General features: G+C 37.5%; 8 protein-coding genes, 1 long non-coding RNA gene and 1 other non-coding gene across 18 annotated transcripts; 2 read left to right on the top strand and 8 right to left on the bottom strand.

The window, feature by feature from the left end:
• Window positions 1-5,643: 5,643 nt before the first annotated feature.
• Window positions 5,644-19,701, bottom strand: si:ch211-63b16.4 (kinesin heavy chain). Of its 3 annotated transcripts, none has more exons than XM_026286031.1 (22): window positions 19,346-19,701; window positions 18,583-18,689; window positions 18,367-18,458; window positions 18,129-18,212; window positions 17,884-18,034; window positions 17,604-17,677; window positions 15,237-15,375; window positions 15,028-15,108; window positions 14,580-14,611; window positions 14,403-14,426; window positions 11,574-11,675; window positions 10,994-11,073; window positions 10,725-10,881; window positions 9,929-9,985; window positions 8,835-9,012; window positions 8,360-8,760; window positions 7,766-7,957; window positions 7,581-7,676; window positions 7,299-7,346; window positions 6,682-6,871; window positions 6,445-6,577; window positions 5,644-6,357 (listed from the first exon to the last, which is right to left on the bottom strand). In XM_026286031.1, exons 2-22 carry the CDS (start codon window positions 18,677-18,679, stop codon window positions 6,225-6,227), a joined length of 2,541 nt encoding a protein of 846 aa, XP_026141816.1. In that variant the 5' UTR covers window positions 18,680-18,689; window positions 19,346-19,701; the 3' UTR covers window positions 5,644-6,224. The 3 variants fall into 3 exon arrangements, with proteins under 3 accessions (XP_026141816.1, XP_026141815.1, XP_026141814.1); XM_026286030.1 differs by having other exon boundaries at window positions 5,645-6,357; window positions 9,929-9,988; window positions 18,583-18,686; window positions 19,346-19,700; XM_026286029.1 differs by having other exon boundaries at window positions 5,645-6,357; window positions 9,929-9,988; window positions 19,346-19,700.
• A 3,153-nt stretch (window positions 19,702-22,854) lies between these two features.
• xpo1b (exportin 1 (CRM1 homolog, yeast) b) lies at window positions 22,855-37,590 on the bottom strand. The gene is made up of 25 exons (XM_026286032.1): window positions 37,363-37,590; window positions 35,589-35,720; window positions 35,131-35,232; window positions 32,758-32,830; window positions 31,591-31,652; window positions 31,457-31,501; window positions 31,117-31,298; window positions 30,952-31,000; window positions 30,578-30,697; window positions 30,089-30,217; window positions 29,836-29,994; window positions 29,542-29,739; window positions 29,310-29,448; window positions 29,047-29,228; window positions 28,808-28,964; window positions 28,408-28,571; window positions 28,152-28,286; window positions 27,885-28,068; window positions 27,336-27,442; window positions 26,418-26,612; window positions 26,058-26,226; window positions 25,828-25,962; window positions 25,391-25,550; window positions 24,736-24,832; window positions 22,855-24,398 (listed from the first exon to the last, which is right to left on the bottom strand). The coding sequence occupies exons 2-25, from the start codon at window positions 35,712-35,714 to the stop codon at window positions 24,252-24,254; spliced, it is 3,216 nt and encodes a 1,071-aa protein (XP_026141817.1). The 5' UTR covers window positions 35,715-35,720; window positions 37,363-37,590; the 3' UTR covers window positions 22,855-24,251.
• LOC113117397 (uncharacterized) lies at window positions 35,728-39,594 on the top strand. Of its 2 annotated transcripts, none has more exons than XR_003294155.1 (2): window positions 35,728-36,920; window positions 38,183-39,594. It is a non-coding gene; the product is annotated as an uncharacterized LOC113117397 (long non-coding RNA). The 2 variants fall into 2 exon arrangements; XR_003294154.1 differs by lacking the exon at window positions 35,728-36,920 and adding an exon at window positions 37,927-38,058.
• Window positions 39,595-42,652: 3,058 nt separating this feature from the next.
• On the bottom strand, window positions 42,653-52,378 carry sanbr (SANT and BTB domain regulator of CSR). Of its 3 annotated transcripts, XM_026286035.1 has the most exons (22): window positions 51,860-52,364; window positions 51,579-51,674; window positions 51,352-51,503; window positions 50,440-50,629; window positions 50,253-50,346; window positions 49,928-50,175; window positions 49,637-49,695; window positions 49,128-49,288; window positions 48,931-49,017; window positions 48,684-48,794; window positions 48,394-48,517; window positions 46,878-47,030; window positions 46,648-46,781; window positions 46,399-46,504; window positions 45,537-45,569; window positions 45,340-45,439; window positions 45,098-45,186; window positions 44,904-44,932; window positions 44,194-44,267; window positions 43,732-43,820; window positions 43,523-43,611; window positions 42,653-42,975 (listed from the first exon to the last, which is right to left on the bottom strand). In XM_026286035.1, exons 3-22 carry the CDS (start codon window positions 51,499-51,501, stop codon window positions 42,939-42,941), a joined length of 2,157 nt encoding a protein of 718 aa, XP_026141820.1. In that variant the 5' UTR covers window positions 51,502-51,503; window positions 51,579-51,674; window positions 51,860-52,364; the 3' UTR covers window positions 42,653-42,938. The 3 variants fall into 3 exon arrangements, with proteins under 3 accessions (XP_026141820.1, XP_026141818.1, XP_026141819.1); XM_026286033.1 differs by lacking the exon at window positions 51,579-51,674 and having other exon boundaries at window positions 52,286-52,378; XM_026286034.1 differs by lacking the exon at window positions 51,579-51,674.
• Window positions 52,379-53,158: 780 nt separating this feature from the next.
• On the bottom strand, window positions 53,159-57,214 carry LOC113117399 (peroxisomal membrane protein PEX13-like). Of its 2 annotated transcripts, XM_026286037.1 has the most exons (5): window positions 57,044-57,213; window positions 55,356-56,077; window positions 54,515-54,637; window positions 54,045-54,304; window positions 53,159-53,954 (listed from the first exon to the last, which is right to left on the bottom strand). In XM_026286037.1, the coding sequence occupies exons 1-5, from the start codon at window positions 57,112-57,114 to the stop codon at window positions 53,946-53,948; spliced, it is 1,185 nt and encodes a 394-aa protein (XP_026141822.1). In that variant the 5' UTR covers window positions 57,115-57,213; the 3' UTR covers window positions 53,159-53,945. The 2 variants fall into 2 exon arrangements, with proteins under 2 accessions (XP_026141822.1, XP_026141821.1); XM_026286036.1 differs by having other exon boundaries at window positions 53,159-54,304; window positions 57,044-57,214.
• Window positions 57,215-57,585: 371 nt separating this feature from the next.
• trnal-caa (transfer RNA leucine (anticodon CAA)) lies at window positions 57,586-57,695 on the bottom strand. The gene is made up of 2 exons: window positions 57,658-57,695; window positions 57,586-57,631 (listed from the first exon to the last, which is right to left on the bottom strand). It is a non-coding gene; the product is annotated as a tRNA-Leu (tRNA).
• Window positions 57,696-59,260: 1,565 nt separating this feature from the next.
• On the top strand, window positions 59,261-90,586 carry pdzd8 (PDZ domain containing 8). The gene is given in 6 exon segments (XM_026286038.1): window positions 59,261-60,303; window positions 69,940-70,065; window positions 71,581-71,683; window positions 85,562-85,724; window positions 85,864-86,480; window positions 86,482-90,586. Coding segments are annotated over 6 exon segments (3,540 nt in total). The 5' UTR covers window positions 59,261-59,416; the 3' UTR covers window positions 88,126-90,586.
• Window positions 90,587-91,083: 497 nt separating this feature from the next.
• LOC113117402 (synaptic vesicular amine transporter-like) lies at window positions 91,084-113,112 on the bottom strand. 3 transcript variants are annotated; one of them, XM_026286042.1, is made up of 17 exons: window positions 113,025-113,112; window positions 112,075-112,166; window positions 110,550-110,724; window positions 109,266-109,602; window positions 108,678-108,736; window positions 108,423-108,506; window positions 107,794-107,886; window positions 106,934-107,023; window positions 106,685-106,728; window positions 103,954-104,014; window positions 103,414-103,509; window positions 102,252-102,330; window positions 101,309-101,360; window positions 100,786-100,849; window positions 95,232-95,351; window positions 94,988-95,121; window positions 91,084-93,355 (listed from the first exon to the last, which is right to left on the bottom strand). In XM_026286042.1, exons 3-17 carry the CDS (start codon window positions 110,680-110,682, stop codon window positions 93,251-93,253), a joined length of 1,551 nt encoding a protein of 516 aa, XP_026141827.1. In that variant the 5' UTR covers window positions 110,683-110,724; window positions 112,075-112,166; window positions 113,025-113,112; the 3' UTR covers window positions 91,084-93,250. The 3 variants fall into 3 exon arrangements, with proteins under 3 accessions (XP_026141827.1, XP_026141824.1, XP_026141828.1); XM_026286039.1 differs by lacking the exons at window positions 112,075-112,166; window positions 113,025-113,112 and adding an exon at window positions 111,071-111,189; XM_026286043.1 differs by lacking the exons at window positions 108,678-108,736; window positions 112,075-112,166; window positions 113,025-113,112 and adding an exon at window positions 111,071-111,189 and having other exon boundaries at window positions 108,423-108,463.
• Window positions 113,083-116,364, bottom strand: LOC113117403 (potassium channel subfamily K member 18-like). Its single transcript, XM_026286044.1, has 3 exons — window positions 115,999-116,364; window positions 115,663-115,794; window positions 113,083-113,861 (listed from the first exon to the last, which is right to left on the bottom strand). Exons 1-3 carry the CDS (start codon window positions 116,219-116,221, stop codon window positions 113,116-113,118), a joined length of 1,101 nt encoding a protein of 366 aa, XP_026141829.1. The 5' UTR covers window positions 116,222-116,364; the 3' UTR covers window positions 113,083-113,115.
• An 11,527-nt stretch (window positions 116,365-127,891) lies between these two features.
• LOC113117404 (phosphatidylcholine:ceramide cholinephosphotransferase 1-like) lies at window positions 127,892-129,453 on the bottom strand. Its single transcript, XM_026286045.1, has 3 exons — window positions 128,871-129,453; window positions 128,452-128,618; window positions 127,892-128,087 (listed from the first exon to the last, which is right to left on the bottom strand). Exons 1-3 carry the CDS (start codon window positions 129,049-129,051, stop codon window positions 127,908-127,910), a joined length of 528 nt encoding a protein of 175 aa, XP_026141830.1. The 5' UTR covers window positions 129,052-129,453; the 3' UTR covers window positions 127,892-127,907.
• Window positions 129,454-130,099: the final 646 nt, after the last annotated feature.

The following is a 130,099-nucleotide window of genomic DNA, read 5'->3' on the forward strand; positions in this document are numbered from 1 at the left end:
CTTATTTAAAAATACATAAATAGGCTACATATTATTTAAATAGCTAGCCTACAGGTTATACTCAATTATATAGCTCCAGGTAAGAACTGTGTGATTCGGTCTCCACCTTTTGCACCACCGCACTGATGGTCTCCGGCTCATTTAATGGTTTCTTCTCATTGTGTTGAAATGTGTCGGTCCTTGACATTTTTCTTGGAGAGAAGTGGCTTCTTTGCTGCCTTTCTTGACACCAGGCCGTTGTCCAAAAGCCTTGGCCTCCCCGTGTACACAGATGCTCTCAAACGGACCTGCTGCGGTTCCTGAGCAAGCTGTGCTCTGGTGGTGACAGGATTCTGTAGCTGACTTCTCAGGAGGAGAAGGTCCTGGCACTTGCTGGACCCTCTGGGACATGCTGAAGACTTCTTCAATGCTGTTGAACCTCTTTCCTTGAAGTTCTTGATGATCTGGTAAATGGTTCTTTCAGGTTTAATATTCTTTGCAGCAATTTCCTTGCATGTGAGGTCATTTTGATGCAAATCGATAACGGCTATACATGTTTCTTTGGCGTAACCATTGCTAACAAGAACACAATGATTGGAAGCGTTTCTTCCCTTCTTTAATAGCATTATCAGTCTGCTCTTACAATCTAATTAGTATGCTAGTGATTTCACCTGACTAGTACTCATTCACACTTTCACATGTGCTGCTGATATGATTAGTCAATTAATGTTTGTTGGTAATTTTGTGTCTTTTTTTTTTTTTTTTTTTTTGTGAAAAGTAAATTTTTTGGCCAATGAAGCTTTTAGCAATTATTTAAAATGCATCTGATCACTCTACACAATAATCTAGAAACAATGTGAATGAACACCACAACCACTTAAACTGAAAATTTAGCAAAACACAAAATTTGTCACTGTCAAAACTTTTGGCCATGCACTGTATACCAAATATGTTAAGAGCCACTGTTCACGACAAATAAGCATCAGAGAGAAATAATGTTTCACTTCCCATTAATGTGCAACTGTCTTTTATTCTAAGTGGTATGTTTATGTTTACAAAACCGTTGCTTATAGATAGTTCATGTTAATAAATATTCAAGTATAACAGAGTCGGATCCAGACCAAAACAGCAGACAAAACTTACTGTGTAAATGTTCTTCAAATGGACATGGCAAGGGGAATACAACTGAATGAAGAATGAAAGACAGGCTTTTTGAAAAGAGGAGCTGCTGTTTCACTTTCAGTATGACTGTTTTTTTAGCCACTTCCAGTGGTGTTAACTTGTTGTTTTACAACCCTTTTCCTTTTCCAATTCATTTTTAATTAAATACTGGTGCCGTTTCCTCTAAAACACAATATATAGCTTATCATCTATAAAACCAAATTTTGATGGCAAGTTATGTTGCTGATGTTTATTCATATGTTTGAAGTTCAAAAATATGGAAACTTGCATTAGCAGTTTTTATTTATTTTAATGAACTAATATGTCAACATCTATTAACATACATACATACATATTAACATAAGATACTCTTTTCTGTTCCCTTTACTGTTACAGGGTTGCCAACTCTCACGCATCTGGCGTGACACTCACACTTTCAGCATCAATCTCACGCTGAAGTCCAAGCTTGAGTGTCACGCCAGATGCGTGAGAGTTGAAAACCCTGTTGTTATAGAGGTCTAAGATGCATGGTGTTTGTGGTGGCAGATGGGTTGGCAGATTGAAGTGTCAGGTGTATGTTAGTGAACACAGGTTTCTACAGTGAACTGATTAACCCTGAACACATAGATTTTTACAGCACAAACAAAAAACATGCATTCACTAGGCAGATAGTTTTAGATGCAAGCCACAGTGTAAAACTTTAGTGTAAGTTAAGGTTTAAAAAAAAGAAATATCCACACTGTGAGAAATCAAGACATAATTATAATCCATAATGTCACATTATAAAAATGCAAAGCCTCAATTATGAAAAAATATGCAATTATGAAATATAAAATTGCAAGTATCAGAAATTAAAGGGATATTTCACCCAAAAATAAAAATGTTTTCAAAATTTTATATAAACAGTCATTTAAATAGTCAAATGTCGTTCCAAACCTAAATGAGTTTCTTTCTTATGTTGAACACAAAAAAGATATTTTGATGAATGCTGGTAATCAAATAGTCCCCAATGACTTTCATAGTTTCTCACATTACTATGGAAGTCAGTGGAGACCAACAAGTGTTTGATTCGTTTGATTCGTGTGATTATGAAAAACAATATTGTAAGTAATTGTATAGGCTATGTATTCCTTATTTACTATTTAATTGACAACAAATCCAGTATTAAAAGGTAATTTTTTTTTTAATTGAGATTTATACATCATCTCAAATCTGAATAAATAAGCTTTCCATTGATGTACTGTATGGTTTGTGAGGATAGGACAAAATTGGTCTGAGATTCAACTATTTGAAAGTCTGGAATCTGAGCGAGCAAAAAAAAAAAAAAAAATCTAAATATTGAGAAAATCACCTTTAAAGTTATCTAACTGAAGTACTTAGCAATGTATATTATTAATAAAAAAATTAGTTTTCATATATTTACGTTAGGAAATTTACAAATTATCTTCATGGAACATATCTTTACTCTAATATCCTAATGATTTTTGGCATACAAGAAAATTTTTGACCTATTCGATGTAAATTGTGTTACTGCTACAAATATACCCATGTGACTTATGACTGGTTTTGTGGTCCAGGGTCATAATTTCCACTGAGGAGGAAATGAGATTCTGTAGTGTTCTCAATACTGCTATCAGGTTTAATATATGTAACTGTTATTTAACTGAACCCTTTCACATTCCTGGACTCATGCTGTATTTGACATTGTTATTAAGCTCTAAATATAAATTTAGGTTTAGAATGGGACAGTTTACTTTAAATTACATTTGAAAGTGTAAATAAGAGTTTAAAAAAATATATGGGACATATGGTGCACTGCATGGGCTTCTAAATCGTGACTCTTTGGAGCTTATCCACAGGGATAAACTGTGATTGGCACATCTAAATGTGTGAATGTGTGGTGAGAAATCCTAACCTACTGTAGTGTGTCAGTCCCTCTCACCTATGAGTGCAGCTAACAAAATCAAGAGGCGAAAGGAAGCAGAGAAATACTTTTTTTGTGGCTAAATTGAAATAAATGACTATAAAAAATTATATTTTCAAACATTCAACTAGAAAACTGATGGTTTATATTCAAAGTAACATGTTCTCGTTACTAAATTGTATCTAAAACCTCATATTTCACATGGTGGTTTATCCCTGACCTTTGACCTCTTGAAATAGTGAACAGGTGGAGATCATCCAGGCTTCAGTGGGCTGTCTGAAGAATGGTGTTTCTCATCTGAAGTTAAAGGTCAGTGAGTGAACCTGGAGAGCTGAGCTGAACTTACTCAAGGATTTGTTCATCAGATATTTTACAACTCTCAGAAAACAGATATAAATTAAGTTGAACAATTAAACTGAACAAGCTGAACAAGTACTTTAAAACTATATGTAGATTTGGATACATTATAAATATGTGCATTACAAAACCCCTCAAATATGTCACCAGTCTAAATTTATTCAGAAACATTCATCCGCCTTTTCTAGTAACTGTTCTATAAGAAGAACGGAGTCAGTTTCCACTGAAAATACCATTATGAGTCAGCATACGGTTACTTTCAGATGCTTTGTGGTTATGCAGCAGTCCAGAGCATCGATCTTCTAATATGTAGTGTTGTTTTTGGCAGCCTTGTGTGAAACTGTCATTTTAGTTTTTATTAGTTTTAGTCACATTCATTCTCTTTTTAGTCTAGTTAAGTTTCAGTCAACTAAACGTCTGAGCATTTTAGTCTTATTTTTAGTCAGCATTATCCATGACTATTTTCGTCTAGTTTATTCAACGAAAACTGATGACATTTAGTCATTTTAGTCAATGAAAATTGTATTTTAGTCTCCTTTTAGTAATGCAATTCTATTTAACCCAACCTATATAGTATATGTACCTATTAGTATAGACAAAACCAAAATTTTCTTTTAGCCAAACCCATTTCAAACAAGGTTATCTTATTATATTATGGTTACCTTATAGACTCAAGAATACATCCATTACAGACACGTAAGAAGCTCTGGTTTGAATTTACAAAATTTATTTTACCATAATTTTTGTTGACGAAAGCAACACTACTGATATGTGCTGCATGATTGCATGAATATTTCTGAGCAGCAAAAGCAATAGATCTATAAAGCAATATATTGTGAGAGGGACATGTGTAACCACTGTGTTGCGCAAAGCGCTTCTCTGCTGTCTTCACGTGCTTTCATAAACTCTTTCCAACTTCCAAGTAATGATTACGAGCTTGTTGCATTCCTTTCTGTTATAAATAACAGTGAACAGTGGTTTGTGAATGTTGTTGCTTAGCCTAAATAATTTGAATGGAAGCATCCCCTCCTGTGACCCATTTGTTTGTATATGTATTCAGAGCCAGTGAGCAATGGACTTTCATAATAATAAAAAACTGTGTTAACGCATGATAAAATAATTGTCTGCGTTAATCAATTATTGTCTTAACATGATAATAATGCATTAAATTGCCCAGCCCTAAAATAAACATATAAATATGTCAATTAAGTTACATTTTTATTTTAAAAAAAATTATTTTATTAACATAGCTAAATATTTTAATGATTAATGCTTGGCCCTGGACATTATCTGAGGTTCCTTAGTTGAGAACCACTTCTCTAAATTATTATTCTTAAAGGGTTAGTTTAACCCAAAAATGAAAATTCTGTCATGAATTACTTAGCCACATGTCATTTTAAACCTGTAAGACCTTCGTTCATCTACATAACACAAATCAAGATATTTTAGATGAAGTTCGAGAGCTTTCTGGCCCTGTATAGACAACGCGTAACTACCACATTCAAGGCCCAGAAAGGTAGTAAAGACATTGATAATATAGTTCATGTGACATCAGTGGTTCAACCATAATTTTAGGAAGCTATGAAATTACTTTTTGAGTGTAAAGAGAGAAAAAAAAACTACATTGAACAATTCTATCTTTCTGGGCTTTGAACATGTCAGTTGTGTTACTGTTATGCAGGGTCAGAGAGCTCTTGGATTTCATCAAAGATGTCTTAATTTGTGATCCAAAGATGAATGAAGGTCTCACATGTTTGGAATGACATCAGGGTGAGTAATAAATGACAGAATTTTAATTTTTGGGTGAACTAACCCTTGAAATCCATGAAACACTAAACCATTTTTTTAGACATTTATGCATTGCACATTACTGAAAACAATGCAGTTGGAGTGAACAGCACAAATATCTAACATTTAATTAGATTTTCTTCCAAACAGGCTTGGCAGAACTTGAAAATACTAAAAGAATGTAGCAAGAAGTTTCGCGCAAAACCAGACCCAGCCTCCACTTATTTGCTCTTTTATGACAAGTGCACAAATAAGCTCCAGCGAAAAAAATAAATAAATCTAATCAACCAAATTGAATCCCCATGGAAACCACCACAAACAAGTCACCCAACGCCAATCCCCACCTCTTCCTCAACAGCCATTTAGCTTCATTTAAAAAGAGCGAAAGAAAAGAGATTAAAAAAACTTGCGGATGAGCTAAACAACCTGAATCACAGAGGCTCAGCACTGCCTCCTAGAAATCTGGATGACACACTGCAGGAGGTAGAGGAGGCCAAAAATGTATATGATGATGAATTTTCAAGATCTCAGAGCACTGATGCAACACGCTGGACTTTGTTAGGGGTGCTTTTTCTTTATTTTTCCCTTATTTAAGTTAAATATATTATCATGCCACTTAGAGGAATAGTTCACCCTAAAATGCATTTATTTCATCATTTCCTAACTGTTATGTTGTTTCTAACCTGTGATGACTACATTTCTTCTATTGAACATGGACATACAGCACCGTGCTGGTCATTCTAATGAATGCAACTGCAATTGGAGCCTTTAATCTAAAAAAAAAAAAAAACACTTTATCTACAAAAATTTCCTTAAAAGTACTAATATGTACCTCTAAGATATTCAAATGTACCTTTCAAGGGTAAATAAGGTATAAAGATGTATCTTTTAGCTTTTGTTCCTTTAGGATGTGGCAGCTTTTTGCGATTTTAGGTGAACTATGCCTTAACAATGATTCATACATGACAACATTTACTCTCCACATCCCTCATTCACTCATACACAAGTACAGTCTTTAGTCTATATCCTCAGGCCTCAGTCCACACTTCCTGAGTGTACGTCTGACATATGGAATAGCGTCCTGCAGAAACCACTCTCTCCTGTACAAAACCAGCATCACGTCCAGTAACAGACTGTGCTCCCTCCTCCTGCAGAAACAACACAGAATCAACTGCATAAGCTCTGACAGTCAAATAGAACTCCTGTACATATGTTTTTGATCAACTGATGCTCACAACTGCTTGTAGAGGGTTTGAGGTTTATAGAGAGGCTGTTCACAGTTGCCGTTGTTTGTGGTTTCAGACTTCTCTGTAAACTCCACCTCAGGATGCTGAAACTCTTCACACTGACTAAAGCAGCATTCACTTCCTGGTGGCATGCCAAAAACAACAGCATTTACATGAAAAGGTTACCTACAGCCTTAACACAGAATAATGAATAAGGCTGTTTTTTTTATTATATGGATCTCTTGCCTTGTGTGACACCTGCAGGACACTGCTGAGACACTTGGTGTGAGACGACAATCATCTCGGTGTTCGTTGTGACTGTGTGTGTGTGTGAAGAGTTTGTGTCTGGACTGCTGGATTCTGTAAAGGGTGCAGAGTTGATCTCCCTCAAAAATGACTTGAGTTTCTGTCTCAAACCAGCATTTTCCAAGCACACCTGCAGAAGCAGCATGCATGCACATGGAGAACAGTCATCTTTTATTTGTGTTATTATTGCCTTTTTAACTAAAATAAATTTGATGAATTATTACATACACTACCATTCAAAAGTTTGGGGTCAGAAAACCTTTCAAACCTTGAATGCTTCTTTACCCATTCATTAAAAAAATATTCATTGGCGCAGTACCCTTTCAAAGGTTACTAATCTCTACACTTTACCTACTAATATGTACTCTATATTGAGGTCAGTTAGTCTGACTTTCTGTCAGTTGATTTGGTTCAAAATAAGTCAGACTAACTCAAATAAGCCTGGCTTAACTGTTTTATGAAACAGGCCCCTGGTGAGTATAAGAGATTTCTTTCAAAAACATAAACAAATCCTACCAACTCCAAACTTTCGAATGCTAGTATATGTCTTAGGTTACCTTTTCATAGGAACTTTTTATGTCCTCCAAGTGTGACATCAGTTCAGCCTGTAAAACAAAATTAAACTGCAGTTCACATAATCTGCCAGTAAAGGGCAACACACATCTAATTTCATTCTCCAGTTAAGGTGTGGTGTTTTTTCAACATTGAATTACTTTATGCTATGCCTTAATATCCAGAGACAACTAGAAGCAATTTGTAGGTTGAAAAAGTCTAAAACATAATAACAAAAATAATTGAATAATACTTTAAAATAATAAGGACAGAATAAAACATGATACCTTTTCAGTCTCGAGCTGGCTGAGGGTAAGAGACACACTCTCTCGAAATCTTTTGAGCTCTTCTCTGCTGGTCTGTAGTTCTGCCAACAAGCTCTCCTACCATAAAACACAGCACAATAATAACGTTCATATATTCAAACAGATACTCTAAAACTCCACATTGGTAGGCTGTGTGTGATTTGTACCCGCTGGTTGTTATGGGTTGACACAAGCTGGCTGTTTCTCTCTCTGGTGCTGTTGAGTTGTGTGAGCAGATTCTGGATGTCCTGGGTCAGTCTTTCTCTCTCAGAGTGCAGCGTTTGTGTCAGCATTTTCTCTCTCTCACGACATTTGCTCAGTTCTGATCTCAGCTCCTCTGCTTCTGTTTGCAAACACACCTGAAGGACAGGCAGAGACATTTCTGCACTCATCTTTATTGTTGGCACACAATGGCAAATGGAAATGGCATGTCATAATAGGTCAAATGCACGTTTTTGACCATATTTCCAAATTATTAATGTAAATTAATATATTAATGTATGTTTACCTGTATATTTGGTTCCACTTTAGATAACAGAATAACTTCAAAACTATTTGCTCAATTTATGTGATTTTTATTATTTTTTTTATTATAGACTATAGTTTCTAAATGTGTTTAATAGGGATACAATAAATTGATTAACAGCGACATTTAAATATACAGTGACATATAAATATAATAACTCCAGATATGTTTTCCTCTATCTATAGGAACAAAGTGACTGTAGATACTGTGATATAATCCAGCGCATTACTGGTACCTCTGCAGTCTTTAATATTCCCATATCTGCAGATGTGCTGCTTGCAGAATCTTGATTTCCTCTTGACTTTTCCCAGCTCAGTCCCTCTTGTTTCTCCTGTGTTGCTCTTGTTTTCAACTCATTTTCCAGTTCTGCTACTTTCTGACTGAGAGAATCCTTGTCTCTCCTAGCCTGAACAATAATCTTGTCATATTCCTCTCGGAGCTTTTGTTCCCGGGAACAGTTAGGACATTCCACAGCTGCCGAGGGAGCTGAAAAAGCTTCAAGAGAGGATGTAGAGAGCCGCTCTACGGAACGGCGCTGTGAGGATGAAAACTCTGATCCTCTTCCAGTTCTTTCTCTCCCTCCAGCATCATGGAAAACTGCCCCAGAAAGGGAACGGGGCAGGGAGCGGGTCCTACCTGCAAAGCAGTTAAAAATTCTTCTGTAGTGTTTAAAGTGATTACGGGTTTTATTTAAAAATGCAGCTTGTTACCATCAGCTCCAGGTCGAGATCCGTGGCTGTAATGCCCAGGTGGTTCGGTTTGGCCTGGTTTTTCCAGCTGGGGGAGAAAAGTTCTGAGCTCCAGCCCATCTCCACAGTGGCCTGAGCTGAGTTTAGGTTCAGAGGGACTGACTGAACTCAAAAGATTGGGAAGCAAGCATGTCTGCGACTGAAAATACAACAAATGGAACACCAAATATGAAGATCACAGATCATAATGTCTCATAAGAAAAATGCTGTCAATGATAAAAAGTTAGTTACTTAAAATGACAAAAGCAAGACATTTTTAAATTAAAATTAAATTAAATGTATGCATTTAGCAGACGCTTTTATCCAAAGCGACTTACAGTGAATTCAATCTATCAATTTTTAGACAGTGTTATGTGTTCCCATTTTTAAAACAAAGCCTTAAAGGTCTAGTGCACCATCTTTCTACCAAACCTATTACTTTGCATGCAAGTATATCATCAGACATTTAACTAAAAATGTCTATAGTTAGAAAGACATTGTTTACAAATTTCAATAAATGATCATAATTTTTGTTGTTTATGCACAAAACAGCTTTACCAACTAAATTTTAAATAAAATATTCTCACACATTTGATCTTTTCTCATATTTGCAACTGTTTTACTTGCAATATGTGACTCTGATATATAACTTTAAAGGGTTTGACATGCATTATATGCTGTTTATAAAGGAATTTTTCAGCTATCTGACCGCAGGCATGTTCTATGGGCATTTTATGGTATTCGTATCACAGTTAAAATTAACACAAAAACTGAATGTCCCAATAAAACATTGTATATTGTATATTTAGATTAAAACTGTCCTCCTCTGGCTCATCAGAGTGTCTTGATGATGTTCTCTCTCACTATACTGTAACTTTAGAAACAGGCCACTAGAGGCAAAACTATTCAAATGAAGAGTCAAACTGATGAGCACAATAAAAGTTGCCCCTTTCATCTTTACGACTCACTCAGCTGCAAAAGGGCACTTGACACAAACACATTCAGGGTTTAAAGTGAAGCTATAAATTATGTCTATGTGAATATGTGCTGTAAATGTGTGTGAGTTTGAGTCTTACCTTTCTGTCAGATCCGACCGGTGGTAAAATCTGCTGTCTGGTCAGATGATTAATGTCCTTCTTCCAAATCAGATATGCACATGAATAGAATATTTTTGTAAGATTACATAATTTATGAATGAGCTGATTTTATAAAACATATTAGATAAAAGTGTTGTGTGTAAGATTGCGTTGTGTGTAAGACTTCACCAGTTTTGTGCACCTGGGTATGATCTGTAAGTGTAATCATTGGAAAATAGAAATACTTCACCTAAAAATTTTAATTTGTTGAAAATTTCCTCACCCTCACGCCATCCAAGGTGTAGATGAGTTTCATTCTTTGGAACAGATTTGGGGAAATTTTGCATTATGTCACTTGTTCACCAATTGATCCACTGCAGTGAATGGGTGCCGTCAGAATGAGAGTCCAAACAGCTGATAAAAACATTATATTAATCCACATGACTCCAACAACAAAGATTATCAGTTGTTTGAACTCTCACTCTGACGGCACCCATTCAAAAAATAAATTTCCTCGAAATCTGCACAGACGAAGAAACTAACTCATTTACATCTTGAATGGCCTGAGTGTGAGTAAAATTTCAGCAAACTAAAGTGAAAAAAAAAAAAATTAAAACTGTTTGCAAACATTTTATACAAAGAAAATTATTATAGGACAATTATTTATTGTGGTGTTTTTCTATTAAGGTGAGTTACGTATATGTAAGAATGAGATGCATCTGGGACGGCTGCATGCACATTTGTTGAAATGTGATGAATATTCTGAAAGTATGTGTTTTGGGAAAAGTGTGTATACCTGTTCAGGTGTGTAATGTAACTGAGAGGTGTATATGGGTCGTGATGGAACAGCCATGGCTCTGGAGGCAAACTGTAGAGAGCTGAGAGTTTCAGATATTAAAGATGATTGAGATGAGACCGTGACCACTAAACACGTCCGGCAGTTCCCTCCCAAACTAAACCAGATAACAAAATAAACATCAAACTCAGAAACAGTCAACAAACTTACACAAATGTTGAAGAAAGTGGAGAAATAATGTTCATGATGCCGATGTTGATGATACTCACCAGTCCCTAAGTGCTCGGGTTAGTTTGGATTCTCTGTATGGGACATGCTGGGACGCCGCTGAGCTGAGGGCAAAAATCACCTAAAAAAGAAAAGAAAGGATTGAGATTTTCTGTACTTTGCATTTTAATACTTTTTAGAGTATTATATACATAATACCAGGACAGGTATCAAAACATTTTTATTTGTAATTTATGTCCAAAATGACTCTAATATTATGGAATTTTTTCTTCAAACACAGTGAGAAAACTCAGAACTGGGAAGAAGGGGCCTCCATATTATCTAAATGTAAATAATCAATATTCTAAAAAGAATCTTTTTCTCTGTATTAATGTGACATGACATCTTCCCTTCCCTAAATGGAAAGCTATGTAATCCTACAGATAATTTCCTGTGTAATTTACTGAATATGCAGCCAACACATTGATATGATTAAGATAGGGCTCTTTGACTGATAAATAATCACTGGAGATACTCAAAACAAACTCTGCTCTTCAAAAATGCCTTTAGTCTGACCGGGACAACAGTGATAATAGATAAAGCATGCTCTTTTTTTGCGGACATGTTTGAGGTATTACTAACATTTCCGAATATGGTGAGGGAGCGTTTCAGCATCTTGGTCTCTTGTGGGTTTTCATTTGTGGCATTGAAAGTTCTCTTGTCAGGAACCACAAAACTACGACACTGGGGGTAGAGAAAGAAAGTGAACATTAAAACTGAAACTCCCCCAAAGCTTTGTATTCAAGTATATAACAACACTGCCCTTATGAAAAAAAAGTTTATGCTTTTAGTTTACATTTTATGTACTTCTCAGAAATGGGCTTTATGTACTCCTCAGAAATATACTTAAAATGACATTTAAGTATACTTGACTTATAATTACAAAAAAATATAAATATACTGTATTTGAGCTATACTCCTAGAACCCGTGTTTCCATTATTACAAGGTAGAGGGCGCTAGTACACATCTTCTGTAATGAATTTCCAAAAAAAACTCAAGTTAGAAGAAAAAACAACACATACTAGCACATGTAACACGATCATCTGACATGAAACAGCACCAAAACAGTAACGTTATGGAATAAAATGTCGACCGATGAAGAGGTAATAATTACAGTCAAGCTTTCAGGTGTTGATCGACTCCATCTAGGTTTTTATTATCATTCTTAATCCAATTCATATTCTTTTTTCAGCTTTTTGTTCAAAATGTTATTTCTTTATTTTTTATGAAACTTACCCACATTAAAGTGTTTAAAAAGATTACGCATGAAACTAGAATAAAATGTTTTTGTTTACAAGCAGATACCCTGTTCTATCTTCAGATGTTTTGTATGTTCAGAATTCAGATATTCATATAACAAAATGTATAAATAGGGTATAAATCTATGCTTGTAGTATAAATCTACTGGACTAGTAGTTTAGTGAGACTATACTTCAAAGTGTACCAAGTATTTAATTAGTAAACTATCAGTAAACCTATAAGTTCACTTTTAATATAATTGCAGTATAAACTACAAACATAGAGGTAAACTAGTTGTGTGCTAAAAGTTTGCTACTGTTATACTTAAAAGTATTCTTAAACGTATACTTTTATATACTAGAAAGTGGGCCAATTTAGTCCCAAGGAGTATTGAAACAGTACACTTAAAAGTATACTGCTAAAACACTGATATTTGTATACTTTGTACATAAAGTATACTTAAAAATACTTGAACTTTACTTAAGTATATTTAGTAAAATATAATTGAAGTATACTACTTTTTCGTAAGGGTGGAATGTCTTGACCATTTGTTGCAGGTAATCAACAGCACAGATATTCAGTTATGACACATGATTTATTTTAAGTCAGTACTAAACAAACTTACATTTTAGATAGATACAGTAACTTTGTCAGTTTATTTGTGCTTTGTTTATTATGCATCTATGAGCAACACGTGGTATAACACTACAACTGAATCAACCATTTTGAATGAATCATTTGAATGAATGAAATATAAAGATTTTATCCTAAAGGCAAATCACCTGTTTCCTTCCTGGGTGAAAAAATAGTTGAGTCGATAATTCAAAGACTTTATCGTTAAAGGGGGGGTGAAATGCTCGTTTTCACTCAATATCCTGTTAATCTTGAGTACCTATAGAGTAGTACTGCACCCTTCATAAATCCAAAAAGTCTTTAGTTTTATTATATTCATAAGAGAAAGATAGTCTGTACCGATTTTTGCCGGAAAAACACGACCGGCTGGAGGCGTGACGTGTGGGCGGAGCTAAAGAATCACGAGCACCAGAAGGCTTTTGCGTTGAGAGCATGTGGAAGCTGTGACATTACCGTGAGGGAAAACCCATCATCCAAAACAAACCATGGCTTAAAGACAGATTCAGCCGTTTATTTATGATCCAGAATCAGATCCAGAGGCTGAAACTGAACGAAAGCAGCAGCAGCAACGACTCGCTCCGAGCGGGGCTCGAACCCGGGTCTCTGATGGGAGGCGGACGCACTAACAAGGAGGCAGAGATATTTGAAGCAGTTTTACTCACCGCATGCGGTTCCAACACACGATCGTGACCCTTTTTCCTTGGGATTGAATCATCCTTAAGAAATAAACGATACGCAAATCCGTCGTCAAACTGGGCCTTGTGAACAAGCATCTTCGAAATGCAGGGAACAAACAAAAACACTTACACAACTCCGTTGATGCTCTGTAAGAAAAACTCCATCCACTGGTCCCTTAATGCTGTTTTTTTTGGTAATCTGTGCAGGATTGTCTTGCCCTGGCAACCAAAAACACACTTCTTTTGTGACTTTTCGCGACGCTCTCGCCCTGATCAGTGAAATGTCTGTGCTGCTCAGCCTTGCTATATGGGAGCGCGCGCTCTTCCGGCAGAAGTGCCTCAGGACCCATATAAGGAAATTCCGCTCCATCTAACGTCACACAGAGCCATACTCGAAAAAAACTTTCCGAAACTTGTGACAAACTGGAAGGAGTATTTTGGGAAGAAAAATACTCCTTCAAATGTACAAATTAATTTTTGAAACTTTGTCCATGTTTAGCATGGGAATCCAACTCTTTAACAGTGTAAAAAACTCAGTATGCATGAAATAGCATTTCACCCCCCCTTTAAGGCAGTCATTTGAATCAGCGTGTGGCAATATGATGAATCATTCATAAAGACTCATTAAAAAAGACGATCACTCCTCACCACACAGACTGGCGCATTGATGCTTTTTCTTTAAGTAGCATTAAAACAAATTTAAAAATTTGGAAACATGTCCCATGGTTAATATAGTGGTTAGTATTTTAGAATAACCATAACATTTTACTATTATAATAGGTCAGTCAATGGTGTTCAATCAATTTATAACTAAAATATCATGATCTGACACAGAAACATTTCAGAGTAACATGAACTTACTTTTCCTGAGCTTGCCAGATCCACCTAACAAAAAGCAAAAATCATGTGAGTTTCATAAATCTTTCTTAATTCACAAATATGGTGCTCACTGCATCTATGCCAAGAATGTGTACTTCACACAGAGAAAACCTAATATTTTAGTTATGCCAAAAGGAGTCTCCGATGCTATCCTCTTACCAGAGTGAGTTTGCTGGCTGTCAAAACTCCCTCTGCAACCATTAAGTACAAACACACACAAAGGGAGGTAGTTAATCAGATTTGTATTAATAGAACATAATTACACTGCGACATTGTGAGTTTGCAACACACCACTGCGGGGGGTACAGGGGAGGCTCTGGTATGTTCATATCTCCCTACAATAACAATCAGACCGCAGGCAGAGGTTCCTAGAGCTGACTAATGCGTAGGGGGTTGACTGAGGCAAGCTATTGACCGACAAATGGACTGAGTTACTCATTAAAAACAAGTAAAAATTTTACTGAATGTAAGTGTAACTCTCCTAAAACATCTGTAGTATGAAGAATACATTTTATGAATCTAATAAGACAACAAAAAACATGGCAATATTCACAATTCAGGAAAACTTTAGAAAGACTTATAAGTTTAGGAAACACAAAACGCCTACCAGGGCACTGGAGCAATGTGTTAATGACCACAATGTTGAATACCATGTGGGATCGGCTTGGAAAATCTCCCTTTGAAATCCCTGAAGAATGTTAGAAAGGTATGAGAAATGAATCTGATTTAATAGAGCAAGCTGAGATCACTCTGATCATCATACTTCAGATGAAATAGTGTTTGCTCATCACATCAGGTTGAGTTACTGGCTCTTACCTGTGTGCCTGAGGGCAGAGCCCCGGCGATGCACCTGCAGCAGATCCTGGACAGAGTTCACTTCCACCTCCGTCAACCCATCGAGACGCACCACCTCCTCACAGTCACGCAGCCAGACCACCTCACTCCCTTTTGGATCCTGAACAGATCAGGAAGAGAGACAAAAGAACATCTGAACATTTTCCTTAATGTTGGACTTCATACAGTGGGGAAATTTTTATTTGATCCCCTGATGATATTGTAAGTTTGCCCACTTACAAAAAAATGAAGGGTCTGTAATTTTTACGGTAGATTTATTTTAATGTATAGACACAGAATACCAACCACAAACTCCAGAAAAAGAACACATTATATAAAGGTTAGAAATGTATTTGCATTCAGTGAGTGAAATAAGTATTTGATCCCCAAGCAAAACACGACTTAGTACTTGGTGCAGAAACCCTTGTTGGCAAGCTGTTTTTTGTAGTTGGTCACAAGTTTTGCACACTTCTCAGGAGGGATTTTGATCCACTCCTCTTTACAGATCCTCTCTAAATCCTAAGGTTTCTTGGCTGTCATTTGGAAACTCGAAGTTTCAGCTCCCTCCACAGATTTGCTATAGGACTGAGGTCTGGAGACTGGCTAGGCCACTCCATGACCTTAATGTGCTTCTTCTTGAGCCACTACTTTGTTGCCTTGGTGGTATATTTTGGGCTCACTGTCATGGTGGAAGACCCATCCATGACCCATCTTCAGTGTTCCGGCTGAGGGAAGGAGGTTCTCATCCAAGATTTCACAGTACATTTGCCCCTCAATGTGGTGTCCTGTACCCTTAGCAGAAAAACAGCCACAAAGCATAATGTTTCCACCTCCGTGCTTGACTGTAGGGATGGTGTTATTGGTGTCATAATCAGCATTTCTCTAATTAATGCAAAAGAGCTCAATTTTGATCTCATCTGACCACAACAATTTGTCCCAAGCCTTTTCTGAATCATTTATAGGTTCATTGGCAAACTTTAAATGGGTCTATACATGTGCTTTATTGAGCAGGGGAACCTTGCGGGTGCTGCAAGATTTCAGTCCATTGTCGTATATTGTGTTACCAATGTTTTGCTTGATGACTGTGGTCCCAACTGCCTCCAGTGTGATTCAGGGCTGATCCCTCATCATTCTCATGATCATCCTTACCCCATGAGGAAAGAACTTGCACAGAGCTACAGACCCAGGCTGATGGTTATTTTGTGTTTCTTCCATTTCCGAATAATCATACCAACAGTGGCTCCTTCTCTCCAAGCTTCTTGCTGATAGTCTTGTAACCCATTCCAGCCGTGCAGATTTATAATCTACAATCTCTGACATCCTTTGACAGCTCTTTGGTCTTGCGCATGACGCTGGGAGAGATTGGAATGGGAGATACAGATTGTGTGGATGAGCTGACATTAGGAGTAACTTCTTAAAGTGGCAGGACTAATCTGTTTTCCACATGGGCACATAACCAATCTGTGGGAGACAGAATTCTTGCTGGATGGTAGGGGATGAAATGCTTATATCAATCACTGAAATGCAAATCAATTTCTAACCTTTATTTAATGTGTTTTTTTCTGGATTTTTTTTTTTGGTTGGTATTCTGTCTCTATCCGTTAAAATAAACCTAGCATACAAATTACAGACCTTTATATCTTTATAAGTGGGCAAGCTTACAAAATCAGCAGGTTTATCAAATATTTTCCCCACTGTATATTCCAAGCTTTTTTTCAATGCAGCAATTCACTGGTACCCTAAAAGTTAATACTTAATACTTTTCAATTATTATAAAAAAAAACTATTTTAAATAAACATATTTTATTTAAAAATATCAAAGAATCTTTAATCTTTATTATCTTTTTTTAACACAGTTTCTACAAAAATATTAACAAGCTTTGCTCATAAGCAGACTTCAGCTGCATATTAGAATGATTTCAGAAGGATCATGCGACATTGAAGTCTGAAGTAATGGCTGCTTTGCCATCACAGAAATAAATGTTTAAATATATTCAAATGGAAAACACTTATTATTTTAAATAGCAAAATTATTTCACAATATTACTGTTTTTATTTTTTACTAAGACTTCTTCCAAAAACATTAAAATGTGTAAATAAGAATAATGCTTTATAACGGCAATGAAGCTTAAAATAGTTTTCCTATAACCCAAAGAGTATTGCGTGGTGCCAGAAATACCACAGCCATGTGAATATTACCATGAACTGATAAATTTAAACAACCTAAAAAAAAACAACAACTAATAAATAAATAAAATGTTTCTCTAAAAAAATCATCTGCCAAATGTATTAATGTATAATAAATTGATTTCACTGATGCAGTGATTTAATTACACTTCAAATACTTACCAATAGGTCATAAATCTTTTCATTGAAAATGTGGTAGAACGAGACTCTGATTTTGCAGTGAGATGCCTTGGGGGCTGGATTATTTAAATTAAGGATTGTTCTAGGATGCTTATGTACAGGTCCTATTATGTGCAGTCTGGTAAGCATAATGCAATGAATGAGGAGTGGAATGTAACTGCTCTATACAGTATGTGTTATACAGTAAGTCACTCTTATCTACAATAGAACATTAAATCTTAAGGTATGACTTTCTAAAACCAACAGTGTGAAGGTTTGATACAGGCGAAGATGTCCTCAGCAGCGCGGTTGATGATGCCTCTGTGTTTGGCTGACACGCTGCATCCCTGCATGGTATGAGTTTTACCGCTGCCCGGAGATCCATAGACAATAACACAGCCATTATAACCCTGCATTAGATACTCGACCAGAGACTGGCACACAAAGACAAAGATAGATTAGTATTTTAATTTACAAATAAGGACTAGTATTAAATATGACAACTGTTGCTAAGAACATTCTTTGAACCTTTGTTGTAGACTCATAAACATCTCTCTGTGATGCCTCCTCATTTAAGACTCCATCGAGGTCTATAATATGAGGCTTGTGACTCTGGAGAAGGACAAAAAATATTTTGAAAACACCTTCAACTTGACTTTATTGCATACTTTGGTTTCACTTGAATCATTTCTTTCTGTTTTTTTGCAAAAGAGCATGATGAATCTAATAAAGTGATATCTTTGATCTCATTCGAATCAACACTCACCCTTCCAGTGTCAACAACTACTCTGTTGAGATGTGTCACTTTGATAGAGGCTCTGGGTACATCTAAAGAGACAGACTGTTCTGGTCTGTTCGCTGAGGAATTGAAAAGTTTGGGTAAATAGCTTCAGGATGTTTGCAGGAATCAAGATAAGAACAATGGAGCAAGGTAATACAATGCAATAAAATAATCATGCAAACTTCAGTAAAAGTAAAAGACCTGTGTGTGAGTGCGTGTTTTCACGGGCACACAGACGGACGACCACTCTGAAACTCCTCTCTGTATTTAGGCATTTTGCTGCAGACATCCTCTTCATAATTTGGCTTCTTGCCCAGTGAATAAGTGTTGAAGACAAAGACAGAGATAAAGATGCATGATTAATCATAAACAAGACTTACATTTTTTTTTATTAAAGCATTATGTAGCTTGCTTTTTAGCCAAATATGATTAGATTAATAAATAATACCTGATTTTCAGAAAGGCAGAGACAGCTCATCAAAAAGTGGAACAGCAGTTTTATAGAAAATACAGTAAAAAATCCAAAAAACATTTTAAAATAAAATGTAAATTTTTTTTTGCGCGTATAAAGTCATTTTAAAGGCAGTAAAACTTTGATTGTCTGAAATTACCATAAAAGACTGAGACAACGATTTTGGTAAATAAGCACTAATCCATTTAATAAAATAGGCCTATTTATTCATATATATGTATCGGCTGTAATAGTAGCCAATACATAAGACGATGCACTGTCATAGCCTATATACAAATACAACACACCATCACGCTACGCATACTGTAGGCAACCGGTATCTAACATTATTTAGTGAAATTTACAAACAAACAAAAATAAATATTATTAAGATATTAAAATGACATAAATATAAATTTAGTTCCCTTTTAAAGTTGATTCTATAGTTGATGCTCTTCAAATCGTCCAATGAAAAACACAATGTGAGATAAGATCATTTGTGCAGAGACGTACCTCTGTTCAACTGCTTCCGCCGTTTCTTTATGAAATCAAGCAACAGTCTCTCCAGAGCACATTACTCCTAGAATAACAGCCTTGGAATCCAGTCCCAGATAACCAGCCTGTCTCTGTAGAGCTGCAAATATCACACTTGGAGTGTTGCTGACATGTTTTTGTTTTTCTATTTTGAAAGCTCCTGTTGTTCATCACTCCTCACCTCAGGTCGCGCGGATGAGCGCGTTGTCTCGCGCACTGTTTAACTGGCGTTCATACAATCCACGCGCGCGCAGTGAGGCGAGTGAACGCTTCACCCGAACTGTGACTGTGTGCTGAAAATGTCAGCATTTTTTAATCAATGATTCAACCACCAGAAAAAAAAACACCTGTAAATAATCTTCAGATTTGGACTTTTTATTACATTCAAACTTAAGCAATACACTATATATTACTAAAACACATCTTAAACCATTGTAAGATGTTTTTCTTGATGGTTTAAAATGCTCTCACAAACAATTTTCCGAGCCAGATCATCTGAAAACTGTCTAATAAGAACCATTATTAAACAAGCAAAATAACGAGCCAACATTTAGAAAATAATTTTAAGGTAGTTTAAGATGTTAGGAATGACGTGTCCTGTAACTTTTAAATAAGCTAACCAGCATGGTCATATTTGTATATTGATACCGGATTGCATTTCCAGCCATGCCACACTCTTTTACACACAGACGTTGCCCGAGCACCAGTCTGGAATGCTTGTGTGCGACAACTTATGGCTGTTCCTCTTGACCCCCTGTACCCCTTCTCCAGCAGTGTCCTTTACTCCTTTACAAGGGGCTTGGAGGAGGAATGTGCATCATAAAATAGGATGTTTAAGTTTCTGATGCCTAAATGAAACATAGGAGTCACACATATCCAAGGGGGGATGGGGGCAAGGGATGGACTTTTTGATATAACCCTTAAATTCATCTATTATGTCAATACACTGTCAGGAATATTGCACAATTTGAGCCTACATAATTGAATAATTAATATGCACTATAAGCACAATGACATAAAATAACGACTTCTCATTGTATAGCATTGTAGCTTATCTCATACTGTACCAGGGATTGTGAGTGAAACAAAGAGGGAGAGAGAGGAATGATGGGACACAGCTTAGTGCTGCCATTGCCAGCTGTGTCAGTGTCAAAGGGCACAGATTCCTGATGCTCTGTATCTCGGTGTCTTTCAGTCCAGTTTAACTGTGTCACTTGACCTGACATTTATCCTTTCTCTAGAACTAGCTACAATTGGTACAATTTCATCTGTTACAATTTCATAAAGGTACTGTATATGCAGGGGTGCTGTAACAGGGTGGGGGAGAGGTTAGGACAAACGCAAAAGACCTGCAACGCTGATCACAGGGGGGCCCGGAAACCATAGCGGTGCCCCTCTGTATAATTATTATTATTGTTGGATATAAATATAATCCAATTTACTTCAACTTTAGAAAATCATTAAAATTCATATTCTTTATTAAGTGATTCTTAATATATTTTATAATGAGACAAAAAAAGCATTAAAATAAACTATAAGTAATAATTTTGCTATATTAAAATAGACAAAATAAGCTAAATTCATGCAAGCTAATATAAACTCCCAAGATCAAAAATGTTAAATCAGGTATAATAAGCCAGTTTAATAAATAAATAAAAAGTCTTAATCCTTTTTCATTACTCATTAAACCACACAAGACTGGAAAACATTAAATTCATTGGTTTAACAAGAATGGGAACCCTAAAGTACATTCGACTCATAAAACTTTGAATTTTTTTTTTAAATGCAATTATTGTGTTGTCGATTTGGGCACTGGAATCAAAAAGGTTGAAACCATGCACGCGAGCCTGCAGATCACACCAATAGATGGCAGTATAGGCTTTACGACACTGAACACGAGACAGTATAGGTTGTGACCATTGACTGTATAAAATAGGTTTTGACACACGTTTCGAAGGAAAGATTATTTATTTCTTACTGTTTGTAGGATTCTATAACATGAATGTAAATGTTATTATGTAAAACATGCCCTTTTTCTGGACTATTAAATAAAATCTCACTCGAATAATATATTGCTGCAGATGTTATAAATATTTTACTTTTTTTAGTACTTTTAACAGACGTCAAACTTTTTAAGGTTTACAAAAAAGTAGGCTACTCCACACATTTTAAATTCTAAAAATGCATACTTTCAGAATTAAACTGATAATTAGGTTTGTTTAACACTAAACCACCTGTTTAAATGAGCAGGGGTGGACTTGACTGACCCTTGAACAGCGTTTCTGGAAGAGGTTCTACTGGAACGTGATGGACATTCACTCCCATGTGATGGACATTCCAGTTGTAAAGTGGGTCATGGGGAGAGAGAGCTCATCTTTCCATGGGAGTGAATTTTACTTGTCACAGAAGCTCACAGAAAATGTATTACTATCAATTACAACACAGGGCCAGTTTCAAACCCCAAGAATTGTCAGTCCTTGAACTTCGGTGGAATCCGGAGGGCTTCAGATTGTCACTTGGGTGTTTTCTGAAAAGTTCTAGAGTCAAACACTTTCCCTGGGAATTCCAAAGACTTTGTTGAATCATATCTCCAGACCTGTGTTGGATGTGGCACTGGCAAAAACAAACAGCAGCGATGCATTTAAACAACTGTCACGGCATGTCAAATGATGCCTGCGTCTGCATATGGATCCCTCTTGAGACACAAAAAGAGATGCGTTTCTTGGGATGTGCATATTAGAGTAGAACTCTTCAAGGAAAATGCATCAGAAGAGAAACTCAACACTTGCTCTTCCGTGCCAGTCACATCGCTCTCGAGATCCATTCAACAGGATACTGTTAAGAGCTGGACGGCGGGTTTCGTTTTAACCAAGGCCTTGGAGGAGCATTAGTGTGGAAATGGATCTCAGCTGCTAAGATCGAGCAGGTGGAGGGTAGAATTCGTAAAGATCAGCTGGTTTGAGTCCAGCTGCTCGTTTCTGAGCTGGTGTAGTATACAACATCCTCTTTACCAACCTAACGTGGTGCTGGACTTAAAGCAGTAGCCCCCTTAAACGTTAAAATGCTGTCATCATTTACTCAGCCAGCCTTGTCATTACAAACAGGCATGACTTTCTTTCTTGTGTGAAATATTAACAAAAAATATTGAAAAAAATACTGTTACAATCTATATTGAAATGAAAATGTAAAAAATAAGTTAATTTAAAACATTATTATGTAACAGTATATTAAAAATAATGCTAGTAGATATTATGAATAGTGCCATAGTCCGAACAAGATCCCAATCGACTTTAAGTGTACAGACAAATATATATATAATGTGTGTGTGTGTGTGTACGTTCTGCAGAAGAAAGTACACATTAGGGGTTATACAATTACAGTTTTCATTTTTGGGTGAACTATACCTGTACTACTAAGCTTCCATTAATTTGAATTTATGAATTTACACAAATGAAAGAAAGAAACCCCAAGAATCAGACAAAACTGTAAAATTCTTTAAACTTTAATCAGTTCAAAAAGTTTCACAACAAATGCAACACATAGTAAAGGGGAAAATTCACCATTGATAATCAGTATTTGGATTGGTACATTCTTCTTCCTAATGAGAATGTTGGCATTCATGTTGTTTTCTCCCAAATAAACCACTGCATTTTATTTGGACAGGACCTAAAAGGTAAAAATGAAAATTGCAAAAATAAAAAATTAAATGTAAACTGAGATTTATTTTGCTCTAAATAGTGTCCTGCAGCACTACAGCATGGTAAACAATGTAAATTAGTACAATTTGAAAAACTCCAAAGCAGTCTCTGAGTGAGTTAACATGAGCAGTTATAAAGGTGTAGCCTACAAGAACCCATAAATATTTCAACCAACTTTTTTTAAACTTCAATTTAATGAAAGCTCACAAAAGGAGCAACTGTCCTCATTGAGGAAAACAAAAAACCTTATGTCGGCTTAGCGACAACACACACACGCTCACACACCCACAACAAAACAGGACGAAACATCTGCGTGTTCCCATGGTAGTAAAGATGCTGTACAGTGATGCTGATATGAACATGTAGAGGGGCTGCTCAACACTCCGGTGTAGAAAAAAGAAAGAAAACGGAGCGTCGTTTCGAAACGCCACTCACAACCACAGCAGCATCGATCAGACCGTTCAACTCAGCGACCCGCTTCACATTCTGCTGAGAGCTACATTATACTTTAGTCCCGAACCACTTCTGGCTGCTCACTCAACACACATGAATCTCAGGGCAATAAGCGCACTGCACCTCTGCTATCTTACCAATCACAGTAATCTGTTGACATTCTCATTGGCTAGACCAGGTGTGTCGCTCATTGGCCCACACACTGACACTAGGTACCATCCACCCGCTGCCAGAACACATACAGCCAGCTCTTTGCAAACACAACAAACTGCACTCTGGTCTTTATATATAATATACATGAACAAAACATGATGTGTGTAAGGAGAGGAGGAAAGAGAAGGGAATAGGGGCAGTGAAAAAAAAAAAAGCAAGCACAAGCGAGTTAACTGTACAGATGTGTCACTTCATGCACGTTCAGATTACAATGACCAAACAGAAGCAGTTAACAATGGAAAGGTAATACGTAAAAGTGTCTGTATGAAACGCGTTCTATGCAAATAGGGCCACTGGGTGACAGTATCTTTTACATATTGGCATTGTTTTGGTCAAGAGACCGCCAAGTGCGGAAATCGCCTCCTTGCAGGAAGAGCCTAAAGTACTTGCACACTCACACACACACTTATGAGAAAACACACAGATGGCCCACAGAAGAGCAGTCACAACACTGCTTTAGTTGTGTGTTTAGTTTGTTTAGGAGTCAGCGCAGTGTGTGTGCTGTGCGTTTGTCTGTGAACTCAGTCGCACATCTCCTCGGGTATTTCGTGAGGGTTGAGGATGCCAGGCACGGACATCTGCAGCTTGTGTTTCTCCTCCTGTGCCTGACGCAGCGATGTCTCCCTCTCCTCCAGAAACAAATCCGAGGTGTCCTCACCCGCAAATTCCTACAGGTACACAGAGAAACCTTTAAGCATTCATGCATTCTGCTTGCACTGACCACTCTGCCAGAACGCTGTGATCTCTGCTATAATCACTCTTTCTCTCCATCTCACACACACCTTCTGTCCCATGCACTCCAGATGACCCATAGAGTTACACCATGCTTCACGGACAGCACACTTTCTCTCTCACACAATCTCCATTTGCTCTACCACACACTCACAACTGCATAAACACTATTCCTACTGATATCAAAATATCTGCACATGGCAAAGATAAGATTTATTAACCTTTATTATACTATCAACTATAGCTATGGCTCTTAGTGTCCTTGCAGCTCACCTTGATCTGTACAAGGAAATCCCTCAAGTGTTCCTTGAATGCTGGGATGTCTTGGTTTAAACTGAACAGGCCAGTCACAAATACCTTGACCTGGGCACTACAAAGACAAAGAGAACAAATAAGCAGTCAGACAGGAAATACTAATAAACCCAGACAAAAACAGTCCAAAAAGCCTGCTGCTGAGAAACAAAAACCTTTTTAATTAATCTGAGAGCAAGATGTCTACTGAGAGACAACAAGTTTATACCTAAGAGATATGTTGTGCAATACTCAAGCAAATGCAATAATCATCACAACAGCAACTGGTTTATTTACAGGCACTTGAGAGACAGAACACAGACCTGTGTGTTTTTAAAATAAAAAAATTGGTTACACTTTATTTTAAGGTGTCCTTGTTATGGTGTAAATGATGAGGAATATTAATTAACTACATGTACTAACTATATGGTAAGGGTTAGGATTTGGGTTTGGTTTAGGGTTACTGGCATGTAATTATACATCATTTATTGTTACTCTTATAGTAAGTACATGTAACGTGTAACATGGACACCTTTAAATAAAGTTTTACCAAAAATGAATGCATCTCCAAAGCTAAAAGACTGGACAGAGGCAGTTTCTGGAGTGCACAAGCTTAGGTGCACTGTGGTATACTCACTCTTGTAAGTGTGGAAAAGCTGATTTGAGCAAGTTGGCCACATACTCCTGAATAAACACTTGGTTGCTGACTGGGTTTGAGGGATTTAGAGCTGTACTGATTTTTCCTTCCTCGACAAGGTTAAACATGTACGCCAGAATAGAAGCATGCATGGTCAAACCTGCAAAACAAATATGCAGAGGTTGAACAAACAGGAAAAGATTTAATCTTGTTCAGTAAAGTCACTATAAATATGGATTTTAAATGTTATAAAAATAATATAAAATATATTTTGAATTACAATTTTTTTTTTAAATTAAAATCAATTTGAAATAAATGTTAATAATTAAATGAATTCATCAAACCAAAACCTTAATACTCATGATTACTACATGGTTACACAGTATTTAGATAAAAGTGTCTTTTAAAAAGCAAGAGCGAGAGTAGCCAGAACTGACCTGCTGTATGTGATGTATCTGTGACGACAGAGAAGATGTGTTGCAGGATGTCACAGAAGTATGTCTGATAGAAGCTCTGAGCTGCTGCTTCCTCCTGGGCCACGTTCTGCAGCAGTGTGTAGAGAATCTGAAGGCCTGCATGATATTTTTCATGGTACAGTTGTTGTATGCATGTTATGATAAATGATTAGGGTAAATATTGCTTTGATAAGTGATATTTGTGTTCTCACCAGTGTCTGCCACATTTCTCATAGTGTGTTTAAAAGCCCATATAATAGAGTCAAGCACAAGCTTAAACTGGGCTGGTGGGATGGCCAGGAATGCTGGGAAGCAGTGAGAGTTCACCGCCTGCAGCAGGTAGAAAAAATGAGTCCGGTGTTCTGGGTACTCTTCAAAATCCTGAAGAAACAAAACAAAAAAAAAAAAAAACCTTTAAAAACAAAGAATATAATGCACTTCCAGATAAAAAAAGACATTTCAAAAGACTCTTCAACAGAATAAACAAACATAAACTGGTTTTTAATAATAAATGACAATGGAATATTAAATATTTATCACAGAATGTTGAGAGATGAATATGGGCAGCTTACTTTGTTGATCATGTTTAACGTGCACTCAAAGACTGCATCAAATATCTGTGGGATCTCTCCAGTAATGTGTCCACCCAGTTTGTTAACGATTGTAGCCATGGTACTAAGCACTTCAGGTTCTCTTGCCGCTGGGACATTGCGCTGGTAATCAATGAGCACAGCATCCAACAGCGGAGGAACAAAATTCTCCCCCACCTGGAGAACAGACAAAAAACACACATGCGCAGACAGGCTTAAGGGATGAGCGGATAAATGTGTGTTGTGTAAGGACAGCACTAATCTGAACAGGTCCAGACTGACAGACCTGAAGCAGGTATAATAGAAATATCTGCACAGAGACACACATACTGGATCTAACCAACACAAAGACACGAGACCCGAAAGCCTAGAGATGCACTTGCTTCCCAGATGAGATGTGATGAGCTGCTTGTGGGTAGTTGTTGCATAATGTCTCAAAATTAAGATTTAGTTTTTAAAATTAGACTTTTGTTTGAGAAATGTAATAGAGCATGATTTGGATCCTTTTGCCATTTCAAAAAAAAATGTTATTGCCGTCACTAGTTAACTTTAAATGTGCTGTGACAAAGATTCAAAAGTAAAAATATGCTTGAATGCACAGGCTTTATATTTTAGTAATTTTAAAATACATTTCAAAATAATATATAAAAATTACAAAATGCTGTTAAAATATAAAATTTACTTCACACTCCTGGTTACATGGCTACTTTGACATTTTATTTAAAAGGTAAATTAAAATGAAAAATATGAGATTTTTAAAATTTATGAGAACGCAATACTGCAAGACAAGTCTACTTCTCAAAAATATTTTGTCAACTACACATTTAACAGCTTGATTTTATTCTTTTTTTCTTTCAGCACAGACCCTTTGCTTTAATAAGTCTGTGACTTGTGTCTCACCATCTGTGGGTCGTTGGAGCGGCTGACCCAGCCTGATATCAGTTTTAGAGTCTCCCTCTTCACCGTGCGCATGCTCCTGATCAGAGGCTGCTTTGTCACCATCTCACCTATATAAAACAGACAACCACAAACCAAATAGACAGATGTAAACAAAGCACTTGTGGTTCTTGCGTACAGTTGATTACATAATGTTTACACAAAAAAAAAAAGTTCAGAGAAATCTGATTAGTAAGAATATTCTTTGGGCAACTTTTTAGTTAAACTTCACTGATTCTGTTCTAGCTGTAGTGCTATATATAGCTACCCAGACAGCCCTGTAATGGACTGCTGTCCACACATGCACATGACACTAAGCTCTGCGGCAGCCTTTTGTCTTCCAGCTGAGTGAGTTTGTGCAATCAAACTGACTTCAGTTTAATGTGGATCTGTCACTCTGAGATAACCAACAGAGATGCAAATACACACATGCACACGGTAATTCTGAAATTAAACTCACTATTTGTCTAAAACACATGCCCATCTGTGATTATAACCTCTAAAAAAACACACCATTAGTTTGGATGGCAGCAGAGATGTTTTCACTGAGGCACTTGTATACATTTAGCATGTCCAGGTAGATCCGGCCCAACTGAATAACAAAAGGGTGTCCCACAGCTTTACATGCTCTGACATTGGTCTTCAGGATGCTGCCCAACTGCTTCACTGTCTCCGGGTCCTTCAGGATGTCCACATTCTACAGCAGGACAACAGCATCCATTTAGGTCAGTCGTAAAAATGAGCAAAATGTAAAAAAAAAAAAAAAATAATAAATCACACCTTGGTGGCCTGCTGAATGATGCTGTCCCACACCTGGTTAGGCAACAACATGTACTTCTCTATCAGGTGTTCCTGTACAGCCTGGTCGGTCTGCGCTCCAATCATATAGCCGACAGCTTCGTAAAATGTATGCACCTGAGAACAGCAAATGGTCACACTGCAACATCTCCTCAAAAGTTGTATATTTCCAAACGCCCAATGTGTCACAACGACACACAGAGCAGGCTAACTGAGATGAATAGGGTTTATTTGGAACCTGCTGGGGCTGGAGGTCACAGATGATGGTGTTGATGTTGTTGAGGATCTCATCAATGAAGGGCATCACCTCTCCCACCTGCACCTGCACAAAATGTCTCCTGCACTTCTGAGCAATCTTAATAAATGTGTCACACGCCATGTCCTGCACTCCATCATGGGTTTCTAAGAAGAAAGAATAGTGAAATATTTCTAGGAGAACATGATTCCCTCATAATCAAGCTAAATTTAGAAGCTCAAATATATGTAATAAAGCTGTTCCATAAATGACTAAAATGTGGCACTGCTTTGTAGGTGTAATCAAATCTGCTTCTATTTAAAGATCAATCCAAAGATATCACAGCTGTATACAGATGCAAATCCCTGATTCTATTTTAAGACTCAAAGACTTTGTGACTTACCATGCATGAACTCAAATAATTTGTTGACAACAGTCTTCAGGAATTTCCAGTGCGCACGTAGGAACCGTGGATATTGGCCCACTATGTACATGATGTTGGAGGCAATGATGGCCTTGTTATCCTTGCCTCTCTTCTGCTCACAAAGACCCAGTAAGTCCTGTAGATCACATGGGCACATTATTATAATTTTAATTTTACATTATGAGACTTTGGATCTTTGCATTGTAGGATTTCTGCACCTTAATGACGGTGACGAGGAACCGTTTCTCATCTTCTTCATGCATGGCTCCACTGATGGAACCAATGGCCCAGCACAACGTGTTCAGATTCTTCCAGGACCACTCAGTACCATTCACCTGATTATGAAGCTTTTCTGTCATAATCCGCTCTGTATCAGCATAGTCCAGATGGGTAAGATAGACTGCAGAGAGAGAAATATGATGATAAACAGTTAAGTTGCCAAAACCTCTGGATTTCAAATATAAAGGAGTAGATCTCTCACCAAGCGTCTCCCTCATGTTCTTGTAGAGGTTAATGGAGTCTGTATCCTTCATGAACTCTCGAACCACCTCGCCCTGATCGTTCTCCACAACCAGAACTTCCTCTGGCTTGGCCATGCGACTCACCATCAACAAACGCACCTGCAGGACAATAACGCAAATGATTATGCTATGATCACTCTCTCCTTCACCTCAGGTGAAATTTCTTCTTGAATATTGGGTTGGTGAGCCAACCTTAGAAAGAACAGGCAGGTAGAGTTGTCTGCGGGGTGGTACATCGAAATGTTGGCTCCCTGAGAGGAGAGGAGAGGTGGATGTTGAGAAAGGACTCTCTCTGTAAAGCTCAGCTGCCAGGTGGTTCCAGTACTCCAAACAGATCTTAAATATCTCCGTCTCTTCCACCTCTGACACCAGCAACATGTAATGTAGAGCCTAAACCGAGAAACAAACAAGGCTTTAACACAATGGCATCAGTGACTGAAGCGGATTCTTCATAACTATGTGAAGTTCAGTCCAGAGTGTATTTACCTCCATAAGCGTCTCTCTGAGGTTCAGTCTTTTTTCTATCAGCTGTCCGTGCTCTTTGAGGAAGGTGCAGAGGAACAGGCTGAGGTTCTGAATGAAGTTTTGCTCATCATCTTTACCATTTGCATACGCCAATCGAATGTTGGTGTTCAAAGGAAGCATCTTCAACACACAAATAAGAGAGAGAGCATCAATCCGGCCCAAAAGCAACTGGTATATGGGAACATACTTTGAGTTGCCCTATAGAGTAGGTTACCTGTTTGAGCTGCATCATGGTCAGAGTGAAGAGACTGACAAACTGCTCCTCATACTGGCTGACACTCACTCCTGCTATCTCAGTCAAGCACTTCAGCGTCACGTTGCGAAACATCGGCACATTTAAAAACTACAGTTCAATCCAACAGAGAAGAAAGGCCAACAATTAGTCATTGCTTTGTAATTGTAAAATATAATATTTGCAGTTATTATTGCATCACCATGTAAATATACTATTTCACTGTAAAATAAATAAATACATGTTACAAATCCATTTACTACACTATTATCTTGAATGCTTGACTCTGATTGGTTAATTGATGCATGTTACGGTCTAATATTTTAGTTTTTTTTAATAGAAGTATATTTCAGTGTTGGTTAGTACGGGGTAAAAATGAAATTATCTATCATACAACAGCAAAAGAATTCTACTATGTTCCTAGTTTTTCCACAAAGTCTGTAAGAGTAAGAAAATCTGCAGGTATGTTACCTTGTACACCAGAGTACTGATGAGTTTGGTTTCAAAGATATAGCCCAAGGGAATCCAGTTGAGAAACCTCAGCAGAGTCTCTAATGTAGCATGCACAAGTGGGGCATTCTGGGAATTTTCCTGAGAATTGTATGGGAAGAAGAAAAAACCTTTAAGCCACTAAAACTTGGTCGTTAACATATGGTTTGTTTCGTATACAAATCAGCATTAGAAGTTAATCCTTCAATCACAAACTAGAACAGCTGGAATTTGTATTAAGCAAGTATGTGTGTGTATATGATTAAGAGAGAAAGTCTGCATTTCCCTTAGCAAATAGGAACATTTGTTATTTCATTGTTATTGTCTGTGAGAAACAACATGAAAACAACACATACCATCACAAACTGGCACAACTGGAATATCTGGGAGAATTCATTGCACATGCTGTGGAAACCAGATCAAAAAACAATACAGATTAATTAACAAGAACAAGTAATGTGAATATGGCCTCATTTTCAACCATAAATTAGGACAGTTATTCTCTTTTAATGCCGGCGTACCTGTCCTTCAGGTGTTTGGCTTTCACTTGTGTCATCTGGCCACTGGAGAAGTCAAACACCTCCTCACTGAGGAGCTTAAGAATGATCATATTGTTCTGGCAAAGGCTCTCACTGGTGCGGCTAGCTCCAACAATATCACTGATAAATGTGGGCCAGTGTTTCGGCCACTCCTGCTTCAGGATCTAAACAAAAACATCAAGTAACGCATTACACAAACCGGAAGAAAGGTAGCAGACATTTTCATTTCAGTCATCAAATATACACACACATAATTGTTATGTTATAACCTGTGGATATGAATCTCTAATGTCCTGAGACGAAGCAGTCAAACAAACCTCACCTGTACCAATATCATGTTGAGTTTTCCAATGTACACTTTTTCTTTCTAAAAAAAGGCAGAGCATAGCATTAAACAGACAGCGGGGAAGAAACCACAGCAAGTTGAAAAAACAAAATAAGTGGAAGTTCACTGACCTCAACATTGGCTGCATCTGATGATGTCTTGATAATGAGGCCCACAACATACTTTTTAATGCCTGAAATAAAGCAGAGCAGTGAAGAGCGTCAATGCGTACAGTAAGGCAGCATAAAACCCCATTAACTCCCCATCCGAATGAAAGAAGCTCATCTCAGAGGACTTATCTGTACATCTGCAGATCTGCATCAGCATATTAAAGATTTGCTACCTTTCTCACATTTGAAGAAACAAGAACACTATTTGAAATTAAAATTTAAAGTAAATGATGCAATGTTATGTCTGTTGACTGAATATCTAATACTGCTTAAAGTAATCCATATGAATCGAGCGGTTTAATTCAGATTTTCTGAAGACAATCAATTGCTTGTTAAGGTTGAACAGATTTAATTTAGGCTTTTACTCACATGTAAACACTGATCAGCGAACATAACCAGAAGCTCAACCTAACCTGAATAACACACAAGAACAAACCTCTTCCGGAAGCTTATGTTCACTGATCAATGTTTTCATTTGAGTAAAAGCCTAAATTAAATTGGTTCATCATAAAATAAAAAAAAATCGATTCTCTTCAAAAATTTTGACATAACTGTTCGACTCATATGGATTCATTTTCCAATCTCTTTATGAAGTTTTTGAAGTGTGGTAGCGGTATCGTAAGTCTAACTGACCAAACTCTTTGTGTAAAATTCTATTTTTTCATTTGGCTGGGTCCAGACTGACAGAGACATGTTTTGGATATTGTTGAGACATCAATATTGGTTAAGCTGTATGGCTTAGAAAGTATCTAAGTGATGATTCATTAGCAATTTAAAAATGTGACATCATGTATTTCATTTCATGTGATCTTAACAAAATTGCAGATTCTGTTTTTTTTTTGGAAACAGATGAACACTAAGCTGAGCAGACAACCCTCCATGCATTTTTAAAAGGGGAATTCAGCCAAACTTGGCAATCACACACTTGATTCTAATGAATGTGTTGGCCTGCTAGAAACCTCTTGTAGAGTCAAGTCCATCGCAGAGTGAACTGTTTACTTCTACATTTCAATGATCCCTTCACCGCTTGTTCAAATCCAGCCTTTGAGCTGCTTATGACTTAAGAATTGATTTAGACTGAGCTATGAATTACTTGTGGTGAGGGGAATTCTTGTGAGTCAGTCTTACCTTCACACTGGTTTCTGGGCAGAATCTTCCATCTTGTTTTAATAACTGTTTCCAGAATCTGCAGTGCATAGTACTGTAATGCCAAGAGAACAAATCAAGAGTAAATGATCTAAACATTAACCAGCCAATCTGCCAGAGCTGTACCATTACACAAGGAAAACAAAAAAATTACTCCTTACTTTGGCTGCCTAATATATTGTCACACACTCTTTGGTTTATTCCAAATTAATTCAGATTGAAAAAAAAAACCATCATGCAGATTTGACTTCAGTAAGAATTTGATTATACTCAAAAAAAGAGAACCAAAAAATAATAATAATTTCCATAATCCCCCATCAAAAATATATGTATGGGATTCTGTAGAGGTTTTGCTGTTTCTGGCCATGTCACACCAGAATGTGAAAGACAGGAAAAAAAACGTTAATGGCAAATAGCTAAATGGTTTGATTCTGTGCCCAAGCTACAAAGCAATCAGCTTGGGGAAGCAACATAACAACTGTGTCCCAAAACGAAGAGAACCGAAGGAATCTTTTAAGAGTCAATAGCCACTCACAAGGCTTTGAGCATCAGTGATATGTTTCCCATTGGTCAAATAAAGAAAACCCTTTATGCGACACTACTGTTTTCACCGGTAACTGGTGTGGGTCTCAGGAACAGCAAGACGAGCCACAGGATTGGGTCTATAGACTGCCTTAAGATGTTTTACATACTGCTCTTAAAAGGGTATTCATGGTGCATTAGTGTTCTTGATATGGTCACTAATGTTATTTGGATTAACATCATTTCAACTGTAGGGATTAATGAGAAAAGAGAAAAAATGTTAATGTGTTAAAGCAAAACAGGGAATACAGGTCACATACAAAGAGAGGATATTAAAGGTGAGGCCTGGAGAAGTAGGTTACTTGCATACAGACACACTTAACCCTGTAAATAAAATAAAAAAAATCACCAGGATCCTTTCACCTTTAATTTTTTATAGATAAATAATAATAAAAAAATAATAAACAAAGGCAAGACAGAAAACAATGCAACATCACAAAAAGCATCAAGCATCAAATGGCTCACTTGTGATGTTACAATATTTCTTTGTGTACGATCAAGACAAGAAAATATAGTAGAGGAGAAATGCTGGGGGGGGGGGGGGGGGCAGCACACAGAGAAACTGATGATCCCTACAGTGGAAATAACTGTTACTATCCATAACCGAGGTTAAAAAAGGGGGTAAACTGCCTGCCTATCTCCCTGCTGTCTCTGAGCTCCACATGAGACATGTGCAGTGTGAATGGAGGCACAGCAGAATTGAGAGTAAGGGAATGAAAAGGTAGACCTTGTGGAGGCCTGCCGCCAAAGCCTAGCTGTGTCAAGATGCACAGGAAGACACACCCCTTTTCGTCCTATTACAAGCAATCAACATAATGGAACATTGTGATTAATATCAAATATGAACAACTTCAATTAATTGTCTTTTGTTTGCTTTTGCACCTACAAAAAAGGCTGTAAATAAATGTTCAACAGCACTTTAATGCGCTCTTTCTGTATTTTGCTTGATGAATTTAGACAAATTCAAAGAATTTACCTGCTCTGTATATTTTCCTGTCTGTTCTTCTAGAGCCCTCACTTTTGGGCCATTATCATTTTGAAATTACAGATACTGTTGATAAACCAACTCAAACATTAGTAATGACCAGAGTGTTAAGAGCAATCTTAAAAGGCAAGGAGACGGCAAACTGGGTCAGATGTACTTTGAGGAAGTCTATTAACACACTGAGGAAGACAATTCATCCCAAATACTACACTGTTCACAAACTACTAAATGATTTACATTCAGTCGTGAACAAATACACTATGTTGATATGAACTCTGGCAGTGTGTAGTTCACCAATTAAGAAATTCTGTTTCAGGGTACTAGAAATTCTACATGTTGAATTAAAAAACAGAAAAAAAAGAAAAAAAAAGAGAAAAATCCATGGATAGGAACTTGGATCAAATGGATCAGGTGTTTTATGACCCTAAACAGTCAGTCATTAATACACCTCTGGCTGCTGTGCAGGTCTAGGTAGTGAGATATTTCATTGTCAACAGAGGATCCTTACACACCAATTTTAACTTAGACTTTGCTTGACCAGGACAAGGCTGTGCAGAGAGGTGTAGGAAAATGTGATCTCACATGTGTACAGAAATTCATTCTGTAGCATAATTTCTGTTTTTGGAATGATGCTTAGCAACCACAATATACTTAAGAAATGGGTATTGCAGATTTGGAAGGAAAGAAAACAAAATTTTGTTCCTGTATAATATGTAATAAGAGATCAGATCTTCCTCAAAGTACAGAAACCATGACCCTCCACCTGAGTAAGTTGGGACTCAGCTTACTTTGGTATTCATATTCTGAGAGAACTCGAGAATAGTGTCAACACGTGTCCAAGCATCTGGGTGCTCCTTCAAATGAGTCAGCACCTCCTGGGCCATTCTTTGCTAAAAAAGAGAGACAATTGTCATAACTTACACTATAATAACAACAACAAAAAAAGCGGCTAAATATTAAGTATGTAAATGCATACACTAGTGTATAAATACACAAATACATATGTACTGTATATGCGTGTTCTACTGCTTAATATTTTTGTAGAAACAGTGGTATTTCTTTTCAGGATTATTTTTTGAAGTTCAATTTAACAGCATTTATATGAAGTTGAAATCTTTTTCATTGCAAATTGCAAATGTCTTTGTCACTTTTGATCAATGTAATCGGTCCTTTCTGATTTACAGATTTATTTTTTATTATTTTTATGGTAATGTACTTCACCTGTTTTTGGAAAAATCGTACTTACCTGTGGCCCAACCCCATGGTACAGACAGTTGACCACATTATCCAGCAGGTTGATATCCAGTTTCTGGTTAAAGTCCAGCAGCTGTCTGGCTGCATGGTCGGCTAACATTGTCATAATTGCTGGCATAGAGCTCTGTGGGGGACAGGGAGGAGATATCCGGCAGGGGCAAAGTCAAGCGAAATGCACATTTGATTGAACAAATCCAAACAGCTGATATCCCCCCCCCATTACCACCCTCCCTCCACCCAGGTCCATCCAAAAAGCCTTATATGACATGGACTGCCACCAAACCAATGCCTGCTAAAGGGTTTAATCCTCAATAACAATGGGATAGGTGGGTGGCTCGATAAAGGTAACATGTTTGCAGAATGAATATCCTATATGTGCGAGAAACAAGGGCCACTCACATGAGCTTGTGATCACATGAGCCATTATTCTCTGAATGAGACCACGTGCTAGGCAGCCCTTTCGCTGACGTCATTCTGTTTACATATAACACAAGAGACGTAACGAGCTCTCCGACTAACAAACAGTCCTTATCTACTCGTATCGAGCTTTTATAACACCAAGGGACTTCTATAATGTTTTTACATACAGTTTGAAGGACACTTAAAGGCCACTGCTCAAGCTAATTCAATTTGCACCCTGGAGCCAAACTATTGCGTAACGAGGTAAGCATTACGGCCAAGAACCCAGAAAAAAAAAAGTTTGGCATTGGAGGAAATTTCAAGAATTTACTTGGACATGACACAGTCGAGCTTTGTGAGACCACGAGTCTCTCAGGCCTAAATAAAGCTTTGGTGCCATAACTAGTCCTCGGTACTGCGCAACCTGTTGATTTACCCGCCTTTTCCACACCTTGTTTCTTTCAATAAGAAATGTCCACAATAGGATCTGTACACAAGGGCTACTTATCAGCTGATTTCATGCACACGTCTTCAAAACACAACTGGATTGGACGCCTAGGAACGCAACAACTTACACTACTGATGCGATCCGCTGTAGGTTGTTAAGCCACGTTTTATGCGTAAAAATGCATTGCTTTTTACATAGCATGCATGCATAATTGTTGCCACCCTATCTTACTAATGGGGTTAAATGGACAACAAGGCAAATGCTTTAGTGCGCAACTGACGTTTAAAACGGTCCAGCGAGCACCTCGTCCATGACAAACACCGATGTTTCTGACGGTCTACACCCGTCTCGGATGACTTTTAAGGGGGTGACATTGCAAGAATCTCCCTCCCTGACTCCGGAGCAACCCCTCCCACCAACAGCGTGCTCTGCACCCTTCACCTGAAAGCTCTGCAGGCTTTACTAGCAGTAAACCAGGTAAGAAATAGAGTGCGTGTATTTTTATATGCCGTTAATTCTTCAAATGAATGCTACAGCACTACAAATGTCTTAAATGCATTTTGCAGTTGCATTTTGTTCGCTGAAACAAAATACTGGGACTGCGCTGGCGGTTAGCAATTAGTAGCTAACGGTATTTGTTTTTGTTTTGCAGTTACGTGAGATATAACAATAGTTATTCAGACAAAAACCCAGATAACGTTACATTATTTAGTACAGTGCTGAACACTAACGTAACCATCATCAGGCAACATCCCTCATAAACCCTCAGCAGCAAAGCCATTTCACTTTCTCTTGACCTTAACCTCCATACGTACAATTTCTAGGCATTTCTACACAATCTCACAGCATCATCATTCTCTACAGAGCACAAACCAACCCAAGCACTGAAGCTGCAAGTTTTCATCCCATATTTACCTACCTAAAGTCCAAGCCTTTGAGAGAAAGAAGGTGGGCTTGTCTGCCAGAGTTGCTAAAATTATGTTTATTTGATCCAGTATCGTTGGTGCCTGGTTTGTACAAGCTTTCTGGCTTTAGGATGAGCCGTTGACTGGCCAGCCACACTATTCCTCTGTGAAGACTAACGTACACGAGCTAGTTGCTTGATATAAGGACCACTAGGATGTGAATTCCGCACCAACAATCACGGCGAGTTCTGTATTTTCTCACTCCGATTCATTTTACGAAACAAAGTTAACCTTAATTAAGAAATGTGCTCTTTACTGAAGTATATTTTGCACTAGGGCGGTATTAGAGACTGAGCCTGTGCCTCTTCTTCTCACAAGCAACAAACTCGTAACCGGTTGAAACCGGTTCAGACTGGGAGATTCCATCTCGGTTTAGTTTTCAGCCGATGGCGCCGCGAAAAGTTTGGATTAACGTCACGCCCATGGAGGCGTGCCATTGGACGCATCGTTGCTAAGCACGTCCTTACTGGCGATCCATTGGACGACGCACACGTCAATCAATCTCAATTCTTTTGAGCGCCCACGCGACCGATCCGCCCGTTTAGACTAGAGAAAAAGAAGGCAAAATGCGTGCTGAGTGGATTTGTAATTTGCTATAATATTATGGTCGTGCTTTATTTGTTGGTTTTACAGGGAAATGCTAATTCTGAGTTACGTATATTGCGCTACTCTTTCGAAAAACAGCCGCGTTTATATATTTCGTGAGCTTTATATTAACCGTTTTTTCATCGTCAACAACAGTGATCGCTTAGTAACATGCTTAATTGTAAACAGGTTCGGAAAAATGAAGTTCACTGTGGACCGAAGGAGATCGAGGGCATCGAGTCCGTGAGACGGATGTTGGAGCTTGTACTTGTTCTGATTGTAAGCTGGTAATTTTCCACGAGCCACGAAGGGGAGTGGTTGTTCAGAGTCAGGGTATGATACGCATGGCATGGGTCAGAGCCTGATACAATTGGCTTGTGATAGTCTTCATAAACTTAACTACCGCGAAGTTAACTCCAGTGTGACAGTGATGTATTATAAACCCGTCGAATAACTCGAAAACATTAATAAACTGTCCGTGTGGCACTCCATAGAGACGTCAAAAGCTTGCATGCCCCCTCCCCCATTGCAAATCACGTGACGCAACGCCACTTAAACGTCAGTTGATGGAAAAATACTGGATTTTGTGAGTGCAAACTGCTAGTGTCTGTACTGAACAAAGAATGAGAAAAAGAATACATTGTCCTGCAGTCAAGAAGTCATTAATGCTCATGCATTTTTTTTTTAAAATAAAACTTGCATATCACAAGGTCATGGTGTGCATTTTATACATGTTGAGTATCTGATACAGTATTTCCCTTTAGATCAGCATGTGGCCCATCATGCACACCTTTTTAAAATGTTTAACTAAATAAGCAGTGTTATAGCAGTTTAGGACTAGTAATTTGGTAAATGATATGCTCAGACTTAACCAACAAACTGATCTCACTTCCAGTGACTGTGAACCTTTAATCCAAATGCAGCAGGTTTATTCTCGAACCGACATAGCACTGTGTTTTTCGGCATTTAGTGGGTCCAGTCATAATTTGATAATCAGCTGTTGTTGTATGAATCAGATCCATATTTACTAATTTTTATCCTTTTATTATGTGTAGGTCCCACGCTGCTGTAATCTTTGGAGATAAGTGAGATGTGGTGTAAATGAATTGTAGTTGTCATGTTTACCTGCCTGAGAGTAAAGTCAGTGCCACAACACAGGCCATCCTGCTTTCCAGGAATCACAGGTGAAATTCTTTGAACCCCAAGAAGGTTGATGTTCCAGGTTTTTTTTTTTTTTTTTAATAAATGAACAAAGAGTGGGTGCATCTTAAACTCTTTTAGATAATCCTTCAGAAATTGTCACCTGACTAGTATGAGCTGAATAATGTTGTCCATTTGTATGTCATTTCTTTTGTTTTGTTAAAATGTTTTTGCACAGATCATAATTTCAGAGACATATTTGTGCGAATTGAAATCCCCAAATTAAGCATGGTAACTGCTTTAAAACAGCAATCAGCAAATGTTCTCTTATTTTAGAACTGATGTTCCTCAGGCTATGACTTCACTCTGTGTAACAGAAAACTTGCCATGCTTCCTTTCTTTGTTGTCTCAGCTGTTTTGAATTATTTTGAGAAATACAATAAACCATTGAAATTTCTCCGGACGTCTGTTTTTGCTTATTGCAGGTTCCAGAACATGCATATGTATGAAAGGACAGAATGCGTTTTTTTTTTTCCGTTTTTTTTCACTGATGTAAAAAACCTTGCATGTTTCCTATATTAAAGCATGTCATTATTCAACATGTACAGAGTGTCTGAAAATCAACAGGGTCACGGGGATGACTGAAAGAGGTCATCTTACTGAAGTGAGCAGTAGGAGGGGTGGAGGAGAGAAGCCATGCACGTGCATTGTGGCACACACATGTGAAATGAGGTGGTCTGCTCTGTTCAGGATTCGGCTGGCTTAAGCCCGTTCTGTCTGGTCCTGCCTTTATCACCTCCTCCTCTCAGTCACTCAAACAAGTTTGACAGTCGTCTTGTTTAGGGTGTGTTACGTACTTTCTCATAACCTGGGATTTCTGCCATATTACATTTTATGTTTTTATTTATATAGTGAATGATTTTGTAAGTAAAGTAGTCACATAAAGACCAGGCTATATTTAAGTCCTTTATTATTATCTCTAAAATGTAGTTTTTATTTTCCATTTGAAAAAGTGCAAAGTACAAAAAAACAGACCAAAGCGCAAATGTATCAGTCCATGTTCTTCACTGCTCATGAAGCTAAAAAAGCAGCAACACGATTCCAAATTGTTAACAAATTTTGCCTCATGAGCACTGAAGAAAGCAAATATTTAAGTGTGCAGACAAATTCAGCGACTTGTTCGACTAAAACTCTCCCTTTTGTCCCATGTATGCACCTGAGAACCTTTTTTTTTTTTTTTTTGAGCGCAAACAATTACTGTTTTCATAAAATCAACAAGCATACCAGCATGAAGCAGCACTGATGTAATTCGTTGCATATTCACATTAAAATATAAAACTTATTTACTTGACTATTATATTTAATTATCTGATTGGTTATTTAAACTGCATCGTATAATAAAGAATTACAAGCTATTTGTTGTAGCTTGGGCTGTTCGCATGATTGTCTTCCTAATGGCGGTCACTATAAATAGCTCTGTCCTTTTTGATAGAGGTGAACTTCATGACAACAGCACAGACAATGAGGGAGGAAAGTTTGGCTTCAAGAGGATAATGATTAGATACAGACAGCTCCCTCTAGCGACGATAGTACAAACCAAAACACAAGTGATAAATTATATTGCCTTGATCTAGAAATGACATTTGGATTCTCCCTATTCGTGTGACTGATAGCTAACCGGTGTAGCAATGTTTATAATTTCAGCAAATAGTTTATAGTGACAAAGTGATATATTTAGCTTTAAAAAATTAATATTTTATGGTATTTTTTAGCAACAGGAAGATTATATAACACCTTGATCCAAAATGGTTAGCGTCGTACTTTCATTCTCTAAAGAAAACAAATTGGTGCCATTCTAAACAACTACACAACAGTACTGCTAACAAAGCATTGTTACAAATAACAATAGACAAAAGAGCATTGAATGATGAGGATATGACCTTTGACCAAGTACTGAGGGAATGAGGGCAGCTAGTGTCCATCCACCTTTAGCTGCTCATTCTGTTCCTTATATAACGAATCTGATTGGTCAGATTTTTGTCATCTTACTGTATAATTTTTTATTACAGCTTGATATTTTAAATCTTTACACATTAATTAAGAATCTGCACGACACATTGAAAACCTGCTATTCTTCTGAGCTTTCTATTCATCAATAATAAAAACTAATCAGTTTCCACAAAACTAGTAGGCAGCACAACTTTAACACTGATGAATTTTTTTTTTCTTGAGCACCAAATCAGCATGAAAAATCATGTAACACTGAAGTCCGGAGTAATGGCTGCTGAATAAATACATTAAAATAGAAAACTGTTTTTTTTTTATTTTTTTATTGTAATATTTCATAGTATTCAAATGTTTCTGCATTTGTGCTAAAATAAATGCAGCCTTAAACATTAAAGTCTCCTTAACATAAAAAAGCCCCAAACATTTGAATGGCAGTGTAAATATAACTATAATTTTTATAGAGTAAAAAACAGATGGAAATTAACTGGTAATTTAATAATTAAATGGTAAGTAAAGGAAATCCAATAATAATTGTTTTGAATCAGAGTGCTATTTAGAACCAAATGGTCTGCTGCCTCAGAACTGTCAACTTTTCAGAGTAAGAGAGAGACAACTCTTGGAAAGAGAGAGATATCTTTCGCATTTAATGGTGGGGGTTGTGTTGGATCTGGTTCCCACCAGCAGAGGGAATTAACACATGATCATTTGTGTTCTTGGCTGGCAGGTGGCCCAGCACTGTAACCCAACCTGCCTGAGCTCAATCAAACACCGACTGTCACCAAAAAAGGCAGAGCAGCTCATGGAAGCTCCCCGCCTCCCCCCACACAAGCAGAACATTCTACTTCCCTTTCCTGTTGTCATGGTGACAGCTGTGCTGAAAATCCTCTTCAATGATATGACTGACAGATCATGAGATAAACCACTAATACCTTCCTTTTTCAAACACATGAAGCAACAGTGTAAGAGGACGTGTATTTACATGCAGAATTTGTCCAACTCAAAGGCTAGGCAATATCTAATTTCATGAGTATATATGAATATATAATAATATATGAGTATAAATGAATATATAATTTCATTTTCAACTTAGCAGTAAAAAAAAAAAGACACAGGTTTATTTTAAATGATTTTTATTCTACTGCTTCTGTATTCTTCCTCATGTCATATTGGTCCAAACGGCACAGTTGTGATGGTTTCAGTGCAACATAATCATGGACCTCACAGGTATTATTCGTCAGTGTCGCTCTTTACCTAGTGGCTTCTTTGCGTATTATACAGGATTTAGTCATTGCATTAAGACGGCTTAAAGTGCAGGGTCAGTACCACGGAGATGAGCTTTCTCTGGTCACCTGAGTCGGCTAGAATGAAACAGGGACGTTACAAACACTGCAGCTGGGATGAATCCTGAGCTAGACATGAGATGAGATAAAGCAAAAGGTGCAAAATAAACCGTACTAGTGTAACACAGATTAGTGGGTGCAACCAATTCACTAGCCGCCAAAAGCTTGTTTGTTTACAGTGCAACTAATGGTTTTATTAGGTCCATTGTTTATGTTCTATAGCTACAGTTATGACATCAGTGACCACACCAGCAATCCATTCTTCTCCCGGGACTGTAATGGAAAATACTCTAATGCTATTCCTGTTGTGTCTGGACGGAGTTTGGGAGAAGGAGGAGGTGAGGAGTGGAGCAAAGGATGGACGAAGAGAGCGATGGCTTATTCTGCCTCGTCAAACAGCAGCAAGCTCTTTTACTCCTCCTTTAAAAAAAAAACATTCCCTTATCTCCACATTTTCTCTAAGTCGGTCTCGACGGCCCCGAGCGTGTCTTCGCTCTAAAAAAAGACAAAAGTGCTGGTTAAAAATAGAACTGAGAGAATAGGAGAAAGAGAGTAAGTAAAAAGGTCAAATTAAAGCTGCGAGTCAATTAGAAGTAAAGCAATATTATATACGCAGTGGGTTTTGGGTCTTCCATTAAAAGTTATTGTATTTTAAAAAGATCGTTCACCTAAGAATTTTAATTCTGTCATCATTTGTCAACTAAATTATTATTATTATTTTTTTTTAATTCTGAAACACATAAGACAATATTTTGAAGAATTTACATAAAAATTCACTGAGGTCCAAAACAGCACAAGACCCCAATGACTTTCACTAAATGGACTAAAATATCGTTTTATTTACAAAGAAGAAAGATTTATGGGTGAACTATCCCTTTAAATTAGCCTGACAAGAGCAGACAAGCCAGTTTAGTAAGTGCGCTAAGACAAACATGTTCCTAATCCTTCCAAATCTCATGATTAAAATCATGAATCATAATTTGAAACACTTCCACTCATTTGTGCAGTGTCCTCTGTGCTGGAAGTGACTGTGGTACCTTACCGAGTTTTCTCTGAGCTGCTGTGTCTTCCGCTGGACTGAGGGGAGGACTTAAACTGGGCCTCCAGCCTCGAGTAGAGCCCCCCTGCAGGCTGGAACACATACACACAAACACACATGGGTGCAAAATACTAGAGTGCAATGTTGGAATACAGCTGTAGTCTTAATGGTGCTTTAGCAGGTTTATCTAAAAGAGTAAAGATGTTTTGTACCTCTTTTGTGTCTTTAAACTTCGTCTGCTCTTGATCACCAAAGCGCATTTTAGTGAGATTTGCTATAATCTCCTCCATTCTCCTCTGATCTAGAGCGAGTTTAAACATATAGACATCTATCAAGATCACTGCAAATCTACATGAAAGCTTCCATGTCAGAAACAGCCAAACATGCATCTAAATGATTTAATAACATTGATTAATCACCATCACAAATCATTTAATAACGGCGAAGCTATAGCTTTAAGCCTATTTTGAATACAAAAGTGTTTATAAAACAAAAGTCTTCTAAAGAGTTGGCAGATGTGCATGCTGATGGCTGGATTTAACTTTCTCTGGTGAGATTTTCTAAGGTTTTCGAGTGGTTTTAAATCACGCCTCTTTTTATTATAAGAATCGCTCTACCGCTGTGCAAATGTAAGAATCTTTGTTCCAGTCAGAGGATCTGAAAAAGGTACCTACCCTCCTCCCTCTGTAGGTCCTGATTGTACCTCATAGAGCGATTGCTATCCCACTTATTCTTCTGGATGCTGACGCTAAGAGTGAAAGAAGGACAAAGAAAGAGAAAAATGTGCCAAGTGTCTCATTCAGAAGCGTATCCCTTCTCAATCACATGGCATGAGAAACCATTACAATACAGTGTTTAAAAAATAAATAAAACTGAGATAACATACAGAAAACAGTATGTCTTTATAAGTAAATTAAAGCTGCAAACAAGCACACTAAATACAAAAATAATAATAAAGCAATACTACAGTACATTAACAGTGGACTAAAATTTGTTGCATTTTAAAGTGATAGTTCATACCAAAATTTAAATTCTCTCATTATTTACTCACCCTAATGTCATTCCAAATTTGTATAACTTTCTTTCTTTTTTTAAATTAAAGTAAATGAGGTCCAAATCAACATTGGACCACAATGACTTTCACTATATGGACCAAATTATTTTCTATTGATTTCCAAAAAAGAAAGAACAACATGAGAGTTTTTAATTTTAATTTAATTTAATTTAATTTAATTTAATTTAATTTAATTTAATTTAATTTAATTTAATTTAATTTAATTTAATTTAATTTAATCTTTGGTTAAGTTTTTCATTTTTGGGTGAACTATCCTATGAAATTCACCACTTTTTCTTCTTAAAACGGCATGTCTTCGGAATCACTTACATGAATGGGGTGGAGTCTCGAGATGGTGCCTTTAAAACAAAAGAACAGAATTAATGAAAAGGGAAAAGAAAGATACAGCAAAAACAACTAAACCAGACCAGAGTTTTCTAAAGAACATGTTTTCCAATGTAAAAGTCCCTTTGCTTGAAAAAAATTAAACGTAAATCAAGCCCAAATGAATTTGCTGCACTCACCTTTTCTCCAGTTTTCTCCTTACGCTGGAAACTGGGGGAGGACACTTGTTTTTTCAAAGGTTTTCCAGATTTTCTTGCCTTCTTTGCAGCTATGCACATAAAAAGTCACAAACCAAGCTTTAAGGTCAGTCTCGTGAAATGGTACATGACTGCCACCTTTTGACATAATGAGGAACTGTCTATTAAAGATTATCTAGCGATTTATTTGTACTTTTTCACTAATGTGTAAAATATTAAACCACCTTGTTTTTTCGATGTATCTTCTTCATCCCCGACCTCATCCTCTGTGACCTCTGACCCGGTAGTGTACTCCTCATCTTCAGACAGCAGAGACTGCTGCCGCTGCAAAAGGTCAAAGCGACATTTCAGACGTGTTTTGTCAGTGTAGGAAATAGGAAATAGTAGGAATAGGAAATTTAATTAGGAACTTGCTTCTTACCAGCTGAAGACTCCAGTTTTTTAACAGTGAAAACTGCAACAAAAGAAAAACAAGTGCTTATAATTTGAGCATGTACAAACAAGTTTAGATTAAAAAAAATTATACAGATGCATCCATCAAAATAAATTAAATCCTGATTCCACCACTGAGAACAAATATATATATATATATAAATTCTCACTTTATGTCTCACAATTATGACTTAATATCTTAGAATGTGATTTTATATTATAATAATACAAATTTATCTCACAATGGAAATTTTTTATTTGAGACTTAATATCTCACAATGTGAATATCAATGCATTTTTTGAAATTGCAACTTTATATCTCAAAAAGTAAAATAATTTTGAAATGTTATCTCACAATTATCACTTTTTAACAATATTTTTCAGTCTGAGATAATAATTGCTTTTCATACAATATAGCAGTAAAGATCTTGGAAAGATAATTTTGCTTATGATTTATGTTTTTTATGTACACAATAGATGTTTTCTTTGTTGTGTTTTTTGTTTTTGAATTGTCTTGGTTTAATTTGTGATTGTACATTACCGATTTGAATTAGGATTCTTTTAATGTTTGAAAGAAGTCTCTTATGCTTACGAAGGCTGCATTTATTTAATAAAAAATACAGCATCAAATCCAAATCAAATAAAAAAAACAACAACATATGGTCATATGACACTGAAGACTGGAGTAATAAAAAAAAAAACTAATTAAAATCAAACACTGTTTACCCGTTTAAATGGCAAAACAGTAATGTATTTTGTTGATGGTTGCATAAGAAATGAAAATGTTCATCTATATAAAAAAAAAAATCACACACAAAAATTATAAAATAAAATAAAAATAAATGTCTCACAGCTGTGGTTTCCTTGGGTCTGTGAGCTGTAAGCACCCCTGGCTCCAGCATTACATCACATCCTGGCACACGTTCACTGCCTGCAGAAGGGTCCTCAGAGCTACAGCTAAAAAAAAAAAAAAAAAGATTAGAACACAAAACGTTGTCAGAAGACCCAAACACAACACTAGGCAAAGCATCAAACGACTCAAACATGGCATGCAACCATGAACCAATAATTTTTCCTAAAGGAAGTTGCTATAGTCTGACCTCTCTGGCACACACACAGCCTCTCTGTGTAGCAGCAGGTCATTGAGTATTCTGGTCTGGGCAGAGTTTACATTGTGATCGCCGCAGTCACCACCATCTGCTGCACTCACAATGTGGTCTCTTATTTTACAGCCCTACACACACATACGCAGTCATTCATGGTGAAAAGGCAGACAGGTTCAAAGGTCATCTGAGTTTAAGAGAACATATTCTAAAGCAACAACACAAACCTTGGGCATGGAGGAGGGATCGAATCTTAGGACTTTCTGGTTGCAGCAGGGGTAAAGACCAATGCCATGCCATCTATGATCTGCCCCAATTCCAGGATACACAACCGCCTCTGGGTGGTACTTACACTGGCCCAAATCTGTACACAGGAATGCCTGCCAAGACGATAACACATGCACATATTTCCCTTTTTTTTTTATTACTCAAGGTGGCAGCCAACCAGTCAATATCTTTACATACTCGATGTCCATAATCAAAGAAATAGTTCACCCCAAAATAAAAATTAGCTGGAAGTGTACTAACCTCATGCCATTTAACATATGGCGTATTTTCTGGACTATAAGTCACACCTTTTTTCATAGTTTGGCTTGTCCTGCGACTTATAGTCAGGTGCGACTTATCAAAATTAATTTGACATGAACTGAGAGAAATGAACCAAGAGAAAGAGAAATGAACCAATAGAAAACATTACATTAACATTAAAACATTAAGCCGGGAGAGGGCGCTCTATGCTGCTCTGTGCTCCTGTAGTCTACACTGAAGACAAAGAGCGCCCTCTCGCGGCTGTAGACGGTAATGTTTTCTCTTTTTTTCTTGGGTCTAAATAAATGCGACTTATAGTCCAGTCCGACTTATATATGTTTTTTTCCTCATCATGACGTATTTTTGGACTGATGCGACATATACTCAGGTGCGATTTATATTCCGAAAAATACGGTATACAAATATGAGTTTGCTTCTTTATTAGAACAGATTTGGAGAAATTACATCACTTGCTCACTAATGTATCTTCGGCAGTGAATGGGTGCAGTCAGAATGAGAAAACATCTTAATAATCCACATGACTCCAATCCATCAATTAACATATGAAGCAAAAGGTTGTGTGTTTGAAACAAATGAATTCATCTATTTTTTTTTTTTTTGCTGATTCCAGCTATTATGGATAGTCCTCTCCATAATATTGCTTTCTCCAGTAAAAATGTTGTCTCATCTGAATCAGGAGAGAAAAATGCACAAATCAAGCTCCTTTTACAACTCAAAACAGTTCCAAACACATGTTGATGGACTTTGATATGATAGGACAATGGAGAATGGACAGTGGATTTTTCACTGGTGGAAACGTTATGGACTATGGACTGGAATTTCGGACAGTTTTAATTTAAAATGCATTAATAATGTATTGGTTTCCAATGAACAGACAGATTTTCATTTCACAAGACATTTTATTAATGGTTTGGTGTCATGTAGATGATTGTGAATTATTTGGACGCATTATTGTGATGTTTTTATCCTGTTTGAACACGGTCTGATGTTACCCATTCATTTTAGAGGATCAAGTAAGTGATGCAATGCTAAATTTTTACAAATCTGTTCAAGATCAACTCATTCGCATCTTGGATGGTCTGAGGGCGAGTACATTTTCAGCAAATGTTTATTTTTGTGCAAATAATCCCTTGAAATCTTCCTGCCTTTTACTAAAGTCTTAAATTATGATTTGTGAAGTACACATTTGTTTACCTGTTTGCAGCGTGAACAGGTTAGGAAGTTGACTGTGCCCCAGATCCTCCAGTAGACCAGAACCCAGGACTTCAACTCTTCATAAAGCCCATTCACAAACCCATGAACCTCCCAGGCCTTATGTCTACAGACACACCACAATTATCAACATGTCATGGCATACATGTACGTGTTTGTGTGTGTGAGAGTATATAAGGCTGGAATATATAGTAGCTATTTAGAACATAAATCTTCAACGATGTTTTAAACGATTTATGTGTATGTGATTAAAATACAGTGTCTTCTATAACCTGGTGTGAGTGAATACAATGTTTCCTCGGACATCTACGTTGATTTTGTTTGGAACACAAGGGATTTTTCTCTCTGTTTCTTTGGTTAAAAGCTTAAGGCAAAGTCCACATCTGGAGAAAGAACCACAACATTAAATTACTACACTGAAATCCCCTTTATTGCATCAGAAGAATCATTTATAATACTTCCACTGTCATCATGCTAAAATAGTATTATAGCTTACACTGCAATGCAAAAGTCTCTCACCTGTACAGAGTAGATGCGTTCCCAGGGGAATCGCGATTCTGATAACCATGATCAAATAATCGTTCGATCTTCTTCTGAAACAGTTTACTGGTGAGAAAGTACAAGTCATCACAAATAAAACAGTGAAATAGCCAGTAAATATCCACCACCCACCTTTACATAATTATGTTTCTGTTTCATGTGTGTGCTGCTCTCACCTTTTGAATTTGTCTTTTTTGTCCTTGAGGTCATCTGCCTCGTTGTGGCTGAACAGATCAGCGATGCGTCCAGCCAGGATGTTGTTGATGCAGTTCATATTGCATGGTGTTGCTATGATGGCACTCATATGTTGGTGACAAAATTGGATACACTCCTCAACCTTCAGATCCACAAAACACAATGACAATCAAACCCCTTAAGACCATTTAACAAATGAATGAATAACTTCTGATGAGATAAACCAACATGCTTTCTACACACTGCTCAGGGAAGTTTTGGGATAATAATAACGATCTGATTATTGATCATTTTCTCCAAGCACAAAATTTACCAGGTCTTTCCTCAAAATTAGAAATGTGTGTCGCATTAGTGCTTGTCTGGGCAGTGTATAGACAAACACAAATGATGAAACAGCCATCATGCATCATGCACTATAACCTAAAGTTCACCCAGCTCAGAGCACACTTACTACATTACCCAAAACATTGTCACCCCTCACAACACTTACTAAAGTTTCCATCTTCAAGAACTCGGAGGAGATCAGGATTGAGATGACATTGCTGTGCTCTGCAACCAAACACCACATAACATAACCGACAACATCACAAACAGCGAAAACAGCCAACGCATAACCGTTTACAAACACATGAAACACCATCCACCACTTACAAACACCATTCAGCCAGGTCAGAGAACACACATTACACAACACCTCTGATGGTATCTTTGATCATAGAAATTAAAAACACAACAGCAAACGCACACAGAACATCTTAAATGGTTACCAAAAGACAGTTACCCAGTTTGGGTTTGTCCATGTGTTTTCCACGTGAATGTTCAGTGTTGTGACTCTTGACGTAGTTCATGAGCCAGTCAAAGATCTGGACATCACAGTGGACAGAAATGTCCACCTCGTCCCAGCGCTGTGGGTCCACAGAAAGATACTCTTCAAAGTAACGCATCTCTTTTACCAGAAGGTTCCTTGGACACACAAAGTCCTGCTTCAGGTTCTTTGCCTCATCACAAACGTGGATTACCATGTTGGGGCTATGTAATAAAAATAGACGGTCATTATTAGCAGAAGATGATTCATTGTTGGCCTGATTGGTGTGAATGTGCCTCACATTTTATTCCCTTCTGTTTTCTCAATCTTCTTGGCAGGATCTGCAATCTCAATTTCTGCAGAGGCTCCATGACCAGTAGAGATCACAGTGAGGCCTAAATATATACGCTGATTCAGTATATCAAAGTGTAATCCAGCATTAAATGAGAGATTGGACATTTTTATCCAGACCCCACCCACTGACTCACCTGACTCTGAGAGAGTGGCCTGATTGGACGGTGGTTCCTCTTTATCTACTGTAATGTCCAATAAATTGGATTTGATGTAGGTGGAAAAGGGTTCCGATGGAGAGCTCACTGCACCGGTCAGTGGGTTACACTGGTCATCAACGTGAGGGAAACTGCCTGTAGTCTTTAACTCTTCAAACCTTTGCGCACACTATAAAAATATATGGGGAGAAGCTGAACAAGTTAAACATTTGCTGAGAAAATTCTGGATCTTTGTATGAAAAAAGTGGGAGTGTTAAAATGTCAAATGTATGCACTGCGTTTGACAGCATTATGTGATGTACAATATTATTGTTATAATATTAAATATTTTATTACAGTGTATTTATTATATTTTTAAATATATTTTGGATTATTATATTAAATATTTGTATTAAATAGTTGTAAAATAAAATAGCACAAATTACAATGTTTTCTCACTAAGGTTAAATTCACAGCCATTCTACATAAACAGAATTATATATTTTTTCACACTTTAGCAATAAATAAATAAATAAATAAATAAAACCTTGACTGGACATTAATAATATTTCATGTTTCATTTCATTTCAAGCATGCTCACTGATTTACTGATGGTTTTGTTAATTTGGTAACCAAGTATACTAACTTTAGATAAAACAATATTGGCTGTGATAGAAATGACCACACGACTATAGAAATGTCTATATCTATCACTATAGGCTAATATCTACAAATATCTATATAAAACATTTTCACACAACAATAGAAATAGTTTTTCTTTCTCATCCTTCGTTTATATCATAGTCTGTAGTAAAATATGAATGTTTGCTTTTTTAAAACCAATAATATATATATTTTTTTATAGCAGCAAATATATTTGGTTTATATATTAAAGGTCCTTATTTCTCTTACCTCTTTAGGGGTGAACCCTGGGACCAACTTGGCAACATTCTCCCAGTTGATTGGCTGAGATGAAGCCCATAGTGAGCTCAGGACCATGTCCAGCACCAGGAGGTTGTTATCATATGGAAAGTTATTATTAACAGAGCACAGACGATTCATTTCTGAGAAAAAGGAAGAAAAATATCATCTATTGTAAAAAATAAATAAAAATAAACAGGTTGTATTTTAATAATAACCTTGACAATTAGCATCGACTAGCTCTCCACAGTCCCTTTTTACGGCATTTCAGCGAATCAAGGGACAAATAGAGAATGACAGCTGTCGCATTTGATCTGGTAAAGTGATGATATGAGCTCAGATACAACAAAAACTAACAGTGCCAAGACGATATACCGTCGTTATGCGCAGCTGTAAAAATGCTTAGCTAGCATAATAAATAACAGATCGTGGCACTCCCCACATTTTGTGTCGAATCACCCTGTGAAATGCTAAGCTAATACACACACAATCAGTTTACCCTGTTCCAGATTTATGCGCTGTTTCCTCTGGTAACAATGCTCTTCTTTCATTCCAGCTGAGCGGTGCTGATGAAGGGCTGGATTTGAGTAACATCAACAGAGATGCTGTGGCTTACTTTGATTTTAAATCAAAGCTCACATCCACACATCATATACAAATAATAATACAAACTAATACTACGCGTGAAATTCGCAGGTTCGGTGGGCATGACTACCCACATCCGTCTCTATCCTCGTTTTAAAACGCCAGAGATGACACGCACGGAGCTCGGAGCGCGTGTGCCATCATGATAATACTCGCGCTGCTGTGTCCCTCCTCTCTCCGCTGTCTGCTGCGATGTGACGGGATGCCAAAGCTTGCCGACCCGAGCCTGAAAGATTAAACTGACAAAAACGATTGAAGGCGACGCGTGGCAGAGGATTACCTCCACATCTTCTGCTCAGCCTCTGTGCTCTGCTCTCTATTTCCGGTGCCGCAGTGCAGCAGGTGCGCGCCGGCGTCCCCGTTGCTAGGCGACATCCTAAACATTCCATTTGATTGATGGGGTTCTGTTTTTAATATGGGGCCCAGACAAATCCAAATGTATTTAGTCCCTATAATCAATTCAATTAAACTGCCGAAAGACAAATAGCACTGTAGACATGCTGACAGACTAAACACTTATTTTTAGACAGAGATGCAGCCACGGATTACACTGGTGTATATGCCATTTAAAAGTTTGAGGTTAGTAGGATTTTTTTTTTTTTTTCAAACACAAAACAAAAGCACACACATCACTTGCAAATAGCTCAAAGAGGGTGCTCAGAAAAAAATAACCTGAAAAAGAAAAAAAAAAGATAACTTTGGCACACCACGGCTCTAAAAATATAAACACTCTAAAAAAGGGTTTTGAGTTCTCTTCATCAGATATGACTGCTGACTTTATTTTTTTTTGTTCTACATTTTAAATAAATAAATGCAGCCTTATTAAAGAGCATGAGACATTTTTCAAAAATATTTAAAAAAATCTTACTGACCCCATGCTTTTGACAACTGAGTAATTGTTAGTAGAACTGCAAAAAACTGTAAAAAAAAAAAAAAGACCTCCAGCACTAGCTTGCTCTATTCTTTTTCTATTCTATCCATTTTCTTTTTGTTTATTATATTATTTAAAAGCCCTTGCTAAGTGTACTGCATTTAAGCTGAGACTTGTTATAACACATACATCATTGCTCTTTTGTTGTTTTTGATTGCTTCCATTGTCCTCATTTGTAAGTCGCTTTGGATAAAAACCTCTGCTAAATGAGTAAATGTAAACTGAAGAGTAATTTCTTTATTTTATTTACAAATACACCAATTTCTTACTGAGCTAAATGTCAATCAGTGATTTTATGTAATGCTGAAAATGCAGGAACTTTATAAATGACAGGAGATAAATTAAGCATTTACTGGCAAAATAATTGCTCGTATTTACATAATTGCACATTGTGTTACTGGTATGAAAAAACAAACAAGCATGAAAAAACATGCACAAACTAATCCTTGATACAACACAATTTAAAATATTAAATATTCACATTGCAGAAAGATGAAAAGTAATCTAAAACTCCTACATTAAGAGAAATTTGTAATAAACACCGCATTATAAATTTAGATTGCTATGTGAGAACACAATTTAAACTATTCAGATGCATTAACTGTGTATGCTTGAATTACAACATATTTGTATCATTTTATGCTTGATGCGAGCATATCAAATCAAATTGAATCAATTTTTCCTAATAATTATTCAAAATAAATGAATGGCTCTTATTAACAATCATTCAAACTATCATGTTGAAATACCCAAAATTTTTGTTGAAGAAAGAAAATATGAACAAATATCGGTAATGGCTTTGAGCCTAACAATCTACTCAAATTTGTGGAATTATGCAATTCATACATTGCAAAGGAAAATGACCTCCCCTCCACAACACCTCCGTTTTTCATTTGTTCCTCGCCTTTTTTAGAAGTTGCACTAAGTTATAAAGAGGGTGATACATTCTAATGAAGGATGCACTTTTTTGTCCCACCAAGACACGCACCTTCCCGCACATAAAAATTATTCATAAGTCCATCTTTTCTGAGGTTATCACTGTAGTATCACCATTGTTGTTTGTGGAAGGCTGCACCTCCAGGGCAGCATGAAGGCCATGTGTTTCATCATAAACAGACTCCAGCAGCTCATCTGGAACTGATGTGGCAGGGACCGCCAGCCTGGAGTTGGGAACAGAAGCTGTAGCCACAGCAGTTTGAGATGCAGGAAGGTTTTGTGCAGCCTGCTGGGCCTGTGCCATCCTCTCTAATTCTGCATGCTTTCTGCCTCTCCTCCGGCCCAACACTTTGACGTAGTTGGCAGGTACGAGGCCAGTAATCTGCCCATCCACGCTGGCTAAGAGCCAGCCACGCACCCTGGGCTGTTGTTCTGAAAATAAAAGTGAAATACAAGTACAAGCTGTAAGTCTGTGTTTATAATACCTAGGACAAAAGGTACATGGGTATGAATATGCCTGACATCAGTCAAATTTAAAATATTACATTGTTTAATATGAGAGGTCGCCACACTAGCTAGAGTTTTTATGCACGTCAAAGTGTTTAAGTACACTTTTGTTCTGAAATTTTCTTGTTCTTTTACCTTTAGGGGCAAGATTAAGCATGTCTCCAGCCTGCAGAGATATCTCTTCTTCAGATGCAGCTGTGAAGTCATACTCGGCTCGTGCTACCACATGGTCATCCTCCCCAGTTGCCCAGTTGGTGGCTATGAAATACAACACAGACACACGCTTCCATCTAGCACAAACGTACAGACGCAGCTACATATTCACATAAAACTACATACAAACACATTTAGGTCACACAATGTTTTCTGTAGGCTGCTGCTAAAGATGTGCATTTCTGAATGACAAAATGTAAAAATTAGTTTTTGTAATTGATTATAATATTTTGCATTTATTTAATAAAAAATACAGTAATACTGCAAAATGATTAATTTGATATAATTGTGGAAACTGTTATACATTTTTCTGTTATACAAGTATTCTCTGATAAATAGAAAGCTATTTTTATTTAACTAATTCATTTCATTTATTTATCCTAATGATTTAAAACATAAATCTTTTGTAACAATATAAATGTCTTAACTTTCATGATAAATGCATCCTTGCTGAATAAAAGCTGTCATTTATATTTTAAAAATCTTACTGAACACCAATCTTTTGAATGGTAGTGTTCTAAAACTGTTCCTATAGTCCCACATTAATACAAAAGATAAATAGCAAACATATATTCGGCATAATAGTGGCATCTAAAACTTTCACCACAGCCAAAAACAATTAAATAATAAATGGAGAAAAATAAAGCAAAGGTATCCTTAGTTTTCTTTAATTAGTCTCATGTCAGACCAAAAATGGTGAGTGTGTGCAGTTAAGATGAGAACAGACAGAACAGGAAGGGGAATATGGCAGGGAATGTCTCACCATTGTCCTCAGTACCCTCAGCAGACCGCAAAAGCTTCCAGATCAAATACGGCCCTCCAAAAACTACAGCAAGGAACAAGAAAATGGGCCATGATTTGACAGGATTTGTTCTGGGGTCATCTATCCCTGCTCCTCTGGTTCCTGAAGAAGACACCATGGAGGAAGCCGTGCTGTCCGCCCACAAGTCATCCACCTCTGAATCCTGACGCAACCCAAGCAGCCTCTGGAGCCTGCGATATAGGTACCTAAGGGTCCTAACCAAGGCGAAAGCAGACAGCACTTTTGTGAAATGTATGCGCAAGCGGGAGAAGTGATTGGCCACATCCAGAACAGCACGGAAGCTGTTATAGACGGCAGAGAAAGTAGCATCCATCATCATGCTGACCGACGAAAAGGCGTGGACAATGCTTTCAATGGACTGAAATGCTCCACGGCTGCTCTCCTCTGCCTGCTGGACAAAGCGGCTGGGTGGGATGTCGTCTGTTAGGTTATAGCGGTTATAACCCAGGCCCCCTCCAACTCCATAACCACTGTAGCTGTAGGGGCTGTAGCCCCCATAAATGGAGCTCCCAAAAGGGCTGTATGAGGAGGGAAATGAGCTGTATGTAGGGCGGTATGCCTGTTGAACTGGTCTTGGAGGGATGGGTGGTGCCACACGTGTTAGAACGGGAGAACTAGACACTGATGGTCCACTCTGTGACACGGATCCAAAGTCAAATGAGCTAGATATATATAAAACAGAGTGGAATGAAACAGTAAATAAATAAAATCAATAATAATAATAATAATAATAATAATAATAATAATAATAATAATAATAATAATAAAAACACAGTTGAAAGTTCAAATAAATGTATATTTCATACCTGTCAAGTTTTGGATTTGAAAATAAGGGAAATTTTCCAGCAAGTTTCACATAACTTTTCTTTTACTCTTTTAGTGAGTTGTTGTACCAATTTGTTGCAGACTTTGCATTCTTTAAAAAAAGTAAATTCGCCGTCCCATTTATCACGGTATTTACACATGGGTTTTGGTTTTTTGGCAGGTGTGCCTTCACTCTCTATTGTAGCATCCATCATCCGTCTCTGTTTTTTCTTTTGTTGTTGTTGTTTTTCCCACGTTATAACTCATGTCATCTGACCTCACACACCCCTCGCGACAGGCTACTACAGGTGGGAGTTATCGCGAGACTAGTGACAGAGCTCAGATTGGGAATGTTTTTATTATTATTATTTTATTAATAACGCAGATAAATAATAATAAAAAAAAAAATACGGGAGACTTACGGGAAAATACTAATACGGGAGGACGGCGGGAAAGAAGGGTAAAATACGTGACTTTCCCGGCCAAAACGGGATACTTGACAGGTATGGTATATTTAACAGTAAAATACTGTTGGAGTGAACTTTGACACTCACATACAAACATTTGACGTGCTCGAGCACGAGCCAAGCATTAAGTTTGCTTAACTCGTTAGCAAGTAAAAGTGTCATAACTAGACAGTGTTTTTTTTTTAATCAGTTTCGCGATAACACCAAACTTATGAACATACTTATTAATTTTATTACCACGTACCTATTTGTGAAGAAAATATATTTTGCATATACAAGTACTCGACAGCTAACAGGCTTGCTAACGTTCCTACACTTTTGAACTTTCTGACCAAAATAAGACGGATTTTTACGAACCGATAGTTTAGTGGTGCAGCCATGGTTCCAGGGATTCGCCTTTCCCATGGTTTTGGTGGAGGCAGAGCCATTGTTTTATATTTCAGACCAAAGTTTAGATGCAGTGAGCAACAAACGTAACCAGAACTAACATAAACTGTCCCATTCGCCAGACAAAGCAATCGCTCCTTCACATCGTTCTTCTGACTTGCCTTGCGACGCGAGACTAAAGCAATCTATCACTGATCGATTGAAATGTGCTTCTTTCTGTTTTGCCATATTGTTGTAATCTATAACAAATAATAAATAACTACACGAATATGTACGAGGTGAATAAATCCCATATGTATTTAAGGTGATCTGCCACTATAACGATTGAAACTGGACTCCTACTTGTCTGCACATAAAGCAAATCACTAATCGGATTTTTCTTCACTTGAAAATCGTGACAGTGAGACGTGACTGCTTTTGAGCTGTTGTAGAACTGACATTGCTCTAGCAAACGATGTTCTGTGTGAATAAAACTCGTTTGTACTTCACGTTCTGTCACAGTAAAAGACACTTGTCAGAAGTGGGATTTGAACCCACGCCTCCATTCGGAGACCAGAAACCTCATTCCCTGAGAAGGTCGAAACCTTGAGTCTGGCGCCTTAGACCGCTCGGCCATCCTGACAGTACGATGAAACATGAACGTATATTGATAGATTTAGTTTGGGACTTCAAAATGTTTCATTTAAATACTATGTAGGAATTTTTAAATATTTATTTTGAAATAATTTGTATGCATACTATATTAAAAACTGACAACGTCTCTTTTTAGACAACACATATTCTGCTTAAGTAATATTAAAAAAAAGCTTGAAAGGTATTTTTATTTCTAGTTTGGTGACTGTAAAAGATCACAGTCAGAGGTGGGATTTGAACCGCAGCAGTCCTACCTTTGTTAACCCTGCTGTATAGCAGCAGTACAAATTTTTTTTTTTTACATATTGTTGGAATATTTACTTAATTTAGCATGCAAATTAAAAATAAGTGCATATTTTAAGACAATGAAAGTGTTTTTTGACCTTGCGTGCACATCAGCCGGTTTTTGGGGACCCCAAAACCAAAATATGAACCTTTCATTACCCATAATAGGGGCACTTTAGACATACTCATTGATATCGGCTGATAAGTATAGTCATCTGAAACAGTTCCCTGTTGCAGTATTAGAAAATGATTTTTTGAACAGAGCTTGGCAAAGTTTTGATAAAGCTGTTTAGCTCACGTAAATGCCTCTGTCGATTTCTGTTCAAAATTATATTTGCAAATGTAGGCCTAAATACAGCATGTGCATTGCATGAAATATGAAATATGTCTAGGCAAGATAACATTTCTCAGCAGACGGTTTTTATTTTTTCAAAGACAATATTAATTAATAGATATTTGCAGTAATAATAATAAAAATAACGTAATATAAAAAAGTATCCAGGCTAAAAGAGATATGCAGTAATAATGCATCACTAAAATAATAATTTCACAGTTTAAGTCTTATGTATTATGACTCGTCAGCCCATTAATCTCAAAGGGGGTATGTTAAAAATATACAGCATATTTAATATTGATAAATATTATCATAATCAACACAATACGAAGTGTTCCATAATATTATGCAACTTTTTAACTAGGTAAATTATTTAAGCAGTACATTTTAATAATGGTAATGATAATAATAATAATAGGCCTAATAAAAGTTCCAGAGAGAAAATAATAACCTCCTAAAATTGTAGTAGAAAATGGTGCTACTTCAATGATCAATATAGCCTAAAATGAAAAACAACATTTATTTATTAAATAAAAATGATCTGGAACCACATTGTTTGATTTAATGTACAGAACTTCATATTTAATAAATGCATGGTTTTTTATTCTCACGGCTTTGCATTATATCATAATTTCCATTAAGTTAAAAAAGACTACATTTAGTTCCATCTTTATGATATTTGTCAGTTCAAAACATAATTTTTGCATATAGGCTATTTTATGGAAAAATAAATAAAACAATGGTTTCATTGTCATAATAATAAAATACATACGAATAATCAATATTCGGTGTAATAATCAATAATCAACGTTCTAGTACGTGTCTTGTGACAATTTTTTCTTTTTGTTTTTTTTGTTTCTTGTGACAATTTTTATGCATTATTTTGTCGCGATGCCGTCATTACGCAGGACTTCTAGCGCGGTGACGCTATGTTACGTTCCACCAATCAGCGTCAGTTTCTGGAGCCCAGGAAAGGAGCAGATGATATGGCAGCTTTGTGAGCGGCCAGGTGGAACTGGCTTTTGTTTAATCGCGTTGACAGCGGAACATGAGTACACTTTAACCCGCACGCCGCAGCGGGGGATCCGAAAATGATATACCTGATATTAATTTCTTTCTTCTCCGGGGCCATCGTCACGCTCTTTCTGCAGCTTTTACTGTTGTACCGGAGGAGCCCCGAGCCTATCGCTAGGACAGTTCAATATGTCAAAACAGTTCCTGATCCAGCACTGAAGGATTACTTTAGCAACCAACAACCCGAATCAACGCAGCAACAATCAGACACCACAGCGTCTGCCTCCAAACAACCAGAGGCCGCTTCTCCTAAGCAGCAAGAGACCACCGTCCCCGGCAGCAGCCCCAAACAACAGCCGTCCTCGCCACCGCCTTCATTGAGCGACCCTCAGCACACCTCCAAAGCAGAGACATGCGATTTCCTCAATGCCATATTTCTGTTCTTATTCCGCGAGCTCCGAGACACCCCAGTCGTCAGGCACTGGATCACCAAAAAGATCAAGGTGGAGTTTGAGGAGCTCCTCCAGACCAAGACCGCCGGGCGTCTGCTGGAGGGGCTCAGTCTGCGGGACTTCTCTCTTGGCAACTCGGTGCCCGTCTTCAAAACTGCCAGACTGATGAAGCCGGTGGCTCTAACTGAAGACAACATGCCAGAGGAGCTCAATTTCGAGGTTGACTTAGAATATAACGGCGGCTTTCATCTGGCCATCGATGTCGATTTGGTATTCGGGAAATCGGCTTATCTGTTTGTGAAGATGACCCGAGTGGCAGGCCGCCTGAAGCTGCAGTTCACCCGCATGCCTTTCACGCACTGGTCCTACTCATTCCTGGAGGACCCGCTCATAGACTTCGAGGTGAAGTCTCAGTTTGAGGGCCGTCCTCTGCCCCAGCTCACCTCCATCATAGTCAATCAGCTCAAGAGAGTTATCAAGAAGAAGCACACTTTACCCAACTACAAAATAAGGTAATATCTCAGTGTCTTATGTCTGTCCCTTGCCTGAAGTTCACCTGGGCTCTCAGGTCTGAAGTGAATGTCCTCAGCTTTGGCAGAACAGTCAAAGCTAGAGGTCTTTAGTAGATAAATTATTACAGATGATCCCAAAATTAAGTCCCTGCATTGTTATTCTTCAGCTGTGATGATGAACAGTGTTAATCTAGACCTGGTTTTTATGCTGATACCAATTATGTTTTGTTAAAAAGTAAAAAGTCTCACTGCAGAACGAAAGACCTTTAAAACAACATATTAAGTAAATTACTGTTGTTGGATAATTTTATTAAGAGACAATTATCATCAGACCCGTTGAGTTGAAAAGTGTAATTGTCTGTTTAAGATATCTCTCATGTTATTATCTGAGCATTGCTTTGACTGCACATGAAGAGTCTCAAGAGGTTGTGAAACCAGTAGTGTGTGTTCATGTCTGAATGGTGTTGTGAAAAGTTAACAAACAGAAGTATTGTGGTACTGCAATAACTGAGCTGATAGGTAGAGTCATGTGTCGAAAGAACAGCAAGTGTGCTTCATTTCCATGGGTGAAACTGCATATGGAGGCCATCTTCCCCATTCAATCATGATTTCCTGTACTGTGCTCATATTCCTGACCGTTAAAATTGAAAACAACTCGGAGAGTTTGTTACTTCCTGTTTTTAGCAGAAAAATCTAAGGTCTGTGACTAAGCTGTCATTCAACCAAGCTATGGATTGATTGCTTGCAGGATTCCTACACCTCACGGCTGTCTATTACTCAGCAATTCTTGGCACACTTAAAATGTTTGTCTGCGAATAAACATTAAGACATCTCAGCGAGTGTGTGTGCTTTGATTGGATTTCTCAGGTGTTGTAGATTCTTTAGGTTTAGCATTGTCTTTGTAAGTCAGCAGGTGCACAGGATGGTCTTTTTTTTGCTTGGTTTTTGTTGACATACTGTGTCTGTGTACAATCAGTATGAACATAATGTGCAAATCACAAAGTCAAACACAGCATTGAGCACCACACTGTGATTTGTATCCATTAAGTTAATTGTAGTGTCTGTAGAAGGCACAAACAGTGAGATGAATTGAATCCACGTCAGTTCAAATGGTGCATTTGAACTTTGACCCCACACAGCTGGGATTGTGAGTGGTGAATTAGATCACTGCTCTCTCTGTTAAATGTCACATGCACTTAACTATTGATTTGAGTGTCTCAATATACTAGTACGGTGAGTTTAGGCTTCATCAGAGACTTCTTTTCATAACGTTTCTCTCTGTCCTTTGGATTCAGCATCCTGGCATTGATGCCGTGCCCTCTGGTATACACCATAAGGACTTGTGCTGCAGAACTAAAGCCTTCTAGTGTCACAGTATAAAGCACAGCCGGCAGCAAACTTACTGAAGCTAAACCCTTTACATTACCCAAAGGGAAAGAACTTCTTAATGATGTGAGACATTAAATGACACTCTCTCATTTTCTCAGTATTGGCATCTTCCCAAAAGTCCAAATCACTTCATTGGTGTTTTTATGTGTGTGTGGATGGATACAGCACTCATGCAATAGTCATGTTTTACCGCCTCGGCGTTTGTTTTAGGGCTGAGATGAAAAGTACTTACTGTTTAATTTGTCACGTGGGAGGTGACATTAAGGAGCTGACAATATTCTCTTTTAAACAAGTGTGTGAGTGGGAACTTTGTTTAAAAAGCAGACAGCATGGCCCAGGGACAAAACAAGCGGCAGGCAACAATTTGTTTCGGTCATCTCTGTGTGGGATGAAAGTGTCACAGACGGAGGAGGTGTTCAGAACAGGACAAGTGTGTGTGTGTATATGTGGACCAAACTGCCAGAAACTTGAATTGCACAGTGTTGTTTTAATATACTGTGAAAATAAATATGGGATGACAAATCAGTAGATTTGCTGTATTTTAGATTGCTAATTTGTGCGTTTGTAAGGGTTTTAATTTTTGGAATGTCATACTGCTGTTTTCTGTTTGAATGTATACTAAATTGTAATTTTTTCCTGTGATGCCATAGCTTTTTAGTAGCCATTACTCCAGTTTTCAGTTTCACATGATCATTCAGAAATCTTTTTTTAGTAACACTCAACATATTAATGACTTTTTTCAATACAAGTAAAAATGTTAAATGTTTTCTATCAAATTGCTAAAATGCAAAATGCTTTTGACTTTTTTTTTAGACCATTGCACATTTTACATAAACGCTGAGTTTGCACTGATTCAGTGAGTCAATGTAAAGGGCATTTTAATGCAGGGAAATGTTCTTTCCTCATTAAACACCTGTTATTGTGTAGAGGTAAGCCTATTATGCGTATCCAGCTTTTTTTGTCCAAATGTAGATCTTAACCATCCTCAAAAGCAGGATGACTGGAGGTCTTTACTCTGTTAAAAGTCAAATTGTCATCTTTATCTGTAACTGTGTCATGAACGGTCTGCAATATTGGGAGATATGTCAGATACAGTGTGTGTAAAGAACAGAATTAACCCACGATGGCTTACTGTTGAATGCTGAGTAATACGTGTAACAGTAAGGACAGGAGTCCTGTTCTCTGTACCTGAGGAGGAGGGGGGGTAGTTTATAAAACCCAAGACAGTATGACGTCATCTGGTGCATCCGGGATGGGCTCCGTGACACAGATGGGCAAAACTTGAAAGTCAGAAATGTGCATTTGTTTTATGCATGCTTGTTCTTCAGGCATCACTGTTTCTCAGGATGTTTTAATTAGGGAACTAATTGAGAAGGTTTCTCCTTTGGTTCTGTTATCACAAATAAATTATGAATGATGGTCTCAGTTGTTGTAGATGTTTGATGTATGGTGCGCTGCAGGTGCATGTTGTGTGTGCGTAAGAATACGTTTTTGTGATTTCTAATGATTAACCCGTAAGTTCTACGATTGCACCAGGTGATGTCATGTCTGGTGTGTTTGTGTGTCTAGCTGTTATTGATAGGTGTTTAATGACACATTCTGTTCTCAAAGACGGAGTGACTCTGTATGATTGGTCAGTACAGTCCCAGGAGTGTTGATCTGTACAAAACAGTTACTGAGAGGCCCGTATCAGCTGCATGCCCTTGAGCGAGGATCGGGACAAATTTTCCTGACTTTGCTGATTTAATGGTCCAGTTCCTCAGAGGCATTAGAGAAACACATTCTCAGTAGAAAAAGACACTGCTTTCAGTCCGTCCATCCATGTGACGGTGATGGAGTTTGGCTTTTGAAATGCCCCTTGCTGGAGAAACTGTCAGCTTACAGCTTCTTCCTGTGGAGCACATTCAGAGCAAACAGGAACTGATGTGTCATGATTAACCAGTAACCTAGACTTAAAGTGATATGCCATTTTTGTTTGGATATTTAATGGTAATATAATGCTGTGGTGACTAAATTTACTGGCATTTAAAGTGACTGACTTTATTGTGTTCATTTATTTAGATAAAATAGTATAGAGTTGAAATATATTTATTGATTTTCAGGAATATCAGGAAAAAGACAAACAGCAGATAAAGGTTTTGCTTAGTTAACTGTGCCTTCTCACATTGAAAAGGACATCCTTGAGTGATCTATCAGTGACTCAGTTCTACATTCGTCATCTGTGACTGTGCAGTGCGCATTGCGGCCGTCTCAGATCATCAGCAGTGATTAACTTGACCATGATGAAAATGTATACCTCTTTCTCTCTTCTTTCCTTCTCTCCATGTCTCTAAAGTCCACTTATGTAAGTGCTCTTCCGATTTGTACGCACTTACAAATACTTATTTTACATCCCCCTCTCACGATATGCATATTCTGTCTCTTTCTCTCTCTAGACATTAAAAAAAATAGTAACATATCCCGAGCCAGATGGCACTGTGACATCAAAATGCACCTCTTTGATCATTTGAGCCATGTTTCATCTGACCACTGAGGGGATTAAATCTTTTATCTCAAAGTGTAAACTTGCAGGGAAAGAGCTTCTGTGTACATTAGCAAATACAGTCAGGCCAAAGTTCAGCTGGGATGAAATCCCTTTGTTTTCACCTTCTCATGCTCTCTTTATGAATATAACATCAGAGGCTCGAGAAAATGATCAGTATTCTAAGTACTTTCATTTGATTACATCACACAAACTCCTGGGAAAATACAAACATTCCTAAGCACCATATCAAGAGATATTAATGCATTTAGCTGCTGATTTGTACTCTTTACTAAGGCTCTTTTATTTGTAGATGTACAATTTTGACTGATGCAGATAATAAAATCAAAAAACAAATTCATGTCATAAATACCCTGTGCTATTTTAAATAAAATCGTTTTGAGTACTGCAAGTAAATGTAGGTATCACAAATGTGCAATATAAAAATAAACATTTGTTTTGAGATTTACTAAGTTTTATATATATACTAATTAGTTATATATGTATATGTATATGTGTGTGTTATGTGTTTTTTTTCAAGATTAAGGGGGTATTTGAAAGGTAATCTAAAGGTTAAAATAAATAAATAATAATAAAATAAGTTATACTGCCAAAAGTCAGTATGCTACTCTTATTGTGCAGGCCTCATGTAAATTGCATTTTATGACCAAATGTGTAATTGGTTCTTCAATGCCCTCTCCTGATAATAATTATATCTGTAATTTTTGGCTGGTATCAAGTGAGATTCTCATTGTGCAGTTACATTGGAGTGCTAACACGTACAATGGAAAACATTTTTTCACATTCGTGAAAATGTTCAAATTACACACATGAAAAGCTTCTAGCGCTTTCACCCGATAGGCCAAGTCATAGGCTACGTTTCTTCCTGCTGCATGTAAAAGCAAAGCTGATTTGGTTCGTCCTCAGTGACCTGGCTGGTGTGGTGAATAAGAGAGATTATTTAGAGAGGTACTGGTGATATCCGGTCAGCAGCACATCCCCAGTAAGAGACACAGCAGGTGTGTTTGTGTGACTTATATAAACTTTTATAACACTCACCTCTTACTGTATAACTCCTATATACTGTTTTTATTACATATTAAAGCATGCATGTTGACTTTAAATTCTAATTGACTGATATTTACTTTCACGGTCTATCAAAAAATATAATAGTTGCATTAATTATGCATTATAATTAATTATGCATCTTGTAAAAATTGTTAAATGACAGTCATATTCTTATATAATCTAACTGCGGTGTGCGTGTGAGTATTTGCCGGTTCCTGTTTCAAATGCGCATGTGTGTTTGTAGTGAACCAAGAAATTTCCTGTGGTTTCTGAAAGTTTTTGAAGATATGGCTGAAATCTGAAATCTGTAATCTAATGCAATTATTGCACCATTTGATTAATGACTTAAAATGGGAAATGTTTTTTAACTGCTTACACTTAACACTTGCAGAGTGCAGAGCAAGATAGATGATGATAGGCGGGATAAGGCCTTCACAGTTGATAGCTGCTTACCGCAAGTATTCTCACACTTCTGCTGGAAGTCCTTGAAAGTACTTGAAACAGCAAAGTGTTTTGCCATACAGGTTAAGTGTTCTTCATTTCAGCTCTGTGAAGTTCATCCCCTTGAAGAATATCTTCTGTATAATATAATTTGAAAAACGGTGCTCCTAACATTTCCTATAGCAAGAGAGCCAAAAAGTTTCCTCAGAATGACTTAGTGTTTTAAAGGAACAGTTCACCAAAAAACTCGCCCTCGTTTAATTTCAGACCTACATATTTTTGTCCTTCTGTGAAACACATAATATATAAAAATATTTAAAAAAATCAGGCGGCTCTCTTCTATACAATGAAATTATATAGTGAGATAAATACCAAACTTTTATACCAAGTAAAAGTATCATAAATGTGGCATGTGGTACAACTATTTTCAAAGTCAACAGACCAGATATTTTCTGTTGATTTAAAATAAAAATAAAAAAATGGAATGAAGCTCAAATAAAATATTAATATTTCATGAGAATTCTGTAATGTGTTGCCTTGGCAACTGCCTAAAGTTGAAATGTTTCAGCTGAAGTACTAAAATTACTTAAAAACCTAAATAAAGCTAAATGTCTAAAACATAAATGCTAATTCATAATATCAATAAATACTATAATAGCTTAAAATACAATAATAACAATGCATATCCTGTGTCAAGACATGACACACCAAGTTTGACATCAACAAAACATCACTGGTTGTTAAATATGTAATAACTGACAGTTACAGCTCAAATTTGAAGATGCAGAATGAGATGAGAATAAATAATAACATAATTTTTATTTAAGGGTGCGTTATTGTACAAAAAAAATAAAATAAAAGTAGTTGGTTTATTTTTTTATTTTATTTTATCAGGTTTTATTTTCATTTCCTTCAGATAACAACACCAGGAACCACACAGAGACTTCTTTATTCACTGTTTAGAACAGTCTATTGACAAATACAAAGACAGCTAGTCTAACAGTATGTTAGGGTAATTAAAGTTATGCTTAAACTTGTCATGCTTTATGATTGCACTCTTTTGGCCATATCGAATGGATCCATGCAGTAACTGTATATTGCCAGAGAGATAATTACTGCTGTGTATGTGTTTGCTTGTAACCGCTTTCACTTTGGCTCAGACTGCAAGGTCCAGACTCTAGGCACTGCAAGCTTGTTTCTGTGAGGTGAGCGAGTGTTGTATTTTTAATGCTGCAGGCTGGCTATGTTCCTGTAACGGTGTTGGTGGTAAGTGATAGGGCTGCACTCCATGCCCTGTGTGTGCTCTGGAACAAACTGAAGTCATGTCCTGCAATTAAGCAGCTGGGAAATGGAGAGGGAGGAAGGGCCACAGTGAGAGTGTTCCCATACCAGATCTTGTTCCTAGAGCTTTGCATCATGAGGTGTCTCTACAGGAAGGAAGCAGAATTGCTGAACTGCCCACTTGAGTCACACAACATTTTAGCCCCCTTTTACACCATTGTTATTTTAATTTTGATTGTATGACATTATGGTATTTAGGACCCTGGACCACAAACATTTAGATATATACATCATCTGAAAGCTGAATAAATAAGATTTACATTGATGTATGGATTATTATGATCTGACAATATTTGGTCGAGATACAACTATTTGAAAATCTGGAATCTGAGGGAACCAACAAACATCTAAATGCTGAGAAAAGCACCTTTAAAGTTGTCCAAATGAATTATTAGCAAAGCATATGACTAATCAAAAATTAAGTTTTGATATATTTACGGTAGGAAATTTACAAAATATCTTCATGCAACATGATCTATACTTAAAATCCCAATGATTTTTGTCTTCTATCTATCTATCATATAAAATCTATCATTTTGACCCATACAATGTTTTTTTGGCTATTGCAAAAAATATACCCCAACGACTGGTTTTGTGGTCTAGAGTCACATTTATTAATATTTTGAATGAGCTTGAATTGTTATATTTTCAGTTTCAGTTTTAAGTTTAGTTATTTATTTGTTTTATTATTATTTTTTCGTGCTTCAACATAAGCTTTTATTTTAGTTAGTTGCAAGAGAACCTTTCAAATGTTCTTATTTTCATTTCTTTTTTTTTTATCAGCTCCATTTAACAAATACAAGTTTTAATAGTTTTATTTTTAATTACTAAAACCAACAACCAAAAGCTGTCCACATGTAAATGGATCATCTAAGATGGATGTAAACTGGGCTAACAGGGCTAGGGTGAAAGATCAAGTTTGTCACAGAATCCCATTTGACATTAGTTTTAAGTGGTTTATGTAGCTCATAAGAGAACTCAATAGTCACAAATACATTTCAGGCTAATTTAGAGCAAAACTAAGGAAACATTTTCAAAATGTAGTCTTTCAAATCGCCTCCTGCTGGAATGGGTCGAGCTATACTCAGAACTCAGTTTATTTAATGTTTCCTCTATTTCCTGTTGTGTAAATGGCTGGAATAGAGAGGACAGATGAGTAGAAGTGATGAAGAGACAAAATTTAACAAGACTAAGCAACACAGACACACAAACGCTGTCTCGGTGTTATTTTTTATTTTTTGCATAAAAGAAATCACTGGTATTATTGATAAGATCTTTTGAATGCTGAGACATGCATGTATTGTACGCAGGCTTTGTTTGCACAGTGCACATTGTTTTTGATTCTAATTCTCCAAGCATTATGTCCATGTGACTCCACTTAATCGTGTCTTAATCTCAGGTTTTTGCTTTGAAAGACTCATTAGTGTTTACATTTGAGGAGTAAATGAAATTGCCCTTTGTCTGTTTGCGTGGTTTTAGAGGAGTGTTTCATTTCACTTTGACTTCCTTTGTGAAAGCATGTGATTCTGTTCCGTTTCTTTCTTTTTTTTTTTTTCAGGGAAATAGCAACTTGTGAAGGTTTTATGGGTCATGCATAAATTGTTTTTGAAAATTTGGCCTTCCTTAGCCTGTGTCCATGGCAATTTCTATGATGACAAGGCAGAAAACAATCTGCCTGGAGTTCAGAAAAGGCCAGTGAAGCAATTTCTGAGACTTTTCTGAGGGTTTATAATATTTTGTCCCTCACAAGGGCAAATCGGACAGCTTTGTGTATGGAGCGAGAGAAAGACACTTCCTGTTTAAGGAACATGAATCTCTCAGGTTATTATTAGCAATAAAGAGTCCAGAAATAGCACAGAACTGCTCTCTCCTCAGAGAATTGTTGCTAAACTCTATCAGTGCTGCATTCTGCATGAGGAATCACCCTGTTATTAAAGTTCCTCATATTCAGTCTGGTTCACTGCCATTTATGACCCGACACATGACATAGACACATTTTATCACATGGACGGTTATTTCATTTTGAAACCAATGCTTACTAAATGTTGTTAGTTTTAAATACTCACCACACAGTTATGCACAAACAGAGTGTGATCAGTCACGCTCCAGAATGCTGAATTAAGAGAACTCTTTGAGAAAGAAGAATCTCCCAATACTAAACAACTTCATATATTTGGACTAAATAAATATATGGGAAACTCTTTAAAAGCCTCTCAAGTGAGCAGGTGAATGAAGAGGAGGAAGCCAGATGAGTTTTTCCCTGTTGACTTTTGGATACGCTTTCATTTCACCTTGATGGAGACTGACATCTTAACATCATAGTTTTCACTTTAGTTTTGCCTGAAAGTCTACCTGTCTGATGATTTGCATAATTTCGAAAGGGCCTAAAAATCCTTGCAGCAGTATTTAACTGAAGTCGCCCCTCAAGTTCCTCTTTGTGTGGAAGGACAAAACACACACACATAATGGCGGAAATGCTTGTTTTTCCGGTAAGGGTAGAGTGAATGGCTTACACACACCCAAAATGACCGTTGACTTTGCAAACGTTTCCTGTTGACCTCACATTCAAGTCATCACTTACTGTTTTCCAATAATGACGTCAGGGCCAGAACTGCTAACAGCTTGCACCCGCACAAACCCTCGATGAAAAGGTGTGGACTGTTTTTGCGGTTGACCTTATAGCATATGCATTTGTCGTAGTTTCCCTTTCAGACCAAAATAGCTGTTTTCCAATTGACGTGTCTGTGATAGATTGCATTCAGTCATTGTGGAAATGAGATGGATGCGTCTTATGCAAAATTACTCTGTTTAGGAAATCGGATTATTACTGCCAGATTATTGGTCGTCTGATGATTTTGTCTGTTTTTGATCTACAGGTACAAGCCCTTTTTTCCTTTCCAAGTTCAGCCACCGCTGGCCTCGTCATGTGACCTGGACATCTCCATCCGAGACACACTATTGGTGGAGGGGCGTCTACGTGTCACACTTGTTGAATGTAGCAGGTAGGGCAGATTTCTGTTGCTGTGTGTCACACAATCTACATTTGCCTTTCAGTCTTTTTTTTTAATTTTTGGGCAAATTAAACATTGGAGGTTAGTGAATGCTCTTGATTAGGTAACAATAGGCATAATAATAATAATGGACTGTCATTAAAATGCTGGCCAGTGTGAGCAGATGATTATATTATGGCCGATATATTAAATTTCTGTGCTGTTTTGTCTTAATAATATTAAAAATAAAACATCAAAATATTGTATTTTTAAGACGCATTTAAATATACGTTTTATTTAATTATTGCTGTATTTAAAAACTGAAGTGCTCACTTTAAGTGAGTATTAAATGAAGGCAATTGGAATACAACCAGAAAATGAGAGAAATGGTCTTGCACCGTTGAATATTTAAGCACAGCTTGTCTTGTGTCTCTTGTGCAGTTTTCAGTGTCGTCCCAGATCAGGCATATTAAAGTCACTTTAAAAAAGATATTTATTGCTAGCCTCTATTTTGTAGGGAAGTGAATTTACACCTGCCTTTTGTTTTCTTTAATTCTCTTTACTCGTATGTAGTTCTTCAAATTAGTAGCACATATAAACATATAGTACAAAAAGATTTATATAAAGAGTCTGAAATCATTATAGGTGTCTATTCAGGATAGTACACACTGCTGTTTCAGTTTTCTTATTCTTTTGGGACACAAAACTCACAGACGGCCATAACATTCCAATCCAATGAAATTTGAAATAGCCTGGTTGCAAGCTGTTGTGTTTGAGAACACACACACACACACACACACACACACACACATTTACACACACAGTGCAACAAAAGCTGTATTCTTCTCACCATTGTGTCTTTGTCAGATTATTAACAGACTTCAATAGTGTTTATTATGGGCTTTCTATTAATAATGCAGAGCCTTTGACTATTACATACCCGACTCAACCCTGATGTGTATAAACACACACATGCCACATAATTTGTAGTCGGCACACTGGATCTTGAGTTTTGTAAATAACCTTCCAGTGTGTGTTTGCAGTGGTCAGTTAATGTCTCAACTGTGCTGTGCTTTTCCACCACCAGGGGGCAACAGTGGACTATACCTTGATCAGCGTTTACAACGGGGTGACCATTCATGCTTCTGGAGGGCCAGTTTGGGTTTTGCTTGTTGAGGATTGTTTAGTTATGGTTGGAGCTCAACAGGAAACAGGCCCTCCAGGAGATTGGCATCACTGCCTTAGTTACAAATTTGTCGAGATTTAGATTTATTTATTATTGGAAAAAGTGTCTGTTTGTTAGCTTTAAAATACGTTAGCCAGAAGATGGCAGTAGTAGCTTTATAAACGCTCCTGTTAATCATGTTTCAGTTTAAATTTGCTCTATTCATTTCTTTTGATCACAGCATTATTCGTTTGTGCAAACGCATATTCAGTAATTGTGTACTCAATGTACTCAAATATACCGGTACTTAAAAAGTAATAAAAATGACTTGTTGTTTTTTTTCTTCTGTGTTTTCTCTGAAGGTTGTTTATCCTGGGTTCGTATGAACGGGAGACATATGTTCATTGCACCTTAGAGCTAAGTTCTGACGAATGGCGGGAAAAAACTCGCAGCTCCATTAAAGAGGTACACATCACATGTCCTGCTGCATGTGTTTCTCTCTGCCTGAGGGCTCTGCACACATGCATAAACATGCATGTTTGATATGCATTAATAAATACACATGCACAACCAGACATGCATGCACTGTTGTATATGGCACAGGTCAAGTGTCAAAGATGGATAGATGAACCAGTAAATATCCAGCTTTAATTAAACTATAATTCTGCTACATTTTAGTGTTTGTCCATGTAAAACATGGAAGATGATGTGCAAGCACAGCCGTACTGGTTGAAATGACTTTGGAAAATATGTTTTCAATTCTGGGGCAACATTCAGGAAGTAAATGTTAATCGTGTGAGGTTCATTTTGGTAGAAGTTGGTGTTGCTTATTTGTACTTCTCTATGAGGAGATATTTACACTCTGTACAAAAAAAGTATTATTGGTTGTGCTTTAGTTTTTAGTTCAGTTTGATTTATTGTTGCTTATCCACCAAAATGGACAGCTATGTGAAGTAGCTTGTGTCTATAATTAATCTGTAGTCTATTTCACTCTCTTATAAATGTCTGTTTGTCTTCCTTTTGGGGGACGGACAAACACCATCTAATTGTTATTGATAGAAACCAATTCATATTTGCCAAAAACCTTTTCCTTTTCTACCTGCTAACTACGACTTCGCCGAGCAGTCAATAACAGCGGTCAGAAAATGTCAACTTAAATTGCTTCATTATAGTGATTTTATTTAGTTTCTCATCTCCTGTTAAATCCAGCAGCATCGCCTCATCCGGAGTAGAAAGAGTAGGATGTTTACATTTCCAAGCGATGCCACATCTTTAATTAATGTAGAGTTCAGCTGATGTACAGTACGCTAACAGGTGTTTGTACATCGCCTATTTGATCCAATATGATTTGTAATCTGTTAACTATTAATCTTTGAGTCTTTTGTTTTTAATGTGGGCGTTGCATAATGTGGATCTGTTTGTGCGCTGGTGCCAGTCTCATTCATTTGTTATGAATAATATTAGCTTTTGGTTTGTGTCTGAACAAGCTGCTAATTAAGAAGATTATCAAAAATAGATGAACCGCTGTTCATTTGTAAAGTATTTAATTTACTGGAAAATAATATACCAAAAAAGCTGGTAATACATGGCAATATAACTGTTTGAATACATTTATACAAAAATAACTGTATTGTAATAAATACTGTTATAATGACTATAACAGTTACTTATTTTGAAATAAGAAAATTACTTTAACTATGATTTTGGTATCAGATTTTGGTAATACTGACCAGACCTGTAATATTGTGAAATATTATTAGAATTTATATTAATTGATTTGTATTTTTCATTGTCTCATGATCCTTCAGAAATCGTTCTAATATGCTGATTTGGTGCTTAATATTTTTGGAAACGCTGATATATTTCTTTCAGGACTCTTTGATGAATATAAAGAACAGCTTTGAACTCATTTAGAATACATTTTAGAACTCCTTTTTAACATAAATACTGTGTGTTTTGTAATTTAATCCAAATAATGTGTATTTGCTGAATAAAAGTATTAATTTCAATATAAAAACCCTCTGAAGGGTAGTGTACAGTATGTATAATAACATATTTTTTTATTATTATTTAATTTTTTTGCTGTTTACTTATTTACTCACTTCTTTGTTTTGTTTCATCTGATTTTTAGAAGTACAATAATACATCTGAAATGAACAGTGCGAAAAATATTTTTCTTTGTGTGTGGCTGTAGATTCTATACTTAATTAAGAAACACAAAAAGCCAGCCTGTGTGTGTGTGTGTGTATGAGAGAGAGAGAGAGAAAGAAAGCGAGAGATCGGATCACTATAACAGGCATGCACCAGCACTGACACAGCATGTTTATATGCATGATGACTTGACTTAAGGGTTCACCTATGTAACATTAAACAATCCCATCAGCAGGAACAAGTGTTTAACCGACTGCTTGCATGCTTTAAGTGTGTGTTTGCGTAGACGCTCCTATGAATGTGCACACATGCAGGCATGTTTATTTGAAATACAGAACTGTGCACGGAGATGCAGATGCACACTGGCCTCTGTGCGTTTCACCTCGTGTTTATCAGCTTCCCCCAGACCCCCAGATTCAGAGACCTCAGCAGGGACTCAAACGCAGGATTAGTACAGATATCATCTGGAAAAGGTCATTGTTTTTCTTTCTCCCTCTCTCTTATGTTCCCCCTTCTCTCTCTCACTCCACTGGATATCTCTTTCCTTTCTTTGTGTTTTTCATCTCTCTATATTACGTTCCTCATATCCTAAAATAATTTTACATTGTAAAACAGGGCTGTGAATGTGATCTCTACCCATTGCATTAATGGTTGATATACATGATGTTAACATGGGTATAACCATGGTATGTGCACAAAAGAATATGTGCATGGTAGCACTTGTGACACCCATTTAGTCTGTGTGCATGCTGGGGATTGTTGGGATTTTAACACAATCTAAATGCTGAAGTGTTAAAGCATGTTTTCCTAGCTTATGCCTCTGGTGCAGAGAGGCTAACACCGCTATCTGTAATAAGTAAGTGATACTGAGCCTCTGGGGTCTTTTCATTTGTTCTTATCTCCTGCCGTTCCAGCCGCTCTCACCATCGACCTGCACTGCCCTGCAGTCGCTCGCCCGCCGATGCCCATTTCCAGCAAACCTCAGTGTACGTGGTCATATAGATAAGTTAGAGACTTTAAGAAATGCCCATGCAAAGAAACCCCTTTTTTTTTTTTTTTTTTTTACATGCATATGCTATGTAAGGTTCCTGTGGTATTGAAATGCCTTGAGGCAAATGCTGTGCAATGAATAATTGCGATTAATCGCATCCAATATAAGTTTTTGTTTATATATGTATGGACTGTGTATATTTATATATAAAGACACCATACATTATATATTTATATAATTATATAATCTATATTATAAATGTATTTAATATATAAACTAACATATTTTTTAAATATATACATGCATGTGTGTATTTATATACATAATAAATATACACAGTACACTATATATTACGTGCACATAAAATATTATTTCATAGTTTGCACATTGTTTAATATTTTGCATTTGTAAAGTGAGATCAGCTGTGAAATATTTTATATATGAACTATATTAACTATGAACTATATAATATATAAATATATATGAACGCTATAAAATGATTCTTAATAAATTAATATATGGTTAGTAAAAAAATTGTATCATATATATATATATATATATATATATATATATATATATATATAATTAAAATTACATTTATATAAAAAATTAAGATTATTCACAATTGCTAATTTAGATAGATGCTAGATTGACAGATAGAAATACAGATATATAGATTAGATATTGATATAGATAGTATTATTTTATAGAGTTTGTGCTCAGAAATTTCCAAAATGATAATAATAATTATATATTTTTATATATATATATATATATATATATATATATATATATATATATATATATATATATATATATAATTATTTTTCATGTAAAAATATTTTCTAGAAATTGAGAGTGAAAACTCTATAATTCATAAATGATTAGTGAGAAATTCTGGAAAAGTCACAAAAGTTTATTGGCCAACAGACATAGCTCTTTTCCAATAGAGCAGCAGGAAGTGAGTTGACGTATATTTGCACATCTGCTCTGATGCCTGACGGATCATTTTTTTAAACAACCTGACTTCGTCCGGTCAGCCCGAGCATAGTGACCCATGGACAGAGGGAAAAAGCTTTATTTCTGTGTGGCTCTTTCATCAGTCAATATTTTCTGTTGTAGTTATTCCAGCTGCAAGAAGCATTAGAAAAGTGTAAGACATTTTTGTGAGAATAACGCTATGTCATGGTTTTTTTCAAATATGGTTTGTGTGTGTTCTTTACAATCCAAATAACACCATGGAGCACTGCAAGGGGGTGTGTGTGCTGTGCTTATTTGTGTGTGCATGTATATGTGAGTGTGTGTTATGGGAAGCTAGTCCTGTCATTGGGATGTTTCCGTCATCGTTGTTTAGAGAGTCGTGACGTTGTTTAAAACACGTTGCCTGATCAATGGCTTTCATTTCCTTTCATTCATCTTTTTTCAGTTGATTGACATGCATTTTGCTCATTTGAGTGTGTTTTATATTTAAAGTCCTGCTACGTCCGTTATGTCCATGACGTCTTTGTGATGTTCTCATTTCAGATGTTTGCTGTTGAATGTCCCTTAGACATACATGCACGCACACACACACACACACACACACGCACGCACAGACTCAATTTGCCTTCAATTTGTGACGTGTGGGTTATCCAGCTGCCATGTTTGCGTGTTTCCATTTGCCCACCTAGATTTAAATCTTATTTAAACCAAAGACAAATAACCCTTTGTATACCTGCTTTGTCAGGATGTCAGTTCAGGTCCTATTCATCTTAGTTTATTCAGAAACAGACATATCTCATAATGCTTTCATCCGCAGCACCTTGTCTTATCACAGTCTGTTCCCCGCGAGGACTGGCTTTCAGGCCACTATGATGCTGTGTTAGTGTCAATTTTTTATATCTAATACATTACATTTAAATAGCTCTTTTCTGGACAGTCAAAGCTAGACACTTCTTTCATCTGTGCCTAAGAAAGTCATATTAATTAGGGTATGTCGTTAGGTTTTTCCAGGCTGTTTTTTCTAATTTATATTTCTGATTGATTTTGCTCTGTGCCAATGACGAACATCCAACTAATTTGACAGCCGTCCTTGTGCATGATGGAGCGTCTGATGGGTGTATTACCAGCGCCACAAAGCTAACACTCGTTGCTGGTTATTCCAGCCCCTTCACTAAATGAATCCCAGCTCCGCCCTCCACAACAGAAAAAGCTGAACACCGATTGGTCGCGGAAACTTGATGCACGTGAACACGAACAGTGTAGCTGTTATGTATTCAAAAGATGACGCAAGTTGCAACAGATAACGGACATGTTACAACACACCAGATCAGTTCTAATAAATCAGTATTATACAGGTCAATTTAATGGATTTCTTGAGACGAAGACAGGTGCACTTTTAACAGCTGCAAAGATTTGTTTCTCAACGACAGTATTATTTTGCAAAGTGGTATAAATTGTCATAATCCATTAGATCCATTTTGTGAGGTGATGTATGGAGAAACCTCTTTAACTGTTGTGAAGTATGTATTGCCTGCAGTCAGCTGCTGCTGTGTTTTTTTGTTAATTGTTGTTTGTACTGGGGTGTCTGACAGGCAGCTGCTCTTTGTCTGTGCTGTTACAATTTGATGCAGTCTGAAGTATATTGCAGCTAAATCTCATTTTTATGCAGTTTATTGCTGCTCTCTGCTTGGCCGGGCACCTCTCCTGGAAATAAAAGGATTGGAGAAAGAAGAGAGAGCTGCAGAGACTACTGTGAGACTCTAGTGTTATTTTATGTAGACTTACAGCTACCTTTTTTCTTTGCATTGATTGGCTTTGCTCATTTCCTTCCTTGCTTTTTCCATTTTTCTTTTTTCATTATCTTTCTCTTCTTTCCTTAGTTTCATCTTCCATATCATTTCCTCTTCCTTCGTTTTTTTACTTTTCCTCCTGTATTTGCTTTCTTTCTTTCCATCCTTTCTTCAACTCCTTTACTTATTCCTTTACCTTATTTGTCTTCCCTCAACTCAACTTTCCATTAATTCTTAAAGTGGGGGGGTGAAATGCTATTTCATGCATACTGAGTTTTTTATACTGTTAAAGAGTTGGATTCCCATGCTAAACATGGACAAAGTTGCAAAAATTAAGTTGTACGTTTGAAGGAGTATTTTTGTTCCAAAAGATGGAGCGGAATTTCCTTATATGGGTGCTAAGGACACTTCTCCCGGAAGAGCGCATGCATCTGTAGAGCAGAGCAGAGACATTCACTGACCAGAGCGATAGAGCGAAATGTCACCAAAGCACAGCAGACAGCCCCCCCCCCCCAAAAAAAAAAAAAGCATTAAGGGACCAGTGGATGAACAGTACAGACTATCTTTCTCTTATAAATATAATAAAACTGAAGTCTTTTTGGAGTTATGAAGGATGCAGTACTACTCTATAGGTACTCAAGATTAACAGGATATTGAGTGAAAATGAGCTTTTCACCCCCCCCCCCCCCTTTAATTTTCCTTTCTTAAACTTTCCTAACTCCTAAAAGTTCAGGTTTCTTATTTCCCATTTGTGTCCTTCCTTTCTTCTTTAGTTTATTTCCTTACTATATTTTGTCCGATTTCAACTTCATTACCTATTCCCCCCTATTTTGTCCCTCTTTCTTTCTTTCTTTCTTTCTTTCTTTCTTTCTTTCTTTCTTTCTTTTCTTTTCTTATTTTAAATGGCATTGTTTCAGAACTGTTTCTATTAATGGAACAGTATTATCTGTGCTGATTGTTGGGTTGATGAAATAGTAGTTTGACGTAGAAGTTGTGGACCTTCATTTGAAACCCATTTTAACGGATGTTTGGCACACATATTTGAAGGGTTCTTACTGGCCTCATCAACTGCACAGTTCTCACTGGAGGATAAATGGCTTGCAGTCAGATTGGAGCCAGGCACTGGTCTACCTTTCAGAGTCCATCGCTCTTTGAAGCAAAATGTCACCTGTTGAATATGGAGCTGCTGGTGAGAGTGTTATAAAGCCATGCATCTTCTGACAGTATCAGACAGCTGCCGATTACATGGGAAGGGACATTTCAAACTCCACTTTTAAGTAAGTACCTCAGTTTAAACTGAGAGGAATGAAAATGACAACCAAAATGCCAAAGTGATAAGGACGCACTGTTGTTCCCCCCGCATGTTGGTTGGCCTTTGAGCGTTGATAGGAGAGACTCTTCATTTTCCCTTCCATCTTTCATTTGGTCATTCCCATTCTACCTTTCGTCCCGTGCGTGTGGGGGATAAAATAGGGGGCTGGTCCATGTAGATGAGGGGACAGATCCTGAGCAGCTGAATAACAATGAAGGTGCTAAACACGGACTCGATGGACGTTAAAGGACGCTTTGGCCGCTGTGAACAATTGCAAATGAGAGGGATGAGAAGGGTCTTGTTTTTTGTATGTCCCCGTCTCCATAACAACCCTCCCTTTTGTGTGGCGCTCTCTGAAAAGCCTCCTCCTATCACAAAAACATAGCGGCAACATGAAAATTCAGCCCGTCCGTGATGAGACGCCACTGCATTCATCCCAGCTTTGAACAAATGCGTGCAAATAGAGTGTTTCCTGAAATAGGGTTGTCCACGAACAGAAAATGAGAAGCAATTAGTGCAACTTGCTGAACCCGTGATTGAAGGTTTCTTCCAAGAAATAAAGGCAGCTTTTTTTTTCTTTTTTTTTTTATGTTTTGCACATAAGTTTGATTTGGAATCAGCAAATTTGTGGTAGATTTTGTTAAGGTTTTTATGATATGTATACAATTAATACATAATATTTAGTGCAAATTGTCTTCCTCTAATTTAAAATTAATCTTTATCTTTAATTTATCTATTAATGTATAGATAAATATATGTATTAGCTTTGTATTTCTTAGCCATTTGTTTAAAAAAAAAAAAAACATTGATTTCAGGTGATCGTGTTGATCAACCACTAGCCAGGTCATTGCAAAAATGTATTTTTTATAAATTTTTTTGATTGTAAAAAAAAAAAAAAAGTCTAAAAAACAATTTTACAGTATACAATAGTTATTTTAAGAAAAAAAGTAAAAGATATTAACACTACTTTACAGATAATCAATATGTATATATGTGTGTGTCTGTCTTATGGATGTTTTTAACCAAATAACCGTTAACCGACGTTAAGAATTTTGACCCATTTATACAATGAGTTAAATGGTTTAAGAAGTCATTTATTTACTTATTTATTTTCATTTATTTTAGAGAGAAAAAAACAATGCATAGCCTATTAATAAGTCACATTTTATTATTTAATTTAGAAATAGGCCTAATGTCAACGTGAAATGTTTACAAACATTATAATAAACACTGTAAACATAGCTATTCTATTTTAGTTCCCCTCACTCAAACAAATCCTTTCAGTTAACAGTAGGCTTAGCCTATTTAAAAAAGAACAAGAATAAAAAAATTGCCTATAAGAAGTTAAAGCAACATAAGCAACAGTTTGTATAAATTCACAATAAAAACAAATCTTTGTGTGTAAAATAAGCCTAAAGAAAAATAGGCTTGTTAACAGTTAATAATCGGATAATGAGCATCAGTTAGGAAAAATTATGAACATCCCTAGTCAGTGTGATAGGTCTGTGTACTTAAAAATTTATTCTGGAATAAGAAAAATAAAATTCATTGTATTTTCTGTCAGGTGCAGTTTTTTTTTTACTTTAAAGCAACAAAGACTTTATGTAGCCTACAATACCACTTCAAAACAATCAGATTTGTTATTTGAGAAATCGTGTTATTTTACAATCTGACGTTACGTTCACTTCATCCTTCTAAAATCCTGTCTAAAATCTGTCCACTTCAGCTGATCGATCTGAGCCTCCTTTCTTTCACCTCTGTGTTACCTTTTTCTTCTTCCTTTGAAACCAACTTAATCACTAGAGCTCTCTTATGCTGTGCTTGTGTGCGTGTGCGTGTGTGTGTGTGTGTGTGTGTGCGTGTGTATGTGCGCGCACGCATGCCTTGCGGGGACTGCTACCCTATACCCGAACACTAATCCCTCTGACATGTGCCAGATGATTCGATTACTGACCATTTCTCTGACGGCTCTCACTACTTTATCTGACCACTGACCATTGAAGATACACAATGTCTCAGGAGTATAACTAGCCACTATACTGTAGCTAAAAAAAAGATATCTTAATATTTTTCAGCCTTTTCTTAACTTTGTTTTGTAGATTAGCTCAGAAATGGCAAAAGCATTTTTTTAAATTAGAGGAATCATAATTTAAATTTAACAGCCATTGTGGCAATTCACAAAAATTTGCAATGTAAAAAGTAAAGTACAAACAAACTAGTTAAAATGTTGTTTTCACACTCTTCTTCTCTAAATAAACCATATTAATGTGATAATTTAGCATTCTTATTTAAAATCATCTCGGTTATTCTTAAGAAAAATTGTATTTGAAATATTATTTACAGAACTAGATTTCTTTGTTGTAGCATGACTCTTTGGTTTGCGTTTTCACTTTTTACCAGCTGGTGAGAGTGAGTCTGAATCTGCTTGTCAATCTTAATTTCATTAGTTGACCTCTGTAGTTCAGCTTGTGGATAAAACTAACAGATAAAAAAAAAACTGTAAAAATAAAAGCTGTGTGCTACATTCTCTCTGCGATTCTTCGTGCATCTGCAGTTGCTGAAGGTTTCTGCCTCAATCCTCGCTCTTCGTGTCACTCAATGAAGCATGTCAAACTGCATTACATTTCCAGTAAGTTATTCCATAATTGTTTGACGATGGATCTTTTTACCAGACACCTCATTCACTCAACAAAGGACTAAATAAACCTGCTGCTTCATTGTTTATTCTGTTGATTTACACGTGATCCCCCATGGCACAGTCTCTGTCATCCCTCACAACTTTAGTGCATTTGATCTGGAAGCTATAGGTGAGATCTAAATAATCACAATCTGGTTCACAATTTTGATCAAATAAATGCAGCCTTGGTTTTCATAAGTCTTCTGAAAAGCAAAAATATAGTTAGTAAGCAACTACAAATTTTTCTGAATGTGCCTAAATGGTAAAGTATATATCAATTCTGTTGTCTGTTTGGCATCATCATTATCGCCCGAGTTGCTTAAGTAAAGGATGAGAGTCTGTTCTAAAAGGATAGATTTATATAAGCCAGTTGAAGAGAAAGGTGGGGGGATGAAGGGAGTGGGAGGATGAATGAAATGGATAGCAGGAAAAATGGAGGTAGAGAGAGAGAGAAAGAGAGAGAGAAATGGAAAGTGGGAGGTTTGGCTGAACACACACTCACACACAGTCGCTCCTCCAGCGACAGGTGTACACACAAGGAAACTGTCCGTTCTGCACAATAGCTTCAATGGGCATCTGTCAACAATCACACCGGTGCACGTAACACATCTACCACCTACAAACACGCATGCACTCGCTCACACCAGATGATGAAGATGACTTCCATTTTGTTGTACAGAGTGTACTATATCTGGTGTGTGTGGAGTGTGTAAGGCTGATTTTGTGTGACATGTTTTCTATCTCTGAGGAGTTATTCATCTGTCGGTCTGTCTCTTTGAGTGCACAGTACGATTTGATGTCTTTGTGCATTTAGAGGCAGTGTTAGGGTGGCCAAGCATATCGCTGTGAGAGAGACTCATCACAGAAAAAAATTAAAAGTAAACGAAATCAAAAGTTTGCTGCTGTTTGCTTCTCTCCTCATCAAAGATGCTTTTGTATTGAAACGTGTCTCTTTTCAGAGATAATACAGTACAAACAGTAATATTGTAAAATACTGAAGTGTTGTCAAACAGTTAATTGCATCCAAAATAAAAGTTTTTGTTTACATAATGTACTGTATGTGTGTGTACTGTGTACATTTATTATGTATATACAAGTACACGCACATACAATACATATTTTGAAAATATTTACATGTATAGATTTATATTGTTAAATTTTATGTTATATATAAATATTTGAATAGATAAACCTAACATTTTTTTTTTTTAAATATATACATGCATATATGTGTATTTATATATGCATCATAAATATACACGGTACACATGCATATATTATGTAGAAAATAATAAAATGAAACAACGTATTTTGGATGCGATTAATCGTTTGACAGCACTAATGTAATCTAATGTTATTTATTCCTATGATTGCAAAGCTGAATTTTCAGCAGCCATCCAGTCTTGATTTGATTTACATTCTTGGGTTGGTTTGTTGCTTAATCAATATTAAAACCAGTGCTTGCTTAATTTTATTTTTATTTTTTTGTGGGAATGGTGATGAACCCTCCCTTATTCCTTAATGGACAACATTAATTCGAATTTTTTTAAACAATGTACAAGTCTTTACGGTCACTTTTGACTAATTTTAATGCTCCCTTGCTTAATTAAAGTATTCATTTCTTTGAATTTTTTTTTGTTTGCTAATTTGCTACAAATCTTAACTGCATGTATGGCTTCTGAAGACACAACCGTGTGCAAGATCAGTTTGGAGCACTTACATGCTGCTTTTATACTTTCTTGTGCTTTTTTCAGAGCTTGTAAGCTTAATTCCACATTGTAATAACAGAGAAGCAGCAACCAGCACATTATTCAAAATAAATATTTCACAGAAGTAAGTCGTATGTGATTGGCATGACGTGGGTGGGTAAATAATGACAAGAGGTTTCATTTTCATTGTGGTCCTACTGAATGTGTGTACTGGTATGTTAGTGCTGTGTTTTAATTCTGACATTTATGCTGTAATCAATGGATCTGACCTGGAAATGTCCCACAGGGCCCCTGTGTTTGTTTTGTTGTTGAAAAGCTGTTTTATATTTCCCTGATACTTGATGTGAGGGTGTATCTGTGAACCTTGTGTTGATGAGGTGAGACGGATGACAAATTGACACATGAAGAGCGTCCTCACGCACCAGTCGGAGCGGCAGCAGTCCGTTTACCTGCACTCAACACACGCAGACACACAGTAACACACACAATGAGTGTGTGAGTGTTCTTCCTGCTGTGCCTTTCCATGGTTGTGTAATTACCCCTTAGCCACCGCTCAGCTTCAGAAATCGCCTGTAATTGCTGCTCAACGTCGCCGTTTGGTTCCTGTGTCAGACAAATCTTTGTTTTTCTCTCTCATTTCATCTCTCTCTGTCTTTGAACCTTGTCATTTTGTCGTTCTTAAAGTGAGTGCACGTTAATCGCAGGTGTCTCTTTCACCCTCTGCTAGTTGTTTTTAGTTTTGGTTTAAGGCAAATCCAGTTTTTTTTTTTTACTGTAATTCCAGTTTGGTTGTCGACTTTATTGCAATTAAGTCTGATATTAGTGTTCTTTTATGTAGATAACTTGACCAAATATTGCTTCATCATGTAATGTAGGTCCATCCAGGTTTGATGTTGAGGTAGGACATGTTCCTGTACCAGAAGACTTTGATCTGAATGTTTGGAAGTAATTTTAAGAGTCTGTTAAGGTTAATATCAGATGAAAGCCTTCTGTAGATCACAGCCCTTGCGAACAATGGTGTCTTGTTTTCTATTTGTTTCAGTAATCCTTACTCATTAAATCCAGAACAACAGTTTTATTCTGGATTCCTCACATGTGCTTTGCTTTCATTTCTTTATCTTGAACAGGTCAATAAATTATCTCAAACATGCTGTGGTAAGAGACCATCAGTATCCTCAAAAAAAAAGCCTGGTGCTTTTATTTTTCTCCAATGAACCCTCTCTGACATGTGTAAAGGTTGGGATCAGGTTGTGTCCTGAGGGAGGAAATGTTCAGAATTAATCATCTCTCAGGAGAGTTTAACAACAGCAGCCCTTCAGACATTAAGATTTATGTTCCTGTGTATTTATTTTGTCCGTTATAAACAAACTTATAAGCTAAGCTGACATGTATGCAAATAGTATTGGAACAAGTGTTCTCTCTTTGTCTCATTTCATACTCACTCCTGCGGCTACCATAAACGCCCTCCTTCAGTTGCAGTGCAATTGATTGTCAAAAATATGCTTGGAAATAATTTGATGTATCAGTTTTGTAATGTTTGCATGACCATTTTAATGTTTTATTTTAATCAGTGGCACAATAGAAACAGCAACATAATATATCAATGTTAAATAGTTAGATTTATTATTTATATAGATGGATAGACATACAGACAAGATAGAGATCTTAATATAACATATATGAAGATGAAACTATCCATTTTATACTGTTGAATTGGGTGTCTTTTTGTAAGTTGCCTTCTAAGAACTTTGAGTGGTTTCTTGAATGTTTCAATAGACAGTTAGTCATTGGTCAAAACTGGGCAAGTCACGCTTCTGCTTGCCAGCTTGAGTAGATTGTCTGTTTTTTCATCCCATGTTTAACTCAATCTGTGCCCTTCTCAAGGGTTATAACAAATGACGGCAGCAAAATTACAGTCATCCATCTCGGCAGCGTAGATCTGCATCCTGTCTTTTCTTGCCCACCCCCAGCACAAACAACGGAGAGAGAGAACACGGGAGACACAGAGGGCATATCATGGAAAGATCAATGAAAAACAATCATACTGGTGTTCGTGCAACTATTACACAGTCTAGGTCATCATTCTTGCTTCTTGGGGTTCTAGTGGAATCTTCCCACACTTTGGCACACTAACTTGTTCCTTATGTACTTACTGTTGTATGGTGTCACCCCGAGGTGCAGGTGGACCTTGCAGGTGGATTTTTTTTGATTCAGGCTTTGTGATGCAACCAGCCTGAAACTGCAGCTGCTACTTCGTGGCACGTTTGCAGTGAAATTAGCAGTAATTGCAGACCTCCCTTCCTTTGCTTTAGAGAGCATTGTTTTATCACCATGAAAATTGTTAGATGTGATGGGAAGAGAGAGCTTTCTATAGAAAGTGAAGGCTGTCTTGTTCACATCATAATGTAGGTTGTCCGCCCTAATTATAAACTGCTTTTGCTGTCAAAAGATAAGCTTTAAAAAACACTGTCTTTTGGCTTAACTGCTAGCATTCTTCTCAACTAGTGACAAAAGTTTCTCCTAACTTCTCCTTTCCTATCCAGTCCCACTTGTTGATTTTATGACTTAAAGTAATGTATGCCAGAACAACACCTCCAATAAAAAAAGATGGTACAATTTACAAAGTTACAAATTTTATACTCTAATTATAATTGTGAATTATAAAGTTTCTTTAATAACACAACCTTTTCATTAATATTATTCACAAATCTTGTTTCTCTTGTCTGTTGCAGACTGAGGTGATTAAAGGACCATCTGGGAGCGTGGGAATGACGTTTAGGCATGTCCCGGCCAGTGATGGTGACACGGTGCATGTGAGCATAGAAAGTGTCACCCCAAACTCCCCAGCTGCCCTGGCAGACTTACAGAGAGGAGATCGCCTCATTGCTATTGGAGGTTAGAGATTACATACAATTACTTTCACTATTCAAACGGAATGTTTGACATGGTGGATAGTTCATTTGATGCCTAAAATTGGAAGATTTTATAATAAATCTGCAAAGCTTCAAGCATTCTTCTTTGTTTGTTTGCACAGGAATCAAAGTGACATCCTCTGTCCAAGTGCCGAAGCTGCTAAAACAAGCTGGAGAGAAAGTGATAGTCTTATATGAGAGGCCGGTCCGGCACCAGGTGCCCACTGTGGGCTTGGGGACACTCCAAGAAACCCTAGGCCCAATGGAGGAGCCCAGCTATATTCATCAGCCTGGGGGCTACGAGGAGGACCCAGCCCCAATAACCACCATTGACATATCTGAAAACAGAGATAATGACTCTGAGTTTGAGGATCTAATAATCGAGTCCAAATCAACTGCAGTTCCAGTCGCCGTTGACACGAAGGAGGAATTCCTGCTCTCTGTAAACCAAAGTCCCAAAAAAACTGTGGCGAACTTGGCCAAACCCCTCGGTTCCATCTCACCAAATCTCAACCGCAGACTGAACCTTCAGTCACCACTCAAACCCCAGCCCAAAGAATCGCCAAAGGCACCAACTCTCAAGACTGCTGAACCTTCTGAACCACCACAGAGACCAACGGTGCCCCCTCCTCCACCACCTGCACGCCCTCCTGTCCCTCCCAGGCCTCATATAAAAGTCACATCTGCCTCCTCAGTAACCCAAAGCCTGGTCGAAGGCAGCGAACATGCAATTGGAAAAAAGTCCTGAAAAAATGCAATCTACTCCTGCCAATGGTGACAAACCGGTAGAGAAAATCGCTGTCAAGTCACAAGAGCCAAAGCCGGTGAGCAAGAACCCAGATCCTGTGGAGGAAATTCCAAGTATTACAGCCACAAACAAGCAAGATTCAGCCAAAGACAAGATATCTGAGAGCTCCTCCAACACTAGGGACAGTGTCGATGAGCAGGGTCTCTGGGAATCATCTGAAACCATGTACCGCAGCAGAGTAGCCCGCTGGAACAAAGCCTCTGTGATCCTTGAGGTGGAAAGCCACCACAAATTCCTTAATGTAGCACTTTGGTGCAAGGACCCCTTCAAACTTGGTAGTCTCTTGTGCTTGGGACACGTCAGCTTGCGCTTGGAACACATAGCATTGGAATGCTTAGCTACTTCATCTGCTGAATACCAAAGCACCTTCCGTTTATGTGCTCCTGAACCAAGGGCCAGCGTCAGCCGTACTGCTTTGCGCAACTTGAGCACTCACAAAGGTTTCAATGAAAAACTCTGTTATGGTGATGTTACACTAGACTTCACTTACCTTGCAGATGGGGAGTCAGACCTCTCCAGTGGACTGGTAGAACGTGAACGCGAAGGGAGTCTACTGGAAGAAAACTTAAAAGACCGGGAAAAGGACCGGGAGCAGGTACTCATAGTAACCCGGGATGAACAAAGTAACAGTGGCATGCAGATCGGAGAGATGCGGCACAATTTTCAAGACACTCAGTTCCAGAATCCCACTTGGTGTGAATACTGCAAAAAGAAGGTGTGGACCAAGGCTGCCTCACAGTGCATGACCTGTTCTTATGTCTGTCACAAGAAATGTCAGGAGAAATGTTTAACAGAGCATCCTAACTGCGTAGCCGCCTCAGAACGGCGTGGGGCGGATCCTGAGGCCAAGTCTACCATCAATCGGGCAACTACTGGCCTAACACGTCATATTATCAACACTAGCTCTCGACTCCTCAATTTGAGGCAGGTGCCCAAAGCCAGACTTGCAGAACAGGGCACAGAAATGGGACCAGGGGTAGTTGAACCTTCTCCAAAACACACACCTAACACATCGGACAACGAGAGCAGTGACACAGAGACCTATGCTGGGGCCAGTCCTTCCAAGCAGCCACCTGGAAGCGGTGGTTCCAAACTGGTGCGCAAGGAAGGTGGGCTGGACGACAGCGTCTTCATTGCCGTCAAAGAGATTGGTCGAGATCTTTACCGTGGCCTCCCGACAGATGAACGTTCACAGAAACTGGAGTTTATGTTGGACAAGTTGCAGCAGGAGATTGACCAGGAGCTCGAGCATAACAACTCTTTGAGTCTGGAAGAGCGAGAGACGATTGACTCCAGACACAAGGCCCTCATCTTGGCAGCTCTGGCCAAGTCCGGTGAACGCCTGCAAGCTTTGACTTTGCTCATGATTCACTACCGTGCTGGCATCGAAGACCTAGAGTCTGTAGAAAGCACTTCACCATCTGAACAGCATGGCTTTCCGAAGGCCAAAGCTGAAGGTCTGGAGGAGGCGCTGATGGGCACAGAAGTGTACGACAGTGAAATCTGCAGTCCTGTTGATGTTCAGCTGCTGGATGAGATTACAGAGGAACAGATCTGTGTGGAGGCATTACCGTAAAGATGATAAAAGGCATCAGGGGCTTTGGATTCAAGAACAAAGACGTTTTCTCATGTTTGACTTGGTTGACGTGGGTGTTCCACAGGTGATTGTGAGGTGTGCAAAAGTATTCCTAAAGATCACTGTTATGTAACTGTCAATTGAGGATCTTTGTGAGACTGTCAGTAGTTTACCATTTTTTTTTTTTTGTACGTTTTAATTTTTTAAATAAATATTTTCCCCCATCTTTAGTCCTTAGTTATTGTTTTAGAGGACAGCATCATCTGTAGACTTTCAGCAGTATTAGAGAAAATACACAGAATGAGTTCCCACGATCAAACCAAGTTTTACCTGAATTACCTTAAAGGTGTAGTCAATGTTTTTTTTAAGCATAACAAGCTTCAAAAGGGAGAGCTAGTGTGAGGCTGAAGCAGGATGAGCTTGAATATGTATTTTTATTTTACCTTGTATTAGTAGAGACTGAATTATGTACGTGTGCCGTTAGTGATGTTTATGGTTGGAAATACACCCCATTCATTGTGTTTTGAGCTTCAAGCTCCTTTTGCCTTACACTATATCCACTACAACTGAACAGCAGTCCATAGAAAATGATGCCATTCCTAACCAACATATTCTTGTGTTACTTTATTGTTATTATTAATTTTAAAGCAGAATTTCTTTAATGTTAATTTTGTTATTTTTAGAATATTTAATGTTGAATTGCGAGGGAATCCTCATAGGACAGATATTCTTGATGTAATTATAATACTGGGGACCATTCTTTGTCTAATTTATATTTGTCACAAAGCCATTGTGACTTTATTTCTTTTTTTGAGGGAGGGATATTTATATTGCATATGTATGTTTCTTTATATACGTTTCCAATAATTTCCAATAATCTCATTACATAATCTCACAATTAATTTGCTTTGAGCCTTTATGAGTTGGCGATATCTGAAAATGAAATGAAAATGGTGGCGATATCTCTCAAACCAATTTGGAGACTTTTTAATCCACCATCAGATGGTCCTGGTGAATGGTTATGTTTGTGTGAATGTGTCATTTTATTATAATGCAAGATAATTTTCAGTATGTCTCACTTTTGTGTGCTTGGGCATGATTTGTTGAAAGTTAATTTTACATTTGTACTACTGAATGTATCTCCCAAATGACTCCCTCAACATTCATTATTCCATTCACCTCTCAACACATCATCTCTCAAAGTGTAAAACATCATTAAAACTGTCTTTTGTCACTGCATACAGTATTCCTTAATTCCCGAAGCTACTGTGCAAGTTCATGAACAGTCTGTTAAAGCTGAGTGTGTTGTGACCTCTGTCTGTGTATTGCTTCCATTTCCATGAAATTCCATGAAATAGTTTCCATTTATTTCATTTATTTTGAATGGAGTATAATTCTTTTTTTGCTGTTACTTCATGTGGTTTACACAATAACTACTGTAATTAGCTTATATGCATTTCTGAATTAAAGATTTTTAGTAAAAACAAACGACAAAGCCTGTAGGTGGTGAGGACAAAACTCCTAGCCCAAAGAAGCCACAGTGTAGATTTCCTCCAACCTTGATAAAACCTGACCTGCCTGTAGCTTTCTAGTAACCTTTAGACCTTGATTAGCTTGTTCAGGTGTGTTTGATTAAAGTTGGAGCTGGTGGCTAGTCCTAGTCCTGTCCTGTGTTGACAGTCGTGCTGTCCTTGTTAACGTTTCTGCTGCTACGTCATCTATTCAGTAGGCCTGGGACATAATTTTTAAGGTCGGGTCCCCTCACCCCTCACCATAGAGGATGTTAGTGGACTCCCCTCATTGCAGGGACAACATATCCTATTCAGCTCGTGTAGAATTAAGTCTGTTTTTGCTTGTGCAATATTTTCATAATGGCTAAAAAGAAAGGAATTGTTTCCTTTTGATTCACTTGAAGGAATAACATTTAAATGGTAAGCTTTCTAAGTTTTTTTTCCCTTCCCTCTGGTTTCGTGTCTAGTTGTTGCTGCTGTAAGCCTGTGCTTCTCAAATACAATGCCACCATCATACGATCTCAAAATATTTCTCCAACTATCTCTATCACAATAAGAAAAAAAACAAAAAACCAGTAAAGTAACGAGTACAAAACATCACATCATCTTCTGCAAACTGTGGTTAAGCTTTTCTGAGAAAGCTGTTGTTCTTATTGGAAGCTGTGTCATGTTTAAAGCGCTATTGTAAATGGCCTAGTAATGTAGGTGACTTTCAACCTTGTTCTTTCTCTCTGAACTTATATAGTGTTCAAACATGTGGGTTCATCCTTTCTTTTGTTGTTGTTTTTGCTTCATGTAAATATGAGTTTGTTCTTTTGTGGGTTTTGTTTATGGTGGAGGGCATCTTCCAACAAAGTGCACAGCTTTTAAACTTGCTGCAAGACCTTTACGCACTGACATATCATATTTGCTTATGCACTTGAGATAAATAAATTATTAGAAATGAAAAAGTTCCTCTGTAGTTTTTGTACCTTCCCGTTCACACTGCTCTGCAGTAGGCTAGGTATTTCATTTATTACAATGAACATAGAAACAAGAAGATTTTGAAGTTGTCAATGGTCATTTTCTCTGCATTTAACAACTGTGAAGCCAGCTGTGTTCTCAATCCTTGATCCTACACTTCTGAAACCTTGCGGGCTGATATCAGGATTATCAAAAACCATATGTTCATAACATTAGCCATTAATAAGACATTGGGAGCAGATGGCATTTTGAACCCGTTCAAAAGATTTCAGTCAATAACAGGAAATAACACTCTTAAACCTTAGTGCAACTGAGTAAAGCAAAGCACGTTTTTTAAATCAATAGACCATATTAAAGTTCGATTTGATTGGATTTTCATTGGACAATGCAGTCCTGAATTGTCACCAGTACTAAAATGAATTATCAATCATGTAAAGTCTGTTGTGTTTGCAAGATGATGAATATCATTGGGGGGAAACAAGCATTATGCCTTTTTAAACATTTATTTTCTATTGTGGTCACACACATTACCTTCAGAGCTCTAAAGCTGATGTAAAACCTAACCAACAGACCAAACACTGGATATGAAACCATCAACTCAACCTCCTAGTTAATGTAGTTTAAACACAAACAAGACATACCAGTCTGAAGGCACACACTGACATTGGCACATACACTAATTTTTTGATAAAACAATTTGAAAATAAATGACCTGACACTCTGAACCCTTACTGGGTTAAAGGGTTAAAAAAACAACATTGAGGTTAAAGGACACTGCTGCAACTCAAACACTGGCAGCACATTTACAATCTGATTATAGTTTTGTGTTAAAAAATCATGTTTCACTGGCGAACAACTCCAGTTGTTATGATAGGAGATTGGGAGCAGGACACCTTTCCTCACATCGAACACAAACATCCTCCAGTTGTGCAGATACTTAAAGCTGAACTAACAAGATTTTTCTCAAAGGTTAGTTTTGGACACAACTGTTGCATTAAACTGATTGTAGCTCCAGTGGAAAACATCTCTGACTTATTTCCTGCAATCTAACTGATGTTTTCCTCAGTAAAACAATGCCAAGAAAATAAAGGAGATTTGAAGGCTTATTTCTGAACTGCTTTACCTGTACTAGTCAGATAATTGAACTCCAAAACCAATTATTTCAGCTCATATGAAAATGCCTGATATAATCTACTTGATAAACAAAAGATGGGAATTGTTTTTAATATTTAAGCTGTCTTTTAGGTTATGAAGTATGCAGTCGTTGGTAAAATAAGACTGAATTTTGTATCTCAGAAACACATTTACAGCTACACTCGCCATTAAATGGTGTTTGCAACATGTTGTCTGATTTTAAGGCATAGAATGCATCTTTATTTAATAATAATCTAAAATAAATAAGACCTTCACAGACTCTGACTTGATAATTAAGCTCAATGCCTAAATAAATATTTATAATCTTGATAAAACCCCAGTAATTTCATATATGGCTTTACATTTTAAGGATCTCAATTTAAGGCCATGTTTCATTTCACAGCCAGTTCAGTTTTTAAAAAGAAGATCAATAACACATTTACTAGAAGCAGAAAAAACTAAAGTCAAAAATGGGAAAGAGCAGTATTGAGGCATTCTTTAGAAATGAACATATTAGCATTCCAGCACATTCAAAAGACTTACTAAAATATATAAATATCTATATATACTATATACACTTTAAAAGCCAAATATAATCTAAAGTATCTGGATGCTTTCCAGCAATAATTGACTTTGTTTAACTAAACTGAAACAGTTTGTCACCATATGTAATCAAAATTTAGCTGTGGCTCATCTTTGATAGTACAGTACATCATTTTTACCGTCACATCACACAAGTCACACAAACAGAGCATGACAGGAGGAATAGCTGACATTCTGCTTGATTATCTGATGCTGTTAGACCTTTTGCTTCTTCAAAAATCTCCTCTCAAAAGCCTAAATGAAAACCACAGCAATGGAATCATATAATGTACCAGATTTGAAGAAATCGATCCCAAACGTGAAAGTTCAAGTTTTAATTGACCTAACATGTTCTTCAGCAGTTCTCTATAATATATGACGTAGTCTGAACTGATTATGATACATATAGCAACATTTTAAGGCCCATTTCAAGGTGAGTTCTGACTGAATACAATGACATTTACATCTATGAAAAGACTTTAACAGGACCGATAGATACATATATGAAGACCTCACTTTCCTACCACCACAGACAAACAATAAATATCCAGTACATATCTGCCCATTATGTTATACTGAATGAATCTCATCAACTACCCTGTCTGACTTTCGAATGAGAAAAAAATGAAAATTATTATTCGGAATAAAATTGTAGTTATGTTTTCCGTTTATCCTCACACACAAATGTTATCCAAATCGATAAGGCTGTTGGTTAGACATTTCACCCCTTCCACATTGAGAACAAACAGCAACGAGAACAACTTTGGTTTGCTTCAGAAGAACATGACCATCACAACCACAGGACAGTTTGGGACAGATATGGGACATTCTCACCAATCAGCATGGTGGTTTTCTTTAAAGTCTATTGTTTTCCTATTTCATACGACAAAATAGATACTCTGGGTGACGTACATGGCCTAGGGCTTTGATGAGGCTTATTCAGGGCTCTCTGGATCAAAATCGTCATCCATTTGGTAGCTGGAGCCCTGGGTGGAGTAAGAACGGGTCTTCATTGAGCAGTTCGAGTCCATCAGAATGGCCTGAAAAAAGACACAGAGATAAGAAACCATGCAGGACACCTTACAGTTGTTACATTTACATACAAACCACATCAAAGCAAATATACATAGACTTAGCATTTACACAACAATTATGTACTGTATGCAGGAAACAATGTAGCACAAGCTCCAATCTCGATTATCGATTTGTTTGCCCAAAAAGATTGTGCAAAAGATTGACAAGAAAGAGCAGCAGTGTACAGATGGAAAGGAAGAAAACGTTTGGAGCATCATTCTGGAATCACAAAATCACTTCTGTCTTATTTATATAATGAGAATTTTTTAATTTTTTATTTTCATTTATTTATTTTTTATCTCCAATGCTAATAATCCTCTTTAGACCTGCAGTTTTAAAAAGACCAGCGGTGACAAATAAAAACAACATCAATGATCAATTTATTAAACAAAACACAAAATACGAATGTAAACAATCTGTACCGTTAAAAGCACTTTATAAACAAATAAAGGTGAAATGCATTCCAAATTAATAAACCGTTAAATTGACAAATAAACACTTATCAAGAAATAAAATAATAAAATAAAGTTATTTTAAATTAATTTATTTATAAAATTTAAATAAATTAATAAATCACTTTTCAAATTTACGAATAAATAATGAATAAAAGAAATAAATAATGCATCATTTAAATTCATGTTTAGAATGTTAGCTATTGATTATAGTAATTATTTTAGAAACTATTTGTCAATTTGAAATTGTTTTTTGTGATTTTATTTTTAATGTATTTAATTTGATTAAATACTTTAAACAAATTCTTCATTTAATTTGAAGCTGGTACTCTGTGTAAATATGGTTGGCTTTTCAGAAAAGGACAAATAATTTAAAGAGTAAATTATTTAATCTAGGTCTAAATTTGGTTAACCTCACTTTCTCCATTAGTGATTCGATTTCACACCCAATGGAAGCATTTGTGACATCATCAGTTGTGGGTGGAGCTGATCGCTGACCAACTGAGAAATGGTGGGTTTATTGCACAGTGATTGAATGAGGCTTTGATAAAGACGTGCAGATCTGGCTTGTGTGCGTGTGCACGCTAGTGCTCTTCAGGAACAGAGTAGCACTCCTCTTGAGAAAGAAAGACTGATGCTTTGCTTTGATCACGCAGCATTTGAGGGCAAACGCACGAGTCTGTTCAGATCAACATCACTCTTTGATCTTAGCTTAAGGGCATCCTGCTCAGTTTTTATATGTAGTTATTATGTAACATAATGTCCTACTGCAGTCATATTCTATCATGTCAGTGACTTGAAGTTAGAGATGAAATCAAAATGAAAGCATGAGTGAATGACAGGTGGAGAGTGAACATGATTATTACTGAAATAATAATAATGATAATAAGGAAGAGAATATGGATACAAGTCAAGATACATCCGTCTACAATCAAGTCCCTACAATTCTTCTCATTTAATATACTGTTTCACATGGAAATTGTCACTCTTTAGGAGTAAAACAGATTTCCAAAGAATATTACTTGGAATTTGTGAATAAATGCATGTGAGCTGCACCACTGCATTAATATTTGTGTTTGAGAGCGAGTAGACTGGAATGAATGTAATGTATGTCGAATTGATGGATGAGATGTTGTGGGGTCTGACCATCTTTTCCTCATTAGCAGGAGGATTTCGCAGGAAGAAACAGAGAGGAGCGAACAGGATGTCTACCACACCAATGATGGTCATGAGCCAGGGGAAGCCAATGCTCCGCGCGATCGCCCCGCCTGCCGATGGACCTATACAACACACACAGCTGTTAAATGCTATTAACACATTCCCCTAACAATCTTCTAAGTAGAAATTCTAATTAATTCATGAAAATTAATAACAGAATTGGAAAACTTACCAAATGCGAAGCCCATGCAGAAGGCAACATCAGCAATGGCGTACACACTGCCGTACACAGACACGTGCCTCAGATCTACTAGGTAACCCATGATAGGCATCATGGAGGAGTCCACCATACCTGCAGACCACAAAATATGGACTGTGTCATAAAATGGGTCTGCCACTAGTAAAAATACTTCTATTTTCTGAACATAATACATCATTTTCATTACAAATTATATAGTATTAACATTTTTTTTTCCATTTCAGGTTTAATTTATTTATTTAAAAGGAGAAGCACCTGTATTATTGTAATGATGACAGACTCGACATGGGATCCATTTGCAAGCTTTTATTAGAACACTCGTAGTCGTACAGGCGAAGGGTCAGGATCAGCAAACACAGTATAGTAGAGATATCAGAATCGATAATCATCAAGGGTTGGCAACTGGGATAGCAAGACAGGGTAAAACGCTCAGAAATGTTAGCCGTGGCAGAAACAAGACTTCGCAATGAGGTGACGCCAAGGTCTGGCTTATATGGCAGTCTCTGATATGGAACACCTGGCCGGTGATCAGTCCAAGGTACGGGGCTGTTGGGTAATGTAGTGCGTATCAGTGTAAGTGAGTGTTTGGATGCCTGTAGGTGTCAGTATTCGGGCGATGGTGCCCTCTGCTGGCCTCTGGAGGGACTCACGGGGTTCGTACTCGTGACAGAGCCCCCTCCCTGCGAACGCCTCCTGGCGTGAGGTGGAGGGCGACGTCGGGGTCTTCCTCGAGGTCGAGGGGCCGGTTTCTCTGGATGTTCTCTATGGAAATCCGTGGTTAAGTTGGGGTCAAGAATGTCCTCGGCATTGACCCAGGAATGTTCCTCTGGACCGTACCCCTCCCAGTCAACCAAGTATTGGAGAACTCGTCCCCGACGTCTTGAATCAAGCAGCTCTCGCACCTGATAGGTCTCCTCGCTCTCCACCTGAACCGGTTGGGGACTCTGCTCACGGGACCTCCCCTCACCCTCCTCCTCAGGGGCAGCAGCGGGCTTGAGCAGTGACATGTGGAAAGTGGGAGAAATACGATATGTGTCAGGCAAAGCAAGGCGGAATGACACAGGAGTGATTTGTTGTGTGATTTTGAATGGACCCACGTACCTAGGACTTAGCTTTCGGCATGGCAATCTCATCCGAAGGTCTCTGGTGGACAGCCAGACCCATTGACCCGGTTGGTAGGTGTGTCCAGGGCGTCGACGACGGTCGGCCTGTTCCTTCAGGCGCCGTACAGCTTGTTGAAGATGTACATGGGCCTGATTCCATGTGTCCTCGCTTCGTTGAAGCCAATCAGTAACAGCGGGAACATTGGTGGGTTCACCTGACCAGGGGAACATGGGTGGTTGGTACCCTAGAACGCATTTGAAGGGGGTGATTCCAGTGGAAGGCTTGATCAGGGAATTCTGAGCATATTCGGCCCATAGGAGAAAACGAGACCAGTCCTCTTGATGGGAGCTGCAGTAGGAGCGAAGGAACCGAGTGAGCTCCTGGTTGAGGCGTTCCACTTGACCATTGGCTTCGGGGTGATAGCCAGACGTGAGACTTACGTTGACCCCTAGGGCTTGAAAGAAATCCTTCCATAAACGAGAGGTGAACTGAGGACCTCTATCCGAAACGATGTCGTCAGGTATGCCGTAAAACCTGAACACCCAATTACACAGGAGTTCGGCGGTCTGAAGCGCAGTAGGGAGTTTGGGTAGAGGTATGAGGCGACAAGCCTTGGAGAATCGATCGATGATCGTGAGTATGACCGTGTTACCCTGGGATAGGGGTAAGTCTGTGATGAAGTCTATGGCAAGGTGTGACCAGGGTCGTTGAGGGATAGGAAGAGGTTGAAGGAGTCCAGCTGGCAGTTGACGAGGGGTTTTGTGCATGTTACACGTCTGACAGTTCTGAATGAATTTAATGGTGTCGGGGTTAATGGTCTCCCACCAGAAGCGGTTCTTGAGGAGATGGAGTGTGGCTGTGATGCCGGGGTGACCGGAGGCAGGAAGACAGTGAATATGACTCAGGACCTGATCACGGTGAGGGGCAGGTACGTAGGTTTTATCCGGTGGACAGGCGGCTGGTGGTGCTTCTTGTGAATTGTGTTGTTCAATAAGAGTCATGATATCCCACTGGATGGGAGCAACCACCACATGGAAGGGCAATATGCGTTCGGGGACTGAGATGGAAGGGTCGTCATCATGGATACGTGACAAAGCATCGGCTTTAGTATTCTTGGAACCTGGGCGATAAGTGACATTGAACTGGAACCGGGAGAAGAACAAGGACCATCTGGCTTGGCGTGGGTTGAGTCTCTTGGCGGAGCGTAGGTATTCCAGATTTTTATGATCAGTAAAGACGGTGAAAGGATGAATAGCCCCTTCGAGCCAATGTCTCCACTCTTCAAACGCTGCCTTCATGGCTAACAGTTCTCTATCACCCACATCATAATTCCTCTCCGCTGGGTTGAGCTTGCGTGAGTAGAAAGCACAGGGATGAAGTCTCTCCTGAGGGCCTGGTCGTTGTGAGAGAACGGCCCCAATGCCAGTATTGGAAGCGTCAACTTCGACTAAGAAGGGAAGAGAGGGGTCAGGGTGATGCAGGATAGGAGCGGTGACAAAGCGTTCCTTTAATTCCTTAAAGGCTTGACGGGAGGCTTCGGCCCAGGTGAGACGATGGATACCTCTTTTGATCATGGAAGTGAGAGGACTGACGACTGTACTGAAATTTCTGATAAAGCGTCTGTAGAAGTTGGCGAATCCCAGGAACCGTTGTAGCTCCTTGAGAGTCTGAGGCTCTGGCCACCTGAGTACAGCAGAGACCTTACTGTCGTCCATAGCAACTCCCCCCGGACTGATGACATAACCCAGGAAGGTAGTGGATGTGGTGTGAAACTCACATTTCTCGGCTTTGGCGTACAGTTGATGTTCGATGAGGCGCTGTAGCACAGTTCTGACGTGTTGAATATGATCCTGTAGGGTGTTGGAGTAGATGAGAATATCGTCAATGTAGACCACAACAAACTTGTTCAGCATGTCCCTGAAGACATCATTAATGAACGCCTGGAAGATGGACGGACTATTGACCAGTCCAAACGGCATAACCCGGTATTCATAGTGACCGTTGGTTGTAGAAAAGGCCGTCTTCCACTCGTCACCCTCTCTGATGCGAATCAGGTTGTAGGCACAGCGTAAGTCAAGCTTGGTGTAGTATTGAGCTGTGCGAAGTTGTTCTAATGCAGCTGGAACCAGAGGAAGGGGATAACGGTACTTCACCGTGATCTCGTTGAGACCACGGTAATCAATGCAGGGTCTTAAACTGCCGTCCTTCTTTTTGACGAAGAAGAAACCAGCGGATGCAGGGGAAGTGGAAGGACGTATGAAGCCTTTCTCCAACTCCTCCTTGATGTATTTAGTCATGGCTTCGGTTTCTGGGAGTGACAGTGGGAACACACGACCCTTGGGTGGATTGTGACCTGGTAGAAGATCAACAGCACAGTCATGGGGTCGATGAGGTGGTAAGGTGTTTGCTTGGGTTTTGCTGAAAGCTGCCTTGAGGTCGTGATATTCCGCTGGTAGGTTGGGAACCTCGAATGACTCCTTGTTAATCGCCAACGAGCGCACTGGAAGAGGAGAAACGGTAGACAGGCATTTTGTTTGACATTTAGTACTCCACTTTAATATCTGACCTTCCCTCCATGATACTAGCGGATCGTGCAGTCTCAGCCATGGTAGTCCCAGAATTATGGGTGTATTAGACGTGGGCAGAACGTAGAACTGAATGACCTCCTGGTGCAGTAAACCGGCTGTGACGGATAGACTTTGTGTAAGGTGAGTGATGATACCAGTTCCCAGTGGACGACCATCTATGGTAGCTACAGACAGAGAGTTAGCACAGGGTATTAATGATACGTTGTTTGTTCTTGCAAACTCAGCTGACATGAAATTCCCAGCCGCTCCAGAGTCCAGTAAAGCGAATGTGGTCACTTGAACGTTGTTAATGGTCAGCTTCAGGGGTACAAACACACTGTTTACTGGATGGAGAGAGTGTAAGGATTCACTCACCAATTTGGATGAGACAGATGAAGGACGTGAAGGACAGTTGACTCGTTGATGACCAGGGGATCCGCAATACAGACATAGACGATTTGCCAAGCGGCGATTCTTCTCCTCAGATGAGAGATGATAGGTATTAACTTGCATGGGTTCAGAGTCCTCGACAGACTGAGCTGCTTTAATGACAGTACTGACATGAGAGCGAGGTTTACGTGAACGCTGCAGATTGTCAATTGCTATCGTCAACTCGATGAAATCGTTCAAACTTCTCCCCTCATCTCGACATGCTAGTTCAGTTTGTAACTCATGACTTAAACCCTTTCGAAACAGAACTTTTAAGGTGTCACTCACCCAGGTCGTTTGTGCTGCCAATGTGCGGAAGTTCATAGCATACTCAGCAGCTGAAGATCTCCCCTGAGAGAGCTCTAGCAAGCGTTCGCCAGCACTCTTTCCCTCCTTGGGATGATCGAAAACCTCACGGAAGCGTGTGAGGAAATCATTGAAGGAGGAGAAGGATGATCCATCCGTGCGCCATACAGCGGTAATCCAGTCAAGAGCCCTTCCGGTTAACAACGAGCAAACAAAGGCAACCTTACTGTTGTTAGTGGAATAGAGCATGGGTTGTTGTTCCACAAACAGCGAACATTGTAGTAAGAAGCCTTTACATTTGTTAGGGTCACCGTCGAATCTCTCAGGAAAAGCCAGTCGTGGGTTAATCTGAGAGGGCGTGGGAACCGCATGTGCAATGGCGGCCGCTTGTGGCGCGGGTGTCGTGACAACAGGACTATGGAGATTCTGAATAGCCTTCACCAATTCCTCCGTGACGGCGGTAAGATGATTTAACTGTTGCTGATTAGCAGCGATCTGACTTGCCTGAGCTGCCAGGTTGGTGCAGAGATGTTCATGGGCTGCTGGATCTTGTCCTGGCGAAGTCTTCTGTAATGATGACAGACTCGACATGGGATCCATTTGCAAGCTTTTATTAGAACACTCGTAGTCGTACAGGCGAAGGGTCAGGATCAGCAAACACAGTATAGTAGAGATATCAGAATCGATAATCATCAAGGGTTGGCAACTGGGATAGCAAGACAGGGTAAAACGCTCTGAAATGTTAGCCGTGGCAGAAACAAGACTTCGCAATGAGGTGACGCCAAGGTCTGGCTTATATGGCAGTCTCTGATATGGAACACCTGGCCGGTGATCAGTCCAAGGTACGGGGCTGTTGGGTAATGTAGTGCGTATCAGTGTAAGTGAGTGTTTGGATGCCTGTAGGTGTCAGTATTCGGGCGATGGTGCCCTCTGCTGGCCTCTGGAGGGACTCACGGGGTTCGTACTCGTGACAATTATAGTAAGTATATTACGCTAAATTGAACCTGTTTTATAATTGATGAACTTTACACTTTTATTGAAATGAACTGAATCAGCTTGACTTGACATTAGGGCAATAATATTTCAGGAACTTCTAATACAGATAAAGAAGCAAAGCTCACCTATTGCAAATCCAACTCCAAAGTTTGGCACAATGAGTCCGTATATGTCCTTTGCAAGAGGCACCTGAGGGACAATTAGAAGAGCTCAAAATACAGGAGGCTGGTGCATATATATATCTTAATATTGATTATGTAAAAACATCAAATACAGTCAAACATTCTGTAGAACAGGACACTGTTTATGTTCCTTTTCATAATCATTTTAACCCTGATGTTTTTTTTCCATAAGAATCATTCCAAATGTGCACTTGACTCTCATCTGAACTTGTTTTCCAGTCTAATCTGATAAGCATCAATAAGAGAACAGACTGTCTTCCTGCTAAGCAGGATATATCCATGCAAAGACAGTCAGAGCTATATTTTCAAAAGAAACTTTCTTTCCAGCCATCAACTGCATCAGTGGCCAACGAAACATCTTAGGTTTTGAAATGACAGAAAAATAAGGTGTTTAAATATTTATAGGTATGGTGTTCTCTCGGAGAGAAGTTAATCTCCAACAGGGATTTAGTCTAAAATAACTTACACAGAGAATGCTGACTCCAACCAGAACCATCCCTATAAGTGAGCACAGCCATCTACAGGGAGAGAGAGAGAGAGAGAGGGAGAGGGAGGGAGAGAGAGAGAGAGAAAAAAACAATTGAAGATGTGGCCAACAAATGTCTGCTGTTCTGAAGCAGAGGTTGCTAGGAACTAAGACATTCAGTAATAAACCTAGGTCACAGAGCTCGAACAACAGCACCAGTCCTAACAGAGAGTTCATAAATGTCACAGTGTAAATCTACAGGCCCTGCTGAGTTATTCCCCTGAAATTCAAATGCTTTGCCAGACATGCGTGTCTTTTCTTAGAAACATCTCCAGGCATTATATATATATTTGATCTTTCATTCAGCAAGGGATTCATTAAATCGATATTATCAAAAGGGAAGACATTTTATAATGCGACAGAAGATCTCTATTTTACATAAATGTTGTTCTTCTGAACTTTCTATTCAAAGAATCCTGGAAAAAATATCAGATATCCATCAAAATATTAAGCAGAAAAACAGTTTCCCAGCTTTAATAAAAATGTTACTTGAGTAGCAAATCAGCATATTAGAATAATAAATAATATTTAATTCTAATAAATAAATAAACAATACTGTAAGAAAAATGTTTAGCCAATGATATTCTCAATCCAGCCGACATTGGCAGGTGTTCATTGACTGTTCATTTTGGACCCTGCAGACATAACATGATAATGGGAAACATGTATATGCCTCTCATAAGAGCTAACAAAGGAGTGTGTATAGTTTAAACAAACAAATAAACAGCATGCTGCTGAGACTGATTTTTAAAAACACAATTACAAAACCTGGCGAGAGAAGCTCATTTAAAGCGGTTTCAAAACAGAGGAAGCTGATAGCAAAGCGGAGGAAGATAAGGAAAGAGAAGTAGGGGGAAAAAACACATTAATTTCCCTCTCCTACCTCCCCATTTTGTGAGCCAAAACAGCAAAGATGTTGGTCCCTATTAGATATGAAATGCTGGCCGGCACAAACGCAACCCCTAAGAGGAAAAAGGAGAAAGAGAGAGAGAGAGAGAGAGAGAGAGATATAAGATGACACAATATCAGTTTGATCTCAAAGCTGCTGTTCGTCTCAAAGACGCTGTTATGAAGCTGCTTCTCTCATTCTCCCTCTCCTTCTCTTTCATTAGCTCTCTTGCTTTCCTTTGCCTGCCAATGACACCTCAATATCCTGGCAGACCAAAGACACTCCCTGTTTCTCTGCTTTCCTTTCTCTCTTTATTATGGCAAAGCTTTGTAAATAACAGGAAAACTGTGGAGAAACCAAAAAGCAACTGTTTAAATTGTATTTTACAGGCTTTGATTGTTTGACACAATTCTGTAAGTATGTGGAAAATAATTTTCAACTATTTTACTACTAAATTTACTCAAAAAAATGCTCTTAAAATGTAATTCTCATCATAATAAAATAAATTACTACAATGCTAAAAAGTCTCATTCTCATTACAATAAATAAAATCATCCAGGTAATTTTATAGTATTTAAAATAAAAATAAAGTTCATTAAAAAAAATACTTTACAAATGTATTTTACAATTTAAATTATTTAGAATTTTTACATTAGAGCAGATTTAGAACTGAGCTTCATAAGAAAACTTCAGAGGGTTGTGAGTTGATGAAAAGCTTATAATAAATTAATTAAATAACAAAAAAGGTAAACATTAAAATAAACAAATAATACTTTTAAAATAACAAGTATTTTTTATTTAAAATATATTTTAAAATATAATTATTTCTTCGTGCAATTTTTTTTTTTCTTGTAATTTTTTCTGTAAAATACAACCTAGCCATTTTTATAAATATTTCTGTATTTACTTTAGCTTTTTCACTGTCTTTAGCTTGTGTCCCTAATGTAATATGAATATACTAATAAATAAAACATTCTTTAGGCTTTATTTGCCGTTTCTTTCACTTTGTCCATAATCGTTCATTGTAATTGTCCATAATAAATTCATAGTAATTCATGCCCTTTTTCTATCTTGCCCACAGTAACCATTTCTCTGGAAAGAAGGGAACTGAAGAAATGTGTAAGTGTGCACATTAACAAGAAGCACATTCTCCAACCTAGCTGCCATTTCCTGGGACACATAGTCTCCATCATCCAGATGGGGAGAGCTGGCTCCAGCATAGCAATGGCCATGTTAGCAAAACAAATGGAACCTGAAAAAGAAAAGTAGGAGGGTAAGTGGATTCATCCTCTGAAGAATTCTGTCTTTTTGTCCATCTCTCCCCCTCCATCAGCACCCATTCCTTTCCTTTCTCAGATATAATAAACAGCATCATCTTGCCCCTGCACTCAGGCCACTGTAATTGGAGAGAAGGGGAGGCAGAGACAAACACGGATGTGTTTCTTTGACCACTTCACTCTCTCTCTCTTTCTCACATATACACACACTTGACACTGTCTTATCCTTTTCTTACAGAAAGATGACCCTCTTAAATGTGTGGCACCCCCTAAAGCACAACTAATGGCACACATAATTGACTAAACCATTGGTTTCTTTCTTTGTTCTGTATTCTGAATCCATTCTTATAAAAAACATTCACCTTTAATAAGAAAATAAGGTTTGCACTTTGAATGAAGTTTGTGTCAACATGTCTGACCTGCTGCGATGAGGATGTATGGATCCTTCATGAGGGTAATTAGTGAAGTTCCCTTTTGGGTCTGGGAAAAGATAAGTCCATTAATATTAAGGTTTTTTTTTTTTTTTTTTTTTTGATTGCAAACAATTTACCCTGAACATCATTGTTACAGTGGGAAGACAACAGCAATGAGGCCCTTGCCAATTCAAAGCGTAAAATACACAAGGGACAACAAATCCTAAATACCATAGTTATCCATTTATTCCTATGGGGAAATAATAATAATAATAATAATAAAAAATGTTCAATAGATTTTTGCTGCATCTGAAGTAAATATCACAACTTTCTGGTAAGTTTTTCTTAATTAAATCCAAGTTTTACGTGTTTACTTTATTTATCAGGATATAATAAGACATTTATTTATGTACTGATATGGGATTTTATCTCATTCCATTAACAATCCTGGCCTCACTTAGGTCAGGCAAGTTTTTCTGACGTACACGTCAGGGTATATAATTCTATTTGAGAAATCTTTCTCTAGTCACCACAGCGGTTCCTACGGAGATGGGCTCCTTGAGAGTCACACAAGACAATATATATAATGATCCGTACTCAGTCTGTTCCCTTTATGACACCTCTAAGCGATCAGTGAAAAGAAGATCACAAACAACTGTATGGGTGACAAAATACAGCAGTCTTAACTCTCCATATTGATGTGGGAATTGTGGCATCTCTAGTGCAAATGCCCAGGCATCATTTCTTGAAGGGACTTTTTTTTTTTTACATTAGGTATGACTTTTTTGCCATAAGAGAAGTAAAGCATACTAGTTAAAGCATTAATTTAAGTAAGTAATTAAACGTTGATGCCTATACTTTTACAATGTTAAAACAGTTTCTTCTATAACAGTATGATACCTAGAAACAAAGAGTGAGCCATTTGTTGGTTGATTGGAAATTTGGAATTTGTGGAGATATATATATATATTTTTTTCAACCAATGGCAGACAGGGACACTGTTTAGGTAACCTTTTTGAAAACAATCATTCTTTAACATCTAACATTTCTTCAATCTACAGTAATTCTTCGATCTATTAACAGCGTTTTGCGAGACATGCCTACAATTACACTTTTCTTTTTTTTGGAGCAGTCACCAGGCAACGACCATTACCCCTCATTAAATCAGCACTTCTTTACTCCCCTTCACTGCACATACTGCTCGTCTGTGGACATGTCATCCCACTCACACCCTGGGACATTCAGTGGTACTGCTCTAACCAGGTAAAGATCTTAACCTCCAAACAATTACTTGTCACTTGCTTCTATTCTTACCCATAATCCTGTTAGATATTGACACTCAAGGGGGCTTCTGAATAAAGGATCTGTCTTAATTAACTATGACCTAATGTCCAAGCATTACTGATTTGAGATAACAGGCCCATCTCCTTCTGACCTTAACTGTGGTGATGACAAAAAAAATGAACCTTTAACCAATGTCACTCAGATCTGTTGAAAATATAATCTGACAGCTGGCAGAAAGTGCAGAATGACATTTGTCCTCAAATTATTATTATTATTACTTTTCTTTTTTGCTGCCTTAAAATATTATTACTCTTTCACATTACTGACTTTTTACAAGATTAAAGGTTCCAAAATAATTTTCTTGCAGTTGTGCCACAAAATAACCATTTTTGATTCACTGAAGAACCTTCTTGTGAACAGTTCTCAAAAGGACCATTTTTTCTTAGTGTGAAGAACATACAGTAATCTAAAGAACCTCTTTATATTTCATACAATAAAAAGGTTCCATGGATGTTACAGTTTCTTCACTGAACCATAAATTCCAATAACAAACTTATTTTTAAAAGCGCAGAAACATTTCTAATTAGATTTCTTTTTTAAAGCTTATTTATTGCTGGAAAGCAGTGGGTTATATGCTTCATTCCTCATAAAAGATGACAAAATCTCACAGATAACCCTAACACGAGTAGCTACACTGTCTGTAGGGGCACTTGGGGTCTCTGTGGTAACTGATACCATCAACCCCCATTGATCAAAGTCAGACATGCTTTGATTGGATCAGCCACTGAACATTTCCTATTACTGTGACGCAAACCAAAGCACTATTACAAACACTGTCCCTCACACACATTGCTTTCAACATGCGCTACAATCTACGCATGCACTCATTGTAATCCATATAAACCTATTTTCAATCCCAAATACATATTGAGGTTTAAAAGTAACCAGTGTAAGACCCAAACTACCCTTGCAATTCATTCTAGTCCTGCTACTGATAAGACTAGATCAATCAAAGTACCAAACACACTTCATCTCTAAAGCTGCTTCTCCCCGCTTTTGCCCACGAGAGGAATACCAAGTAAAGATTTAATGTAATGTGGAGCTTCTACAAGTTACAAAAGGTACAATTACTAAATGACAAAAATGACTAAAGCAATTACAAATATGAGCCCAAATCATGTTTAATAGACTGTTCAAATCATTTGCTAGGTCATAGTAAGCCTCTTACTCAGGATATTAGACCAAATAATTCACATTTTCAATCTCAAATATGAGTGGAGCTATAAAACCAAAACAATTACACCAAAACACACATTCTTGTGCTCACACAAATCCTTCCGAATGCAGAGCTTGACCTTTAAGCAAGTTTTTACCTAATGCAATTCATCAAAAATACATCAAAAAGCATTTTGGGAAACGAACCCCAGATCAGGAAAAAAGGTACTCTACTCACCTCTGGTTCAACCTTCGAAGGCTGAAGCACAAAAAGCTGCAAAGCTGCTCGTGAAAATGAGAAAAAACATCAGATATGAATCCAATCTTTTTCAGCATCAGAAATTCAGTTTTAATGAGTTTCTGTCACTAGGATTCAATTCCACTTTGTTTCACAATATCATGAAGCTTTGCTACTGAATCTGTCATTCCCATTGTTTAGATTGAAAAAATATTGGCAAGCTTATAGAAGAGAGATTGATGAACTCACCTCCATCAAGCACCGCCAGCACTGCCAGGATAAGGAAAGGAGCTGTCTTACCGACAAACTCATACATGATACTGCCAAACGGAGGGCCAACTGTACAAAACACACACATACTACTCAGTAAACTGCATACTACTCACAGACTTAATGCAAGCAATGCACCTCAAAGCATCCTCACTTTGAAAACCCCTGACATTGACCATATGTTGTGAATTAACACATGCCACAAATCCAATACTAATCACCCTGTAGAACATTCACATAACCATAAAGTTACCAAACCAAAGTAAAACAATAAATTGTGCTGCAACATCAATCTCTCTTTCAAGTCTTAAGCTGTCCAGATGAATATAGTTTTATAGGTTTTGAATTAAATTATTGTGCTCCACATTTTTCTGCTGCTCTCCACTTAATTAACAAGTACAGTATTTGTGCACTTGAATGATGGCAGCAAAATGCAATCACTTAGGACACACAAGATAGCTTTAATCTGGTGGATCAAATTTTTTAAAATACTTTACTTGCCATTATGAATGAAATAATGGACTATCAAGGATTAAACATCATGCAACAGTGGTTAAAACATGAGCTCATTAACGGGAAGCACTAGGTTCAGGCCCCACTCAAGGCATTTGTTCTGACCACTGCTCCTGGGCTTTAAACATGCCACTTAAAGTTACCTCCCAATCTTAAACTCCAAGGCACTTCATTCATAACCACCCAACTTAACATTTCTCTCTTTGCTTGGTATGCGTTTCAAAGGGTAAGATTAAAGTTAAGATTCCAGATCTCCAATTTAACAGTACAAACCAAGTTTTGCAGATCAAAATGTTAAAAGAAATCCTAAACATACAAGTACACACCCAAAACTCCCATGGCCAGTCCTCCCAGCGCAATTCCTATAGCATTTCCTCTTTCCTCATCATCTGAGTAAACACTCGCCAGCATCCCCATGCCTTCATATGACACACAGAAATTACAGAGGTTAAAGGTTTTTTACTTGTCTGTTATATTAGTATATTAGTATGTCTGCTTATATTAGCATTTTGTGCAATATAATTGTTTTTTGTTTTGTTTTTAGCGTTTAAAACAATATCTGCATGTGCTTATTGGGGGTATACATTTCATTCTGCACATTTTAAGGCAAAAATTATTCCTCACAATATTAGACTTTTAAATTCTAGCAATAATCCAAAAAATAAACTCAGTAAAATATGTTTTTTTATTTTTATCAAATAATAGGGAGTTTCAAGAGCTAGTTTTGTAATCTAGATCCAATGCTGCATACATCTTTGAATGGGAACAGGGTGCATTTTACACAAGCACCTGAAAACCATTAACATAAACAGTGGCTTTATGCATACAGAGATCTGAGAACATCAAAGTCAAAAGTGTTTTAGCACACTCAGATTTACAAATTGTGCACTAAATAAGAATTACATTGCAGGTTTTGCTTTTGAAATCTAATGTAAGGTTGCACAAGATCTGTTACCCGCCACAGAAGAACAGGAAGAGCCGACACCTTGTAGAGATCTGGCCAAAAACAGCAACGTATAACTCGATGAAAATGCAAACACTTCACATAGAGTAAAACACAGACAGGAGAAAAAGAAAAAGTAGACATATTTATCATAGAAACACACAACAGATAGTTTGTAGCTAAATCTTCCAATGTACAGTGCATCTTCTCCACCCCTTTTCATAAAGACACTTAGAAATTAGATTAATGTTTAAAAAGTGTACTCACTTATGGTTGACACAAACATGATGCAGAAACCAGCAAACATCGGGATCTGGTATCCTATTCTGCAATTATAAATATGGAACTTCTTAAACCTCTTGCACCAACATATTCCATTTGACCACAAACATTGAACTTGGTTCAGTGCTGGCATCACTCAGAAGTAAAATCAACATGTTATTATACTATAATAATCATAAGATCATATAAATCGTGTTTTTGTTTAGTTTTTACTTTTGCTTCAGATTTTGTGAGTTATGATTAGTGCATTACTAACGATGATGCGCTTTGCTAAAAAACTGACTGATCCCAAAATTTTGCGATGAATAGTGGAATCCGTTCAATGCAGCGGTGCTGTATTAAACTGGACTGGCCAATACTCAGCATGTAGAGGGATGAAGGCACATGCACGAGTGGTCACACATCACTCAACAGACAGAGACAGAAAGAGAATTGCACTGCAATATTCACCTTACTTACACTCCATTTACACTCACTGCAGGCATAAACATATCATGCAATCTCATGCTCCTTTTGAGAGAAATGCTAGTTGCTATTCTTTCAAAGATAAACGTGTGATTTGCTTTAACCCACCTGTTGGTCAGGGGCCCTATGAAGGGGTTAGTAATTAACTGTACTGTTGCTTTAGAGGCAAACAACAGACCCACTTTTACATTCTCATTCAGAAGCTGGTCATCTGCTTTGGGGCAGTCTGACTTATCTTGAGGGGGCGTCACAGAAGTATGCTTTGGGGTCATTGGGCTAGCCGTGCTCATCTGTGGGCTGAAGTCAGTCAGGCGTGTTGTGTTATCGTACAGAGAAACAATGCTCTGAAAGGTACCAGATGGGGACAGAGGAGACATGGAGTGATTTCGGACCGACTGAGCAGCCTCGTCGTCCACTGAGTACAGGTAGCTTGGAATAATAGGCACTACAGAGAGAAAAGAGTAGAGATAGATAATAATAGCATGAGACAGAGATTGATATCTTTCATTTGTTTATACATGGTCTTACATTATATCCTACATTACTTGAGGTTTCTCAGTGAGCACGCTTTGCTCTACTCTTAAAACAGATAATAGGCTATTCAGAAAATCACAAAACAGATTTAGAATCAATGTTTGCATCATTTTCCAGAAAAACTAAAGTTCAAAGATTTATCTCGCTGTGTAACACCACATTCGACCTTTCAAGTGAACAATTGGGTTTGATGCGTTTGACATTATCATGCGTAAATAACCCACAGGGACACCGTGTGCGATAACGCTCAAAAGCCTCTTCATTCAACACTTCAGCCAAAGAACGACAGGTTCATTTTCCGCCTGGTTCCGTCTGTATGTACACACAGGCCCATATTCCCATTATTTCCAGCTTAACTGCCGTGCCCGTTTCTTGGCTCGCGGACGTGAGAACAAACAATTTACAATTTAACGCGCGAGTCCCTGTCACGTTATTATGAGAGCGCGCGCACGCGGACGGAGCTCTGGAGCCACTGGAGTTAACACAGGAAAACAGTCTTTTAGGATAGTTTAAGGTAACTATCCTAGGCATATTAATCAGATTTATCAATTTACTTTCAATGTACGTTTTTTACACAAATAAAGTTTTTGAAATAATTTATATCAAACAAATAATCAGTAATGCTTTTAAAAATCGATTATAGAATAAATAAATAATTAAAACATTTCTCAAAAAAAAAAAAAAATCCTAATTTCGTTAATTTAAGAAGACCCGCCCTATTAATTAGAGACCCGCCATATTTTAATTATAACATTTATATACTCTTAGCGAACGTTTGAGCTTCATTTGAATTCACATTAAAGCATACATAATGCAAAATAAGAAAATATTTGAGGTGTGATCAACAGTAGCACTTACCGACCACCGTCAACAGCATGTTGTCCAACAGCAAAGCAATGAAAACGATCAACAGAATCAGCCTCCGAGACTGTCTTTCTTCTCTCAGCCATGTTAATAAACTAAAATCTCTAAGGGCATCAAATAGTCCCATTTTAATAAAAATCCAATTGCCAAAGAGCGAGTGAAAAAGATCCTGCAACAGAAAAAAATATAAAAAGAGACTGTCAAAGAACATCTGTGCCATCAAAACATTATAAAATTAGATTAAACTTTATTGTGATTGCACATGTAAGGTAGCTACAAGGCAACGAAATGCAGTAAAATATGTTTAAAAGAAACTTGAGGGGATGATTACTAATATGTGAGAAATATATCAAATATTAAAGTCAATTTACACTTTAAACAATTATAAATAGGCTATATGCACTGAAGTTTTCTGAAAATAATAAACTATCAACAATTACGTTTTTTCTCTTTCTTATGCCAAGCCTAAATATTTTAAATGAATAATAAACCCACAGTATGGTTTTGATCCTTACCTTATAAGCACATTTGCATTGAGCTTTGCTGTCAGATCCCGGGTGAAAGGCACTGGATGCGGAGCGTTTTAGTTGCTCGTCGGCTGTTTGACGTCACGCTGTTTCGCAGTGTGTGTGTGTTTGTGTGTGTGTGTGTGTGTGTGTGTGTGCTGCTGTGCTGTGACACCGACGAATGAACCGTCACAAAAAATGAGAAAGGTAGGAACATCTTATTTACTGCTTTTATTTTATGTATAAATATTTTGAGCCTTTATTTAATATTAAGTTACATGTAAGTTCTTTATATGCTATTATTTTCATATTACTACGATGCAAGTCGTATGTGTGCTTTAAGATTGTGATGCTGTTCTTTTAGCCGACTTGACTGGTGTTAGGAAGTTAGGGGAAGTTGCAATCACCAGCAGCTTGACATCAGTCTGATATCCAAGTGTTTCAGTGCGTTTTACCAGATGAGTGAAATCAGCAGCCTTCTCTTCTTCAGTTTAGTTTTACAACAGCGCTATCTGGTGTTACTATATGGATTTGGTAAGTGTTAAAATTTAATTAGGTAGATTCTTTTTTTTACGCGTCTTAATGAAAATTCAAACTATATTTTGTATTACCATGCTAACAAAAATGTTTTATAAGAACGTTTTGCTATGTTTATATTAAGTGGCAACGTTAGGATATTTCTGAATGTGTTCTGAACGCTCAACACGTCCAGTTTTTAAGGGTTATACGAACGTTAAGGGGGAATTACATTGCACAATTTTGAAAACATGAAAATATTGCTTTTGAATGATATTTCAAACAAGTAGTGCATATAAAATTTTAGAAGAATGTCAAAGATTTCAGAAAAAAAACGTTCCATGAAAGTTGTATAAATCACGAGTTTGTGCTAATGTTTTGAGAACATAATTAAACAAGCCTAACGCACACCTTTGAGCGAACATTTCATTAACATTACTGGAGAAACGTTTGTTCATAACTTTGAGAAAACCCTGCCAGAATTATGAGAACGTTACCTGTTAGTTAAATGTGTCCCTTGGGAATTAAACCTTTGACTTTTTCTTGCACCAGTTGAGAAAGAAAAGAAGAGACGTGGATAGAGATATTTCTGTAAACATAAAAACTCATCAAATGGCACAAAATGATCCATTTATTCACTTTGGTTTCAAAGTAAATAATATTACACAGCCAATTAAATTTCACAGCCAAGATATTACAGGTGCTTAATCATATATTATACATACCAGCTTATGTATAAGGGCTACTGAATAAATTAAAGTGCCCCTATTATATTATATTATGGTTAATTAAAGATTCATATTTTGGTTTTGGGAGTCCCAAACAAGCAGGTTTGTGATGCTTTGTGCACAGCCGTTACTGGGTAAACAGCTATTTTACCGCTCCAAAAGCGGCACCTAGTGGCAAAGAATGAATTTGCATTTTCATTCAAATCAACCAAGTCTCAAATCAACACGAAAAGACCCAACAAGTGGGCGGGCAATATGGTAATATTTAATGTTGACGTCAACATGAGAGGACTTGGGAATAAAATAAAAAAACGACTGGTTTCAATGAGTCGACTGTATACTGTGCACTTTCAGATTTAAAACTTTGCAGGATGTTTTCATTCACTTAAAGCTGTGTTACACACTGCATGAAATGTAATTTTCAAAAATCCAAAAATAGGGGCACTTTAATTTTATATAAACACTTACTTTCATAGCATTAATGTCACTTAGAGAAAAGTAATGAATTGATCAGAAAGTTAAATCATACTAAACTCTTAGCATGTAATAAAAAAATAACATGCAGTTCCTTGCTTTTGCCTGAAATAGTTAACAGGAGTGTGAGTTTCATTTTGAGCCTCTCTCCTATACTTGTTCACTGCAGCATGACTATGGTTAATTTCCCTTCAACCCACTGTATATCAAAATGTCAATGATACCTTATAAATATTAAAACTCACTTTCATCTTGCGCTGAGAATGCTCGTGCTTTCCTGTAGTAATTTCATGAGCCATTAGCAAAGCCACAAAAACCATCTGCTTCTTTCTGCCTTCAGTAACGTTCTGGGTCTTTGTGTATTTCCACCTTGCCCATGCTAACAAACTTCATGCAACGACTGTAAAAGCTTAAAATTTGTGATTGGCTGAGTTTGAAGGCCATGCTTATAATGGCCATGCCTGTGATAATAAACAAAAAGGTAACCATGAAGTATTTGGGGTGTTCAGGCACAATGTCCCCAAAGCCAATAGTGGTCAAGGTGATGAAGGTAAAATAAAAAGCATCAAAAAAGTCCATCTGCTTCTCCCAGCATCTCAGAATTTGACTGCAGAGGAACATATAAGAAAATACTACCAGCAAGATGACCAGCGGAGGGACTTTACTCTCCGTCTCCTGTCTAATGCACTTCATATGGTTAAGATCTGGGCATGAGTAAGATTTTGTTAGAGCGGTTTTGAGCTTGACGTTCTCCTTAATAATCATGCGGTCAAAGATCTCTCTGTTGTTACGTATCTGCAAGCATTTGCATCTGAGGGCCGACTGGAACATATAGGTGCCTTCGGTATTAGCACCTTGAACTTGTTTTGTAGATGATGCCTTTTCATGTCTGTGAATGCATGAGCGATGTAACTTCCGTCCTCTGAAGAACCGGCTGAGGTAAGTGTACGCTTTGGAAAGAAGAACAGCTAAGATATCTCCCACATCTGAAATGACTAGCAGCATGAGAGGAATGCCCACCATCGCATACAGGATACAAGCCACCTTGCCTTCATAAGTCACTGGATACATTTGTCCATAACCTGTTATACAAGAAAAACAGAGCAGAACTGACAGTTAGAAATTATATTTCTTACAGAATGTCCACTTTTCTTCACCTATTAGGCAAGGAGTGCCCAATCCTGCTCCTGGCAATCGACTGTCCTGCAAAGTTAAGCTTAACTCTAATTAAACACACCTTCCTTTAATTTTCCAGTGGTCCTGAAGACCTTAATTAGTTGCTTTATGTGTGTTTGACTAGGGTTGGAACTGAACTTTGCAGGACAGTTCGTCGCCAGGAGCAGGATTGGGCACCTCTGTATTAGACCAATGGGTCTCAGCAGTGCCATCTGCTGGATGTCGTTCACCAGTAATACAATGTATAATAATAATGCATGATAATTTACTTTATATAATGCGATAGCCTGAAACTGTCCTCATAATATGAACCCATAAATTTATTTGAGATTTTAATAGGTTATTTTCATGGTCATATGGTTGCTAGATTTTATTTGATCAAGTACTCAAGTACTGTCTTTACCCAAAGTTCACCTGTTTTGCTGTCCTGTTTTGTCAAAGCATTAAAGCCAAATATTTAAACATTTCATAGCAATTCGAAAAAATTAGGTTGTTTAACATCTGTAATTGTCGGACGACAAATAGGTCTCAGTGTATCCACTGTTTGGGTAGGTGATAATATCTTCTTCTTTTTTTTCTTTTTTTTTTTTAAATCAGAGGTTGATGTAAAAAACAATATGCTACAGAAGGAAAGTAAGAGATGAACTCATCTGAACTCATCAGGCTCAGTTGCCTCAAAAACCAATACTCATTAAAGTTAGCTGCTGTGATAATCAAAGATACGCCCTTCCTGGATAACATAATGGACATCCACAGCAACAGACTGCTGCGTTTGGCTCTTTTGTATAATTCTTTTCTGCAAGAAGTCCTGAAAGATGAAAGTTTACATTTAGTTAATATCTGAGCTGTGGTTAGCTGCGACTTACAGAGTGCAGAGAGCGTAACGTAAAAGGTAAAAGTTATATCACAGCATACAGACAAAAGATGTGCTGCTTCCATGTGATTCTGTATGGTAAATCATAATGTCATTACAATGCCTCTCTGAAAAGAGGCCCATGAAAAGTTTACGTTTTGCTGGTGAGGGCTAGTGTGTAAATCAGCTGGTGCATAATTCTGGAGTCTGGTGCATAATTCTGCCTCCCTGTTGTTTCCCGTCTAATCTACACTTTTCCATTTAAACATCTCAAACTGAATACGTTTTGAAAAGTCTCGCAAGTTTTAACAAATTTTTTACATGTTTCGTTTTTTAAGTTTTCTACATAAATTATTATATTTTCAAATGTTTGCTCTGGGTTAGGCCTATGAGAAAATAAATAAATTGGTGAATATGAAATGCAAAAGGGACAGATTTCTTGACAGCAGAAATTCTCAGCTTAAACCTCATTTTTTCCCATTGTATGAATAATGCAACACAAACAAAATCAAAAGTCTTTTCAGTTTCTTACACCTTCAGAGGGCCATTCCGTTTATACTCACTGATATTAATTAGATAGCCTATGGAAACACAAGTAATCCTTAACATGCTGATGGATGCTGTCTTATCATAGTTTGGCTGGTTACTGTGGGCAACAGTGCAGTTGTGTGTGTGCACTGCTAAAGACTACAGCCAAAAGACAAAACTTCTCAAGCAAATAACACACTCAATGATGCTCTGAATGCAACAACACTTCGAGACAGACAGACTTAAAATATCTTGGTTCAGGTTAAAACGCAGGATAATAGAAATCTTAACAAACTTTAAAATGCCAGAAAAATAAGGCCACTCACCTACAGTAGTGAACAATGTACAGCAGAAGAAAAGTGAACTGTAGAAGCTCCAGTTCTGATACTGCCTTTCATTAAGGAATTTGGACAAAATATGTTCTGTTTTCCTGAATAACGCCTCCCGTGTTGAAGCATCTAATTAATAAAATGAAACAGGGAACAATGCTAATCAAAACGTACGTCTAACACAAATATCTTATTTAAAAATACATAAATAAGCTACATATTATTTAAATAGCTAGCCTACCACATAAAAATACTTATAGAATAACTTAAACGCAGCGAAACAACACAAAGCCTACAGGTTATACTCAATTATACATAAGCTCCAGGTAAGACCTGTGTGGTTCTGCACCGTCTCCACCAGTTTTCGCGCCACCGCACTGATGTTCTCCGGCTCATTGAATGGTTTATTCTCAACGTGTTGAAAGATCAATGCGCCAAAAACTGCGTATAAAACGAGCGATAAAATAAGGAAAACATGAGGAAACCAACGCCAAAGCAGTATCGGGCATGTTCTCTTTGAATCTGACTTTCGTCCCTCTTCAACCTCCACGGACATCTTTCAGTCATTAAGAGAAGAGATAATGTCTGAGGAGACGAGACTGTCTTCTCGTGACAGTGTGGTTAAGAGCCGGATGAACTCCACCTTGCTGCAGAAACAAACCACACACATAAACTGTCTGTTCAACGTAATGTTTTATTTCTTAAATAATGATAACCTCACCGGAATCACAGCTGTACCCCGACAAAATACCTCATTAAACACTTGTAGCGTTTCAACAAATACTAACTGATTAACATACAGTTATACGAAGAGACAACAAGCAGTGTATCTCGTGCAGGTGTCAAGTTCATGATATCATGTTTATCGCGCTGAAATCCTGCCGTTTTTAACCATAGTAGTTTAGACATCTGATATAAAGTTTTGTGAGAGCACACATCCGATGCACACGAATGCGGCTGTCACAGTACTAAACTGAGTACTAAACTAAAGTTCTCATTCACACAGAATCAAAATCAGGATTACATTTATTGCCAAGAGCAGAAGATAATCTGAAAATCTGGAAGATAAAATTATAAAATACAAAATAAACATGAAAATTAGCATTGCGTTAGCAGCGCAAAAAGTTGTGTGTTCAATACTCAGGGAACACACATAGCCTACTGATAATATACATGCATATAATGTACATTTCTTTGAATAAAAGTGTCTGCTAAATGCATAAATGTAATAATTCCTTATTTGTATAGGGCTTTTCTGGGCACTCAAAGTGCTTTACATAGAAGGGGGTAATCTCTTCTACCACCACCAGTATGCTGCATCCACCTGGATGATGCGACGGCAGCCATATTGCACCAGAACGCCCACCACACACTAGATTATTGGTGGAGAGGAGACAAAGTGATGAAGCCAGTCTGTGTATGGGGATGGTTAGGAGGCCATGATGGTCAGAGGCAGTGGGTGAATTTGGCTAGCCAATGAATGTTTATTTTAGATCTGTGTGGCAGCAGCAATATAGTAAATAAATCAATAGATCCACTGCTGTCTCGCCTCCTCTGAGGCTGGGACTGTAAATATTGTTCTGTGCTCATCTGTGCAGCCAACGACAGAACAGTTAGCATGTTTTGCTCAAACTTTCGCCAAGGCATTAGAGCTGGTACACCATTGTTGTTTGCGAAATGAAAAAAATAATGGTGCCGTTTGTGGAAACTTGTAGATTATAGGGCGGTGATATTTTAATGAGATCCCTTTGCAACCTAACCAGGGGAGCTAAATCAGATGTGTTGTTTTTTTCTATAATTACTTAATAGTCTTTCGTTTGCATGTTTTGAATCAAAGTTTTATTCTATCTTTTGTGGTTAAAAGTTCTTAGGTGAAGCAAAAGCAGCCAACAAGTAGCCTATACTCAACACCTCTGGGAACTTCTTTAAGATTGTTGGAAAACCATTTCAGGTGATTACCTCATGGGGCTGAGTGAGCGAACGCCAAGAGTGTCATCAAAGTAACAGGTGGCTACTTTGAAGAATCAAAAATATAAAACATTTTCAGTGTTATTTAAGTTGTGTTGACTAGGCTTCATAATTCCAATTCAAATGTCTTCAGTATTAACATACAGTGTTTAAAAAATAATAAAAATAAAGAAATCCCACTGAAGGACAAGATGTGTCCAAACGTTTGTCTGGGATAGACAGACAGACAAGCTGGTTGGTTTTTTAAAGGCATAGCTATATCCATATATATATATATTTTCTTAAACTTGCATATTAAAATATTACAATGGTCATCATACGTCAAAATGATTTTGTTAGCTGTGAGATGCTGATAATTGATTTGATTGGTTAAGTGTGGCCTAGTATCTTCACATGTTCGAATTATTTATGACCATACTTCCACGTAATTGTCTAATACATCTGACTCTTGTGCATCTTCATTGTTTTGACCAGCAGGGTTCTACAAAAACTGCAGTGGGTGTTAAAGATGAACTTGATGGGTCACTTATAGCTTATCAACTCACAAGTGATGCGCTTGAGGGGAAATTACCTAAAGTCTGACTAAAATCATTCAGCTTGCTATAGCTAGACTATAAACATGTATCATGACTGTCTATGTCAGCACATTTCTGCTCTCACTTTCACTTCACATCAAACTGAATCTTAAAACAGAATCAGTATGACACTTCACAACTCATATAAAGAAAACCATTCTTTTTACATATCTGGCTTTGTCATGCTGTGAGAAGCTTTGGCAGCTCCATTGTCTGGTTAATGTTCTAAATGAGTAAATATTTATGCAGAAATCCATAGTGTTTGCCACCCACAGATTCCAGATCAGCTACTGGGCAGATGCAACTTCTTCATGGCCATTATGGAAACGTATGTCATTCTGTTGGTCTGTAAGCTATCCCATGTAAACAATGACATTCCTCAGTCTGAGAGTTGTGTTTGAGTGTTTCCCATCAGGGGTGAACACAGGGACGTTCTACACATCCTCTAGCCCTTGCATGTTTGTTTATTTAATATCCTTGCAAACTTCATTGCAAAAATCTGATTAATCCTCATGAGTCTGAGTTTATATATAATTGGGACATGTGGCATTACATTTAGTTGGGCAATAAATAAAAAAATAAAGCCTATGTTTAGACCAACTGGCTGCCATTTCTTTCATTTGAACATCACAGCTATCTACATTTACTGTTGGGATAAAAGATATTTTTACCAGCTGTCTGAATAGATTAGATTGTTTAGATATTATTCAAATGTATTATTATGTTTATGGAAAAAAGTCATAATTACAAAAAGAACAAATATGTAAATAAAACATTATACTAGTATGTTTTGCAAAAATAAAATGCTATTTTAGTCTCTCTGCTTCAGGATGTTTCTCTCGATTGCTAACACATTATAACTGATTCAGTTGGCCTAATTTTCCAAACCACTCATACAGTTCTCGAAACAAAGACACATTTCTCAAAACTTTTTACACATTTCACCTGTTTGCACACACGCTCAGTCTTCTCTGCAAAACTTTACACAAAAACGCCATCATTTTGCACAGGTTTAACCATGTTCTCATTTAGAAAACACAAACACAATATACCTCAAGAATCACAAAATGAACTCATACAGCACATATTTCTCCATGTGTGAACATTCAGTAGCTAAACCGATGACACACCAGTCAGAATCTCAAGATGATATGAAAATGACCACAAGTGATTATGTGTTTTGGAAAAGGGATCCAAATGGGAGACAGAGCAATAGAAGGAGAAAATGAAAAAGAAAGGAATGAGTTCAAATGTCATTTATTTTGATGAAATATAAAGTATTGTAGTTGACCATGTTCTTGTGCATGGAATGATCATAAGGAAAGGTGGCCTGCAGGATCATCTACAGGGTTTTACACTACTTACACATTACAATTATAGTACATAGTAGCAGTATTTCAGATGAGAGAACTTTCACTACTCTTTGTGCTTTAAATACTGTACCACACACTCTCAAACTCGTAACTGCTGAACTGATTTGTAGCCGAGTACAAGCCTTGTTTTTAAAATTGTGTCTAAGCAATCGTAAAAAAAACTGTAAGCACCTAAGTGTCTGCACACCTGATGGCCGTGTTTGATCAATAGGTTCATATGTCTAGTATTTTGGAAATCAGTCTTGAAATGGCAAAGAAGTGACATTATGTTTCGGTTTCCAATGTCGAGAAATGTGTTAAGTGGTTTGCAAAAAATGTGTGAAATGTTTTGCAAAAAGTGTGGGGCTGAGAATGTGCTTCTAGTTGTGCAGATCTGGGCTGAGGTTTTGCTCTTTGAGTGCAAGGGTTCACTAGCTGTGTGTTATTTAACATTTTAGTGTGTTAGCAATCACGTGTAAACGGTGTAAAAAGGTCTAAACTTAATCAGTGGTTTTCAACATCAGTAACAAATGAAGAAATTAAAACAAACTTGAAAGGTGGAATCCTACAAATAGATAACAAATAGGGACAGTTTTAGTCTAATGATACATTTCCATGATACAATTCCCATTCGTGTTGTACTGGGAATGATGAGTTATCAAGTAAGATAATATAAACCTCCTCCTATGAGAAGCTACAAATGTAAAAGGATAGGAGGTGTACAGTAGCAGCAGTCTGCAGAGAAAATCAAATTGTGAAATGCAGGGACGAGCCAGACTATAAGCAATATAATGCTGCAACTGCAGAGGAGACCACAGTGCAGCATACAGGGGCTGTGAAATTCATAAACAAGACGATGTGAAAGTGAAAGTGAAAAAAAGGAGAGATAAAGAACAAAGTAACCAACTATATGCAATATGCAGTAAAAGAAAACATCAAAAGAACCAACAAAATTTTCACACGAATGTGTAGTGTCAGACAAGGTAATGTTAGTGGAAAATTCTCAAAACTACTTGTACAACCTCCACATCATCTACTCATTTATACACATCATAAAACCAGTTTCACATTCTTTTAAACAAGTTGTGATTGCTTTTGTACATTCGTGCAATTGATTATGCACATTTATCTGCGGTTTCCTACATTATCAGTTGCTAATGTCATGTCGCTCAAAATGTATTATACAGTTTTCTGTGCAATAGTCGTACCCCTCAAAACATCTAGTCTTTAGTTCATCGTATAAGTCATTAAATGCAAAATGGTTAATCTTTGTCATAAACAATCTTTGCCATGGTTAAGTTGTCATAAACAGCCAAGCATAAACTTTTTTTTTTTTTTACAAATTATTATTAGAATTTTTGTCAGTTTGGCATGAATTGTGCAAGTAACTCTTTACTACTGTAATGAAGAAAATGTAGATGATAAACCAATGATAAACCATTTCTCTAAAATAGCTCAAAGGTTCATCTCATGAATTTTCAGTTGGAAAGCTTATACTGTATAGACAGAGGACAACACAAGAGTTACAAATTCAGAAAATTGACTTATTTTCATCATTGTGCCCATATTTCTTTTTCCTTTTCTATATCACAAAGGCATTGTAAACGTTTTAAAAATGTTTTTTTTTTTTGGGGGGGGGGGGGGGGGGTGGTCAGACCACTAGTAAAAGTGTAACTGGGAATTCTATCCAGTCTCTTTCAGTCAATACCCCACATACAGTAATATGTAAATTTGTACTTTTGAAATGGGTATTTGACTTTCTTATCCATAAACTATGACACAAGGACTCGTTCTGACATGTTCATTGATATTTAATTTTGAGAGATGAACTAAGGATTCTGAGCAAGAGACTGGTTTTTGCAGGTAATGCATGGTGTTTTGCTATTTGTACGAGTTGTTTTGAGAAATGCACTTACTGTTTTGCAAATCTCAAGGAAGATTCGAGAAATGTACCAAAGCGACTGAGAAAAACTGTAATGACAATAGTAGAGTCAGCAGCAGGATTTTTAAACTTTGCGGATGTGTCAGAGGAAAGCATTCATAAAGAGGTCCAGAAATGAAGAAGCATCTCAGAATTGATAAATGATGCCAATAAGCATCTTACAATATCGGGAGTATTTATGCTAATGGACGAGAATTGAAGTTTAATAAATCAGATGTCTACAAGAAACATGGTTACAACCAAAACATGATTTTTTAAATTAAAGGATAATGTTATTAGAAAAGATAGGAAGCGTGGTAGAAGAGGTGGCGTGATTACATTTATTACAGAATTGAACATATAGAGATCAAAGTATGTCAAAATAATTGAAATGTATTGCTGTGGAAATATAGGGAAGAAAGTACGTTTGTTAGTGTTACTGAGGATCTGCAAATCATTCGCCATCATTCTCAGTCATCTCTCCTTACACCGTGTCTACAACAGACGTGACAGTTAACGTGTTGTGTAGCGCATATTAGGTATAATGTTAGGAATCATTAGTTGTTTTCCCTTACCAGGAAATTTAAAAGAGAGGCCACAACTTGCTGAAATGAAAAGACTCCTACACTTATTTTTGATTTGTAAAATGTCCCGTGACTGAAAATGCTTTTCAAAAGAAAACCCAACACTTCACTTCGGGTGTGTGTTCACTGCTGTGTATGTGCACTTTGGATAGATTAAATGCAGAGCACGAATTCTGAGTATGGATCACCATACTTGGCTGAATGTCACATCACTAACTTCACTTAAGGTATCTTCAATTCTTGGGTATAGCTCCTCTGACATGGCTGACCTTGACCCGATCACCATGTACTTCTTCCTGATTGTGGTGTCAGAGATTCGGAGTCGATGATGCCAACTGCTTGCGGAGCACTTCTTGAGACATTTTTTGAAGTACTACTTACCAGATCTCAAAGCCCGCCAGAAGTGGAAGACTAAAAAGAAGGCATTGGAAATCGGAGATGTAGTCTTGATTGTTGATCCCCAACTTCCTTGAGGCCTCCAGGCACAGTCACTCAGGTGTTGCCTGGTGTAGATGGTTGAGTCCGGACAGCCAGTGTAGATGTCAATGGGAAGACCTACACACGAGTTGTGGCCCCGTCTCATCCAGCTTCCATCCCTGCCCAAGGACAACTAAGACAAGAAATCGACCTTTGTTAGATGAGCTAATTCAGTTCTTGAATTCCGGGATGGCTGAACAAAAGGCTCATTGTCTCAAAGTCCTGGATGATTCTGATCAATCAGAGTGTTCAGCGCGGCTTGAATTAAATCGAGTTGTATCGCAGGTTAGAGAGAGATGCATATTCATATCATTAAATGTATTTCTCTGGTTTAATACATTTCAGAAACCACACACATGTATACCCACAAAGTCTTCAGTAAATCAGACATCACCCAACTCCATTGTGCGCTTCTCTTCAATTAAGAAACCATCACACTCAGTCCTGACAGACTGCCTACTGTGTTTCACACACCCAAAATTAATTCACCAGCGAACCCCTCCATTTCACTACTACAGACACAAGCAAGGAGAATGCACACAAGACACACACAAAATGAACCAGAAAAGACCAGAGGGAAATGGACACAATATAAAGGGAGCGGAGTACCGGAGGACCAAGTAAACACAATTGGACAAACAGGGACTAAACAAGGAGGCATGGGAATTGAAAACGATAAGGCATGTCATGTAAAAGTTCATTTCAGTAATTCAACTCAAATTGTGAAACTCACGTATTAAATAAATTCAATGCAACATGAAGTAGTTTGTCTTGGTTCCTTTACAGTTTTTTTTCAACTGCTTACATTTTCCAAAGTTTTCAAACTGAAACACCACAGTCAAAATATCACAAACATATTTCAAAAGCAAACATTTGTCTTATGTTGTAAACACCTTTACCATAATGTTATATTTTTGATTATGTGATATACACACTGTTATTCAAACCTAAAGCTCTTCTTCAAGAAAGCTCACGCGTATATGATTGAATGTAATTGGGAGAGAGCTGATGAATATATAAAGTAAAAACAAAAGCAAAATTGAAACCAAACTTTTTTTTTTGCTCTTTGTGGTTGTAAATGTAGTATTAGTGTACACAGTTTGAAAAGAAAAAAAAAACATAAAAAATATGTAGTGTTGTAGCATGTAGTGTAAAACCGAACATAATCTGTGTGCTTGCGTGTGGAGATGGTTGGGTGTATCTAGGCTCCATCTCTCCTCCGGGCTGGGTCCGGCCACAATACTTCATCCACGTCACATGCCATATTCTCTCTTGATACCTTACCAAACTGTGACCAATGCAATGCACTGTAGTAAATGAATGCAAGGGTACTACAGTAAAATATATTTATTATAGTATAGGCCTATTGTTTGTTATGGTAAAAAATATATTGTGTACATTAGAACGTGTACATTACATTAGATTGTTACATACCGGTTCTCATTTCTAAAGGTTCGAACTATACCCGCCACAGTAAATCTACTCAGAGTCCAACCTCTCTCATTGTTAAACCATGGTTTATCACATGATCGACTACTGTAGCCCTAATCTCAATAGAGACCACTCTTCTTGTTCCTTGTCCTCCTCAATTTCTGACTCGTCCTCTTCCTCCCCTTGCTCCCCTTCCAACTCCCTTTACTCTAACTCGTCCTCTGGCTCTCCCTCCAACTCCTCTTACTCTGTCTGCATTGTTTGCATCCATTGTCCAAACCTATTACTTGACCTTTGGCCCATTTATAGGCCACTACTAAAGTTATGATTGGTTGTTGTTAAGTAAAGCAACAAGTGTTTGCACATGTGCGGAGTTAGTTGTGAGGCACTGATGAATTAGTGTGCCATTTTGATTGGTTGTGTTTAAAAAGGAAATCAAGAAACTTCCTGTCAGATTTGTGTGTGTTGCATAGGAAATTGTGTGTTGTGAAAAAGTGTTTAACGAAATTGAAAACTGAGTAAAAGGCCAAAAATTGTGTATGGTTTGCAGATTTAGTGTTTGGTTCTTGGTGTTTGAGTGACAGGTTTTTAGAAATTGGCGTGACAAGTAATAATTTTTGTTTGTAAGCAGTTAAAAAAAACTGTAATTGTGATGATTTTGTCTCACATTTAACAAAAATCCCACAAATTCACTATCTCAACAAATTAGAATATTTCAGAGGACCAATAAAAAAAAACATTTTTTAGTGAATGTTGGCCTTCTGGAAGTATATTTATTTACTGTACATGTACTCCAATACTTGGTAGGGACTCGTTTGGCTTTAATTACTGCCTCAATTCGGCGTGGCATGGAAGGTGATCAGTTTGTGGCACTGCTGAGGTGCTATGAAAGCCAAGGATTCTTTGACAGTGGCCTTCAGCTCATTTTGCATTTCTTGTTTCTCATCTTCCTCTTCACAATACACCATCAATTCTCTATGACGTTCTGGTCTGGTGAGTTTGCTGGCCAGTCAAGCACACCAACACCATGGTAATTAAATAACCACTTTTTGGTGCTTTGGGCAGTTGCCCAAATCCTGCTGGAAAATGAAATCAGGATCTTCATAAAGCTGGTCAATAGAAAGAAACATGAATTCCTACAAAATGTCTTGGTAAACAGGTGCAGTGACTTTGGTCTTTCAAAAAAACACAATGGACCAACACCAGCAGATGACATTGCAGCCCAAATCATCACAGACTGTGGAAACTCAACACTGGACTTCAAGCAACTTGGGCTAGGAGCTAAAATTACGGTTAACACGTTTTCATTGGGCGTCTTTAGTAAATCCTGATAGTAGTTTTTTTTTTTAATTGACAAAAGGGGTTTGTGCTGGTGCAAGCTGTTAGTAAATCAGCAAAACAACAAGGTGACAAACATGATAAAAAAATATAAATCATTAAATGTGTCAGACTATGGATTGCTTCATGAATTTTTCAAAAACATTATACTTGCTATTGTGCAATAGTCAACATTCACTCAATATACTCTCAGGATGAGTGCTGCTATGACTAGACCTAAACCATATAAATCTAAAAAAGGTCATTGTTAGACAGTAAGAGCTGATGAAGAACAACAGTCATCTAATTGATTCTTGGAATACAGTAAGAGGTAAAAAAAAAAAAGGAAATTTAGGCAATACAGAGTCTTAAGTTTTTTTATTCAATACCTGCCCCCTCCCATTGTCTCATTAAGAGTTTTTTAGCACAGGTTTACATTATACAAATTACTTTGACAAGGCTGGATTTTTGATTGACAATGAAAAGGAAAAAAAAAAATACAACAAAAAACAACATGCATTTACAGTCATAAGCCAACACTCGGTTCACTTCTCAAGTCAGTCAGACGGCATGAAATGGATTAAATAAACCAACAATTCAATTTAAATTTAAAATCTATGACATAAAATGTATGACTTTTCCATGGTCTCCAGAAAAGAAAAAAAAAATACATTAACATAATTCTGTGGCATATAGCAGTTATCCACATCCACACTAAATGTAATGATTCGGCTGCATATTGGTACATGTCGCACATTCACAGGTCTGATTTCCCTGTCAGTTTGAGGCAAAGCATTAAACCACCACCATCATCATCAATCAGGCTGTTACTGGGGGAATAATAAAACGGGTTTTGCCCTCCAGGTTTATTAGTGTGCAGGTCACTGAAGTACAGTGTGTTGGAGAAATGTGTGACTGGGCATCATTTTAAAGTGCTTCTGATTATTCTTCCAGTTCTAAACTGTGTACAGTCATTGATTGTACATTCACACTAGAGATTCATTCAGTCACTTTACAGTCCTGTCATTCAGTCTACCGGTCACAAATAACACCAGTTTCTATTTGGTTCTTGCTCCAGAACATTTATAACACTTCCGGCTATTTAGCAAGAGACTTGATTCCTTTGGGTAGCAGAAGCACATTTTGAGCAGACACACTTCACATTAAAGAAGCAGCCCTCAAATACCTTCAGTTACCATACTTTTAGAATCAAAAGCTACACATATTAGGGTAATTTACTTTGACAGATTAAAATGGTATGTTGCACAGTATACAACAATGTTATTTAAATGTAAAGATTATCCAGTCTACACACACGTAATGTAAAATTGTAAACACTCAGTCTGTAAAAATAAATCTTTTCTGACTTTCCTTAATATTAGGATGGTTTTCAAAGCTTTGGATTCTTTATGAAAGCTATGTTGCAATAAGAGACTCATTAAAACTTTGGTGCATTAAAGGAGTTAACAAACACACGCTGAGGCCAGTCACACAAAATGCATTCTGGCACACATCTGCACCACTTTTAGTTGTTTTGCTATGTAAACTTAAGACATCTCAGACCACGATCGCGGAGTTAAAAGGTTTCGTTTCATTCAACTGAAAGCAAAAACATGTCCTGTATGAACAGCCCTTCAGTCGTGACAAAGTTTGAGCGGTGTTTTGTCAAAATCAACACTAGATCCTGATTGAAAAACATCAAAACTAGTCCCTCCTACATTTCTTCTGTATTCTGTTGGCTAGATCAATGGATGATACGGAAAAGAAAAAGTAAATCTTCAGTAATGAAAAATTGAACATAATCATCAAATGTTAAACACAAGGTAGTGTGTGTGCTCAGGTTTAGATTCAAAGGATTGTTTTGATGTGAAAGGCAGACCTGACGTCCCACATTGAAAGCTTCTTTAAAAACATACTGCCGCTCTTAATGATCACGGTCCAAACAGAACATTTAGACATTCAGACAGACAACATTGCGGGTTAACAAACTATATAAAGGTTTAAAGCATTTACAAGGTGTTGATGTGTGTATATTACTTGTATATGTACTGTACGTTGAAATATATACAGTATCTGTGTATGGAAGAAAGGCACTAGAAAACACTGAAGCTGTACGGCCCCCATGCTTTCAGGAAAGTACAAATCTAAAAAATATATTCTATTTGGACGACACTTTTTTTTTTGCAAAATAAACCTGCAAAATATTTTTTAAAAGCCTTACTCCAGAATTAAATTATTACAAAAAGATGCTTTTTAAAAAGAAAATCTGGTTCTATAAGGGTTCCAGTTTATTCAATACAGTTTTGGAAGGTAAATGAAATTTAAATGACATATTCCACCAGACCAAGTTCATTGAGAAGACCGCAAAAAGGCTTCATTCTTTATCGGACCAAGGCCTGGCCGTTTTTAACTAGTATAAAGAGCAGCAAATCAAATCCAGTTGTTAGATGCTCTGCTCTACATATACATACCTGCTAGGGACACTGAAATGATTCAAATACTACAAAATTATCTGTGTATATGCGTCACACTGCTCAACCAGTTTTGCAGGGCCTGATGGGAAGAGTAGTTTCTCTTTTAGAGTCTCACAGAGCTGCAGCCAATCAGAAGCCATGGGTCATGACTCCCGCGAGTCCAGCTTACTGTACTTAACCCGGGTGCACGTCACTGTCCGAAACAGGAATGGCAGCTGGTAGTTTCGAGGCACAATGCCACGTACGTTACTCTCAAAGTACTGGAATGGATAAAACCACCACACACGGGAGAACAGGTTGCCAGTTGAAATTTCCTTTAGAGCCTATAGAACAGCAGAAGAGATTAAATTATGAGTTTCACAGACAAAAAAAAAAAAAAAAAAAGAATGCCAGTTTTCCAGAAATGGCTCAAATGCAGAAGTTACTGGGTAAAGAACGTTATCCATCAGCTGTAGCAAAATTTTGTTCTAGCTGCACATCCTCAGAAACCAACTACTGTCTTGATGAATACAATACAATCAAAAGATCATCCATGTATTCTACAGTAAGTATTCATTTATTTATTTGAGACACATGGTTAAGCATGATTTTTTTTTTTTTTATAAATCTTACATGAATTATTAAATCAGCACAAGATGCTTTAATCCAGTAATAAGGAAAGATTTCCTAGTTAAGTTACAAATGTACCTGCTGATTGGCCATTGTGTGGTACCACCAGAAGAGGCGTGTGGTTATGAAGTAGGCCAACAACACATCTATGGTGTAGTGATCATGAGCCAACAGGATGCAGAAGATCCCGACGGCACTCAGGCACCAGCAGATCCAGGGATACCACCAGAACCTCCGTGGAGAATCTGTTATAATAATAATAATAATAAAATAAATTCTGTATAAAAGTTTGACATTGCAGGCAGACATACCAAAAAACACCTTATCACTAGTATTAAATATGTTTGTGTTAGTAGAATGTTTTTTTTTTTATTTATGTTATGGCCCATCATTTCCACTAGATGGCGAGATCAACCAATCACAACAACATTTAGAGGCTAAAAATCACATTTTTAAAGCATATTTCTACATGATTGTTAATAAATAGGAGTACTCACACTCTTTAATAAAGAGGTATGTTAGTGTCAGCATCACTGTGTGTCCACTGTACAAGTAATCTCCACACAAAGAGTGAGAGCCAGTGATTGACAGGCCACCACCAGCCATCATTTTCATTACCCTCCGTGACTGTGCCTCCCAGTCACCGAAGATCTGGAACACACACAAACGTAGAAGCATTTACAAACTTTGATTCAAAGTAACGGTTTAATCAAAAACAAATATTCTGCCTTTATTGTCTTTTCTAGAGTATGGTTAAAGCTTTCTTATGCTATGAAACCAGAAACCACCCAGTGACCAAAAAAAAAAAACCATCCTCCATTTACAAAACATAGAAGTTGTGCACATTCTTATATGCTTCACCAAGTGTTACAAGCTTCGTGTTAATAGAAGACCAGAAGTATAGGTCATTAGTCACATCATTTCTGCTGCAGCTCTCACTTGTGCATGTGCAGGTTCATATTTAGAAGCATGAATGATATCTGAAACTATGGCACAGTGCAGGATTTTTTGATGTCACATGTTTTTGTTTACCACCAAATATGATTCGTGCACTTGACCCGATTTACACCTGTACTTAGCATTATCCACTTCAGAAGGTATGCCCATTCTAGACCAACATTAACTTGCATAAAGGTCTAGTTTCAGTGATGCTACAAGCATTCTCCTCCTTCAACACTTACCTTTGGGAGCACTTGAAGTGCATGCCTGGCACAGGTAATGTCGTGACGTACATGGTCATGCATCTGTACAAATACAGAGTTCCCACAATAAAAAAGAACCGACGACCGATTATAGACCTGCGAACAGAGAGAAATCAGTCAAAAAATAGCCAGATCATAGGATAGGTCATGTTTATGAATCGCAATGCTGAAGAAAGCATTCTGGACTGTTTATGAGTCACGACAGGACATGACTTAAGTTGTGATTCAGCTGTTCAGGGGTTATAGATAGTGTGTACTATTAAAAGTATTATAGTTATACTATTCTTTTTTTAAGGAATAGTTCACCCAAAAAATGAAAATATTGCCACCTTCATGTCATTACAAAACTGTACAAGTTTCTTTCTTATGTTGAGCACAAAATAAGTTAGTTTGAAGAACCAAACATTTGATGGTCCCCACTGACTTTCATAATAAGGAAAGAAATACTGTGGAAGTCAATGGGGACCTACAACTGTATGATCACCAGTCTTCTTCAAAATATCTTCTTTTATGCTCAACATGAG

Source organism: Carassius auratus, chromosome 17 (genome assembly GCF_003368295.1).
Source record: "Carassius auratus strain Wakin chromosome 17, ASM336829v1, whole genome shotgun sequence".
Lineage (NCBI taxonomy): Eukaryota > Metazoa > Chordata > Actinopteri > Cypriniformes > Cyprinidae > Carassius > Carassius auratus.

Excerpts from the sequence above, each read along its gene's own strand:
- si:ch211-63b16.4 (XM_026286030.1), bottom strand. The coding sequence starts at position 18,679 with ATGAAGAGGATGTCTGCAGCAAAATGCCTAAATACAGAGAGGAGTTTC. Across the intron at positions 18,213-18,366 it reads TAGTTGTTGACACTGGAAGG|AGTCACAAGCCTCATATTAT; the intron begins GTGAGTGTTGAT and ends GTCCTTCTCCAG. Across the intron at positions 9,013-9,928 it reads CGGTCGGATCTGACAGAAAG|TCGCAGACATGCTTGCTTCC; the intron begins GTAAGACTCAAA and ends TTGTATTTTCAG.
- xpo1b (XM_026286032.1), bottom strand. The coding sequence starts at position 35,714 with ATGCCAGCAATTATGACAATGTTAGCCGACCATGCAGCCAGACAGCTG. Across the intron at positions 31,001-31,116 it reads GCCAAACACCTGAAGGACAG|CATGTGCAATGAATTCTCCC; the intron begins GTACGCCGGCAT and ends TGGTTTCCACAG. Across the intron at positions 24,399-24,735 it reads ATTTCCTTGTACAGATCAAG|GAATTTGCGGGTGAGGACAC; the intron begins GTGAGCTGCAAG and ends GTGTACCTGTAG.
- sanbr (XM_026286034.1), bottom strand. The coding sequence starts at position 51,911 with ATGAAAGAAGAGCATTGTTACCAGAGGAAACAGCGCATAAATCTGGAA. Across the intron at positions 51,504-51,859 it reads GCGCATAAATCTGGAACAGG|AAATGAATCGTCTGTGCTCT; the intron begins GTAAACTGATTG and ends CCTTTTTCTCAG. Across the intron at positions 45,570-46,398 it reads GACCCAAGGAAACCACAGCT|TTTTCACTGTTAAAAAACTG; the intron begins GTGAGACATTTA and ends CTTTTGTTGCAG.
- LOC113117399 (XM_026286036.1), bottom strand. The coding sequence starts at position 57,114 with ATGGCTCTGCCTCCACCAAAACCATGGGAAAGGCGAATCCCTGGAACC. Across the intron at positions 56,078-57,043 it reads GCTGCACCACTAAACTATCG|CTCATTTGACTTTGGATCCG; the intron begins GTTCGTAAAAAT and ends ATATATATCTAG. Across the intron at positions 54,638-55,355 it reads TGAGGGTACTGAGGACAATG|CCACCAACTGGGCAACTGGG; the intron begins GTGAGACATTCC and ends TGTATTTCATAG.
- LOC113117402 (XM_026286042.1), bottom strand. The coding sequence starts at position 110,682 with ATGGGACTATTTGATGCCCTTAGAGATTTTAGTTTATTAACATGGCTG. Across the intron at positions 109,603-110,549 it reads CATGCTGTTGACGGTGGTCG|TGCCTATTATTCCAAGCTAC; the intron begins GTAAGTGCTACT and ends TTCTCTCTGTAG. Across the intron at positions 107,887-108,422 it reads TTCCTGTTCTTCTGTGGCGG|GCATGGGGATGCTGGCGAGT; the intron begins GTAACAGATCTT and ends TGTCATATGAAG.
- LOC113117403 (XM_026286044.1), bottom strand. The coding sequence starts at position 116,221 with ATGTCCGTGGAGGTTGAAGAGGGACGAAAGTCAGATTCAAAGAGAACA. Across the intron at positions 115,795-115,998 it reads GACGGTGCAGAACCACACAG|ATGCTTCAACACGGGAGGCG; the intron begins GTCTTACCTGGA and ends TTTATTAATTAG. Across the intron at positions 113,862-115,662 it reads TACATTGTTCACTACTGTAG|GTTATGGACAAATGTATCCA; the intron begins GTGAGTGGCCTT and ends CTTGTATAACAG.
- LOC113117404 (XM_026286045.1), bottom strand. The coding sequence starts at position 129,051 with ATGCTTCTACGTTTGTGTGTGTTCCAGATCTTCGGTGACTGGGAGGCA. Across the intron at positions 128,619-128,870 it reads ATACCTCTTTATTAAAGAGT|ATTCTCCACGGAGGTTCTGG; the intron begins GTGAGTACTCCT and ends TTATTATAACAG. Across the intron at positions 128,088-128,451 it reads ACACAATGGCCAATCAGCAG|GCTCTAAAGGAAATTTCAAC; the intron begins GTACATTTGTAA and ends GCTGTTCTATAG.